The 144179-nt window shown below is 37.8% G+C and overlaps 1 protein-coding gene, 1 non-coding gene and 1 pseudogene across 3 annotated transcripts; 1 reads left to right on the top strand and 2 right to left on the bottom strand.

Annotated features, from left to right (window-relative positions):
* Nucleotides 1-8079: 8079 nt before the first annotated feature.
* LOC148092183 (U2 spliceosomal RNA) lies at nt 8080-8273 on the bottom strand. Its single transcript, XR_015715257.1, has one exon. It is a non-coding gene; the product is annotated as a U2 spliceosomal RNA (small nuclear RNA).
* A 37169-nt stretch (nt 8274-45442) lies between these two features.
* Nucleotides 45443-45793, bottom strand: LOC107544479 (large ribosomal subunit protein eL21 pseudogene; annotated as a pseudogene).
* Nucleotides 45794-53412: 7619 nt separating this feature from the next.
* Nucleotides 53413-142455, top strand: TRIM24 (tripartite motif containing 24). Of its 2 annotated transcripts, none has more exons than XM_087820995.1 (19): nt 53413-53797; nt 91070-91188; nt 99456-99603; nt 103571-103703; nt 108472-108588; nt 111079-111193; nt 114950-115096; nt 117010-117127; nt 119630-119796; nt 124366-124539; nt 128308-128481; nt 130563-130698; nt 131662-131734; nt 132766-132934; nt 134119-134447; nt 135223-135355; nt 136355-136429; nt 137833-137982; nt 138791-142455. In XM_087820995.1, the coding sequence occupies exons 1-19, from the start codon at nt 53428-53430 to the stop codon at nt 138998-139000; spliced, it is 3057 nt and encodes a 1018-aa protein (XP_087677121.1). In that variant the 5' UTR covers nt 53413-53427; the 3' UTR covers nt 139001-142455. The 2 variants fall into 2 exon arrangements, with proteins under 2 accessions (XP_087677121.1, XP_087677120.1); XM_087820994.1 differs by having other exon boundaries at nt 119630-119898.
* The last annotated feature ends 1724 nt before the right edge of the window (nt 142456-144179 follow it).

Raw genomic sequence — 144179 nt, 5'->3', positions numbered from 1 at the left:
AGATTGCTCTCCCCCTTGGGGACCTGCTGGTATCTCCCCCTAACAACATGAGGACCAGAGAAGGGTATTTGGCCCCAACCAGAGGCACCAATGGGAACTGCAAGAGCCCTAGCAGCCCCAGGTGAACTAAGGAGACCAGAAGAGCACTGCAAGAGTTCTGAAAACTAAATGTCATTGGAACCACAGCCCACAAAAGTAAGCCAAGACCTACATCTTAATTATCTGCTAAAATACAAGCTTTAAATAGGATTCATTCTCCTAACAATATTCAAAATGCCTGGGATACAATAGAAAATGACTAGTCATACCAAGCACCAGGAAAATCACAAATTAAATGAAGAAAGACAACTGCCAGTATTAAGGTGACTCAGATATTGGAGTTATCTGACAAAGGTTTTGAAGCAGCCATCATAAAAAGATGTTCTTACCAGCAATTACAAATTTTCTTGGAACAAACAAAAAATAGAAAATATCAGCCAAGAAAAATATGTTTTAAAAAATGGAAACTATAAAACTGAAAAATATAGTAACTGAAATAACTCACTGGATGGGCTCAATAGTAAAGTGGAAATGACAGAGGCTAGAATCAGAAACTTGAATACTGACCGACAGATTTTACTTACTCTGAACAGCAAAAAGAAAAAAGATGGAGGGAGGGGGAAAAAAGGAAAGAAAGTCAGGCCAGCATGTCTCAGAGCATCTACCTACGAACCAGGAGATCATAGTTCCATTCCCAGTCAGGGCACATGCCCAGGTTGAGGGCCTGATCCCCAGTAGGGGGTGTGCAAAAGACAGCTGATCAATGACTCTCTCATCATGGATGTTTCTCTCTCCCTTTCCCTTCCTCTTTCTGAAATCAATAAAAATAATAAAAGACATTTTGAAAAAAAAGAAAAGAAAAGAAAAAACAGAGCCTCATAGACTTGAGGGACAATGACAAAGACCATTGTATCCCCAGTAGAAGAGAAAGAATGAGGGGCTGAAAAAAATATTCAAAGAAATAATGACTGAAAACTTTCCAAATTTGGCAAAAGACGTACAGAGTGGGGCTAAAGTAGGTTTACAGTTGTTTGTATAAAAAACAATGCAATAATAAATAAGTAATAATGCAAGAATAAATTGCTTTTTATATTCACAACTATAAACCTACTTTTGCTCCACCCTGTATGCATATACTCATGTATATGACATTTGAGTGGTAAATGGTGACAGCTCAAGTAAATGGATAAATTACCCAGTATACAGTTGGGGACAATGTCTTTCTGTTGAAATAACAAAGTTTGATCTCTTTCCCACACCATAGCATTACAATTAAAAATTAATTCTGGCACCAGGCCAGTGTTGCTCAGAGTTGAGCACCAACCTATGACCCAGGAGACCGAGGTTCAATTCCCAGTCGGGGCACATGCCAGGGTTGTGGGCCTGACCTCCAGTAGGGGGCGTGCAGGAGGCAGTGAGTCAATGACTCTCTCATCATTGATGTTTCTCTCTCTCTCTCTCCCTCTCCTTTCCTCTCTCTGATATCAATAGACATATTTAAAAATAAATAAATAAATAATAAAAATTAATTCTGGCCAGATTAAAATGTTAAACATAAGCATACACAATATAACTATAAAAATGAAAAAATCCAGGCAAATGGTTTAGTATAATCTTGGAATGAAGAGCTTTTAAAACTTGAAACCAGCCCAGCCGGGCGTGGCGTGGCTCAGTGGTTGAGCATCAACCTAGGATCCAGGTCATCTGGGTTTGATTCCTGGTCAGGGCACGTGCCCAGGTTGCGGCTCGATCCCCAGTCAGGGGCGTGCAAGAGGCAGCCGATCAATGACTCTCTCATCATTGATGTTTCTGTCTCTCTCCCTTTCCTTTCCTCTCTCTGAAATCAATAAAGATATTTTTTTAAAAAACCACAAAAACTTGAAACCAGTTCAAAAAGACACTCAAAAAATTTTGTTTCATTGTTGATCTGACAGAGTGGCAAGAATACAGTATTTCTTTTTTTTTCTTTTAATATTATATATTTTTAATATATTTTTATTGATTTCAGAGACAAAGGAAGGGAGAGGGAAAGAGAGAAACCTGCACAATGAGAGAGAATCATTGATCAGCTGTATTCTGCAGGCCCCCTACTGGGGATCAAGCCTGCAACCTGGGCCTGTATCCTGACTGGGAATCAAACCGTGACCTCCTGGTTCATGGTGAAGCTCAACCACTGAGCCACACCAGCTGGTCTAGGCCTCTTTTAAAATGGCACTAATCTCATTCATGAAGGCTCCATCCTCACAACTTCACTCATAAAAGCCCCGCCTCCTAATATCATCACATTGGGGACTAGGTTTCAGCATATGAGTTTTGGGAAGACACATTCAATCTATAGCAGTCTCTTTTATCAGAAAAGAAAAAGCTTTCCTCCTATTTACCAAGAGTCTTCTGTTTGTGTCACATCGACCGCAATTGGCTACAAGTAAGATTAAGAAAGTCAGTATTTGGCTTTCCAGGTCTCTGTGGTGAAAACTGCCATGAACTGTGTCAGCCACAACACTGCAGCTGAAGTGAACCCTAAACTGTTGTGTTCCTTGGGAAATTAAGCTATATTTTTGGAACACACATACAGGAAGATGCAACCTAGTGTCATTTTCTTTCACAGTCTTGCTTTTAAACTCTACCAGGGCTTAAAGCTTCTGATTTCTTTGGAGATGTAGTTCATTTTGTATTTCACTAAAAGAAAGCTAATACTTATAATTATAGGCAAATTGAATCTGTTGGACAAAGATTCTGGCTCAGCTCCACATATTTCTGTCACATCATGGTACGACTCTTTTCTTGGAGCCCTGTGACAAAATTCAAACATGTTGTTTTGCATTTAAACCTTTTTGTATAAAAATCATAAAAATAGGAAAAACAAAAGTATAAAGGGATAAGGGTAGGGAAGTGTAATAACAGGATAGAATCTCCCATAATTTATTCAGATAGCAAAATTTAGTGTTAATAATTTCAAAAAATTATAGGGACAGAAAACTGATCAAAATGGTCCTATGTTAGCAACAGTATTTATTTATTATATTGTTAATAAATACCACAGTATATTTTTAGTAATAAAATAAAAATACTAGGGTTGTAAGCTGTCCTTTCTCTTTTCCTACATTTCTTCAGTTGATTTTACAAACAAGCCATAAGAGATCTATACCTATGTAGAGGAGGAGACTTTTTTTCCCCTACCTTCTAGGTTCTTTGGCTGATCTAATTATCAGGTAGACATTAGACAGATTAAAAAGAGAAAAACTAGTTTGATTATGTGTATATGGGGGCTCCATAAAGACAGTGAGACCCAAAGTCATGACAGGCAATTGAAGCTTATATGTATGCCATTGTGAGCTAAGGAATGGGATGAGACCTGGGGCTTCAAAAGGGAGGAGGGTAATCACAGGATGGTAAGAAGAGCAGATGTTTAGTAAATTAGATGTTTGACCTGCCATACCGATAGGTCATTCAGATAAAAAGTTCTCTCTCTTTCTGGACCAGGACCCCTATCTAAATACTTTTATGTAATTAAGGGAGAGGTAAATGTTTTTCTTGAGTCTGCTGGTCTTGTTTGCCTTCAGCTCCAAATAATCCGCATACCAAACTGGTACATTTTGGGGAGGCTCATCCTGAACTTTTTCTCCTGTCACCTCCTTTTTCTTTAAATTCTTTCTTCTTTCTGTCTACAGTGTGGCTTCATATGGCATGTAGATTCTCACAGGACGTCATACCAAAATCAATTCCAGATGAAAAAAAATTAATGTATAGAATGTCACATAAAGAACAGTAATTTAAAAAGTTTTGTCTTGATGCATGAATAAACAAACAGATCAAGGAAACAAAATAAACTGTAGAAAATAGATATAGCTGGACTGGTGTGGCTCTGTAGTTGAGTGTCGACTCATGAACCTGCAGGTAGCGGTTTGAATTCCCATCAGGGCACATGCCCAGGTTGCAGGCTCAATCCCCAGTAGGGGGCATGCAGGAGGCAGCCAATCGATAATTCTCATCATTGATGTTTCTCTCTCTCTCCCTCTCCCTTCCTTTCTCTGAAATCAATAAAAACATATTTTTTTAAAAAAGAAAGAAATAGATCTAAATGTATATAAGAATTTTGTTTAGGATAAAAGCAACATATTGAAATAGTAGGAAAAGGTTGCCCTGGCCAGTGTGGCTCAGTTGCTTAGGCATCATCCCCTGCACCAAAGGGTTATTGGTTCAATTCCTGGTCAGGGCACATGACTGGGCTAAGGGCTCGACCCCCTGTAGGGGGTGTGCAAGAGGCAATTGGTCAATACTTCACTTTCATATCGATGTTTCTCTCTTTCCTTTTCCCTTCCTCTCTCTCGAAAAAGTAATAAAAAATCTTTAAAGAAAATAGTAGAAAAAAGTTGATTTGTAATAAATGGTGTTGGGACTCTGGGAAGCCATCTGGAAAAAAATTAGCTTGGCCTCCTATCTCATTCTTTTTGTCAAAATAAACTTCACATTAATAAAAAATTTAAATGCAAAAATTTAATCTTAAAAGTAGTAGAAAAAACATAAATTAATCTTGATATATGTCTACATAAGATACATCTCTCCAAAATTATAAAGGAAAAGATTTACAAATATACATTTAAAATTTCTGCATAATTTAAGTTTAATTAATAAACTTTAATGAGAAACTGAGAAAAAATAATTATTACACATTTGGCAAAATACTAATTTTCTTAATATAAAGAGGGTTCTTAAAAAATAATTGCTGAAAGGCCATATCACAACAGAAGAAAAAATTCTTTGATCCAACAATTCCAATTCTGAAATTTTAACCATTGATATTCTTACGTATGCGTATAAAAGATATAGTTACAAGACTGCTCATTGCAGCATTATATGTAACACAGGAAACTGGAGGCATAGCAGTTCATCCTGATTGTTCAGTGGAAACCTGTGCAGCTTATTTTTAATCCTCATTTAAGGATACGTTTATTGATTTTAGAAAGAGAGGAAGGAAGGGAGAGAGAGAGAAACATTGATGTGAGAGAGAAACATAATCAGTTGCCTCCTGTACATGCCCCAACTGGGAATAGAACTCCCAAATTTTGGTGTATGGGGCGACACTCCAACCAACTGAGCTGGGCTGTGCAGTTGTTTTTTAAAATGAGCTACAAATACACATACTAGTCTACCTCTCCAACCCCCCCACATGATTCCTTGTTTTAACCTTTCTTGCCTCTTCAATTGCCTGTGATTGTTGTTTCGTGAGCACTTTCACACCCTTGGCAACATCAGCACTCTTGATGGCCTCTTTGTGTTTTAAAATTGTGCTAATTGTCAATTTCACCATGCTATATTTGGCAGGAGATCAGACACACGAATAGCTCTATCATATTTTGCAATTATTTCTTTTTTTAAGCTCTTCTGTTGTTCTCACAACTTTCCTTTTCACTTTGACGCTATCATTAGCCTTCTTAGGACCCATGGTGACTTATTGCACATATTTAATAATAATAAACAGCAACAACAACAACAAAAAAAAACCCACAGAAATACTCACAGCACAGTTTCCTGAGATGTTAACAATTTGAGTTTTAGCAGTAAACGAACTCATACTCGCACATTGTCTCCATTGTTTGTCACCTGAGAGATGTGTGACTGATCATACAGGTATCAGCATGAAAGGGTTGTTGGGTCAAGAACCAAAGTTTTGTTCGTCAGCCAAGACATTTTTCCATGAACAACTTGATTGGAAACTGAATTATTCCAGATGGGGGAAGTTTGAGAACCGAAGTTTAACTCTGTATCATTAAGTTAAAGAAACAAGGAGCACAAGAGAATTAGTAATAGGCTCTGGACCAAAAAGGAGCTCTCCAGTGAGTAACCTCACAGGGTGATCTGATCATAAATTCCTAAAAGGATAGGTCATGGTGAATAGTCACACCCCGGGCATAGAACTTGTCCAGTTAAAGGCTTATCGTTGTCTTACAACAAGCCCCGTCCATTGTTTTTGTGCATCTAGGTTAACACACTTTTAAAAAAAATTGATTTCAAAGAGAGGAAAGGAGAGGGAAAGAGATAGAAACATCAATGGTGAGACAGTCATTGATTGGCTGCCTCCTGCATGCCCCCTGCTGAGGGTCAAGCCCGAAACCCAGGCATGTGCCCTGACTGAGAATCTAGTGGAGATCTCCTGGATCATAGGTCAGTGCTCAACCACTGAGTCACGCCAGCTGGGCTAGGTTAACACATTTTTTAAATAAGTAGCCACCTTCAAGAAAGCACATGGTCTTATTAATTATCCTATAATACAATGCCCACCTTCTTTTTGCCTATCTTCCTTAGTTACCTCCTTAATTTAAAATGCATAAAAGAAACCACAAAACTGCCATTCTTGGGAACATTTGAGATCTTGTCTCCTGGTAATTGTCATTAGTTTTGGCTCAAATAAACTCATAAAAATTCTCTGCAGATTTGAACATTTCTTACATCAACAATGCCAATATGGCAATAAATGGAATATAAGTAACAGTCATACTGCTCTGATTAGTATAGAAGACCCTGCAAGAAACAAAAGAGAGAAGGTTAGATAAATGACACTAAATTACCAAGGATCACCACCAGTGTCTTTTTTTTTTTTTTTTTGAATGTGTACAAATACCTTTCTACTCTAGGTTCCCTTCACTGCCTTCTGGGATTATAAGGAGCTACTTCTATTCACTGAATTTGCCTTCAGTATCTGCTTATTTCTGTTTCTCTTAATATTATTAAGGCAATATGTTTCTCAAGTGTCACTTTTATTACATAAATATGCAATTTAATTTATTGTTAATATCAGCTTCTTAAATGCCTGATGCATTTACCATTGAAGGGGTTCAGGACAAGCCTCCCTGAAATGTGCCATTTTGACATATGGATCATTCTGAGCTGAAGGTAACCAAGACCTAGGAGATCCAAGAAAAACTTTTACTCTCCTTTAACTATCTAAAAGAAATTATATAGGGGCCCTGGCCCAGAAAGCAAGATAACTTCTTATCTGACTGCCTATCTGTATGGCAGGACAAACATCTAAATTACTAAACATCTGATTTCCTTATCATCCTGTGAATTATTTTCCTCCCCTTTGAAGCCCCAGGCCACTATCCCACTCCTTAGTGGCATATATATGATCTTCAACTGCCTGACTTGTCCTTGGGTCTCACTGTCTTTATGGGGCCCCTATATGTAAGTAATTAAACTATTTTTTCTCTTTTTAATCTGCCTTATGTCAGTTTACTTATTAGATTAGCCAAAGAACCTAGAAGGGTAGAGGAAAAAATTTTTTCTCCCCATACCATTATTTTATAAATTTGAATTTTACAGCTTAGTTTATACTATTATGAGGAAAAATACAAGTACTTTCTAAAAATGAAATGCACAATATAAGTTATTCCTAGTTATATTGTTTCTATAGAAACAATTCTTGACTAAGTCACTTAATCTCTCTAAATTTTAATTTTTAAAAAGTCTATAAAATGTAGACAAAAATGCCCCCTTCCTGTCCCCCAAAATTAAATACACGGAAAACTCTTAGCAGAGTGTCAGGCATATAGTAATTGCCCAACAAAATTCACTGTTTAGAATTTATTTTAAAACTTAAATATTAATATTGTATAAACATTTAAATTACAAATTGAGAATAATGCTTAAGAAAATTACCTAAGTACCAAATAATTACTTTCTTAAACTGCTTAATCTAATGATATTATGGGTCAAAGGAAAAAACATGCTATGATCCATATACTTGATTTCTGAAAGTGAGGTCTATCTGTAACTGGCAGATAAAAGTTCTTCTTGAACTGCACAATCTTATAAGTAATTGTGCTTCACTTCAGGCGGCCCCTTTGCAGTCAATGCTAGGCCCATTTTCTTTCTTTCTTTCTTTCTTTCTTTCTTTCTTTCTTTCTTTCTTTCTTTCTTTCTTTCTCTCTCTCTCTCTCTCTCTCTCTCTCTCTCTCTCTCTCTCTCTCTCTCTCTCTCTCTCTCTCTCTCTCTCTTTCTCTCTCTCTCTCTCTCTCTCTCTTTCTTTCTTTCTGTGTGTGTATGTACACCCTCCCAGAAGTATTGCAATACCAGGCTAATGCACAGAATAGATAGACAGAGCAAGCTCCTATTTCACCTCCCTGCTCCAAAAATCCATGCAATATATTGTCTTCGGATAGAGGACGTATCAGATATTACACCGATAAGAACAAACATTTCACTTGATCTTAGCCAAAAGGCTGAGAAGCAATCCATTTTCCTTCTTTTTGCACTTAAAGACTTTTAGTGCCACATGGCCCTCTGGCTCCAAATTACACACTTAAATAGCCATTTTAAAGCTGTTCTTCCTTAGAGTCTTGCAAAAGGAGAGACTGTCACAAAAGGCAAGATCGCGGCCATACCAAGCCCGAGTCTACAATGTATGATTGTCCTCTTTCAGTCCTGAGAAGGTTGTCTTGGCAACCAGCTTTCCTAACTTGCTCTATTTCTCCCTCTTAAAGCCTTTGAAGTGAGTCCCTCCTCCATCCCAGCCTTTGAAGTTATTCTGAATAGAATACTAAAGATTATCCATTAACTGCCCTAGGAGATTTCTGAATACCCCAGAATAACCTAGGGCTTTTTCCCAAGCCACAGTCACAACCACAGGCCCATGGCTTCATGTGATTACAGCCCAACCTGCTACTGTGACTAACCAACCAATATTTCTTGAACATTTTTTTATTTAGACTTTGCAAATATAAGACTCTTTTGCGGTCTCTGACCTCCATAGTTACAATGTAGTGTTGTCGAATCCTCTATACCTGTCCTATCCAACACAGAAGCTGTGGCTGCACGTGGCAATCAAGCAGTTGATATGTGGCTGGTCCGAACTGAGGTGAACCATAAGTGTGAAATGCACACAAAATTTTGAGGACTTGATAAAAAAAAAAAAAAAAGTAAAATATCTCATTAATAATTTTTTGTGTTAATTACATACTGAAATCATAATGTTTGGGGTATATTGGATTAAGTAAAATAAATTATTAAAGTTAATTTTGCTAATTTCTGTTTACTTTTTTTAAATGACTACTAGAAAATTTAAAATTACATATTTCTTACAATACATTTCTGTTGGATAGTGCAACTCTAAACATATGCATCGAAACTGTCTGAAAAACTTGTATAGATATAGATTCTAGGTCTCACCGTATATCTGTTGAATCGGATAGTCCGGGTAGTGAGGTTGTGGGCAAAAAAAGGGGCCCTATAATAAATGTGACAAGTCCAGTGACCAAAAGTGACCTCACAGGGTGATCTAATCATAAATTCCTAACTGGGCAAGGCATGGTGAGTCATGCCCCAGGCATATAACTTCTTAGTAAAAGGTTTATCTTTGCCTTAAGCAAGCCCTGTCCATTGTTCTTGTGCATCTACGTTAACACACCCTTGAAATGCTCTTTTCAAACTCCTCAGAAGCTTAATCACCCTAAAGAAACCACATAATCACATGGCCAGTGTGGTTCTGTGGTTGAGTTTCAACCCAGGAACCAAGAGGTTGCAGTTCAATTCTCAGTCAGGGCACATACCCGGGTTTCAAACTTGATCCCCAGGAGGGGGCATGCAGAAGGCAGCTAATTGATGTTTCTCTCTCATCAATGTTTCTCTATCCCTCTCCCTTCCTCTCTCTCTCAAAATCAATAAAAACATATTTAAAAAATTAATAAGGAAGCACATAATCTTAACTATCCTTTAATCCAATCCCTGCCGTGCTTTCTCCCACCTTCATGTACTCTTCCTCAGTTCTCTCCTTAAATTCAAATGCATAAAAGAAACTGCAAAACTGTTATTCTCAGGAGCAGTTGAGATCTTGCTTCTGGCATTGTTGTCAGTTTGGCTCAAATAAACTCTTAGAAAAATTCTCTACAGGTTTGGATGTTCCTTAGGTCAACAGGGCCCAGGAATGAGAATTTTCAACAAATGCTCTAGGTGATTCTTATGCACATGTAACTTGAAGAATCACTGGTCTTTTGACTGATAAACCATGAGTGAAGAGTTATTCCTACTTCAAATAAAATCACTGTTTAACTTTAGACAGGTCATGAGGAAGGGTAACTGGCAGTTAAGGAAGTAGTCCAAAGTGGTTTCTGGGACCATTCCAATGAAGAAGGGGAAACAAAACAGGACACTCAAACTTTTGCTGGGCAACCCACGGCACAATCACTCTCACATACATTATCCGATGTTACTATGCAGGGGGCAGGTGCTTGTACAAAAGAAGCAAAGGTAGGCTTGGTCTTAGATGGTCTTAACCACCTGGTTTTTCAACTTGATGAGTCAAACTGAAAATAGAATTTGAAGACAACTCTAATCTTCTCGTTTTGACCTTTCTGTTTACATACCTAAAAAAAAAATCTTCCACAAATACTGAGGTTCTACTGTATGTAGCCCAGAGTTACTGGACTAATGAGGTCCATTTGCCTGCATGCATCAGGGCCCAGTCAAACTCAAATAGGAGCTTGCTGCCAAAAAATAAGGGTTTATTCGTTGAGGAAGTGGTGCCATGCCCAGAGTCACAGGGGAGCTGTTGTTGAAAGACCTGGCTCCCCAGTGGCTTCTAGGGATTGAGTTATACAGGGGACAAGGGAGTAGGGTTGTGGTCTATGCTGACTGGTCAGTGCTAGGGCAGTGGGTAGTTGATCCTTGAACCTGGCCCTGATGTCTGCCATAGCATCTCTTCATCTTGTTTGCAAGGATGTGGTCAGTGGGTTGTTCCATAGCTGAAACACAACTGAGGCCTAGATGTTTTCTCTAGTTTGACTAAAACTTTGTCTCTGGTGTCAACAGGCCTGAAACTTTGTTCCTAAGATTATGTTATGTTGACCACTGTCTTGAGGGCTTAATGATTAAGGGAGTAGACATGCAAGAGAGAAGGAGGCAGGTGAGTCAGGGTGCTGGATGACGCCAGTTTGAATCAAACATTAAAAAAAAGAAGAAAGGAAAAAAGGTCATATTTTAAAAATAAAGATTCTGAGTGGTTATGTTACCAGGCCACTTCCTCATTGGGGGCTGGCCGTGCCCCAATGCAGTCCAAGACCTTTCACATGGCAGGTGACCTCTATGTCCTTGACTTGTCCAGAGAAGCTCTCAAGGATGAACAGGAGTGAGAACAAAGCAAGTTTTATTTGGGGAGAAAAAAAAAAGAGGTGCTGTTGTAAAAGAAGCAGAAAGTACACATCCTAGTAGAAGAGGGTCAGCTCTCCAATGAGTTGTGCAGGTGGTCAGTGAGTTCTTGGGATTTTCTGTGTTTCCAAGGGGGAGGGGTTGTCTCCAAGTTTTGTGGCTCCAAATTCTGATTGTGCCTTCTGGTTGGGAGGAAACCTTGTTCCTAATATGGTTCATTCTGGAAAATGTCCTGGAGCTTTTCCCACTTGGCCCACTTTTTACTTCTGGTGACAGTTTTCATTATAATGATATAATGAGCTTTGGGGTTGGTCTCCAGACAATTTTTCCTCCATCTTGGAATGCTCTGGTTCTAGCCAGTCCTTTTGGTGTGTGTTTTTAATATGTTTTTATTGATTTCAGAGAGGAAGGGAGAGGGAGACAGATAGAAACATCTCAGAGAGTCATTGATTGGCTGCCTCCTGCATGTCCCCTGCTGAGGGTTGAGCCCCAAACCTGGGTATGTGCCCTGACCAGGAATCAAACTGTGACCTCCTGGTTCATAGGTCAGTGCTCACCCACTGAGCCACACCAGCCAGGCTCTAGTCAGTCCTTATTGCTGTTTACCTCTACAACCACCACAGGGGGTTTTCTGCCATAAATTTTTTCTCTTTTATCATCCCCGAAGGTGGGGGCTCTGGGGAGAGGATGTTGTCTCCTATTTCCTCATTCCACTTGTCAGGGTTTTTCCCTAACTTCTTTCTATCCTGCCCCAGTTACACCAAGGTATATGTGAAGTGCTGGCTGTGGCTGAGACAGACAGCTGGTTATACTCTGATTTTCTTAGTCATAGATTTTCAGCTGGCTAGATAGCCAACGAGAATATGAAAAGAAAATCTGTGCTTTTTGTTGGTTCTTTCCAACTAGGTGTGACAATGTGACTAAGTTCTAGCCACTAGACTATAAGCAGAAATATAGAATGACAATTCTTTTTTTAAAATTTATCTTTATTGTTGAAAGTATTACAAATGTCCCTCTTTTCCTCCTATTGTTCCCCTCCCCCCGTACCCTTCCCCCCAGGCCTTCACTCCACAGTTGTCTGTGTCCATGGGTTATGCATATATGCGTATAAATTCTTATGTTAATCTTTCCCCACCCATCCCTGCCTTCCCTCTGAGATTTGTCAGTCTGTTCCATGCTTCTATGTCTCTGTATCTATTTTATTCATCGGTTTATTTTGTTCATTAGATTCCACATATGAGTAAGATCATGTGACACTTGTCTTTCTCTGACTGGCTTATTTTGCTTAGCATAATACTCTCCAGGTCCCACCGTGCTGTCTCCAAGGGTAAGGGATCCTTCATTTTTGCAGTTGCATAGTATTCCATTGAGTAAATATCCGAGAAGATGCTTATATGATTTCAGTCTTCTTGAACTTGTAGAGACTTGTTTTGTGTCCTAACATGATTTAGCTATGCGAATGCCCCATGTACACTTGAGGAGAATGCCTATTTTGCAACTTTGGAGTGGAATGTTATATAAATGTGCATTAAATCCATCTGACCTAGTGTGTCATTTAGAGTCACTGTATCCTTGTTGATTTTTTGCCTGAAAGACCTATCCAGTAAAGTCAGTGGGGTGTTAAAATCCCCAACTATGACTATATTGCTGTCGATCTGTCCTTTAAAGTCCTCCAGAAGTTTTTTTGTTTTATTTGTTTTTCCAGTCTGTGTGACTCTTTTGTTCTGAGGTGCATCTCTTATAGACAGCATATATTTGGGTCTTGTTTTCTTATCCATTCAGCTACTCTGTGTCTTTTGATTGGGACATTTAATTCATTTATATTTAAGGTTATTATTGATAGGTACTTATCTATTGCCATTTTATTTCTTTATGCCTATGTTTCTCATTCGCTCTATTGCAACTTCTTATTACAGCAGTCCCTTTAACATTTCCTGCAGTGTTGGTTTCGTGGTGATAAACTCCTTTAGCGTTTTTCTGTCTGGAAAGCTCTTTATTTCACCATCTATTTTGAATGATAGCCTTGCTGTAGGGTAGTCTTGGTTTCAGATCTTGTTTTGCATTACCTTGAATACTTCATGCCATTCCCTTCTGGACTGTAGAGTTTCTGATGAGAAATCATCTGACAGCCTTCTGGGAGCTCCTTTGTAGGTAACAGCTTGCTTTTCTCTTGCTGCCTTTAAGATTCTCTCTTTGTCTTGGATTTTTTGCATTTTAATTATGATGTGTTTGGGTGTGGCCTCTTTGGGTTCTTCCTGCTTGGGACTTTCTGTCCCTTCTGAACTTGTGTGACTTTTTCCTTGATCAGGTTAGGGAAGTTTTCTGCCATTATTTCTTCAAACAGGTTCTCTAACCCTTGCTAACTTTCAACCTCCTCTTCCACTCCTATAACACAAATATTATTACATTTCATGTTGTCCTACAGCTCCCTTAAACTGTCATCCTATTTTTTAATTGTTTTTTATTTTTGTATCTCTGATTGAGTGATTTTTTCTACCCTGTCTTCTAATTTGCTGATCCTATCCTCACTTCCCCTAATGTGCTGTTCATTCTTTCCAATGTTTTTTTCGTTTCTATTACATCATTCTTAATTTCCTTCTTAGTTTAAGTACCTTTTTTCATGCTGTTGAGCATCTTTATGATCAGTATTCTGAAGTCTATATCTGATAGATTGCTTAACTCCATTTCATTTAGCTCTTCTTTTGGAGAATTATTTTGTTCCTTCATTTGGGGCTATTTTTGTTGTTGAATGACAGCTCTTAAGAGGTTCCCTTAAAAGATAGTTAAGACTTTTGCTTTGCCCAATCTTCCCCTCTTCCTCCACCCTGTTTCCCAGAACATGAATGGGTCTATGGGGTTTCATCTTTGACCATGAGCTCATAGGCACCCTTTAGATACAGGGGGGCAGAAAAGTGGAAGTAGCTTGGGTTCCTGAGGATTTTGTGTAGAGCCACTGTTATCAATGGAAATGGAGTTCTTGGGGTGCCGTGAGAAAAAGAATTTCATGAAGCCCCATGGGAGGATGAGGTTTCGTGGAAAGTTTCACTGATGATGTAAAATTAAGGGGGTTCCCCTCCAAGGTCCCATCTCTGTCCATTGCACCATGGAAGAAGTCCAACCTTGTCTTCAGCAGAATTAAGGTCACTGCCCAGAATTTCTGTTCCATACTAAAGTACAGTTCAGTCCAACATCTTCAGCTTGTGTTCCCAGCTGCAGTCCATTGCATGTGAGGTCCCCATGGCCATGGGCCATGCAACTGCTTAAGGCCACATGGCTATGAAGAGAGAACAAATGAATGCACAGGCAACTGTGGGTTGTGGAGCAAGAGAGAATGAGAGAGCAAGGAGGAAAACCAGAGGGAGGGTGTTCTCTGTCTGAGGATCTTACCAGGAGCTTCTTCAAACTAACAAATTAACTTTCCAAGATTTTGCACTCTTCTGATTGGCCCCTAGCCAATCTATTGGTCCCCAGGCTAAACTGACAGGCAAGCACTTCCTCTGTACCACTCTGGCATCAAAATTATTCAAATTATCACCAGTGGTACCCGGGATTGTTAAATTAATTTAATAAAGCAGCCATTATACTACAGTGAATCTAATGCCATGACAGCCTACATAAGCAAGCCCAAACATAAGCCTATAAATGCCACAAGGTTGTGAAATCAAAAAGCTAAGGATAGCCAATCACAAATAGCCAACTCACCTTTAAGCTATAGCCAATCAAGTAAATTTTATCATTGCTTCTGCATTTTTCTCTATATAAGTCTCTTCCCTGGAGCCTGTGAGCAGATAACTGGTTTGGCACTGCCTGATTTTTGCTTAAATAAACTATTCACATTTTTAATGTGCCTCAGTTTATCTTTTAACAGAATGAATCCAGGTGAAGAGAAAAGTTTTGGGAGAAATAATGGCTTGGATACTTAGTTATTATGATGACAATAATGGTGATAAAGATGGTGAAGTCACCTGGCATCTTTTGGTGCCAGAAAATAGAGAAGTGAAAAACTATTCATAGGCAACAAAGAATGCATAGAGAATTGAGAAGCCTCCATGGTAGCTTTGAGGAATTCCCCACCTCCTTCATAGGTCACTGCCAAGGACCATAGCCAGGACTTGACTGCAACAGTGGCAGAGCTGTAGTGACCTTTCCATAGAAGTGGGGAACTGATAGGGAAGGAGTGAGATCCTGAGATAGGAGATGGGGACATTTGGGCAGATATGGATGGAGAATTAATATCACAACTCTTCTAAGCCTCTCACCAGGAAAGAAAACCTTTTCCTGCGATTGAGGGGAACAAACTCATTTCTGCATAAAAGCTTTCTAATGCTACTTTCAAGAAACCAACTACAGAAAAATACTATATTTATCAATTCCTCATAACAAAAATAATACACATATTCTTACCACTTCTATTTTCTTGGCTAGTATGCTCTGAAATTTTTGTCTCACTTTATGACAACTATATACTATTATTTTATGTTATGTAGCATTTTTCCATTGATTCAAAAATATTTATTGGGTTATACCATGTTTTTAGGATATGATAGTAAACAAAGCCTATGATAATCCCTGCCTTCATCCATCTCACATTTCTTTCAAATATCATAATACACACTTTCTGTTTGATAATTATTTAGACAAAGGTCAATGCATTAATGCACTAATTGCACACAGCCCCTCACTTCCCCATTCATGTGTTTTCTACATTTGATTCTTCCTTTTGGTGGATTATGTAATTTAGTTGGTTTGTGATGAAGAGTTTCAGAATATGCTGTCCCATAATCTGTCTCTTTGGCATAAGAATTATTTTGAGCTGATTATTTTTAGAAACTGCAGACACAAGAGAAACTCTGAAAAGAAAGTAGAAGTTACCCTTTTGTAAGGGAAATGCACACTCCTAAAGGAAATCTCCATTTGTAAGTGTCTCCCTCTCTTACCAGAAAGAGAAGATTGACTCTAAATTGTAAGGGAATTTTGTCAATAGAAGAGGAAATCTGTATAACAAACCTGACCCTTCTTCAGTGTGCTTTTTCTCATAATCTCCCATAACTATCCTCCCCCTGCCCTCAACATCTTTCTTTTGTCTTTAGCTGAAGGTGATATTTAAGGTGGTATCTTGCAGTCAGAAAGGAAATCTCCATTTGCAGGCATCTCCCTCTCTTACCAGGAAGAGAAGGTTGACTCTACATTGCATAACATTTTTCTTTGGTCTTCAGTTGAAGATGATATTTAAGATGGTGTCTTAGGGCCATCTTGGAGAGTTTCTCAGTTTTCCTGGGTATCAACCATGTATACATACTAATAAACTTCTAATTTTTCTCTCTTTTAATCTCTTTTATTATAGGAGTTCTCAGCCAAGAGCAGAGAAAAGAATTCAGAAGAGCAGAGGGAAAGTTATTTTAAATAATTTATTACATAAACTACATAAATAAAGTATTTAAATTTATGTTCCAATAGTGTGGTTGAGTATTTTTTGTTTGTTTCTTTAGGAAAGGCTCTGGGAGATGTTTCCAGATTATTTGCACATAATAAAATGTCCTCCTGTTGCTTATGCAAATAAAAAACTACTGGGCATGCCCTATTGGGTTTGGCTCAGTGGTTAGAACATCAGCCCATGGACTAAACGGTCCTGGGTTCAATTCCAGCCAAGGGCATGTACCTTGGCCCCCACTGGGGCGCATGCGGAAGGCAACTAATCCATCTCACATTGATGTTTCTCTCTTTCTCTCTCCCTCTTCCGCTCTCTCTGAAAAGCAATGAAAAAAATATCCTAGAGTGAAGATTTTAAAAAAACAAAAAACAACTACTGAGCAGGAGAGAGAATCTTTTCTTGAAATTTTTTGTCGTCAATAGTTACTTGAGAAATCTAAATCCAGTCTCATGGATTTCCCTTCTTCTGCCTGGCTGTATGTAGAAGTTTTTTTCTTTTGAGTAGGTTTATTTGAAAATATAGAGAAAATAACAATAAAGAGATAAAGACAAAATTTCCCACCCAGCTGGGCGTGATTCAGGGGTTGAGCATTGGCCTAGGATCCAGGTAGATCATAGTTTGATTCCCTGTCAGGGCACATACCAGGTTGTGGGCTTGATCCCCAGACAGAGGTGTGCAGGAGGCAGCCCATCAATGACTCTCTCATCATTGATGTTTCTATCTCTCTCACCCTCTTCCTTCCTTTCTCTGAAATCAATAAAGATATATTTTCTAAAAAAAAACAAAAAAATTTCCCATAGCTAGTCCAAGCTAGAATTTCCACTTCTCTGTAATCTCCTTCTAGGAATAAATTAGCACCCCTGATAAAAGCTTTAAGTAATTCTAACAATTTTTAATAGAATTAAGGGCATCTTCTGAAAAACTTTAATATTCATCCTGTCTGAAAGAGAACTTCCAGCTTAAGAAAAAGTCTTATAAGAGTTTATTTGATCCAAACTGATGACAACTGCCAAGAAACAAAATCTCAATGGAGCCCGGCCGGGCGTGGCTCAGTAGTTAAGCATCGACCTAGGATCCAGGCAATCAGGGTTCGATTCCTGGTCAGGGCACATGCCCGGGTTGCGGGCTGCAGCCGATCAATGACTCTCTCATCATTGATGTTTCTATCTCTCTCTCTCCCTTCCTCTCTCTGAAATCAATAAAGATATATTAAAAAAAGAAAAAAAAAATCTCAATGGATTAAGAAAATGCTCTGTTAGAATATCAGTTTTGCAGCTTATTTTTCAAAGGAGAAGACATATAGAGGGTCACATGAAATTCAATGGTGGTAGGTTAGGGAGGTGGCAGAAAGCTGAGGCCTTTAATATCATAACGTGTGGCCCAAATTGGGATTTTTGCAGTTTGAGCTCTGAAGCTGTTTGCAGAGCATAACTTTGCCCTTTGGGGCTCTGGAACTGCCTACAGAGCCAGCAGAACACCCCCCTCCCGCCACCCACCCTCCTCCCACTCATGCTGACTATACTGTTTAATAAATTATACTCCTTGCATCATGGCTGAATTATACTCCCTGTACTGTAACTGTGTGATCAAAGACAGCCTTTTTGCTCTACAGGCCTGGGCTGAAACTAGTGTTATCATAGAAATGTGTGGATGGTCTTTCTCCATTGCTAGTGGGAGTGGGGTATCCATGTCCCCACTGAGTGCTGGGGGTCAGCTTCTTATGATATCTGGCCATCATCCTTGCTCTGCTCACATCTGTCTAACTGCCTACCGCAAAGGTATCTCCAAAGGCCTGGCCAGGTAGCTCAGTTGGTTAGGACATCATCCCAATACACAAAGGTTTGGGGTTTAATACATGGTCAGGGCACATATAAGAATCAACCAATGAATGTATAAATAGGTGGAACAACAAATTGACATTTCTCTCTCTCCCTTCCTCTCTCTCTATAAAATGAATAAATAAAGTTGTTAGGGGCAGCTATGTTGATCATGCTGTGTTGACTGTGATTGTTAGCTACAGTTATAAGAAATATTAATCATGTTCTGTTAATTGTGATTATTCGGTTCTAATTGAAAAAAGAACTTTCTAACCTGGCTGGGAGTTGTAGCCCTGGTACACGGGAAGTTACTCTTGGAAGGCAGTCTATTCTCCTCTTCAAAGAACTTCCTAACATCATGGAAAGATTAACAAACTTGTTCCTGAAACAATGGAATCCAGGAGGCCCCCGCCCTTTGCCACCCCCAGCCCACCCTTCTCTACTTCCCTGTGCCTGTAATTTCTACTTTCCCATGTAATTTTTGCCCTTCTACCCAATATAAGCAGCTGGCTTATGGGAGGGCGGCAGAGCAGATTTTCATGGATGACCCTTACTGCTCTTTCATATTGCTGGCAATATTGGAATAAACGCTCATGTATAATTCAACCCTGTCTCTGCTTAATTGTCCCAAGTGGTGACAGGGAACTTGGACCCATTGTTGTCCAGTTTTAAAATAGGTTAAAAAAGTATCTCCAGATTTTTGTTTACAAAGGAAAGCAGGGAGATCTCTAAGATTTGATATAAAGCAAAATCTAGAGGCACATACTTATTTTACGTTGGTGGGTACAGGATAGTTAGTAATTAACATGTACAGCACAAAGAGATGGTATGTGGACAAGATAACAGTGTGGTCTCATGCTCTGGTGCTAGTGGTCATGCCTTTGAGGGATCTGGAAAAGAAAATTACGCTGACATTTCAAAGGTATGTTATCTTAGATGCACAAAGACAACAGACAATTTCAAAGGTAAACATTGACCTTTATCTAGGCCTCGGATGGACCACCCACACAGCCCATTTTAGTTGGTAATTATTACATTCAGACCATCCTGTGTGGTTACTTTTGGTCTCTGAGTTTGTAAGGCCTGACATGTGGGCCCCCTGAGCTAGCCCAGTTTAGTATGTGGTTTGTGTGTTTTTTGTTTTGTTTTTTGGCCACAGTCCAATCTGTGTACTATCAATGAATATTGCGATGATCTTTATCCAGGCATTCTTTTTTTTCTCCTATCTAATCTAAGGATGATTAAATGATTACTTAACCATTCTCTTTTTCTGGTGGAATCTCACTGTCAAAGATAAATCTTTGGTATATTTAGGTCACTTCTTTTGTGATAAATGTAAATAAAAGTATCATAGGTACTCATCACTAAATTACCAGAAAAAAATTAACAAAACAAAGATCAAAAGAAAGGAGCAAATAAAGATAAAACAAATTTTAACTTGTTGAAATTTAAAGTTTTTTGAAAATTAATAATACAATTGATAAATTCAAAATCTTATAATTTGGAGAAAAAGGAAAAATAAAAAAACCTAATTTCTCTGGAATACTTTATCTAAAATTTAAGTCATCCAGCCTGGCCAGACATGGCTCAGCGGTTGAGCATTGACCTAGGATCCAGGCGATCGGGGTTCGACTGCCGGTCCGGGCACATGCCCAGGTCATGGGCTCGATCAATGACTCTCTCATCATTGATGTTTCTGTCTCTCTCTCTCTCTCTCCCTCTCCTTTCCTCTCTCTGAAATCAATAAAGATATATTTAAAAATAAATAAATAAATAAATAATAAATTAATTAATTAATTAAATAAAATTTAAGTCATCCAGAAAGGACTATATAACAAAAGCCTACAGCGTGCTTTTTTTTTTTTTTTTAATTTTTTAAAAATTGATTTTAGAGAGGAGAGAGAGAGAGAGAGGCTGATTTGTTGTTCTACTTATTTATACCTTCATTGGTTGTTTCTTATATGTGCCCTGAGGATTGAATCCGAAACCTTGGTATATCAGGACGATGTTCTAATCAACTGAGTTACCCAGCCAGGGCTCCAATGTGCTCTTTTACCAAAAATTTCAGTACTAAAAATGTATTCTAAAAAAATAAATAACCAGAGGCGTCAAAAAGATTGTTGTATAGAATATGTGTTTCAATACTATTTATAACCTCACACCTGTCAAAATGGCTATCATCAATAAATCAACAAGCCAAGTGTTGACAAGGATGTGGAGAAAAGGGAGCCCCAGTGCATGGTTGATGGGAATGCAGACTGATGCAGCCACTGTGAAAAACATTATAGAGGGTCCTCAAAAAGTTAAAGATGAAACAGCAAGATGGCACAGTGACTCCACTCCTGAGAATATATTTGAAGAAATCCGAAACACTGTTTTGAAAGAATATATGCACCCCTATGTTCATAGCAGTGTTATTAACAGTAGCCAAGATCTGGAAGCAGCTCAAGTGCCCATCAGAAGATGAGTGAATAAAAAAGATGTGGCACATTTACACAATGGAATACTACTCTGCCATAAAAAAGAAGGAAATCTTACCTTTTGCCATAGCATAGATGGACCTGGAGAGTATTATGCTAAGTGAAATAAGCCAATCAGAGAAAGACAAATACCATATGATTTCACTTATATATGAAATTTAATGAACAAAATAAACAAACAAAATAGAAACAGACTCATAGATACGGAGAACAAACTGATAGCTGCCAGAGGGGAAGGAGGTTAGGGAACTGGGTGAAAAAGGTGAAGTGATTAAGGGGAACAAAACCCAACAAAAACCTCATGGACACAGATAGCAGTATGGTAATTACAAGAGGGAAAGAGTGGTAGGAGGGGTAAAAGAGAGTAAAAGGAGGATAAATGGTGACAGAAAGAAACTTGACTTTGGATGATGGACACACAATACAATATACAGATGCTGTATTATAGAATTGTACACTTGAAACCTATATAATGTTATTAACCAATGTCACCCCAATAAATTCCATAAAAAGAAAAAATATTATTTATAAAACATAGTAAAGGTGTGGTTCAGTTGGCAGAGAGTTGTTCTATGCACCAAGAGTTTGCCAGTTGTGATAAACTCCTTTAGCCTTTTTTGTCTGGAAAGCTCTTTATTTCACCATCTGTTTTGAATGATAGCCTTGATGGACAGAGTAATCTTGGTTTCAGATCCTTTTCTTGCATTACCTTGAATACTTCATGCCATTCCCTTCTGGCCTGTAGAGTTTCTGATGTGAAGTCATCTGGCAGCCTTATGGGAGCTCCTTTGTAGGTAACAGCTTGCTTTTCTCTTGCTGCCTTTAAGATTCTCTCTCCGATTTGGATTTTTGGCATTTTAATTATGATGTCTGGGTGTGGCCTCTTTGGATTCTTCTTGCTTGGGACTTTCTGTGCCTCCTGAACTTGTGTGACTTTTTCCTTGATCAGGTTAGGGAAGTTTTCTGCCATTATTTCTTAAAATAAATTCTCTATCCCTTGCTTATTCTCTTCCATTTATGGCACTCCTATAATGTGAATATTATTACATTTCATGTTGTCCCACAGCTCCCTTAGACTGTCCTGTTTTTTAATTGTTTTGTGTGGGGGTTTTTTAATCTCTGATTGAGTGATTTTTTTCTACCCTGTCTTCTGATTTGCTGATCCTATCCTCAGCTTCCCCTAGTCTGCTGTTTATTCCTTCCAATGTATTCTTTATTTCTGCTCTGTCATTCTTCATTTCTGACTGGCCATTTTTCATAGTTTCTATATATTTTCTCATGCTGTTGAGCATCCTTACAGTCAGTATTCTAAACTCTGTATCTAAGAGATTGCTTACCTCCATTTCATTTAACTCTTTTTCTGGAGACTTCTCTTGTTCTTTCATTTCGGGCTTTTTTTTTTGTCTCCCCATTTTGGCTGCCTATTTGGGTTTGTTTCTGTGTATTAGGTGAATCTGCTAGGACTCTCAGTCTTTTTTGGAGGGTCTCTGGTGCAGGCCAATGTCAGATGCTCTTTGTGACTGGCCTTGAGTACCCTGTTTGGAGCTGTCAACAACCTACAGCTTGTGGTTCCCTCTGATGGGCTGGTTTGTTGTTCCCTCTGTTGGGGCTGGGTGCATTTGTACAGGATCAAGATGCACACCAAATCTGCTTTTCCAAGGCCCAGGTCCAGAAACTGATTAGGCAAAGAGTCAAAGTTCCCAGAGGTCTGCCTCTGCCTGCAGGATGATTGATCTTAGTCTCTTAATGAGCCTCAGACTGTAGACCACAGAAAGGAGTAAACTCTGCAGCGTGGGGTGAGAGGTTTTCTAGTAGATGGGGCAATTGTCGTCCCCCCCCCAGGCAAAAGCTGCTTGGCTGGCAAAGGTCTACCTAAGAAAGATGTCCTCTTCAGTATAGGGGAATGACAGCACAGGAATCCAGATGGTTGCCCTCTGAGCTCCATCTCCACAGCCCAAAACCCCAGGTTCTTCTCATACTGCTCCAGTCCACTCTGCACTCCCTCTGCCAGAGCCAAAGGTGAGTGGCTATACACAAAACTTTGTGTGTTGGCCCTTTAAGAGGGTACCTGTATTTCCAGCCATCTCTCCCTGGCAGACAGAAACCCTGCTGCTTTTCACATCCAGATGTTATGTAGGCACCCTTCTCAGTACTGGTGCCCCAAGCCCAGCTTGGGGTTGAGGCTCCAGAGTTCTCAGTGGGAACTCCCCACAGCTGAGATATCCCTCCAGACCTTCAGTCACCCGTGGGAGACCAGCTAGCCCTCTTGCGCCTCTGCACTTCCTACCAGTCTCTATGCAGTCTCTGCTTTAGGTCCTTGGTTGTGAGGGTATTCTCCAGCTCATTTTCTGTTGATTATTCAGGGTGTTTTTCTCTGTCTTAGAATCTCAGCATTATTCTTAATAGCCAAAATGGAAACTACCCAAATGTGTACGAATTGATGAACAGATAAATAAAATTTAGTATATCCATACAAGGGAATATTATTTGTCAATAAGAAGCAATGAAGTACTGATATATATTACAGTGTGGATGAACCTTGAAGACATCATGCTAAAAGAAGCCAGTCACAAAAGACAATGTAATATATAATTCCATTTATGTAAAATGTCCAGAATAGGCAAATGTATAAAGATAGAAAATACATTAGTAATTGCCTAGGTCTGGTGGGATTGAGGACAAATGGAGAATGACTGCTAAAAGTAAAACAGACAGTCCCTATGACTTTGATTAAATTTAGTTTTAAATCCTAGGTCGAGAAATCATATTCTTCCTTAATGTCCAGAACTTTGGCAGGCTAAAGATAACATCTTAACATTAGTTATGTTTTAGCTCCTGAGCCCTATGTTGGAATGACCCCCTGGCTACTTTGGGATGAAACCAGACAGAGGGAGGCTGGAACAGACCTGAGAGCTGTCCTCAAGACCTGATGAAATTATTTACTACCTTTACCTCACCCCTGGCCAATCAGCTCCCAGCATGACCTTGAACCCCCTAACTCATGGTGCCTTGTGATTTTGTCCTATATAATCTGTAACCTATACACCACTGGGGAGCGGGTCTTTAGGGCATAAGCTCCCTGCCTCCATATTGGCCAATTCAATATTAAGCTATTTTTCTTTCTATATTGCAAACTCCTGTTTGCGCATTTCTTTAGACTAGTGCGCACAGGCAGACAAACTAAAAAACAAAACAAAACAAAACAAACAACAAAAAAATTGGGGTCCCAATAACAAAAGGCACAAGATTTCTTTTTGGGTTGATAAGTGTTCTATACTTAGATTGTGGTGATAGTTACACAACTCTGTAGATACACTAAAAACCACTGAATTGTATATTTTAAGTGGGTCAGTTGCACAGTATGTGAATTATACTTGAATGAAGCTGTTTAAAATGTAATCAAGAACTTTCTAACAAAAGAGTGAATGAGGCAATTTCTTCTCAGCAACCATTCAAAACAGGAAATTGACAAATTAATAAATGTTATGCATTTTTTTTACATGAAAAAACACAGACTGGACTGGGCTTTAGTAGAGTTCTCCATTCCCATACTCCAATACCTATGAGTTAGACTTGACATTCAAGAGGAATTTATGTCAGCACAGCTACAGGCTCTTAAATATCCAGAACAAACAAACAAACAAAAGCAGAATGTAATGTGAAAAAAAATGTTCACAGTAATGGTATCTCTGGATGATGAAATTGTTCTATTCTAAACTTCCCTAATTTTTCATTTTGAGCAGCATGTGGTACTTTATGATCAAGTAAAAACTGTTATAAAGTTATTTCAAATTTTCAAAATAGAAAATAGCAGAATTTGTCATTGCTTACTGAGGAAAAGTTTTCAGTATCTGTGAAACCTACAGAGCAATCTTTCTTCTGAATATTTCTATCACGAATATTAAACCTGGTCATCAGGGTGGGCTGCATTGACCTGAGGAGTGACCTCAAAATAAGTCTCTTTGGCATGAGGATTATTTAAAGCTGAAGGCAACTGAGAATCAACAGAAGCAGGAAGAGTTCTTTGCCCTCCCCTTATCTGCCTAAAGCAGGACATAAATTCCCCTTTGAGAAAGTCCCCTCCCCCAACCACCAGCTGGGAGACAAGTACAACATTTATTCAAGACAGAGCTTTAACCCTCAAGTTAAGTTCAAACCCCAAGATGGGTTTGTATAAACAAACCTTACTAACATAGCCCTTATCTTCTATAGTTCCTCCATATATTTCCTCGTCATTTCCCCACAATTTATCATCCCTTGAAGCCCAAAACCCCTTTCTTTTGTTAAAAGGGTATATAAGCCCCTAAGTCTAACCACTTCTTTGAGTTTTACTTCTTTCCTGCAAACTCCCGTGCATGTAAATAGTAATAAAATTCTTGCCTTTTCTCCTGTTAATCTGTCTTTTGTTAGTTTAATTTGCATTACCCCCTTGATGAGCCTAGGAAGGTAGAAGAAAAGTTTTTCCTTCCTGATATTCCCTTATGTTTTCTCAATTTTTTAATCTATCGCTGTATTTTTATAAAAATGTTTAAGAACCAAAAGTATAGCAAAATTGCTGTTTGTAACTTGTATTTGTCCAGTATTACATAAAATTCATTTGGTTTTTATGTGTGTCTTTTCACCCTCAACTAGATTCTAAGCTTGAGGGAAAGACTATTTCGTAGTATAATTTGGATATGCTAATTTCCCTAAAACAGTCCTTCACACAATGTAGGTAATCATGAAGTAGTTTTTTGACCTTCTATTATAATACTTTTTTAAAAATACGTGTTTTTATTGATTTCAGAGAGAGGAATGGAGAGAGGGAGATAGAAACATCAATGATGAGAGAGCCTTGATCAGCTGCCTCCTGCACGCCCCCTACTGGGGATCAAGCCCCAAACCCGGACATGTGCCCTGACTGGGAATCGAACCCTTGCTCCATGGTTCATGGGTCAGTGCCCAACCACTAAGCCATGCTGGGGGGCGCCAAAACTTATTTTTATTAACAAAAAAAACATGCCAATGTAGGTTGCTTTATATAAATGTCCTCAACAACTGCTTTGTTCTTAGATACTAATCCAGTATTTATAGCTCCTTTTATTCTATGCCATATGACTATGTTTATAAATTACCATTTGGTTATTATGAGTTATTTTTAAATTGCCTTTAAAATTTTGATCTTTTATAGAAGTCATCCTCTATTCTTTAAAAAAATGACAAACTTAAATTGCAAATGTTTTTTCATTTATGATAAGTCTGTCTTGTATCTTATCTTTGCATATCCTATTTACCCAAGCTTGAATTTTAGTAGATTCTTCTGATTTATTTCTTTAGCAGGAACTTACAGCTATTAAAGTCAAAAGCAAACTTTCTTTTTTAAATTATACATAGATCTTACGGAATGTATTTGATAGTAATCAAGTGTCTTAAACAAAACGTTCTTCATAATCAAAGTATGCTGTTCTAAATCTTAACTGTCCTTGGTCAAATTCACTGCGTATGGAAAAGATTGCCTTCCACCCTGTCTTCAAACTCTCTGATGATTTGGTGAGATGAAGACTACATGTGGGGTAATCTTATGCTATCACTAGGCTGAAGAGAAAGACTAATCCTTACAGGTTTCATGTAAACTACCAGACCCAGATGCAAGGGAATGTTTTCTCTTTCCCTCTGACTTTCCTTTTCCTCCCACCCAACTGGTATATCTCCATCCATCCCTTCTGTCAAACTATTAGCTGATCAAGAGTCAACCATACAACTTCCCTGTATAAAAGAGTTTTTTTTAAATCCTCACCTGAGGATATATTTTTCCATTGCTTTTCAGACAGAGTGGAAGGGAGGGGGAAAGAGAGGAACATCGGTTGGTTGCCTCCTGCACTCGCCCCAAAGGGGACATGCAACCGAGGTACATGCCCTTGGCCAGAATCAAACCTGGGACCCTTCAGTGCGCAGGTCGATGCTCTAACCACTGAGCCAAACCAGCCAGGGCCCTGTATAAAAGTTTTTAATAGGTTATCATTGCCTGGATAAAGCCTAATGTGAAAACTAAAAGAAGGCATGTGGTGAAGAAGGGGATATTGACTAGTGACTGATTTGTGACAATGCCTTGTTGAAGTCATCTTTTTTTTTTAAACCTATTTTTATTGTTGACTCTATTAGAGATGTCCCCATTTTCCCCTCCTTTGCCCACCTCCACCCAGCCCCCACCCCTGAAGTCATCATTTCTGTGGTGGGTCTTCATTTGAATTTTGTCAATTTGCCCAGAGCATGGTCTCACTAAAGTAACATAAGATTAATATGTAAACAATACTATTGGAATTCATTGCAAGGAGAAATTTAACCGGCAAGAGGACTGGCTGTTCTAACCAGCTCATTGTTAGAATTCTTAGAGAGAAATGTATGAGAAACTATATTTTAATTAAAATTATGGTACTTAGACTCAGGGCCAGAAGTGGTGTGTTTTAGGTATCTATTGGCATTAGGTTTGATATTTCAGCAACAGATTCATACTGCATGTTGAATCCTTAACCACAGTTCTTAACTGCAATCTGGAATATTGCCTAATGGATCATTAAATAGCTATTCCTCAGACAGATCCATCCTTTCTTTATACATACCAATATTATTGACAAGATAAAAGCTAGGTTCTTTCTTTTCTTGCTTCTGGATCAGAGAACATTTTATCTCTAAGGCACTTCTATCTCTTATTTGATCTTATATATCTGATCTTACTTAATAATTTTATTCTCTGAATAAAATTGGTTTTGTACAGGCCTACTGCAACATAATAGCAAAAAGACTGCATATAACCTGGACCAGCTACATAGTGATGTTGGGCCCAGGGCAAAATGAAAATGTGGAGACCCTTGTTTAAAAATTAAGGATTCCAAGACCTTGACAGTAGAGAGTATAAAACCAAGTACAGGGCCCTTCTGAGTTCAAGGCCCTGAGAGATTTTTCAGGTCATACACTAATGAAGTCAGCCTACATATATCAATATTTTTTTAAAAAATATGTTTTTATTGATTTCAGAGAGAAGAAGGGAGAGGGAGAGAGAGAGAGACAGAAATATCAATGATGAGCGAGAATCATCGATCAGCTGTCTCCTACCCACCCCCTACTAGAGATCAAGCCTGAAATCCAGGCATGTGCCCTGACTGGAATTGAACTGTGACCTCCTGGTTCATGGGTCAACGCTCAACCACTGAGCAACACCAGCCGGGCAACATATAACAATCCTTTAGTGCAGGAGTCAGCAAACTACCACCCATAGTTCAAATCCAGCTGCTCCCTATTTCTGAAGGTAAAGTTGTATTGGAATGTAGCCATGCCCATTGGTACTGCTTATGCCTGCTTTGTTCTACAATAGCAGAGTTCTATACATACTAGAGAGATCATATGGCCCACAAGACTGAAATATTTAACATTTGACCCTTTCAGAAAAAGTTTGCTGACTTCTGCTCTAGTATCTGATCTGTGGCTGCTTGCCTCATACTTGATATTTAAATGTGTACCCACCAATTTCCAGCTTAATCTACTCTCCACCTAAGAAACCAAGGAGGGCCCAGGTAGGGCCTGCAGCTATAAGTTGAAGAATCTGGAGATTATTGACCCATTCAGAGTCCACAGGCTGAAATGCGAAGAATTTCTATGACACCGTAGGACAGCAATACCCATGAATTCTCCAGTGGGAAGCATGCAAAGCTATATTATTTCTTCTACCCATGGGATTTCTTGGATACATGGGATTTCTGACCACTACTACCACAAGACCACATATCGTGCCAACTCCCAGTCAGAGGACTGGCACTTGCCTGGAGTCTTGTGTGTTCATTTCATAAGAGATTGGGCTCAATAACTCTTCTTTGACTGGCTTGAAATAAAAACTTTGAAATCCTCTATGTATCCAGCAGTTCCACACACAGCCATGATTCCCCTGAATCAGGTGCCCATATAATCTTAGTATCTAGGTTCAAGCCCCTGTTAAGAACTTTAGAGGATTCTGAGATCTTCCTCTACATGCTGTAACCATAATTTAACATCTCAATTATTTTACATTCTCTCAAGGCTACAGCCAACTCTCTGTTTTCTTAGAGAATGTAAATAAAGTCCTGTGTTTTCACTCCTTATCTAGTTTTTTTCACAGATAAAAGCAGCCTGCTCTGGGGGAGAAGGGCTGCTTGGCACCAGCTGTAAAGACCTGCAGGTGTTAGCTGTAAATCTACAAATTCCTGTTTGAAGAGAGATAGCACTGGCCCCCTCTCTTCCTTGTGCTCCCCCTTCTCTTTCTCAGGAGAAGTGGCATGTTCACATTCCCCTTCAGCTCCCCCTCCCTTTACCCCCAGGAAAGACAACATATCCACAACCTCTCCCCTGATCCCTGTGTTCTGCTTTCCTTCTCCATCCTTATAAAAATCCCTGCCTGCACTGAGATATTAAAATGGTTTTATGAGGACAGGAATGCCACCATCTTCTCGAGATGCTGGCACTCAAATAAACCTCTTTCCTTTTGACCAGCACCTGTCTCACGAGTTTGGCTTTGGTTGCAGCAGGAAGCTGAACCTGGGTTCAGTTGCAGTGTTAGTCATTTGGTTAGCCTGCCACCGTTTCACGCACGCTGTAGAAGACATGACACTGGTAAAAGATACTGAATGCTATGTAAGAAATGGACAGTTTAGACTCACAGCAAGAGCAGTAGCCAGAGTAACTACATTTTTGCACCATTTTCCAAGCCCCAGTTCCCACAGGGTGATACAAGGGCCATTTTACACCTTTACTTGCAGTGGGTTGCTTTGCAATAAAGGCATTTTTAGCTTAGGGAACAAAGGTTTTTTAAATAATGCTCTTTAATACTACAGTATTTCCTCCTTATTTACTGGGGATACGTTCCAAGACCCCCAGTGGATGCCTGAGATCATGGATAGTTCCAAAACCTATACAAATTATGTTTTTTCCTATATATATACATACCTATGATAAAGGCAAATGCCTTTTCCAGCTTAACTAAGTGTCAGGAACCAGCCTGAAAGATGAACAAACCTGAGTTGGAGCAGTGGGAATTAAAGAGACAAACACAGTTATGGGATCAGGAGGGCTGCCCTCCAATGAGGTGCACACCAAATGGCTTCAACGCCTTTATTATAGAGTGAGTAACAAACAACTGGTAAGGAGGTGAGGGTGATACAAAGTAGTTCTTTGTGGCTGCACAAACACACTTTCAGCGTAAACATCCTGCCTCCTGCATGAGCTCAGACCTTAGTAACTATCTTTATTTCGGCTTCTAATGGGAACTTTTGGGGAGGGTTGAGTCCTTGGCTCCAGACCCTCAGGTGACGTGGACCATGTCCAGACACGTCACCCGCTCCCAACAACTAAGCACTTATCACACATTAGGGCCTTAACTTTTGCAGTTTGAGGTGTGACAACAAACGTACCATGAGGTCCTTTTTCCTTCACAATTTCATGGATGGAAGATTCATTCTTACCACATTCCTTAACAACCTCAGCATATGAGGTTTTTTTCTCTCCTTATTAGGTCAAGAACCTTCACCTTTACACTTAGAGGACGCACTCTGGGCTTCTCTCTGGCCTATCTGAATTGCCAGCATCGCTATTGCTTGTGTTCAGTCCATGTGGTAGCCAAGATGACCACTAAGTGACTAATGGGTGCGGGTCGTACACAGCATGACTATGCTGGACAAGGGGATGATTCAGGTCTCAGGTGAGACAAAGCGGAAAGGCATGAGATTTCATCAAGCTGCTCAGAGTAGTGTGCAATTTTAAAACTTATGAATTGTTCCAGAGACATAGAAACACGGAACAGACTGAACAATCTCAGAGGGAAGGTGGGAGTGGGGGGAGAGAGATTAATCAGAGAATTTATAGGCATAAAGCATAACCCCTGGACACGGACATTGGTATGGGGAAGGCCTGAGGGTGGGGTAGATGCCGGGTGGAGGGGATCAATGGGGAAAAAGAGGGAACATCTGTAATACTTTCAACAAAAAAGATAAATTAAAAAACAAACAAAAAACTTATGAATTGTTTATTTTGGGAATTTCCCGTTTACTATTTTCAGACCAAAGTAGACTGCCAGTAGTTGAAATCACAAAAAAAGAAACTTTGGATAAGGGGGGATGATTGTATAAGCACACATGTCCTGTGCTCTAGAAGGAAACATTATTTTTACCTCACCCAACAATAAGCAAATGTGTTGTTTGCTCGAAGGAAGACACTATCTCTATCTTCCAGGGCAGATTGCTACACAAACATCCTTGAAAACACAGTTCAGAACAAAGGACAATCAATGCCCTGATTGCAATTTGTTTTAAAGCTCTTGACATCCTAAATCCCCATATCTAAGCCCTCTCTGATTTTTAAGCTTTAAACTCCTTTGTACATGATAAGTAAGTTTTCCCAAACTAAATTGACTGATTTAGGCACAAAGTAGCTTCTTTTTAATATTTTAAATTCTGTTACTATATCTTTATTGATTTCAGAGAGCAGAAAGGAGAGGGAGAGAGAGAGAGAAACATCAATGATGAGAGTCATTGATGGGCTGCCTCCTGCACGCCCCCTGCTGGGGATCGAGCCCGAAACCCGGGCATGTGCCCTGACCCGGAATTGAACAGCGATCTCCTGGATCATAGGTTGATGCTTAACCGCTGAGCCACGCCAGCCAAGCAGTAGCTTCTTTTTTAAAAAAGATTTTTATTTTATTTTATTTTTTTTAGTGGGAGAGGGAGAGAGAGAGAGAAACATCGATATGAGAGCAGAGTTTGCCCCCAGCACACTCCCTACCAGGAATCAAGCCCTCAACCCCAGGCATGTGCCCTGACCAGAAATCGAACCGGCAACCTTTCTGTGCATGGGCCTACGCCCAACCAACTGAGCCACACTGGCCAGGGCCGGCAAATTGTCTTTCAACAGCCCTTATTTGGACTTGTTCTTTTACTGTGACTCCTCCCTTCCACCCACATAGCTACAGATGAGTCACCTTTTTCATGAAAGCAAGTTAAAATTTTTGCTAGTGACTTATCCCAGGGTTGATTCCTTGTCCTTTAGGTCACAGTTTAATAGCTGACACTTCAGAGAAATATACCCTACCTACCCTCTTGCCCCAACGCCAACACAGAGCTCAACACTCTCTCCTATTTTGTGACTTTTCAAGGAAGATCTTATCGATCATTGCTGTCTGTAGATAGCTAAACAACTTAGGTCCCACGATACGTTTAAAGCACTTAGCCACTCTGTGTTCTCAATTTCCTGAAGGGGTGTGTGTGTGTGTGTGTGTGTGTGTGATGGCATGAAAGTTATGTAGTGCAAAGGAGAGGCCACATAAGAGTGAATGAAAAGGAACAGGAAAAGGAACTGACTCCAAACAAAAACACCATCCGGAGGAAACAGGATAAGTCTGTCCATACACTGGCAATTATGAGGAAGGAAATGAGTTACCAGAACAGATGGACGGAAACAGAGCAACGAGCAGGGTGGAGCCATGCTCACTTGAGAAAGTGTGCCCGGGTATGTGGGGGGCTGAATAGAATTTGTGCTCCTTCTCTGTAGCTCCTGGGTCGGTGACGATATTATATATGGACCCTCAGCAGGCAGGCGTGAGCTCCTGTAAACTATCAAGATGTTTCCCAAACCTGTGACTCTCTGTCACTTCTGACTTCCTGTCTTGTTATATGTACTTATGCTTTTATTTTAATGGGCTAACCTGGTTTATTCATTTCCCACTTATCAGAATATTTTTGATTCCTAAAGAATTGTACACGTTTATGGAGATGACTGGAAAGTATATTAAAACCAGGCCTGTCCTAGAAAATATGGGACAGATGGTTGTGGGGCATTAAAACAGAGGACTGTTAAGCCTGCAATGAAGTGTCTTATTGTCTGCTGTGTTTTTCAAAAGCTTGCACAGCGAGGCATATGTTATTGTTTCATCACTTATGATATAACTAAATTCCTTCAAACACATACAATTAAAAAATAATCCGCTCTTGAGTAAATTACATGTGCATGAATAAAAATGCAATCTCTTTTAGATTTCCCAGCTGCCCATAAGATTATTATGTATATTAAATTATATACTCTCTACTCTGCATTCCATCAGAGCTACAAAGGAAAAGATTTTGCAATTTTTCAATTTCCTACTGAAGTAAAGCCCTCACTAATTATTCATCGGCTATAAAACTTTATAACTGTTCAATGTTTTGAGGCACTTGGGTACATAAACAAACTCTCATTTTAGTAGTTTATTTATCTGCTTTGATAAAGATAGAGCACCTCTTCCTTCCATACTCTAAATTAAGCATCAAATGCAATATTTTTAAAACAACCAGAATCACTGACATTTAGGGTTGGGAAATATTTTGGTTTCTCAAGGTAAATAAGAAAACTGAGACTCAATGATTGCCCAAGAATCATGTTCCCAAAAGATATGCCCAGCTAGAAGTGCAACGAAACCACTTTTTCAGACACTTAGGGTCCATGCTCTTTCCATAACATGCAAACTTTTCTACTGGTGATCCTCATAGAGAGTTGATTCTAAATTTATTCATTTAAGTACTGCCTAGACAGATTTATATATATCCCTTGTCACCTGGCCAGTGAACATTTCTTTTTTAGTCATTTTATTTATTTTTATATGTTGCAAAATGAACACAATTGTGTGTATACATATATATATGTAATCCTCACCCAAGGATATGTGTGTGTTTTTATTATTTATTTATTTATTTATTTATTTATTTATTTAATATATCTTTATTGATTTCAGAGAGAAGAAGGGAAAGGGAGAGACAGAGAGAGAAACATCAATGATGAGAGAGTCATTGATCGGCTGCCTCCTGCACGCCCCCCACTGGGGATGGAGCCCGCAACCCGGGCCTGTGCCTTGACCGGGAATCGAACCCCGATCTCCGGGATCCTAGGTCAATGCTCAACCGCTGAGCCACGCCCAGCCGAGCATGTGTGCATTTTTTAATTGCTTGTTAGAGAGAAAGGAAGGGAGACAGAGAAGCACGGATGTGAGAAACATCGATAGGTTGCTTCCCATACACGCCCCGACTGGGCATCGAACCTGAAACCTGGGCATGTGCCCTGACCACACATCGAACCTGCAACCCTTTTCTGGTGTGCAGGAGATGCTCCAACCAACTGAGCCACCCAGCCAGGGTATGGGGCCAAGTCTACATTTTTAAGTCGAAATATGGGAAGCAGAAACTCCAAACTGAGCCTAAGTTGAAATAAATTTTATCATGTTATGGAGCCAATGAACCCGATGGTTTTTCAAAGTCTCCGTAGAGTTTGGTGAAAAAAACTCCACAGTCAATGGATTTCATTACTTATGATCATACTGTCTCTACTTAGGGTGTTTCTAGACTGTTCATGAACCTGAAATACTTAGAAATGTCCATCTGGATCCCTTTGATCATATTTTCCTCTTTTCATTATTCTTGTTAAATTAAGTGCCCTAGGTACTTTAACCTTTCTTGTGATCACAAATCCTCTGTGAAATCTTTTGTGAATAAAACTTTTTCTTAAGTAGAAGAAACTCTTATGGTGGAAAGCCTCTGCTCCTCAGTGCTGGTGGCTACCAGGCTTTACTGCCACCTTCAGTGTGCCAGCTTTTCCTTACAGAGTCTGCCACATGTCCCTTCAGATGCTACCGTGTGCTCATATTGCCCTCAGAAGGTGCAACTGTGTCTGTTTTCCATTAGCATTTTTTTGGGGGGGGAGAGAATCACGTATTGTTTTCCATCGTGGCTACACCAAGTCCTACCACTAGTGTACAGGGATCCCGGTTCACATGCCCCACAACACTTGTTTTGTTTGTTTTTGATAACAGCCATCCCAGCAGGAGGGAGGTGACACCTCACTGTGGTTTTGATTCGCATTTCCCTGAGCACCTTTTCATATGCCTGTTGAACATGTGTGTGTCTCCTTTGGAAAAACGCCTTTTAGTTCCTGTGTCCATTTTTGAATCAGGGTATTTGGTTTTCATGATATTGAATTGTAAGGGTTCCTTATATATTTTGGATATTAACTTTTTTTCAGGGCCCATGTTCCTTCTCTAAGCTGCAGGTGGAATTCTCCCTCTAAATAATAGGGGAATATTCTTCCTAGCTTTTTGTGTCCCCCGGTGTTGTTTGGCTTATGGCAGCCTAACTCCAATCCTCCACCTTCAGGAGATGTTCTCCGTGTCTCTTTACATGGCCTTCCCTCTGTGTGTGTCTCTGTCTGTTTCCAAATTTTCCTCTTTATAAGGACACCAGTCATATTAGATTAAGATGCACCCTATTTCCAAATAAGGTCATTCTGAGGTACTGGGGGCTGGGACTTCAACATATCTTTTAAGAGGGGGGATGCAATTCAATCCATAAAAAGAATAGTATATCGCCCTGGCCAGTGTGGCTTAGTTGGTTGAGTGTTGTCTCATGAACTGAGGGGTTCTTGGTTCGATTCCTGGTCAGGGCACATGCCCAGGTTGTGGGTTTGATCCCCAGATGGAAATCGTAAGGGAGGCAATCGATACATGTTTCTCTCTCATATTGATGTTTCTCTCTCTCTCTCTTCCCTGCCCCCTTCCTCTCTTTCTGAAATCAATAAAAGCATATTTTAAAAAAATAGTACATCATATGTAGAAACACACACACAAAGAACAATACTATACATTTTCAAGAGTTCATATGTATATATGTAAACATAGATGAAAGTATTTTGAAAAATACACACCAAACTGATACAATAGTTACCGCTGCTGGTGGTGGATGGCCGTTGTGGATTTTAGTCTTCCGTCTTATCTGCAATGTTCACATTTTTACAAGAAAATATATCACCGGAGTAATTTTTACAAAGCAAACAGTACAGAAAAGTTTTAATGAAAAACAGTGGAGCTCTTCTCTACCTTTTAGCCCCATTTCCAGAAGGAACCCCCTTTTAACTCTTAGCTCTTCGTGTCAGTAGTTACCTTAATTGATTTAAATAGCATGCTTAAGGACATACAATAACATCTACCTCAGGACTGTTGAGCAGAGTAAGTGAATTATGACATGTCAAGAACTTAGAACTATATTTGGGACATTAATACTTAATACAGGTTGGCTATTAGTAGTATTTCCATTATACCATGGTTTTGTCATTTATCAAGTTTCGACTTTACTTATTGGCTTCAGTAGTTTTAAATGAGCATTGAGAGCTCTTACCTTACTCTAATCCCTCTCTCATCCTCTCCACTGCTTCATCTTTTCAACCACTGATCAACTCAGTCTTAAGTTCTTCCAGGTTGTTCTAATTCTCCCATTGCTCCAGCTTCACACACGCCAGAGCCTCTTGTCAGGATTGTTGCACTAAAGTTTGGAAGAGGACCTGGCTGCCTTGATTGCAGAGAAGTGGTTTTTCAATTTTTGCTCTAGCTCTCCCCTTCTTGGCCATCTCTCTCGCCTCGTCTTTTGTAAATCTAACGAGGCTATTCCTGTACTTTTATTCTAATATGCTTCCTGCCAGCTTCTAGAGATCTAGATTCAGAGCACTGACTGACACTGTCAACAATAAACATTTGTTGATGGACTGAAAGTCCCTTTGTTATTATTTCTACAGAAATGGCACATTTTAGTCTTCCCAAGTTAAAAAGAGCTCAGGGAGAAAGCCTGTTCACAGTCTTGTCGTCTCATTCTCCTGTGGGCTACTTAATGAATTTGGTGTCGCCAAACTAAATGGCATGTTAGCGTCCCTTTGGGTTGTGACTTTCCCTATGACTTTAGTTACAGCTGCCATCACCCTGACCCACAGGGTTACACAGCTTCTGCGTCAACTCTCTGCAGCAAGAATGGACAAAAAACTTTTCTGGTTTCCCTCAGATAGAGTTAAAACAGACTAAAACTTTAAAATGACTTACAGGATGCAAATAAGCAGAGTGCAAGGAATATCGGCGGCCTGGCTGACAAAGAAGAGGCGGCCTGGCTGACAAAGAAGAGGCGCCCTATTTTGTAAGTCAGGCTTCGTATTTCTTTTACATCCAGTCTGAGAGATTTCTTTTTACCTAAATGAATGGCATTAAGTGGCCTTAAGATAGTCTCTCATCCACGAAGTGATCTTGCCCATAGTAAAGTCCTAGTGGTGTGATATTATACTACAATAATCATCTATCAGAATTATTTACAAAGAGTATGAAGATTGGTATTTCACTGTGTGCACCTCACGTTAAATGAATAGAATCGAGGTGAGAAAGAAAATGCCTGAAACACAGCATAGAGACCTTGGTTTCCATGGGCTCGAAATCATTGACATCTCCCTCCGCCTTTCAAGGAATTGGGAGTAGAAGGAAAGCAATTGGTGCAAAAGAATTTGCACCCAGCTAAGCATTACGTTACCTGGTTCTACTAATCATTCTTCCAGCTATTCAAGCGGAGTTCTCTGCCCTTGGGAAAGTCAACTTTTCTGAGTCTCGGTTTCCTCATCTGAAATATGGACATGCTAATACTTATACTACCAATCTCTCGGGATTGTTCAAATAATTGTCAAGGCAACCATTTATTGTAAGCATCGTCAAAGTCTCCTTCCATCTTGCTCAGGAGCATCTAAAGCAAGTCAGTTCATCGATTTCTTTCACGGGCACTTTTTAAAAATCAAAACGAAGTAGCTAGGTAACATTTTTAGACTAAGCACAAGAAAAAATATCTGGATACAGGTTTTTAGGCCCCTCGTGCACAAGTTAGTCTTCACTAAACTATGTGGGGAAATGGTTTTTTTAGTTATATTTATTTATTTATTTATTTGAGAGCGAGAGAAACATCAACTTGTTTCACTTATTTATGCATTCCTGGGTATGTGCCCTGACTGAGGATTGAACCTGAAACCGTGGCTTATGGGGATGACGCTCTAACCAACTGAGCTACCCGGCCAGGCTACATGGGGAAATCTAATACCTCTGAGGGCTATTTATTTTATTTATTTATTTTTTATTTTATTTTAAAACATTTTTCAAGCTTATGAAAAACAGAAATTTATTTTGCAGAGCCTGGAGGTTGGAAGTCCAAGATCATGGCTCTGGCATGGTTGGGGAAAGGCTCTCTTCCGAACTGTGTCCTCACGTGGCAGAAAAGCTAAAACATTTTTATTGTGGTTCAAATATATACAGGTTTAAAGAGAATTGTATAATGGCCCAGTACCTTGCTTCAAAGGGTATCAACACATAATCAAACTTATTCACGTGTACTTCTATCTACTCTCCCTTCAAAACTGGGTTATTTTCACCTGAACTCCAGCTTTCACCTATAGCTATGTAGGAGATCAGAATATGCCACCCCCAAATATGCCACTCTGAGCTGAAGGCAATTGAGAAAAAGCAGACACAGGATGAGCTTTCTGCCATCCCCCAATCTTTCAGAAAATATAAGTCCCCCTTTTGAAGGAAGCCCCCCACTTCCCATATAAGCAAGAGAACAACCACCTTATCACCCAAGACAAGACATCACTGAGAAAGAGTCTACATGAACCAACCTTACTAACCAGCTCTAATCTACCACGAGTTCCCCATATATTTGCCTTCCCCTAAGAGGCCACCTCTTGAAGCTCAAAGTCCCTTTCCTTTGTGTCGCTACTTCTCCTTAAATTTATCCTATTTGGACAGAATGGTATACATGCCTTCAAGCCTTGCCATACTGGGAGGTTTTCTCGTCTCTCTATGAAGTCTCCTCGTGCTACTAAAAACTTTTAAACATCAAATGATTTCCTATGCCTTCTCTCCTATTAATCTGTCTGTCATCGGTTCATTTTGCAACCCAGATGGAGAACTTATGGGAATAAAGGAAATTCTTCATCCCCTATGGAAACTTCATATCCTCTCTAAGATATCCTCTCAGATGAGCTTCTAAGACACCCTCTCTCTCCAAGTATTCTTCCTTAATACTATGAACTCATATAATATCCAGTCAGTGTCCAAACCTCCTCAGTCATCTCATAAATTTTGGATTTTACAATTGTTTTGTTCTACAGGCTGCAAATAAGCTCTTCTCATTGCATTTGTTTGATATATTTCTTAAGTCTCCTTTAACCTAGAGTCTCTCTCTTTCTTCCCCTCGCCTCAATTTTGTTGTTGATGTTGAAATACCCAGGTTTTTTGTATTTGTATAGAATTTCCCATTTTCTGGATTTTGACGATTGCATTTCCATGTTTTTCCCCCACCCTATCCCCACCTCCCTGTTCTTCAATTGTCTGAATTTCCTATAAACTTATAGTTAGATCTAGGGGCTTGACCCAATTCAAGGCTGATTCCCCCCCCCAAAAATAGTTTATTGATGGTATTATTACATGCCTCTTGTACACATCAATAAACCAGTTTTTGGGGAAAAATTAGACTTGAATCGATTGGGTCAAGCCCCTAGATCTAACTACACATCAAGAGGCACATAATAACTGATGGTCTTTTTGTGATGTTAAGATTGATCTTTGGTTTCCAGGGCTATTGGCCTCTCCTTTCATTATAAAGTTTCCCACCAACTTTTCACCTAATGGTTTTAGCAGCCATTGATGATCATTTCTTAGATTTCATTATTTTACTGAAGGAGAGGTGGTGATGTTGCAATTTTATCAATTCTGGTTTATTTATCATCTAGAATTCCTTTGTAAGGAAGAAATTTTCCACACGATTTCCCTGAGGTACAGTTTTTATATGAGAAGTAGAATAACTTTTTGTTAGTGGGCAAATAAATTGGGTCTCTGGCATCCTTCAAAGAAGATCAATGTGTTTTTGTGTTGACTATATATACACACTTAAATGTTCACACATGTGATATGTTTGATTCATTGTGATTATCATTTTCTTCTTTTTTATTTTTTTAAACTTTTTATTGATTGATTGATTTTTAGAGAGAGAGAAAGAAAGAGAGAGAAAGAAAGAGAGAGAAACATCGATTTGTTTTTCCAGTTGTTTATGCATTCATTGGTAGGCTCTGGTTTGTGCCCTGACTGGGGATGGAACCCACAACCTTGGCATATCAGGATGATGCTCTAACCAACTGAGCTGCCCGGCCAGGGCTTTCATTCTTCTTCTTGAAATCCAAATTGTCACTTTGGTCAATGACAGCCCCTTCAAGTTGGCTGTTGTATCCTTTTGGTGTGACCACGGTAGTCTTTCATAGTTTCATTTCTTTCTGATTAAGACAAGATATTTCAGAATCATTTTATACATTACCTGTCCCAAATCTGAGACCAGTCATTCTTCCAAGGAGTCCTGGCCTGAAGAAGTCTCATGCAAGCCTACCAGGAAAGTGCTCAGAACATTTTCTCAGAAATGCTAGATCCTTCCCAGAAGGTGGTTTAATTACTACATCAAAACAAACTTCTCTTCTAAACTGCTTTTCTCAATTTGAGACAGTTATAGTTCTCTTAAACAGTAAAATGTTTTATAAATTATTCAAAGACTATCTAAGTATGAACTTATTATAATTATGCATGGTTCCAATATTATAAAGAAGATGTAGAGGCTGGAAGAGCAAGAAGAGAGAAGCAGGATAAAGGTAATTAACAAAATCTCGAGATTAGCTGCTGAATCTATTACTTTGCCCAACACCAGTACTAACACTTTGAATTCCTCTCCCTCTTTTCTTTCCTATCTATTATCTATCTATCTATCTATCTATCTATCTATCTATCTATCTATCTATCTATCTATCTATCATCTATCTATCTATCATCTATCTATCTATCTATCTATCTATCTATCTATCTATCATCTATCTATCTATCTATCTATCTATCTATCTATCTATCTATCTATCTATCTATCTATCATCTATCTATCTATCTACCTATCTATCATCATCTGTCTATCATCTATCTATCTATCTATCTATCTATCTATCTATCTATCTATCTATCTATCATCTATCATCTATCTATCTAATCTATCATCTATTTTTATTTTAATAGAGTTAAGTTTTTAAAGCAGTTTTAGGCTCACAGCAAAACTGAACAGAAAGTACAAAGATTTCCCTTAGGCCGCCGACTCCCACACATGCATAGCTTCCCCTATTATCAACATCCCCCCCAGAGGGGTATATTTATTACAACTGATGAACATACATTGACATATCATTATCACCTAAAGCCCATAGTTTATATTAGGGGTGGGGTTGCTTTGACTTTTTATTTATTAAAATCTGTTGCCTGATTTTAAAAAAACAAAAAACACACACACAAAAAAAACTTGTTACTGCCTAAAATCTTGGAAAAGTAGAAAAACATATAGAAGAAAATAAAAATCGCCTGCACTATCACTCAGGAAAAGCCCACTGGAACATGTTGGGATATAGACTTCCAGGGGCTTCCTTCTGTCAGGGTTGGTAGCTAGATAGACAGGAGGGATGGATGGCTCAGATCAAGGGGAAGACGTGGGAGACGTCTTGATAAACAAGAATTAACCATGAGTTAGCAGGCCGGGGAGTGAGGAAAGGGGAGGCTCGAAACCTCCAGGATGTGGTCTAGCAGCTAGCTGAGCATCCGGTGGGGCAGCCTTGAAACCTGAGGAGGTATTTTTGCACAACCCAGCTCCAGGGTATAAAATTTCAAATGCCCAACCGAGCGAGCAGGGCACTAGCAGGCAGGGCCCGTGGCGTGGCCTCGGCTAAGCTGCCCCCTCGGGCTGCCCCTGAGTGTATTTCCTTTTCCTGCAAAGCCCTCGCGTGCTTTGCTGCCACGTGGGACTGTCTCTTGTTTGAATTTCTTCCTACAAGCAAGACAAGCACCTGGGGAGCGGAGACCACCTCTAACACTTCCTCTTGCTATCTTTTTCAACTTAGTTTTTCACCTGTTTGTAGGAAACATTTTCCCTTGTTTTTTTCCTGAAGAGAATTTTTAATGGCTACATAGCATTTCGTTGCACAGTTATAACGCTATTTAAGCAAATTCAGTACAAAAAAGACTGTATGTATGCAATTATTTACATTCACGCATACTAGGCTTCATTAAATAAAGTCCAAAACGTAGAATTTTGGGGTCGAATGTACAAATGTAATTAAGGTTTTGCTACATATTTCACATTGAATTGATTTAAACCCCTGCCAGTGCACTAATACTCTTATAATAGTAAAAGAATGTAGGAGAGGGCTATATTTTCTATAAAAAGAAATAGGAGTGTGTTCTTTCTCTCTCTTGAGCATACGGTGCCTTTTCGCACTCCCTTCTTCCCCCAGAGCCCTCTCTCTTTCCCTCTCTTTCTGGAGCAGGCTGGCACCTTTCCCATCTCCTTGCCTCAGGTACCTTTTCTTTGCCTTTCTTTTTCCTAAGCTTCAAAGGCCTTTCTTTTGCCTCTGTAACTTGTTTACTGAGCCCACACAGGCCAGCTGGCTCACTTCTATCTCTGTGACTTTCTAAACTTTTGCTTGTATTTGAAAAAGAAGGAAAGAGGAAAGAGGAAGGAAGGAAGGAAGGAAGAAAGGAAGGAAGGAAGGAAGGAAGGAAGGAAGGAAGGAAGGAAGGAAGGAAGGAAGGAAGGAAGGAAGGGAAGGAACTACTGGCAGAGACAGCAACTACTGGCTTCTAGAGATGCTAAGTGGATATTGTTTTCCATTTCCAAGGAATGGATGTTCACCAGTGTAAGGGAAAAACTGAATTCATTCATTGTACAATTAACGGGGGGGGGGGAGGACGACACTATACTTGAAGCTTTGAAAAGTTCTGAATTCAACTATTCCAATAGGAAGCAAAACTTCAAATTGCATATTTTATTACCAAATCTCACCTGGAGTGATTCAATTCAAATATTTATGAGCAATGAATAATGAACTGAGTGTAATAAATGGCTATTTCTCTCAATGATTGATACTTACATGCAAGAAGGGAATATTCTTGGGATTGAAGTGTGATTGGGCCTCACAATTTCAACAAGAAATTTCTTCCTATGCAACAAATTATAGGAAATCGTGGTTTTGAAAGAACTTTTCCCCTTTCCACTTTGCAGTAGGAGTGGCGTTGGGGAGGCAGCCTGAAATAATGGGAAAGTTTTAATTTTTAAATTTTTAAATATGTTTTATTGATTTTAGAGAGAGGGAGGGAGAGGAGGAGAGAGAAAGAAACATCGATGTGAGGGAGAAACATCGATTGGTGGTCTCCTGTACACATCCCAACCAGGGATTGAACCCGAAACCTGGGTGTGTGCCCTGACTGGAAATCGAACCAGTGACCTTTCAGTGCATGGGATGTCACTCAACCAACTAAGCGACACTGGCCAGTGCTAACGGAAGTTTTTAGAAAGATTTTCAAAGATGTAAGATTACTCAAGGTGCATCCACATTTGACACATAGCTATTGAGCACCTACTGTGTTCAAGGTCCTGTGCTGGCAAATGAGTGCAGTAAGATGATTAAACTGAGCTTCTGGTCCTCACAATCTATTGAGAGATGATTAATCATAGTACATAGTAAGTGACATTGAAGTTCCATAAGGAAGAATAAATTCTTCTTGGGAGACAGGAACTGGGCTATTCAAGAAAGACCTCAACTTTTAGGCATCCAGTCATTCAAGTCTGTACATTTCACTATGACTAAAACATTAAAAACAGGGAAGAAACAGTGTTCCCAAGAGACTACTTTTTAGACTGGTGAAGAGTCAGGAATACTTATAATCATAAAGCTATAAACTGATGTTATCTTTTTTTTAACTTCTATAGAAGCTTTAATCTTTTTTTAAAAAAAATTCAGTTACAGTTTACATTCAATATTATTATTTCTTTAATATATCTTTATTGATTTCAGAGAGAGGAAGGGAGAGGGAGAGAGAGAGAAAAACATCAATGATGAGAGTCATTGATCGGCTGCCCCCTGCAGGCCCCCTGCTGGGGATCGAGCCCGCAACCCGGGCATGTGCCCTGCCCGGGAATTGAACCGAGATCCCCTGGATCCTAGGTCGATGCTCAAACGCTGAGCCACGCCAGCCGGGCTCAATATTATTTTTTATTAGTTTCAAGTGTACAGCATAATGGGAATGTTATCTTTTAAAAATTCAAATAAATAGTAAAGAAATATTTTTAAGATTGGTAATATTTTTCCCTTATAATTCTAGAGGCTTTCCCCCATTGTTTTCTAGCTTCCTGTGTGGCCGTGGAGAAATCTGATTTTGTTCTGACTCTTAGTTCGTTATATATGACCTGTTTGTTTGTTTTCTCTTCAGAAGCTTTTAGGATTACTCATTACCTTCTGAGAGGTTCTAAGAAGTCTCCCCTTTTCTCTTGTTGCTTGATTCCCAAGCATGGGCATGCACACTTTGTTCTGTTCCCAATGGTGATAGCTAAGACTTGGCTAGAACATTTAACAGACTTTTTTAAAAAATATGTTTTTATTGATTTCAGAAAGAGGAGGGGAGGGGAGGAGAGAGATAGAAACATCAAAGATGAGAGAGTTGTCATTGATGGGCTGCCTCCTGCACGCCCCCTACTGGGGACCAACCATGTTTCCTGACCGGGAATCAAACCGGTGACCTCCTGGCTCATGGGTCGACACTCAAATACAGAGCCACGCCAGCCGGCCTTAACAGTCTTTATTCAATGGTTTAAGATTTCAGAATGAACTTCCAAGACATTAGGCTAAATGTTTTTGTATTTATCATCCTTAACCCGTAGATAATTTACAACTTTTCTGACAACTCATTTTTTTATTATAATGTTTTTCTCACTCAAAAGCATGCTTAAATAAATATTCTATAAGTAGCAATATTTTGACATGATGGTGTCAGACAAAGACCCACTCACCAATTCACTTGAATTCACTTTTAGTTAAAAATATCATGTGGACCAAATCTGAATTGTGTGCTGTGTTTGACATTTATACTGGGTGTGTTTTCATGTGCATTGAGAGAGAGGGATTCATCTGTCTGTTTTGAAGTGCTTTTCTGTTTAGTTTTCATTTTGTTGTAAAGGTGTGTGTGTGTGTGTGATAACTATTTTTAGGAGCATGTTGAGTGCAAATTAGTATGCACAGACAAAATCTATGGAACGAACATTTCTCTAAGTGAGAGTGTAAAGGAAACAGTATTCAGATACACAGTGCTGCCCTGCATTAAGACAAATGTTTCAGAATTACAAAGAACACTTTAGCTCCTGGACCTCAGCTACATTCCAAAAAAGCTCTTTCCTTTGCATTTGCACGACTAAAGCAAAACTGCATTGGTTTTCCTGGAACTCAGGGACGACTGGCCTTGGTATAAATCAAGCCTCCTCTAGGAGGCTGATGACTGTTTATACATTTTAAGTGACGACAGTTTTCAGTACCTACTCTTGCTGGAGTCCAGTCTTTTTCTTCTTCTTTTTTTTAATAGTACAGAGACCTTTAATTAAAAAATTTTTTTATTTATTGATTTTAGGGAGAGAGGAAGAGAGAGAGTGAGAGAAACATCAAGTTTTGTTGTTCCACTTATTTATGCATTCATTGGTTGATTTTTGTATGTGCTCTGACTGGGGATTGAACCCACAACCTTGGGGTATCAGGATGATTCTCTATCCAACTGAGCTACCCGGCCAGGGCTAGAGGTGTTTCATGCTTTTTTACACTTGTCATGCCACGAATTCATAGGGAACAGGTTCCAGCAGCCCAGAACCCTTTCCATGGGTCCTCACAAAGTGAGCTTCTCTGGGTGGAGCAAGCTGGTGCTTCCTCAGAACCCAGGTACCTTTCTCTCTGGTTTCCTTCTTTATCTGATAATTTTCCTTCCCACATTTCAGGAAGCGGTCTTGGCTCTTAGATTGCTTAATATGCTCGATACATACACCCATTCTCTTGGCAAGAAGCTTGCCCTTAACTTGTTTGTTCACAACAATGCCCACCACACGCTGGGTGACACTGTAGACTCTTCCAGTTTTGCCGTGGGAACATTTGTGGGGCATTTCTTTTTGAACAGTGCCCATTCCCTTGATGTCTACAGTATCACCTTTCTTGTAGATTCACATGTATGTGGCCAAAAGAACAACTCAAAGGCCTGAAGAACATAGAGCGGGTGCCTCTCCTCTTTCCCTTTGTATTAGTCATTTTGGTGAATGACTGAAAAATAGTGGTTCCAGCCAAAATGTGGAGTCCAGTCTTTTTTGTTGTTTTTGTTAATCCTGACCCCAGGATATTTTTTCCATTGATTTTTTTAGAGAGAATGGAAGGGATGGGGAGAGACAGAGAGAGAGAAACATCAATGATGAGAGAGAAAGAAAGGGAGAGAGAAACATCAATGATGAGAGAGAGAGAGGGAGAGAAACATCAATGATGAGAGAGAGAGAAAGGGAGAGAGAGAGAAACATCAATGATGAGAGAGAGAGAGAGAGAGAAACATCAATGATGAGAGTCATTGATCAGCTGCCTCCTGCACGCCCCCTGCTGGGGATCGAGCCGGCAATCTGGGCATGTGCCCTGACCGGGAATCGAACCTCCGATCTCCTGGATCCTAGGTTGACGCTGCACCGCTGAGCCCCTCCCCGCCCTGCCAGGTGCTTACCCTTGAACTATTAATTTTTTTCCTTCTTTCCCCCTCTGAATTCCTTAACGTCATAAGAAAGCCCATTAAAAGTGCCTCCACAGAGCAAGCAGACTATCCGAATATGGGCCTTTTCTCTGCCCCTAGACATTCCCAGAGCAGTTTGCAAAGGCGTTGCTCCCAGTCCTTCAGCTGACTCACTCTGTCCATAAAGGTGGTAAGTGGAACTGAGCCTCATGGTCAATATTTAGTTCACAGCCCACTTCATGATTCCTGTCCTTCAAACAAGGGGAAAATATGCCTTTTCTCCTGTAACTCCCCAGCCCTTATGTGACTTATTTGCCTCTGCATGTAATGTTCTGAAAATATTATTTACCTAAAAGAAAAAAAGGATTGGAGAGGGTAAAAATAATCACCTGCAAATATCTGTCCTGTACCTTTCTCTTCTGAAGATGGCTCACAAGAAGCAAATATTTGAGGGGAAAACAGCTATAAGTGAGGCAAATACTTGGAATGAAGCAGAGGGCGAGGGGACTAAAGCAGCAGGAAGCAAGTTCGAGATTTATGGCTTCCATAAAATTTGGGAGATGTTAAGGTGGTACAGAGTAGAAGAGACGATTATTCCCCTAAAGGAATTACAGCCCAGTAGGAGAAATGACATGCCCTCTGTGTTGGGTGTCCCCCAAGCCCACCCTCATTTTCAATGATTTGCTAGAAAGACACAAGATCCAGAGATTTCCTCCAATTCCAGTTACAGTTTATTACAGAAAAAGGATCAGCAGAGGGAAAGGTGCAGAGGGGAACCAGGAACAGACCTCCTCTCCCAGTGGAGTCCCACAGACCACACTTACAGCCACAAAGTATAACAACGTGTGTGAAGTGTTCCCGATCAAGGAAATTGACCCAAGCCGGGGCACCCTGGATTTTAAACGACGGCCGTCACATAGGCCTGCAGCACCCAAGTGACTGACCGTAGCTAATCAGCCTCCAGCCCCCAAAGGTAACGCTGACACAGTCTGGCCCAGGGCCTCAAGTACGCAAGAAACTCTCATTAGCCATAAGTCATGCTGTTGTTAGCATAAACTATCTGGTCAAACGGATGGAGTGTGGACCAAAGCCCCAAGCATACAAAAACTTCTCAGGTAGGATAAAGGTTCAGAGGTCATCTCTCAGGAGGTAGTCAAGAGTCAGTTCTTTCTTTGGAAAGAGCAGGGTTTCAGTAACCCAAGCTCACTGAGTTAACCTTTTGGTGCACCCCCAAGTAGTATGTAGGCTACAAACATTTTTGAGAATAACTGTGTAGGTGCCAGTTGGGTACTGGAAATACCAGGGGGACACTTAGTAAAGTATATGATTGTCCAACCATTATGCGGTACACCTGAAACTCATCTAAAACAATATTAAATGTAAACTGCAATTGAAAAAAATTTTTTAATATATTTAAAAACTGTACATTAAAGGCATCGTAAAAGTAAAAAAAATAATTAAACTTTATTTTAAAAATAAAATAAAAATAATTGAACTTTTTACCTTCCTGATGGCAGAAAATTTAATCCAGTCATATTCTTAATTACTTTAGGTTTTTGTGGTTTTTTTTTAACAAGTTGGGTTATTTATTACTTTTTTAAAGTATGTTTTTATTGATTTTAGAGAAAGAGGAAGGGAGAGGGAGAGAGCGAAACACCAACTGGCTGTCTCCTACACGCCTGCCTACCAAGGATAGAGCCAGAAACCCAGGCATGTGTCTGTCTGACCAGGAGCCCAACCGACAACATCTTGGTGCATGGCAAGATGCTCAACCAACCGAGACACACAAGACAGGCCACTTTAGGTTGCGTTTCCATTTTGGTTTTGGTCATCATTTCAGGTTTTAAATCAGTCAATACAATATTCTTTCTCCCTTTGATCTACAGCCGATTTGCAGATCTAAGGGTTTAATAATACCATGGCATACGTGGGAGAGACATGGGTCCTTAGGCATCCTCGGTTCATGGTGGCACACACGGGATGTGCCTTGCCTTCACTGGTCCTTGACGGCTGGCATCTCTGCGGAAGCCCCTGAGATAACCTGAGACAATGTTTGGTTCCTGAACATGTAGCCTTCTTGCTCTAACAATGAAGCCTCAAGTCATCCAGGCCTCTCAGCTACTGGTGAAGGTGCAGGGATCTTTTCCTTGTTTCTCTAAAGCTGAAGGAGACTGGGTAGTCACCGGGCGATTCTGTACCAGGGTCTGGCCCTGCCCTGGCACAGTCCGGGACCTTTCTTGTGTCAGGCGACCTCCAGGTTCTTGACTCACCCAGGAAAAATGTCAAGTATGTCGGAGTGAGAACAAAGCAAGTCTTATTCAGGTGGAAAAAAGAAAGAGGCCAGGGTGCAGGTGCCGCTGTGAAAGAAGCAAAAAGTACGCACCCCCGTGGACGTCGAGTGGACCTCGGCCAGCTCATGAGTGAGTTGTAGTCAGCTAGTTCTTGGGATTTTATGTGTTTCCAAGGCGGGGATTGTCTCCAAGCTTTGTGGCACCAAATTCTGATTCCGCCTTCTGGTTGGGGAACGGGGGGACGGGGGGGGGGGGGTCTTGTTCCTAATCTGGAAGTTTCCTGGTGTTAATCCCGGTGGCTCCCCCTTCTACCTGTGGTGTCAATTTTCATTATAATCAGCTTTGGGGTCATCCTCTGGTCAGTTTTTCTCCATCTTGGATTAGTCTGGATCTAACTGGTTCTTGTTATCTCTCTCCCTGACCGTGGTGATTAAAACCATCTGCTCCTAAGCATCTTTGGTTAAGGGGGACCAGGTCTTGTGATTTCTTAGCTGGCGGTTCATTGGTCAGCCGTTCTGGCTCTTTGTTCAACCATCTGTCTGTTTCTTCATTCCATTTGCCAGGGAATTTTCCTGGTTTCCTACTAACCTGCCTCGGGGTAAAGGGGTTATCTCAAACCTTCCCTGCCTAGATGTGTATCTGAGAGGTCTACTCAAAGCTGATTTTGTTACATGTCCTTGGAAGCTCTGGAATTTCTACCTATTGCTACCTTTTGAGGGGTGGGCATGAAAAACTCTCACTAGCATTTAATGCTCTTGCTCTCCTTGCAGACTCCCTTCTTTTCCAGCACAGACAACTCTTTATTGTTGACAGTATTACACATGTCCCCATTCCCCCCCTTTTGCCCACTTCCACCCCCCCCACGCCACCACAGGCCTTCACTAGATTATTGTCTGTGCCCATGGGCTATGCATATATACATACATGTTCTTTGGTTAATCTCTTCCCAGTACAGACAACTCTTATCTCCACTCTGAGAGGTGATGGTGGAGGTGATGGCAAGCCATCCAATTACGCTGAAGCTAAAATGGATGTGGAAAGTCAGGAATAATCAGGCAGGAAGATCAGATAGGAATAAAACCGTGGAAAGCTTTGGATGCAGTAGGGAGCCATAGAAATTACAGAAGAGAGGGTGATAGAGTGAAAGCTGTAATTAAGGAAGAATAATCTATCCTGGCTGGGTGTAGCTCAGCGGTTGAGCATCAATTTAGGATCCAGGAGACTGAGTTTCGAATCCTGGTCAGGTCACATGCCCGGATTGTGGACTTGATCCCCAGTAGGGGGCGTGCAGGAGGCAGCCGATCAATGACAACTCTCATCATTGGTTTCTATTTCTTTCTCTCCCTCTCTTTCTCTCTCTGAAATCAATAAAAATTTTTTTTTTTTTTTTTAAAAAAAGGAAGAATAATCTATTGGTAGTGTGGATCTCTGAAATATTTTTGCAACACATTTGAGAGGACAATAATATGTAGATTGAAAGAAAATCACATGAGTAAAAAACCTAAAACAATAAATTCATTTTTTGGATTTAAAAAACTCAGAAGTCACCTCTATTTGAACAAAATAAAGCATTTGATTGTTTTAATTACATGAGACCATGAAGTTTAGGAATATAGAAGATAATTTTCTTTAAAACTGATTATCCATGATGATTGAGAAACTAGACTAGTGGGTTGTATCAAATTGCATGGAATTCTCTCAAAACAAGCCTCCCCAATTCACCTCTTATTCTTCTCTTTTCCACCACCATCATCTGAGGGAATAAGGAGGACTTGTCTTTATGAATTATGATCATATTAAAATCATTAATCTATAATACAGATTTTTATTTTCTAGTATATGAAAATTTTCAAGGTGCAGCTACAAAAACATAGGGTACAGAATGAGTACTGAGGAAGAAGTGATGAACTTTGTCTGGGGTGGTGTAGGGGGACAATAGGTAAGTCTGAATTTTGAAGTAAGGTCACTCTAGAACAAAGGGAAAAGTATTTTGCAGAGCAGGAGGCACTAAAATGAAAGCTTGGGATTAGTGGGAGCTTCAGCTTGAGAGGTATATGGGGATGAAATCATGGGAGGGTAGTTAAGTTTGGGCCAGGCCTCTGTTTCTCTATAGAATACTCAGATTACAATCATGAGCTGCTGCTAGAAGTAAATATGGGGATGGGCCCAAAGAACCAGCTTTTATTATTTATTTACTTGCTTATTTATTTATTTATTTATTTATTTATTTATTTATTTATTTATTGTTGTTTTTAAATCCTTACCCAAGGATATGTTCTTTTGTGTGTGTTCTTTTTAAATATATCTTTAGTGATTTTAAAGAGAGGAAGGGAGAGGGAGAGAGAGAGAGAGAAACATCAAAGATGAGAGAATCCTCATTGATCCACTGCCCCCCTCACAGCCCCTACTGGGGATCAAGCCCGCAACCTGGGCATGTGCCCTGACTGGGAATCAAACTGTGATCTCCTGGATCCTAGGTCAAAGCTCAACTGCTGAGTCACGCCCAGCCGGGCCCAAGGATATGTTTTTATTGATTCTGGGGGAGAGAAAGAGAGAGAAACATTGATGTGAGAGAGACTTCTGTTGGTTGCCTCACCACAGGAGCCCCAACTGGGATTTCAAACTGAAACCTGGGTATGTGCCCTGACGGGGAATTGAAACTGAAACCTTTTCGTGTATGGGGAGGATGCTCCAACCAACGGAGGCCCCTGGCTAGGTGAAAGAACCAGCTTTTAAACAGGCTCACCAGTGCTTCGTATGAAAACTTAAGGTTTAACCAACTACTACCTTACGCAATAGATAGCCTTCGAATGTCTTTCAGAGCTTCACTCTGAAAGCTTACGGAGATTTAAACAGGTTAGAAAACAGGTTGGTAGGAGAGGAATCTTTTGGGAAAGTAAGGTCTAGGATGTCTAGCGTTTGCCCTTCCCTATTACCATTTCTTCTTCCAAAATCATTTCAGTTTTAAGTCTTTTCTGACCCCATCCCCACTTTCCTCAAAGGTCCAGCACTACTTCATTTTACTTAAAAAGGGCACTTCCAGCCAGGCAGGTGTGGCTCAGTGGTGGAGCGCCTACCCAGGCACCAGGAGGTCCCCTGGAGGCACATGCTGGGGTGCGGGCTGGGTCCCCAGCAGGGGGCCTGCAGGAGGAGCCATCGATGTTGCTGTCAGTGTTTCTCTCTCTCCCTCTCCCTTCCTCTCTAAAATCAATAAAAAAGATATTATTTAAAAAGTGGCACCTCCATACAATTTTTTAAACAGTCTTGTGTATATATGAAAGCTTTGTTTCCCCCATCCCGGTCCTGTTCTTCAAGTTCCTTAAAAGTGTGTCTTTTGTGTTTGTTTCTTTTTAAAAGTCGTCTTTATTGATTTCAGAGAGAGGAAGGGAGAGGGAGAGAGAAACATCAGTGATGAGAGAGGCATTGATGGGCTGCCTCCTGCACGCCCCCTGCTGGGCGTCACCTGCAGCCCCGGCCAGGAATCCAGCTGCCAGCTCCGGGATCCCCGGTGGATGCTCGACCGCTGGGCCAGGGCCGGGGTATCCATTTTATTTTATTTTATTTTAATGAAAATATGTGTAACCTCTGATATAAGCATGTGTGTAGGGGTAGGAGAGTAGGGAGTGAAAAAGAATATTGACTATGAATTATTTGAAAATAAGTACTGAGATTTTTTATTTCTTGTAATGATGCCATATTTAGGCAGGAACGACACCTGCAGACAACCGTTTACGTCTTAATCCCTTGGACAATGAATCATCTTTACTCATTTAAAATGCAAATCGTTGACTCGAAAAAAATGGATTTCTTTTTCATTGGCTAAATTCTTCAAAGATTTCCCACTCGCAAGAGAGCCTGACCCTTTTTCTTCGTGCTCCGTCGCCATTCCTCACGGAGAGAGCGAGGAGTCCGTCCAGGTGGAAACCCATACGCCGCCGCCACATCTTTTGCCTACATTCTCTGTCTTTCAAATTCTTTCCTTATAGGCTCTTCGCGAGGTCCACGTCGTCACCCCCGGGCCCTGCCACCGCGCTCACCCCTCCCGCGGGACCCGGGGTCCCGCGCTGGCAGCCGAGTTTGGGAAACGGTTACTGAAGCCGTCGACGCGGCGAAGCTCCGCCCCGCAGGAGGCGCCAGCGCCGGCGGATCGAATTTGGCGGTTGGCGATCAACAAATAAAACCCTCCGTCTTCCCGGAGGAGCGCCTCGCTCTCAGAGGCCCAATCAGAGGCCGAGGTTCCCGGAATCCTGAGGGGCGGGGCGGGGCGAGAGCCCTCCCACCTCCCCAGCCTCCCGCGGCGGCCGTCGGAGCCTCGCGGGCTTCCGCAGGCCCCGCCCCCTGGCCAGGCGCCGCGGCGATTGGGCGGCGCGCGCCCAGCCGTTGTCTCAGTTGCTGGGAGAGAGGGCGGGGGCGGGGGAGGGGACCGCGGTGGGCTCCGGCCCCAGAGAAAAGCCGGGAGGCTCGGCGGGGCTGGGCGGGTTCGACGAGCGCCGCGGCGATTGGCGAAGCGGGCCGAGCGCAGCCTCCCTGGGGCGAGGAACTGTCCCCGCTGACAGAACCCCTTTTTCCGGCCGCGCCACCCGGGAGGCGGGTCCCCGGTGCCCGAGGAGGCTTCCTCCGCCCTCCCTCCCTCCTTCTCCCGCGGGTCACCCGAGCGGCCTGTGAGGAGGAGGAGGAGGAGGAGGTCGTCGGAGGCGGCGGCGGCGGGCGGGGACCGCGCTCCCCCTTCCCCCGGCGGCGGCGGCGGCGGCGGGGCAGGACAATGGAGGTGGCTGTGGAGAAGGCGGCGACGGCCACGGCGGCCGCGGCGCTTTCGGCGGCGGCCGCCGGGGGAGTCTCGGCGGCGCCGAACGGGGAGAACGAGGCCGAGAGCCGGCAGGGCCCTGACTCGGAGCGCGGAGGCGAGGCGGCCCGGCTCAACCTGTTGGACACTTGCGCCGTGTGCCACCAGAACATCCAGAGCCGGGCGCCCAAGCTGCTGCCCTGCCTGCACTCCTTCTGCCAGCGCTGCCTGCCCGCGCCGCAGCGCTACCTCATGCTGCCCGCGCCCCTGCTGGGCTCGGCCGAGACCCCGCCGCCGCTCCCCGGCCCCGGCTCGCCGGTCAGCGGCTCCTCGCCGTTCGCTACCCAAGGTGAGCGGCGGGCGCGGGGGAGCCGGGGGAGGCGGGCGTTGCGGGGGGCGGGGGGGCCCGCGCCCCTGCGCCGCGCGACCCGCTGTCATGTCGCCGCCGCCCGGGGTGCGCGGCGGGGGAGGGGCGGCGAGGAGGGTCCGCGCCCTCGGCGGTGACATGGAGGGCCCGCGCGTCCCGCGAGCAACTTCCACGGGCGCCGTGCGCTTGGCCGCGCTGCCGCCGCGGCTCCTGACCCTCCGGGGTTGGGGGGCCCTCGCGACCCGCACTTTTGAACAATCTCTGGGTCCGAGCCTGCTGTTGTCCGTATCTCAGGTTCTTTACCAACTGCATCCAGGTGACGGCTGCCCCCGCCTCCAAGCTTTGTCCAGGTGCATGGGATGCGAATCATCTCGTCTATACCCACGTTTTGAGTGTGTGCTGGAGGAGGGAGGGGTGAAGATGGAGTGATGGTGACTTTCTTTGATGATTGATTACGGATCAGCTGCTGTCTATTTTCTGTCTTGAATGTTTCTGGGTCTTCACCTTAATGAGAACCCAGTTCTATTCTCTCCGCTGTGGACAAAGGAACTAACAGACGGTGTTTTGTTGTCCTTTAGCTTTCGAAGATTTTTCTTTTGGACCGGTAAAGGGTAAAGAGAAATAGAACAGAGTGGTCTGGGGTGCAGGATTTTCCTGTATTTTGTAGGCAAAGCTGGAAATGTCGAAGTTTCTGTTCTCTTTGTGGTGGTTGTTACTGTATAATTAGACTTTGACAGGTAGTTACCATTGCTAACGTTAACAGGTTTGAAACATTTAAAGTTAGTTAAAGTAAGCACAGTAATTATTTGTTTCCAGTAGGATCCTTGAGGTTTTTAAATTTTAATATTGCAAATATTTGAGCACCTCCTTTTAAAAATACAAAGTAACTGGAAAGGGGGAATTCGTTTTTAATATTTACTTTTTAGAGGAACTAGTTGATTTAATTTGAGTTGAAATGCTAATTAAATAATTGAGCTAGGTCAAGGGGTATGTGAAATTAATGTTTTAAATAGATTGTAGCGTTCGACTCCTCATTTAATTATATGTTAGGAACAGTATCTGGTTGAGGGAGACAATTTTCCATGGGTCTCTCTCTATTTCTGCTGGTCCTGCCTGCAGACTGGCTGCCCTTTGTTTCTATTTTTAAAGGATGTTTGTATAAGGAACAGCCTTAGAAGATAGTGTCTTCCATCAAAGCAGAGTGCAGGCATGCATATGGTCTATTACAATAAAGATAAATGTATCCTTCTGGAGTAAAAGGCAGGCATGCTTACTGCTCATCATAAAGATTGTGGTTCCCCAAGCATAGGTTCTTCTCATGTAACACAACCCATAGCCTGTGCTGGTGTCAACTGGCCCTCTTCACTTTGCTTGGTGGGAACTGGGACTCTGGGAACCAGTGCAGAATGTTGGTGCTTTGGCTTACGTAATTATTGTAAGTAATAAACTGCCCTTTGTCTGTGACCCCTGAGTCTCATGTCTTCTATCAGCATCCACGGTAAGCTACTTTGTTAGCTTGTAAGTAAGGTAAAATCTCAGATTCTTCACACTAGTTTGCTCAGATGTGGCCCACCTGTTGGAAAGTTAGTACAGGTGAAACTTAAATCTTAGTTCTTAATTTCTTTAAGACACATCTTAAGGTTTCTTTTACTTATTTTTTAAATGGTTAAACAGGCCAGTAGCCAATTAGGATCTGAATTTTGCATAATTCTAGGATTAAGATGTATTGTGTGCTTGGCCATGACATTCAGACCTGAATGAATGAGAACCTGGGTAATAAAAGTGCCGAATCTCAATTCTGAGAAAATGTCTGATTTCGTATTTCTCAAAATGTTCTGTGTCATTCCAGTGTCCAAGTATTTTTTATCTTTGTTGTTTGTATTGTATGCAGGAGTTCAAGGAAAGCATTTAAATTGGAAGATAAATGCTTTTGTTGTTATACTAAGGAAAGGCTTTAACAAATGATACTTTAGAGGTGTGTACCTCTAAAAAAAAAGTTAGGGTTTCTTCAATAAATTAAAAATATTAACCTGAATCTTATTGGCTTGAATGTTTTCTTTTTCTCTCCTTGCAAACTTATTTTAATACTAGCTGAAGCAAAAGTTTAGGCAATATATTTTAGAACTAAATAAATAGGGTTCATTTGATTATCTGTTCTTCATTCTCTTAATGAACTTGTGGGTATAGGACAGGCATCATGGATCAAACATTACCTGCAGGAGCTAAGCAGGTAATTGAGATGGAGAATTATGAGCCTGGTGTTAAAATAAGAGGGAATGGTGGGCATTGGGGGGTGGCAAGTTCTACTTAGCTCCAGCAGATTGTCATGTGAGAGTTGCAGGGCCAGTGTTGAAGGATCTTTTTTCTCTTTAACGAGAAGTCTTAAGTCTGGATTTTGTGTAAAATTTCTCTGTATTATATATTGGCAGATAATTAAGAAAAAAACACATCCACATAGTCCCATTCTGTAAGCCACATAACATGTTCTACTTAAACTCTTAACTTTTAGGTTTAGATAGGGGTTTTCACATTTTAGCTGTACTAGAATCACCTGGTATACTTGTTAAAATTTGGATTTCTAGGCCCCTCTCTCCGGAGAGCCCAATTTGGCATAGTTTTAGAATTCTAGAGTATAATATGAAACCCTGGTGTTTCCTTCGGTCAAAATACAGTTGATCATAAGAGGATTCTGTAGAAAATTAAGACCAAAATTTAGGTGTAGAGTTGTAATTCTCAACACTACCAGACTTACTTTCCTTTTCTGTTAAATATTTTGGTGCTCCCTATGTTATCCTAAATGAGATTTATAGAAAATAAGTTCTTCCTAACACATTTTTGAAAATCAAAATCAACATAATATTTCAACCTTTTAAAAAGAAATAAAGCTAACTTATAATAAAAAAAATATTATAATTTACAAATGCTTAGAAATGTTTGAAAGGGACCACATTATTTGTCCAGGGAGTGTGAAGTATAAGAATCCACCGGTTTTCTTAGACTACTAACTGGCAGTCTGTAAGAGGTGTAACTCTCAATTCTAAGAGCTGATTTCTTTTGGTTCTTGGCAAAAAGTATAAGTCATTTTGAGTACAAAGTATGAGAAAGGATTAATAGTATTTAAGGTTGATTTACATTGTATATCAGTTTTATACACAAAAGTTCTCTATACAATATTCACCTGTTGGTGAAAATTACTGTTGTTTACAGTTTGGGGCTATGAATAAAATTTTGATAAATATTTGTAGACAGGTCTTTATGTGGATATGTTTTCATTTCCTTGGGCTGATACTTAGAATTGGAATTTCTTGTTTGCATCCTAAGTGTATGTTTACTCTGGTTGTGCATTCCTTCCAGCAGTGTGTGCAAGTTCATTTGGTTCACATCCTCGCCAATTTGGGTGTTATTCTTTTTTCTTTTTTTTGATATATCTTTATTGATTTCAGAGGGGGGGGGAGATAGAAACATCAATGAGAGTCATTAATTGGCTGCCGCCTGCAGGCCCCTGCACGCCCCCTGCTGGGGATCGAGCCCGCAGCCCCAGCCTGTGCCCTGACCGGGAATGGAACCTCGAGCTCCTGGATCCTAGGTGGATGCTCCACCGCTGAGCCGCGCGCGCCGCTGGATGGCGTTATTCTTCAGTTTTAGCTTTCTAGTGTGGGTGATGGAGTATATCATGGTTTTAATTTTTATTTCCCTGAAGAACAATGATGAGCATCTTTTCCTGTGCTTATTGGCCATTTGTATATTTCTTTTGATAAAATTTAAGATTAAGTCTTTTGTAGATTTTAAAAATTAGGTAGTTTGTCTTACTGAAAAGTAAAAATTCTTTATTATGCGTCTTGGTCCTATTAGGTACATGTATTGCACGTATTTTTCTCCCACTCCTTTAGCGTTCCTGTTCATTTTTTTAAATGGTGTCTTTTGAAGAGCTGAAGTTAAATTTCGATCGTCTGGTTTATCAGGTTTTTCTATGGTTAGTGATTTTTGTGTTCTAACATTTATGTGCCTATCCCAAGCTTACAAAGATTTTCTCCCATTTTTTTTCTTTCAGTATTTTTTAATTAAGCTTTTATACTTATATCTATAATCTATTAGAGAGAATTTTTGTGTGAGGTATAGTGTTGAGGTTCATGTTTTTAACCATATGTTATAGCACCACTTATTGAAAAGAGTTCTTTCATTACATTACTTTGGCATTTTTGTGAAAAGTCAATTGAACAAATATGTATGGTTCTGTTTTTGTACTCTGTTCTTTACTGTTGATCTGTCCATTCAGTACTGTCTATATGTACATTACTCGAGTGTTTGAAGGAAAATTTGAAGTTGGACAATTTTGTTCTTTTTCAAAATTGTTTTGGCTCTTTGAGGTCATTTGTATTTCTTTACAAGTTTTAGAATCAGCTTGTTAGTTTCTACACAAAAGCCTATAATTTTGATTGAAATTGCCTTGAATTCTGGATACCAGTTTGGAGAGGATGATCTTAACAATGTTGACTGTTCTTATCCATGAACATATTTTTTCTCCTATTTATTTAGGTCATTAATTTCTCTCAGCACTCTTTAATTTTAGTGGTATTGCACAATTTTTGAGAAGTTTATTCTAAAATATTTTATGATAACGTTGTTTAATGATATTGTAAATGGTGTTTATAATTTTGTTCCCAGTTGTTGCTAGCATATTGAAATACAATTGACTTTTGTATATTGATTGTATCCCTTTATCTTGCTGAATTTAATGATTAAATCTAGTAGTTTTTTTTTAAGACTGTTATGTTCCCTACAGATAGTTATCCTTTTTTCTTGCCATTCTTTGTAATTGTCATTTTCTTCCATTAATTGTACTAGCTAGAACCTCCAGGACAGTGTTGAATAGAAATTTAATTTCAGTATTAAATGGGAGATGATGTTATTGCCTATTCCTGATCTTAGGAGAACATTCAGTTGTTCACTGTTAATATTTTAGTTCTGTTAGTTTTTCTTTTTTATGGATGCCCATTATCAAAATTAAGAAGTTTCCTTCTATTTATTCCTAGTGTGCTGAGGGTTTTTTTAATGAATGTATGATGAATTTGGTCAAATGAATTTTCTTTTTTTCATTCTAACTTATCTTTATTGTTGAAAGTATTTCAGATGTCTCCTTTTTTCCCTATTGACTCTCTCCTCACCCCCTTACTCCTCTCCCTTCCTCCCCAGGCCTTCACACACTATTGTCTGTGTCCATGAGACATGCACAGACCAAATGCATTTTCTGTATAGTATCTGTTAGAATGACTGTTTGGTTTTTCTTTTTCTTTTCCGTATTAATATTATGTTGAATTACATTGATTTCCAGATGTTAAAGCAATCTTGTATTCTTGGAATATATCCCTATTTGGTCATGATGTATTATTCTTTTTGTATATGTCTGAATTTGATTTGCAAATATTTTAAGAATTTTTTTTATGTTCATGAGGAATATTGGTGATAGTTTTCTTTTATCTTTGTCTGATTTTGATATCAAGGTAATACTAGTATCAAAATGTGGTGTGAGTTCCTTCATCTCTATTTTCTGAGAGTTTTTGTAAAATTAGTATTCTTCCTTAAATACATGACACGATTCACCAATGAATCCATCCTGGGTTGGACTTTTCTTTATGGGAAGGTTTTTGATTAGGAATTCAATGTCTTTGATACAGGGCGATTCATTCAGCTTTTCTATTTATTCTTGAATTCTATTTTGGTAAATTGTTTGAAGAAAATTATCAGTTTCATCTAGTTGGTACATTTATTGGCATAAATTTGTTCACAGCATTTCCTTATCCCTTTAAGGTTTTCAGGAGCTAATCCCCTTTGTTGTAATTCATTTTACTCTTTTTCTTGGTAACTATTACTAAGGCTTTGTTCTATTTATTGTTTGTTTCTGCCTCAAGGATATAGTTTTTTTCTCTAAGTCACCAAATTGTGTGTTGTATTTTTATTAACATTCCATTTAAAATATTTTAAAATTTCATGTGATTTTTTTTTCTTCTTCTATGACCAATGGATTGCTTAGAAACATGTTAATTTACAGGTATATTTTCTAGATAGCTTGTTCCATTACTATAAAAAAACACTGTGAAAGATTTAAATCTTTTGAAACTTATTGACATTTTATGTCCTAACATGTCATCTATCTTGCTGAGTGTTCATGTGCATTTGAAAAGAATTTAAATTCTACCTTTGTTGGGTGTAGTATTCTGTAAATGTCAGTTAAGTCAAGCTGGTTGATAGTGTTGTAAAAATCTACATTCTTATTGTTTTTTAATTTTCTATCAGTTATGAAGAGGAATGTTAAAATCTTAAGTCATGCCTGGCCGGTGTGTCTCAGTGGTTGAGCACCGACCCATGAACCAAGAGGTCACTGGTTCGATTCTTGGTCAGGGCACATGCCCGGGTTGCAGGCTTGATCCCCCGTAGGGGCATACAGGAGATAGTAGATTGATATTTCTCTCTCATCAATGTTTCTATCCAGCCCTTTTCCTTCCTCTCTCTCTAAAATCAATAAAAACATATTTTTAAAAATCTTTAGTCATGATTATTGATTTGTCCCTACCTAATCTGGTTAGTTTTTGCTGCAGGTTTTTTGAAGCTTTGTCTTACTGCTGAATAACCTCCCCTTTTTAACACTCACATGTCCTTTATATCGCATACTACTTTTTCATGAAGTCTATCTACCTGGTCTTATGTTATTAATATAGCTACACCAGTTTTCTGCTTTTGTGTTTGAATGATACATTTTTCCATTCTTTTACTTTTAACTTCTATATTTAAAGTGTCTTATATATAGTGTATAGCTGTGTCTGGCTTTTTTATCCAAGCAGTAAATTTTTGCTTTTAATTGTTTAATTCATTTACATTTAAAGTAATTATTAGTATGGTTGAATTTATGACTATCAACTTTTTGTTTTCTCTTTGTCCTTGTTGGGCCTATAGTATCTTTGCTCTTCTCTCAATTCCTTAGCAGCTGCTCTCCTGTAAGCTTTCGGAAGTCTTACCCTGCACATACATGCCTGGTAGCTGGCGCCTTTCCTCTGTGCAGCTCAGGTCTTTCCAGTGCTTATATTGTTTCAAAGCCCCAAATTCTCTGGCTTCTTAGCTTTGTTCTGCTTAGGCTCTAGCTACCCTACTCTGTGGTCAGGAAATATAGTCCCCAGGCAGAGAAATCAAGAAGACAATTTAGGGGCTCACCTCCTGAGTTTCCCCTTTTTCAGTAATCAAGGGAAATTGCATTGCCTATTCTCCAGTGCCTGAAAGCAGTTGCCTCATATATTCTTCCCAGTTACATATAATTGTTCATGGCAGGCAAGTTTGTCTAGGTAGTAGTCTGTCCAGGTGGAAAGTTGATATTAGAAGACTACTTTTAAATTGCACTGCACCTTTTTTATATAGTTAGATGTGGGTACTTTGCAAACTTTGGTTCTTGTATCTCTAGATTTGTCTCTTTTTAGTTTAACTTGGATGAGTTCTCTAAGAAAAATGATCACCTAGATCAGGGGTGGGGAACGTCTGACCCATGAAATCATTTGGTCTGGCCCTGCCAAGGCAACTGCAGTTCCAGTCATAACATTAGGGATGAGTTAATTAAATGTTTGACCAAATATAGCAGCCTAATTTTTAAGTTGATAATTCTGTGTAGCCCGAGAATGATGTTATAAATATCCAAATGGCCCTTGGCAGAAAAAAGGTTCCCCACCCCTGACCTAGATGCATGAGTTTCATTTCTTCCTGTAAGCTTGACCCCTTTCTCAAATTTTACTCCTGTGTTTTCAAGTACACACTATACCAGTAGTCTCTAGAATGGGATGTGTGCCACATTCTGAGGTAACATATACTCCACTGGTGTGATGGAAAACAGAACTTCTTTGCATAAATTAAGCTTTAAAGTACTTGATATGTGGATTATCATGGTCACATGAGTAAGCATGTCAGATGGCTACATTTCAAATACGGTATACAAAGTGTCCTGAGGGAGGAGTCCAGGCACCTTCGTGTGAGTTAGAAATAAGCGCCCTCTTGGCATGTGCAGCACCAAGGGATACATGCCTTAAGAAATGCAGTGCATATTAATCCACATTGGCCCTCTTAAATTAGGCAGTCCCTTGTGCTGTACAACCTATCGTAGTGTGTGTAGTTGCCCTGGGATTTCTATACTGCAGACTCCATTTTGTGCCCTCCCCATTGTAACAGTTTCCATGTGTTTGGATAAGTAGGTTTATGGATTTTTAACATTACCTAAAATGACAAAAACTTGAAGATCATGGTATGCCATTACCAGGACCCTGGCATAAATTCTCTAACCTCAGCTCATAGGGAAGTCCCATATAGAGGCCACTCAAAAAGCCCCTTAATTTCAGTAGTCTGGGAAGTCTCTAAGTTGTAGGACACATGTGCAGTAGATATAGTGTTCCCAATTCCAGTTAACAGCATAGAGACAGTTCTATTTTTTAAAATATATTTTTATTGATTTCAGAGAGAGGAAGGGGGGGATAGAAACATCAGTGATGAAAGTCATTGATTGGCTGCCTCCTGTACACCCTCTGCTGGGGGTGAAACCCGAAACTTGGGCATGTGCCCTGAACTGGGAATTGAACCGTGATCTTTTGGATCATAGGTCAGTGCTCAACCCCTGAGACAAACTGGCTGGGGGGCGGACAGTTCTATTTAAGTGTATAATCAAGGTTAGGTACTGATGACTTAATTTTTGCCCAGTTTAGGAAAATACAGAAGGCTGAGCCCAGAGAAATCAGGGCTGATGACTTCTTCAGTATTGCGTGGAGGGATAGATACTTGTCATTCCTGGAGAGAGAGATAGAAACATCAATGATGAGAGAGTCATTGATCGAGCCCACAACTCGGGTATGTGCCCTGACCGGGAATCGAACCCTGATTGCCTGGATCCTAGGTTGACGCTCAACCGCTGAGCCACGCCTGGCCGGGCTATGTTTCATTTTTATCAAGTGTATGGAATTGATGGAGTTGGGATTTTCCACCAGTCTTAGTAATAACTCGAATCTTTCAAGCCTCGTTTTCAGCTATGATAAAGGTAATGCTATATAATTTACAAGCATAACAGCAGAGTGCAGAACTGATACTTTATATTTATAGTCTCTTTGTCATTCTTATTTTCAGGTTAACAGCAATGATTATCTAACCATATCTAGCAAGAACTGGGTCTAAAAGTTTCAAAATTAACAAGATTTTTTTTTTTTTGGTAATTGATTGATATCCTCTGTTAATAATGAACTATACCTTAAGTGTATATTACATCTTGGACCATTAGCTGATAGTAGTATAAAGCTATCATGATTAGCAAGACATTTAAAAATGTTTATTTTATCTCTATTTCATTCCTTAACAATGTCTTATGTGTATGTGATTTATATACCAGATACACTAGTATTGTAGTATATATACATAATAAATATGTAGGGTACAAGTTCAAATATCTGTGTTTAAAACAACATGTGAACATACAACTATCAGCTGAGTTGCCTCAATGTTTTTGCACATTCGTCTAGTCTTTCAAAACATTTTTCAAATCCTCGTCTTTCAGTCTGTGGTTGGAAGTCCATGGATGGAGAAGGCCAACTGTATGCTTTGTTCTATGCAATTTTATCTAGGTAATTTGAGCATCTGCAGATTTTGGTGTCTGCCTGGGTACTGGAACCAGTCTCCTGAGGATATGGAGAGACAACTTAAGTTTTGGAGGAGTCAAGTTATATGAGGATTTCCAACTGCACCAGGGGCAGGTGTTGGTATTGGTGCCCCTAATCCCCACATTGTTCAGAGATCGACTGTATAAATAGTCCATAGCTCCTCATATCACTGTACAATAAATTTAAAAGAAAAATGTCTTCTGTAGTAATTAGGAGTCATAACTACCAGATCTTTATTTATTTTACTTTGTTTATGGATAATGAGTCTCCCTGGGGATCGCTTGATTGTCTCTCTTCAGCATTGGCATAACCAGGGAAGGAGCCTATAGCATATGAGACGCAATGTCTGTCTGTCTCTTTATACTGGTACATGTGGATTTGTGTTTTCCTGTCCTCATCAGTCTTCTAGACTTGACTTTTTTTCATGTGCCTTGATTTTACTAATCCTCTCAGCTCAGCTTTCCCACCTATCTTTTGGTATAAAGTTCTTCTTCCACTTCTGTGACCTTTCTTTTTTGGTCTCCTTTTTTTCTTTTCTCTGTTCTCTTCTCTTCCACTCTGAAGGCAAACCTTCAGGAATTGTGATATGTAATCACTACTAGATAAGAATGTACGTAAAAGGAGACTGAGAAGAGGTAGGAGAAAACCTGGAAAAAGTAGAATCATGGAAGCCAAGGCAGCAATTAAAACACCAAAGTCTGAGCTATGGCTGTGCCTTCTCCAACAAGGTCTGATAACAGACCTGGAGGGAAAATTCTTGTGCATCCTGTCTCAGCCTTAGAGGTATGTATTATAATCACATATTGTATCAGGTATGCTATATACCTGTATTCTTTGGAGTTCTCTCTATTTACTAGCCAGTCCTTGTTAACCCAGTTCCTTGGTGTAGTTAATAATTGTGTTAAACTTCCTTTTTTCAAACTTAATGTATGATTTCTTTGTCCTTATTGTATCCAGACTATGCATCATTTTTGGCAAAAATGATGTGTCTTTTTCAGTACTTTACATTTAGAAACATGATATTCTGTCCCATTATTGTTAGTTTTGGTTTTGATCACTTGTTTAAGGTGATGAACTGCCAGATTTCTCCACTCTAAAGATATCTTTTCCTCCTTTGTAATTAATAAGTAACCTCCTGGGAGATACTTTGGGGTCTGTATGAATATTCTGTTCCCAAAAACCTTAGATTGACATCCTCTGATGATTCTTGCCTTCATTAGTTATTACTGGGATGTTGCAAAATGGTGATTTTTTTTCTGTGCTTATTAGTTGTTAGTCTGCTGTATGGTTGACATTTTTCTTTTCCATTTATTTGTCTGTCATGGACTCACGAAATTTTACATTTATTTTAAATTTAAATTCCTTTCATTATTTATTTTGATAATCAAATTGTTCCCATATGGGCAGTAGGAACCCTTTCAAGCTGACATCCTGTCCTTTCACATGCCCCTACTGTTTTTAAGGACTTCTTATTTTCTGGCAAAACAGAGTTTCTAGTTTCATCATGTACTTGTTCTGCACCAGTCTTGGTCATTTCTTCAAGGAACCCCAATTCCTTATTTTAATGAAGTCCAATTTATTATGAAATTTTCTTCTGTGCTGTATCTAAGAAATCTTTACCCAACACAGATATTTTCTCCTTGAAATTTCAGTTTTAATTTTTACATTTAGGTCTATGACCCATTTTGAGTTAATTTTTTATGTGGTATGAGACATGGATTTTGAGTTAATTTTTTATGTGGTAATGAAGTATGGATTCAAGCTCATTTTACATATGGATATTTAATTTTTCTACCACTGCTGTTGAAAAAGCTATCCTTTCTCTACGGCATTTCCCTTGTCAGATATCAGCTATCCATGTACATTGGGGTTTGTTTCTGGGCTCTCTGTTCTGTTCCATTGATCTATTTGTCTGTCTTTATGCCAGTACCACTCTGTTGAGTCTGTATATCAATGTCAAAAGATCTTATGCCAGGAAAACAACAGGGAAGATGTTCTGTAGGGAATTCTTATGTTTAACTGTAGAACTGAATTACATGATGGGGATAAGGGGTGACAAAGTAGTATGTATTTGTTACATGCTCTGACAATGTAGATATAATAGTGATTCAGAAACTTAAGGACTGTAATTTAGGAATCTTTCCTGAGAAAGCTAAGAATAAATTTCAGACAACCAAGAAATGGCTCAATAGAATTATTGATTGCCTTATAGAAATTCACCAGGGAGTCAAAGGATATTATTACTTTAAATAGATGCTAGGGGATGCGCAGTGCAAGGATGAGCAATTTATATATTGCTCATACTAGGAAATTCAGAGTATCTAATAAAGAGAGGACTAAGGTTATATAAAGGTATTCATATAAAGATAACTATTAGGACAAAAACCCAAACCTTTTTAGATTTCAAAAGAAATATGGATGGGGGTGTCCGGCCAGCATGGCTCAGTGGTTGAGCCTTGACCTATGAACCAGGAGGTCATGGTTCGATTTCCAGTCCGGGCACATGTCCAGGTTACAGGCTCCATCCCCAGAAGGGAGCATGCAGGAGGCAGCCGATCAATGACCCTCCACATCATTGATGTTTCTATCTCTCCCTCTCCCCGTCTACTCTCTGAAATCAATAAAAACATTAAAAAAAAAAAAGATATATGGAGTGGGGGAAGGGAACAAAGGAAACAATGAAATAATTTATATATTTTCTTTATAACAAAATTGAGATCATATCAATAAATGATCAGGTGAAAGCAAAATACAACTTTGAGCTCTATGCAAAAGATGTCACTGCAAAACTGAAAGACTCAGAAAGGTTAAGAATAAGGTTAGGCAAAGATAATTCCAAACAAATCAAGTAAAAAGAAAACAGAGGTTACTCTTTTGATGTTGCCTGATGTTGCATCAGGCCAGAAATGATTAAAGAGGCAGACATAGTATAAGGCTATAAGCTGCAAGTCTCAATGAAGATGTACTGTTGGATACATGGGTATTAATGAAAACTTTGATTTTTTAAAAAGTGTTTCAGGAGACTGAGTAGTAGGACTTGGAAACATTAATAATAGAGGACTTAAAATTTCTCTCAGTTGAAGATAGATCAAGTGGACAAAAATTTTATGAGGCTATTGAAGACCTAAAGGATACAACATGGTTATGTATTACATATGAAAGAGTGTACCTTCTTTGCAGATGCACGTGTACCACTGAATAAAATGATTCTTTGTTGACGTAAAAAGAAAACTCCCTCAAATTTCCCCCCAAAATAAAGCAGTTTGGTTTTGTTTGTTTGTTTTTACTAAAAATCAGCTTAAAATTCAAAGGCCTGGACGGTGTAGCTCTGTTGGTTGAGCGTCATCCTCTGCACTAAAAGGTCACTTGTTTGATTCCCCGCCAGTGCGTATACCCAGGCTGTGGGTTCGTTCCGCAGTTGTGGCCTGTGCAAGAGACAGCGGATGGATGTTTTTTCCCATCGATGTTATTCTCCTTCTCCCTCTCCCTATCTCTCTAAAATCAGTAATTTAAAAAAAAAAAAATTAAAAATTTGCAAAGGCCCTTCCATCTGGAAACTAACAAACACTGCCAAACAATTCTTGACTTGTGAAAATACAAATAAAATTGCTAGCTCCTTGACATGACACATCAGAATCAATAGGTTATAGCAGGGGTCAGAAAACTTTTTTTAGAAAACGATAGATAGTAAATACTTTTTAAGTTTGTGGACCATATGTTCTCTTTTGCAACTTTTGACCTTTTTTCCTGTAGTATGAAAGCAGTCATAGACAATATATAAATAAGTGGGTATGGCTGTATTCCAATAAAACTCGATTTACAAAAACAGGTGGCATGTTGGATATGGTTCATGGGCTATATATAGTTTGCCAACCTCAGTGTTATAGCCAAAGCAATCATCATAAAATTCTTAGCATCAAATGCTTACGTCAATGAAAATGAAAATTAATGAATACTCAAAGGTAGAAAAATAACAAAGTAAATCAAAGAATGCAGAAGGAAAGGTAATGAGTTTTAGATAACAGAAAAACAGAATAAATACATCAAATTTTGGTCCTTTAAAGTCTTGTTTTTAATGTTTCTTTTCTCTCTTTGTTTGTTTGTTGTTGTTCCACTTATGCATTTATTGGTTCATTCTTGTATGTTTCCTGACCAGGGACCAAACCTGAAACCTTGGCGTGTCAGGAGGACGTTCTAACCAACTGAGCTACACGGCCAGGGCCCTTAGAAGTTTTTTTGTTTGTTTGTCAAACGGACAGTCCATTAACTAACTAAACTTTTAAAAAGGAGAAACCTTAAATACCATGGGAAAGTAACCATCAAAACAGAAAATTTGAACATTCACAAAGATAACTTTATGAAAATGTACACAAATAGATTTGAAAATTGATGATGAAAAAGATCATTTTATAGGAAAACAATTTGTCACAGTTGACCCAAGTAAGATATTCAGCCTTATTGCCAGTGGGACGCAGAGTGGTAAGTCTATGGAAGAGAATTTGGCAACATCTAGCAAAATTGCGATTTGCATTTCCTGATTGACCCAGCACTCTTCACTTTATTCCTAAAGATAGATTTGCAAAAGTATAAAATGAGGTATGTGCAAAGTTGTTGCAGCATTGTTTGCAATAATGAAAGATTAGCGTGCACAGCAATAGACAACTAGTGGAATAAATTATGGTATATCACTGGGTGGATGTAAAAAAGGAATGAGGAAGATCTCTATAGACTGCTGTGGAGCGCATTCCAAGATTTATTGTAGAGTAAAAAATGGCAAGGTGCAGAAGAATGCTTATTATATGCTAACTTTGGTGGGAAATGGGGTGAAATTGTGTGTCTGTGTTTCTTAGCTCTGTCCACTAAAAGGGCCTAAAAGCAACAGTATCTCATTAATAAGGGCTAAGTAAGAGAGAGAGAGAGAAAACAAGTTTATATTTTAAAAAGAAACAAAAAAAAAACTAAAAATGGCTACCAATTGAGACAAGAGGGAATAGGGGAGGAATTAAGGCTGTAAACTACACCTGGGTAATGTAACTTAGTATTATGGTATTGATTTTGGAATAATATAAATGTTATATAATAAATAAAAGTAAAGTATTAGCACCTACCCTCCCCCATCCCCCAAGAAGAGAACCAACCTGAAACAAAAACATCATATGTAATCAACCAGGTGATTTTCATCTGATTTTAAAATCACAGTACTAATACACAAAAAGAAATCTTATATTTCATTCAGTGGCCTATTTTTAGTGGTTATATTGGTATTTTGAAACTAGATTTCATATGGTATAAATATGAAATAGGTATTTATGTTAATGTCATTAGGCAAAGGAATCCTCAGGATAATAATGAAGGCAAGTCCCAGGATGACAGCTTGCAGCAAGCTTGACAATGATTGGAGCTGAAGGAAGGACTTCAGATTTCAGAGGATACATGTATACATCTGAGGAAGTGTAAAATTTGTGGATTACTTGATATTTTTGAACATAAAAGCAATTTACAGTTCTGTTGGAAAGTTTGGAGTTGATTTAGTGATGAATACCTAAAAACGAAGAAAATAAAAAAACGCAGCCCTGGCCTGTTTGGTTAGAGTGGTGGCGCAGAGACTGAAGGGTCCCGGGTTCTGTTCCCACCAAAGGCATGTACCTTGGTTGCAGGCTCAATCCCCGGGCCCCAGTCTGGGAGCATGTGGGAGGAAGCCAATCTATGTGTGTCTCTCACACTGATGTTTCTTTCTCTCCCACTCTCTCTGAAAAGCGATGGCAAATATATCCTCAGGTGAGGATTAAAAAAAAAAAAAAATGCAGTAACTGGTAATTACTAAGAATAAGATAATCTGAGAAACAAAATATAAATGTAATATGCTCTGTCACTCAGTTGTGAATATTATTAAATGTTCACATGGTTTGATTTAATGGAAAACTAATAGAAATAAATGTTATGATGAAGAGGGAAAGTTTTGGATGGGGTATATCCAGCATCCTCCATTGTATGGTTGGTATGGTTGGATAGGGGACTCCATTTTTTAAATAATGTATTTAAAATAATGTATTAGTAAAATTAAAAAATAACTGTTAGAGTTATTTTTATTAATAGGTCAGGAGGAAAGTCTCTCAAAATCATACCTGTGGCAGTATTTAGTTAGTAAAGCTCAACTTATATTATAAAGTAATATTTGAGCCCTGAGTTTTTTTAACTGAAAAGTAGAATTCTTCAATAGTGTATGTGAATCTTCAACTTAACTTTTACCAATACTCAGATACCCCCCAGTAAGTAGGTAATGTGTATTCATGTCTAAAATGAGGATACTCAGCAACATTTGGTGTTATCAGTCTTTTTAGGTTTTGGCAATCTGATGGATGTTTCTTGTAACCTTCTTTGGATCTGATATGCTTTTCCCAAGTACCAGTTAGGTTGAGCAATTTTTATATGTATATTGACCATTTGGATTTTAGCTATTGTGAAATACTTGTTTAAATCTCTTTTCCATCTTTCTGTTGTGTGGTTTATTAATTTTAATAGGAGTTCTTTAATATTCTAGGTATTCTCTCCCATTCTGTTAGTCTTAACTTTTTTAATAGGGTCTTTGAACCAAACTTAGTTTTATGAATCTTCCCTTGTGGTTAGTGCTTTAGCTTAAGAATTTTTCCATACCCCAAAGTAATGAAATTATTTTCCTCTAAAAGCTCTATAGTTTTGCCCTTCACATTTATGTTTGTTCCTATTACATTTGATTTATATAAATGGCAATAAGTTAGAGTCTTGTTTTATTTTTACGAGCTTTCCTAGCACCATTACTGAAAATGCCATTCTTTTTTCAATGCTCTGCCATCCCTATCAGTTATTAGGTATTTATATGTGCATGGATCTATCTCTCAGCACTTAATTTGTTTCTCAGCTGATTCTGATCTGTTGGTCTATTTTTCATTCCTTGAATCAGTGCTACCCTCTCTTAATCACTATGTCTTTACAGTTGATTTTTTAAAATCCTCACCTGAGGATAATTTTTATTGATTTTTAGAGAGAGGAAGGGGGAGAGAGAAACATTGATTGGTTGCCTCCTGTATACCCCTCAACCAGGAATCGAAGGTTGTCCACAACATTTTGGTGTGTGGGACAACAGCTTCAACCAACTGAGCCACCCAGCCATGGCTTTACAATTGTTTTTGTTTTTTAAATCTTTATTGATTTCGGAGAGAGAGAGAGAGATATCAATGATGAGTCGTTGATCAGTTGCCTCCTGCACCTGCCGCCCCCCCCCCCCGGAGATCAAGCCACAATGCGGGCATGTGCCTTTACTGAGAATTGAACCTCAATCTCCTGGATCATAAGTCCATGCTCAGCTGCTGAGCCACTCATGCGGGGTTACAATTGGTTTTGATAACTGGAATAACAGGTCTTGTGTAAATTCCCCACTACCTGTTATTATTCTTCAGAAACTCATACCTATTTTTAGCTATCTGAATTATCATATAAATTTTGGAATCGACTTTCAAGTTCCACAGAATACTGGACAGATTCTTGTTTGTGAGAAATTTGGGGAGAATTTATATGTTTGTAATGTTGAGTTTTGTAATCCACAGCTATGCCATTATAGCTTTTCTTTAGCAACTCATTAAACATTTATAATTATTTCCATAAGGACTTTGAACAGATTCTTTTAGGATTTTTCCTAGGAGGTGGTTTTGGTGCTATTATAAATATCCTATTTTAACTTCATTTTTACCTTTTTGATCTTGGTAACAACAAATGTTTTAAACATTTCTTTTTAGTAATAGCTTTGTTGAGTCTTACTAATTCTAGTACTTTATAGCTTTGTTTGGCGCTTCTACATATATAGTCATGTCATCTACATATAATCATATCTGTGAATAACAACACTTTTTTATTTTTTATTTCTAATCCTTAAATCTTTTTTTTTCTTGCTTTACCGTGCTGAGTAAAATCTCTAGTACATTGTCAAATAAAAGTGGTATCATTGGGACATCTCTCTTTTTCCCAATCCCAGAGAGAATGCTCTCAACATTATACTATTCAGTAAATATGGGGTTCCCTGTAAGGTTTTTATAGATATCTTTTATAAGACTATAGAGGTTTTACTTATTTTTTTAATACATTTTACATATAATATACTATATTGTTTTAATAGCCTACTATTCATTCACACCATTGGTGAGTGAGAGATTTCCACCCTAGGAATGGCCCAACGCACAACACTGGACAGATGAGATTCGTTGCAGTTTATTAGTCACATATACTCACAACCATCATAGGGAGAACACCTCGTGCCATGCAAGGACACACAGAAGTAGCACTTGTGGCAGAGTTAACAGCCAGATGTTGTGGGATGCAGTTTTTGCATGTACTTTTATGAAAGTGGGGTTCCACCTGGTTCCCACAGGAAGATGTGATTGGTTTGTTCGAATAATTCTGTAAGCTGGCAGGGAAGTGAAACTCACTGTGGGAGTAGAGTCGGGATGGGAATTTGTGGTTGAGATTTTTTTTTTTTTTTAATATGCCTTTCTTTATTTCAGAGAAAGGAAGGATTGGAGAGTGAGGGAAAGAGAAACATCAATGATGAGGGAGTCTTTGATTGGCTTCCTCCTGCAGGACCCCGGAGGTCGAGCCCACAACCAGGCATGTGCCCTGACTGAGAATTGAACTGTGATCTCCTGGATCATAGATCGTGCTCAACTGTTGAGCCACTCCGGCAAGGCAGTTTGCAAATATTTTATGATTTTTGCTGCTTTGTTTGAGTTACATAGCCTATGATTTTCTATTTTTATACTACTATGATGAGTTTTTCTATAGTTACACAAGCCTCATAAATGAATTGTAGAGTGCTACCTTTTTCAATTCTCTGAAATAATTTGTATAAGATTGGAATTAGAGCATTCCTTTTTTTTTTTTTTTTTTAAATATATCTATTGATTTTAGAGAGAGGAAGGGAGAGGGAGAGAGAGAGACAGAAACATCAATGATGAGAGAGTCATTGATAGAGCCCACAACCCGGGCATGTGCCCAGACCGGGAATCGAACCCCAATCGCCTGGATCCTAGGTCGATGCTTGACCGCTGAGCCACTCCCAGCCAGGCAGAGCATTTCTTGATATATGGTAGCAATCAGGGCTTTGGCTTATCTTTGTGGGAAGATTTTGACTTCTGACTCAATTTTTTTTTTTTTCTTTTTTCTTTTTTTAATTTATCTTCATTGTTGAGAGTATTACAGGTGTCCCATTTTTCTCCCCAAGTGACCCCCTCCACTTCACTCCCACCCCCTCCCCAGGCCTTCACCCCGTTATTGACTGTGTCCACCGGTTATGCATATGTGCATATAACTTTTTTGGTTAATCTTTTCCCACCTTCCACCCCTTTCCTGTTTCCTCTGAAATATGATCATCTGTTGCATGCGTCAATGTCTCTGGATCTATTTAGTTTATCAGATTCATTTGTTCATTAGCTTCTTCTTAAAGAAGACCCTTCAACTTTTCCTGTAGTGCTGGTCTGGTGGTGATGAACTCCTTTAGCTTTTTCTTATCTCAGAAGCTCTTTATCTGACCTTCAGTTCTAAATGATAGCTTTGCTGGGTAGAGCAATCTTGGTTGTATACAAGTTCCATGTTTTTCATCACTTTGAATATTTGTTGCCGCTCCCTTCTGGCCTGCAAGGTTTCTGTTGAGACATAAGCTGACAGTCGTATGGGTGCTCCCTTGTAGGTAACTAACTGCTTTTTTCTTGCTGCTTTTAAGATTCTCTCTTTGTCTTTAACCTTTGGCATTTTAATTATGATGTGTCTTGGTGTGGGCCTCTTTGAGTTCCTCTTGTTTGGGACCCTCTGTGCTTCCTGAACTTGTAAGTCTATTTCTTTCCCCAGATAGGGGAAGTTTTCTGTCATTTTTTTCAAATAGGTTTTCAATTTCTTGCTCTGTTTCTTCCCCTTCTTGCACCCCAATAATAGGAATGTTGGGCCTCTCGAAGTTGTCCCAGAGGCTCCTTATACTATCTTCATATTTCTGGATTCTTTTTTCTTTTTGCTCTTCTGGTTGGGTGTTTTTTGTTTCCTCATGTTCCAAATTGCTGATTTGATTCTCAGCATCTTCTACTCTACTGTTGATTCCCTGTAAATTATTCTTCATTTCAGTTTGTGTAGCCTTCATTTCAAATTGGTACTTTATTATGTTATCGATTTTCTCAGTTATTTCCCTAATAGTCTGCTTAAACATCCTTATAAACAAAATTCTGAACTCTGTATCTGTTAGCTTGCTTGGATCTATTTCATTTAGTTCCTCTTCTAGAGTTTTCTTCTGTTCTTTCCTTTGTGACATGTTTCTTTGCCTCCACGTTTTGGCTGCTTTCTGGTGTTTGTTTCTATGTATTAGGTAGAGCTGCTATGTCACCTGGAATTTGTGTAGTAGGTGTCCTGTAGGGTCTAGTGGCTCAGCCTCCCCAGTCACCTGAGCTGGGCCTTCCAGGTGCTCCCCTGTGTGGGCTGTGTGCACTGTGCTGTTGTAGTTGAGCCTTGGTTGCTGTTGGTTTCACTGGGAGGAATTGACCCCCAGGCCAATTGGCTGTGAGGACCAGCTGCAGCTACAGCCAAACAGCTGCTGTGCTGGAGACACTCCTTTGGAGCAGGATTTACTTCAGTGGGGCTTTGGTGTTCACCAAGTGCGCCCCTTCAGTGTGTCCCTCATGGATGTGGTAGGGTTGCCTCTGGGGCCTCCCTGGAGGTGCAGAGTCAGCCTCTGCCAGTGCCTTGCTCAGGGCTACCCAGCATGAGCTACACCACAAACTGTAGTTGGCTGCTACTTGTGCTGGGCTCGGAGGTGTCCAGAAGAAGCCAAGCCATGAACCAATGTAGGCTGCCACTAGTGACAGGCCTGGGGCCACTTGTCAAGCCATATGGGGCATGCTGCTACTTGTTTGAGAGATTTTAATAAAGTCCTAAGCATGAGGCTGGAGAGGCCACTGGCACAGAAAAGCCCCTGGAAATGGCCTGGATGAGCCTGCAGGTGGGGAGGGGCGGGGCCTCCGGGAATCATGGGGCGGGGCCAACGGTGTGAGTCAGGTGCTGGTGATTCAAACATGGCCCCTGCCTTCCGGCTGTGTGGGCGGAGGGCTTGCGAAAGGAGCAGTGGCCTCCGCCAGCTCTCCTGCCTGGGAGAAAGCTGCCCCTCCAGCTCTTCCCTCGACTTCAGGCAGGTTATTTCCTCCTGAAATGTCCCAGGTTCCTTTCAAGCTGCTGCCCATCCGAGTGAGTCCATGTGCGGGCCCTTTAAGAGGAGCTGCCTGGGACTCCCTCAGCGACAGTCCCGCTGATTTTCACAGCCCGAAGCTGTGGGACTTCTCTTCCCTGTCCTGGAGCCCTGAGCTGGGGCCTTGATGTGGGGCTGGGACCCTCGCTCCTCTGGGAAACCTCTGCCGCCAAGATATCCTCCGGGGTTTAAGCCACAGCACCGGGTGTGGTCCCCTGACTGAGTCTCCACAATCCACCCCCGATCTGCCCGGGTCTCCGCCCCTCTTGCTGGTCTCGGTGCTTCTTCACCTCCCTGGTTGTAGGACTTCTGTTCAGCCAGATTTCAGGAAGCTCTGAGTGATGGTGGTTCTGTATTTTAGTTGTAATTTTGATGTGGTTGCAGGAGGTGTCGGGTACAGCTGTTACCGCCATCTTGTTTCTCCCTGATTCAATTTTCTTAAAGGTTTATTTATAAGATTCTTTAGGTTTTCTGTTTCACTTGAGACATTGTGGTAGTTTCATCTTTTTCTAGGAATTTGTACATTTGATACACATTTTTAGTTTTAGTGATACAAGTACATAATAATCACTTACAACTTCTTCATATCAGTATCATCTAAAGTTATGATATCCTCTTTCATTCCTGGTACTGGTTTTAGAAGTATGTGCTCTCGTACTCTTGTGTACAGTCTCCACTCTTTCCCCTTCCCCTCCTCCTGCGTCTCCCTCTCTTCCCTCCCTCCCTCTGTACCCCACCAGAGGTTTTCTTTTTTAAAAAAATGTTTTAAATTTATTGTTGACACTGTTACAGATGTCCCCCATTTTACCTGCCTTTGCCCACCTCCATACACACACGCCCTCGGCCTTCACCACACTGTTGTCTGTGTCCATGGGCTATGCATAAAGAACTACATGGCTTCTATTCCATTTTATGGATCTGAAAAAATTTCTTTGGGTTTATTTTACTATGCCTTACCAACTTTTTGAATACTTTTTTTTATTGTAGTAAAATATACATAACACAAAATTAACCATTTTTTAAAATTTATCTTTATTATTGAAAGTATTACAGATATTCCCCCTTTTTTCTCCATTGATCCCCACCACTCCACCTCCCCCCCCCGCCTTCACCACACAATAGTCTGTGTCCATGGGTTATGCATACATGCATATAAGTTCTTTGATTAATCTCTCCCTAACTACTCCCTGACCCCCGCCTTCCCACTGAGATTCATCAGTCTAATCCATGCTTCTATGTCTCTGGATCTGTTTTGTTTCTCAGTCTATTTTGTTTATTAGATTCCACATATGAGTGAGATCATGTAAAACTGAATCAGGAAGAATCAGAAAACCTGAACAGGCTAATAACAACTGATAAAATTGAAGCAGTAATCAAAAAACTCCCAGCAAACAAAAGCCCTGGTCTGGGCAGCTTCACAGGGGAGCTTTCTAATTCTTTAAGTTGTAGGGTAGATACTTTACTAAAAATCTTTCTTGCTTTCTGAGGTAGGCCTACAGTGCTATGAACTTCCCTCTTAGGACTGCTTTTGTTGTGTCCCGTAGATTTGAACTTGTGGACACTGTTTTTGTGTCCTAACATGTGGTCTATCTTTGAGAATGACCCATGTGTACTTGAGAGGAATGTGTATTCTGCAGATTAGGGGTGAAATGTTCTCTGAATGTCAGTAAAATCCATCTGATTTAGTGTGCCATTTAGTCACTGTTTCTGTGTTGACTTTTTGTCCAGAAGATCTATCCAGTGAAGTCAGTGGGGTGTTCAAGTCCATGACTATGACTGTATTACTGTTGATCTCTCCCTTAAAGTCCTTAAGGTTATTATTAATAGGTCCTTACTTATTGCAGTTTTAATTCTTTATGCCTGTGTTTCTGTATTTTTTATTATTATTATAGCAGTCCCTTTAACATTTGCAATGCTTCTATTTCTACTTCTAATTACAGCAGTTCCTTTAACATTTCCTGCAATGCTGGTTTGGTGGTGATAAACTCCTTTAGCCTTTTTTTGTCTGGAAAGCTCTTTATTTGACCATCTATTTTGAATGATAGCCTTGCTGTATAAAGTAGTCTTGGTTTCAGATCCTTGTTTTGCATTACCTTGAATACTTCATGCTGTTCTCTTCTGGCCTCTGGAGTTTCTGATGAGAAATCATCTGACAGCCTTATGGGAGCTCCTTTGTAGGTAACAGATTGCTTTTCTCTTGCTGCCTTTAAGATTCTCTCTGTCTTGAATTTTTGGCATTTTAATTATGATGTGTCTGAGTGTGGACCTCTTTGGACTCTTCTTGCTTGGGACTCACTGTACCTCCTAAACTTGTGTGACTTTTTCCTTGACCAGGGAAGTTTTCTGTCATTATTTCTTCAAACAGGTTCTGTAACCCTTGATTACTTTCAACTTCTCTGGCACTCCTATGATACAAATACTGTTACATTTCATGTTGTCCCGCAGCTCCCTTAGACTGTCCTCCTGTTTTTTAGTTGTTTTTCTTTTTGGATTTCTGATTGAGTGATTTTTTTTCTACCCTGTCTTCTAATTCACTGATCCAGTCCTCAGCTTCCTCTAATCTGCTGTTTATTCCTTCTTGTGTATTCTGTATTTCTGCTATGTCATTCTTAATTCCCTTCATAGTTTCCATGTCTTTTTTCATGCTGTAGAGCATCCATACAATGAGTATTCTGAACTCTATATCTGATCGATTTGCTTATCTTCGTTTCATTTAGCTCTTTTTCTGGTGCCTTCTCTTGTTTCATTTCGGGCTTTTTTTGGTCTCCCCATTTTGGCTGCCTATTTGGGTTTGTTTCTGTGTATTAGGTAGGACTCCTAGGACTCTCAGTCCTTTTGGACAGTCTCTGGTGCAGGGCAATGTCAGACGCTGTTTGTGACTGACCTTGAGTATTTAGAGGTATCCACAACCCATGACTTGAGGTCCCCTCTTTTGGGGCTGGGTGTGGTTGGACAGGACCAAGATGCACACCAAAGTCTGCTTTTCTAAGGCTGGGGTCTAGAAGCAGATCAGGCAAAGATTCAAAGCACTCTGAAGTCTGCCTCTGTGATTCTCTAATGAGCCTCAGGCTGTAGAAACTCCTCTGGGTAGGGCGAGAGGTTTTCCAGCAGGGTGGGGCAATTGCTTCCCTCTCAGGTAAAAGCTGCTTGGAAGGTAAATGTCTGCCTCTTCAATACGGGGAAATGACTTGGCATAGGAATCCAGATGAGTGTCCTCTGAGCTCTATCTCCAGAGCCCACAACCCTACATTCTCCTCACACAGCTCCAGTCCACTCTGCCCTCCCTCTGCTGGAGCCCAAGGTGAGTGGCTGCACATGAAACTGTGTGTGTTGGCTCTTTAAGAGGGTTCCTGCATTTCCACCCATTTCTCCGTGGCAGACAGAAACCCTGCTGTTTTTCACATCCAGATGTTATTTGGGAACATTTTTCAGTTTTGATGCTCTGGGCTGGGAAGCCCAGCCTGGGGTTTAGTCCCGAGAGTCCTCAGTGGAAATCCCCCACAGCTGAAATATCCCTCTGGACCTTGAGCTGCTGCCTGTGGGAGCCCAGCCAGCCCTCTTGCGCCTCTGCCCTTCCTACCAGTCTCTATGCAATGTCCGCTTTAGGTCTTTGGTTGTGAGGATGTTCTCCAGCTCTTCTTGAGTTGCAGTTGATTATTCAGGATGTTTTTTCTCTATTTTAGTTTTAATTCCAGTTTGGTCCTGGGAGAGCATCAGTGTAGCTTCCACTCAGTCTGCTGCCATCTTTAATCTCTATCCATTTTATCCATTTTTAAGTTTATAGTTCCACAGCATTAAGTACATTTACAATGCTGTGTAATCATCACCTCTATATTCAGAACTTTTTTATCCTAAACAGAACCAGGGGAGTGCTTGATGATGAAGGGAGAGACTGCTGCTTTTCTGTAAGAGGGTTCCAAAAATTGGGGCTTGCATGTTTTGGTGGTTCTGAGGAATCCCTGAGGGCTGGGTACTTAGCTTGCCAAGATTTAAAGAGACTACTGTACTTCCCTCCCTTTTGGTGCCAGACATTTAAGAAGATCTTTGTCAGGTTCCTGGCTTGCCACCAGATAGTATGGAACAGAAGCTTAAATGACCACACTCAACAAGGAGTACTTATACTCTTTTCAAAATAATTTGGAAAAGACACAAATGGACTGATCTAACCATCCACAAGCAAAAATCAGGAATCCCTGAGGACTAGGAAAATTTGAGTTCTAGAGTTACCATAATAACAAGATCTCTTTGAGTTTATTTTGCTTGGAGTTTGTAGAGCTTCTTAGATGTGTACATTCATGTCTTTCTTCAAATTTAGGAAACCATTTTCAAATATTTTTCTGCCCCCTTCTCTACTTTTCCTGAGACTCCCATGTATGTGGGGATGTTTGATGGTATCTGACAAGTCTCTCAAGTTCTGTTCAGTTTTCTTCATTCCTTTTTATTCTCCTTAGACTGTATAGTTTCAATGGCCTTTTCTTTAGGTTTTCTGATTCCTCTCCCTTTTTAAATCTGCCATTGCTGTCAAATTCTCTTTTTCTATGAATGAGTCAAATTTCATGGGTTTGGGGGGTGGGGTGTATACTTGTAATTTTTTCTTAAGTACTGGACATTTTGAGTATTCTTCCCCTCCTCAGGAATTGATTTCATTTCTTGTTGGTTGAGGTCTTTAGTTTGTTGTATAGTGACTTTCCAAACTATTTTTGCAAAGCCTTCCTTGTGTGTATTACTGACATGTTATCTTGACAGTCTGTGACATCTTAGAGGTTTCTTTAAATGTATAGATTTAAAAAGTGTACATGCCTCTTTAAATGTTCTGATATATGCCATTAGGGAAGCTGCTGCAGCCTGGGGGATCTCAGTAAAGCCAAGAATCTCAGCTGGCCCTCAGGGAATCGCCATGCCAATCAAATCACACAACCCCCAAACTTTAGAGTACAAGGTCCTGAGTGTCTACGCTGACACCAGCCAGCCACTTCAGAAATGCAGGCTGCCTTCCCCATGTTGCAGCAAGATTAAGGAATTGGGGCATGGTAGCTGGTCCATACAAGCAGCTCTCTTACCAAAAGTCCAGTAGCTTCTCCTGTCATTAAGCATTTCCCTGGTTGCTATCAATATCTGAGCAAGTTCCGGAGTTCTGAGTTTATTTTCATTATTAATTTTTTTCCAACTTAATGGCTATATCGGTGGAGGGATTAACCTCTAAAGCTGCCATTTTAAAAAATGATATCCTTTGCTGCCATTTTTGCTGTTATCCTAGTTTCTAATATAATTGCAGGATAAATGTGTAATGTTTTTCTTTTAAATTAATTTTCAGAGATGTAGAGTAGGGTCATTGCCACTGCCCTTAGTTGCAAAGAATATTTTTGTTGAGTATCAGATTTTGTTTTACATTGAATGCATTTTATTCATTATTCCTTTTGCCTTTTAAATTGTCTCAGTTTGATGTCACCCTCTTTCTCTTTAACCGTTTCTTTGTCTTCTACCAAAAAAGATATTTCAGTCTTATCATGTACCACAGGTTAAAAAAGAAAAGTGCCACAGATTTGAAATCAATGATTATTTTCCTTCAATGGGGTAATGGTATTTAGAAACCAGATAACTGGGATGCTCCTGGCATATGATCACTTCTAAGCCTTTTGAAACTGGACAGAACGAGGAAATCTATTTTTAAAAATTTGGTTGTGCATATTGATATTTCTAAGTCAGTTTTACTCTTTCAAGATTTTTACTTGACTTCTTTGATTTCACATCTTATTTCTTTCTCTCTTTGCCCTAATAACTAAGATTAACACCATTAATGTTTGTCTTGACCATTAATTAACATTATTTTCTTCATCTACGGAAAATGTATTACTTTTATAATAATACTACCAATATTCTTAATAATAAATTCTGCTGAATGTAGTTTAAAATTTCTCTGCAATATTTTTTTAAAAGGCAAGCAAACCTTGCAGTATACCTAATACAGATGTAGAAAGCCCTCATGAAAAGATGTTAAACCTTAATAAGAAGTGTGCACACTATACCAAGATAACTACAGTAAACCTCAATATAATGGACTAATTTGGGCGAGGGGGTGTCCATTAAAGACAAAAGTCCATTATATAAAAGTAGGTTTTCCAAATGCTTATGTTAAAAAATTGACACATTAGTTTACTTGTTTTCTCTTACGTAGACACATTTATTTAATTAAAATGAAATATGTATGAAAAGTTTTATTTCACAGACAAGTTTTATATATATGTATTACTGTCATTTTAAGTTTATACTGAATAGGTCTAGTAAATGCGTGCATTCACCATTCACTGCAAGTAAACAGATGCACTCAGCTAGGGCATGGCTTAGCACACGGCACATTGGAACATCCCAGGCAAGCTTCAGAAAGTCACACCGATTACCCTGCAGGATGTATTACCCTATGATGACGTGCTAACCACTCGCCAAACATTGTTTACAAGCGGTTACTCTTGGATTTAAATATGTAGACTATAGTTGTAGATATGTAATATTTATTTATGTAAGTGAAATTACTGCAGTGTTTTTTCTAACATATGCCTATTTGCTAAAATTTGTTCAAAATAATGGTGAGTTAATAATAAAAAATAACCTGTTTAATTATAAGCAAATCTTGGTTAAAAGCATTTTAAAATTAACAGGGTGTTAATTTTCACATATGATATCCAAATCAGAAATTTTGTCCATTAAATCCGAAGTCTGTTCAATCGAGGTCTGCAAGCTCGAGAGTTTACTGTATTTTTCACCTATCAGGCAAAAATCCAGAGTTTGTTAACATGCTTTATTTATGAAGATTTGAGGAACTAAGTATTTGTCATACATTTCTAAAGAGGGTACACTTAGCAATTTCTTTAAAAACTGCAGATCCTGTTATCCTTTAACCCACAGACCCATTTCTAGGAATCCATTTTAAGGGTATAGCTCCCATGAATATGAAGTGATGTGTAGTTAATGTTATTCATTATGTTATCATTTATAATAGCAAAAGATTGGAAATGGAATTTACTGATAAGGATTGATTGCCAGGATATACTGTTAAGTGAACAAAACCAAGCTACAGTACTGTGTGTATAGTTTGCTATTTTTTGTGCATGAAAACTAAATATTTTCACAAAAAGAGCTTTTGGGGAGAGAAAAAGAAGCTACTGGAAGGATAAACCAGAAATATGGTTTAATGAAAATGGTTATCTATAGGGAAGTGGGATAGAGGGAATGAAATGGGTAGAAGGATAGGGACAGAAGTGAAATCTGGTATACCTTTTTAATATGGTTTTTGAGTTTTGAACCATGTAAATGTTTCACATATTCAAAAATAAATTTATACATGAACTCTAAAACTAAAACTACATGAATTAGTGAACCTAAAAAAAATATCAGATGGCAACATGACACAGTGTGACAGTTTGTCTTTCAACTAGTGCATTGTATTTATTGTTTTTTATTACTTGGAAGATGTCTTTCTATTGTCTGCTGATTCCCATCATTGCTCATGAGAAGTAGGCCATAGTCTTACTTTTGTCTTTTTTTTTTTTTTTTATGATAATCTGCCTTTCTTTCTTTAGGATTTTTCTTGTTTTCTTTTCGTTTCTGCAGTTTTAGAGTGATATATCTAGTTGCAGTTTCTTTTTATTCTACTTACAATTCATTTATTCTGTCAAATTTGTAGGATTTCTCATGTCACTTCTACAGAATTCTCACCCATTATATTTTATCGGTCCATCCTTTAGAGACAATGATTAAATACTGGTTACATTTGTCTATATGTATATGTCTATTTCTGGACTCTATTCTGTTCCATTGTTGTATTTCTGTTATTAGTTTTTACCCATTACGTCGCAGAACTGGCTTTGGTTTCATTGATCTTCTTTATTCCCATTTTCTTTCTTTTTTTCTCCCACTGCTTTCCGTTCCCTATTATTTTCTTTCTATTTTCTTTAGGATTAATTTGTTCCTTTTTGCCCATAGCTTCTTGAGGGTGGAGGCTTAGATGATTGATTTTTGGCATTAACACATTGGTTAGTTGGAAGTAAGTTATTCAGTTTCCAAGTATTGGGTATTTTCCAGTTTTGTCTGTTACTGATTTCTGAGTTTATCTCATTGTGATCATGAAACATATTTTCTGTGTTTTTAGTTCTTTTAATTTATTCATACTTATTTCATTGCCCAGCATACTATGCGTTATATCTTAGTGAACATTCCATTTGCACTTAAAGAATAGGCATTCTGCTCACACTGGGAGTTCTTTAAACATCAGTTGGATCAAGTTATTTGATTCTTTTGTTCGTTTTTTATATCCTTACTGTTTTTCCGTTTACTGTTCTTGATTACTGAGTGGAGAGTTGAAATCTCCAACTATAATGAAATATTGTTTCTTTTCAGTTGTATCAATTTTTACGTTGATTGTTCTGAAGCCCTGTTGATTTGGTGCATGTGCATCTAGGATTAATATGTTTTCATGAGGAATTGACCCCTTTGTCATTTACACTCTCTTCACTTTATATCTGTTAATAGTTCTTGTTCTGTTGTCTACTCTGCCTGATATTATGAAGTCCTCCAAGTTTCATATGCTTTTGTTTGAATGTGTATCTATTTTCATCCTTTCCTATTTTAACCTGTGTGTGCACTTAAATTGGGTGTCTTATAGATAGCATTTAATTGGGTCTTTTATATACACGTGTGTATATTTAAGTAGCAAGCTAGCAGTGTTTTTTACAGGACCATGGACAGAGTACTCTTTGGCATTATGTAGATCTTTTTCTTTTGCCATATGACCTTAAAGTCCATGCTTTATCTCTTTTATTTAAATACTTTCCATGTTGAATGTACACAGATGTGTCATTAGGCAGGATTCAAATACCAAATTTGGCAGTTAGTAATTACATGACCATGAGCAAGTCATGGTACTCATTTTCCTGATATATGAAATGGGGATAGTACTTAGTACACTAGAACTGGTTTGCTGTGAGGGTTACTAGTCCTCAGGCTCTAAGAAGAGAGCTCTGACAAAAGCCAGCAGGTCTTTGACTGGGCCGAAAGTCTCATTTTCACCTAGCCATCTCCATGTACTCTTCGACCTTGAGAGATGTTCTGTTCAGGAAAGAGAGATGGGTCAAAGTCAGTATTTGGATATGAGCTATCACTTCTTTCCTTTTTCTAGGTATAGGCATTGTCTAGAATTTTGTGTTAATCATTGCCTTGCTCTTTTTTTTTCGGTAGTTTATAAGCTATGTATGCTTTCCTATATAATATATTATTTGGATTGGACCGTTTTTGAACTTTAATAGAATATAAAATGGATTCTTCTGGAACATTTTTTTCACTCGGTGTATTTTTTGGGATTCAGTCATGTTGATATCTGTAGTTTAAGTGCGTTGATTTCATTACTGTTTAGTATTCTGTTATTTGAATATACCACATTATTTTGTTTCTACTGTTGATGGACATTTGGGTTGTTTCCAGTTGTGGGCTTTTATGCAAAATGCTGCTCTGAACATTCTTGAACATGTCTCCTGATGCTGAAGTGTAAGAGTGTCTCCAAGGTGGAATTGTGGATCACAGGTATGTGCATTAATAAGGGAGTTTATTCATTTATTCACCAAATATTTATCAAGCACTACTATGTGCCAGGTACATCTTTAGCTACTTTGGAATCTTGGTGAACTAAACAAACAAAAATCTCTGTCCTGTCCTCGCAGAATTTATATTCTACTTGGGATAGCTAAACGATAAACAATAAACATAAATAAATGAAGCAGGAGGAGGAAAAGTACAAGACAAGAATTAGAGCAGGATAAAGGGATCGGTTGTGCAGGGAGGTGGGTGGGGATGCAGGTGTCATCAAAGGTAACATTTGAAAACAGACTTGAATTTATGTACTACTTAAAAATTTCAACCTAATTAAATAAGTAACAAAAAAGAAACAACCATAGCCATTAAACACACAGTGGTGAATTATTAAGGTAGAATATCTCTGCATTTCTCAGGGAATTATTTTTATTAGTTGGGTTTTAATCACTTCAATTTCTGAAAGGATATATTCTAGATGCTGATCTCTACAGTTTGTGCAGAGGAACTATAAATATTGCTCAGACTTGTCAAATAGAAATTACATTTCCTACTAACTTTATAGATAAAATGGTATTTTTGAGTTAGCATTTATTTGGGTTTAAATTTATTTAAGTCAAATTTACCACCATACACAAATAGGATTCTTAATTCATGGACTGATATCCTATCTGTCAAATGATGTGATCTATTAACTGATGGTTTTCTAAGACATTTTGTAAAGTGTAGTAGTACAGTAGTGTAGTACAGAGCCTGCTCTCTGGGGTCAGTCAGCCGTGGATTCAAATCACAGCTCCATTACTGTGTGACCTTGGCCAGGTTATCCAGACTCTCTGATTTCCATTTCCTGATCTGTATGAGGATAAAGCAGTGCAGACAAGGAGAGCACTAAATAGATGTTAGTTTGTCTTAGGGTTGTTCTTTTTTATTTTCTGTTTTTAAATAATTCATGGGAGGTTACAGGGAGACCCTGTGCATCCAGTTTTTCCTAATGATTACATATTAATAACTATAGTACAGTATCAAAACCAGGAAATTAACGTTAGTACAATAGTGCTTATAGTTGTGTGCCATTTTATTGCGTGTAGATTCACATAACCACCATCGCAATCAAGATACAAAACTATTTCATTACTACCAAAGCTCTCCCTCATGTTACCTCTTTATAGTCATATCTCTCCTCCTGATTTCAGGCAAAGCACTAGTCTGTTTTTCATTTTTCTAATCTTGTCATTTTATAAGTTATATATGTTATATAATGTTATATAAGTGGAATCATTCATAAGTGAGTGACCTTTGAAATTAGCTCCCCCCCACACTCAGAATGATACCCATCAAGATCCGTCCAATGTGTTGCATATATCAGTAGTTGGTTCCCCTCTATTGCTGACTAGTATTCCATGGTATACATGTACCATAGTTTGTATACCCATTAATTTACTTAAGGAGATTTGTTACAAGTTTTGGGCTCTTCTGAAGAGCACTGAATTAAGACATTTGTGTTCAGATTTGTGGACCTAAGTTTATTCTCTGGGATGCCCAGAAGTAACATTGCTGACTCATATAATAAATGTTATGTTTAGTTTTTTTTCCAGAAACTGCCAATCTGTTTTCCAGAGTTGCTTTTCCATTTTATATTTCCACGGGGAATGTATGAAAGATCCAACTTCTCCATATTTTTACCAGCATTTGATATTGTCCCTACTTTTTTATTTTAGTTCTTTTAATGGCTTTGTACTGGTATCTCATCATGATCTTACTTTGCATTTGCCTGATAGCTGGCTAGTGATGTTCAGCATTTTATCATGTGCTTATCTGGCATGAGTCTATCAGTGAAATGCCTCTTCATGTCTTTTGTCCACGTTCTAACTGGGTTTTCCTTGTTGAGTTTGAGAGCTCTTCATGTCCTGTACGTACGAACGCTTGGCCAGGCCAGGCCTGTGTTTCGCAGGTGCTTTCTGCTAGTGTGGTACTTGTTTCTTCTTCCTCTTTGCAGGGCTTTTGCAGAACACAAGTTTTAAATTTTGACGATCAAATCCATCTATATTTTTTATTATGGATTGTGTTTTTGGTATGTCTAGGAATTCTTCAACAAGTTCTCCTAGGTCCTTAAGATTGTCTCCTGTTTTGTTCTAAAGGTTTCATAATTTTATGTTTTATATTTAAATCTGATCTTTGAGTTAATTTTTATGTAAAATCTGAAGTTTAGGTTGAGATTTAATTTTTTTCCTATGACTACCAGTTGTTCCAGCACAATTTGTTGAAAGATTTTCCTTCTTTCACGGAATTGTTTTCACACTTCTGTCAGAAATCATTTGGGCTTACTTCTATGGATGTATTTCTGGATGCTCTATTCTGTTCCTTTTACCTATGTTTCTATCCTGCCAATATCATCCTGTCCCAATTACTACATCTATGTAAGTCTTAAAATTGGATAGTGATTCTTTCCACTTTCTCTTTTTCAAAATTGCTTTAGCTCTTTGAGTTCCTTTCCTTTTCCTTAAATCTTGGAATAATCTTATCTATACAATAAAATCTTGTTTAGGCTGTAGATCAGTTTGGGGAGAATTAACATCTTCACTGCACTGAGTCTTCCAACCCATGAACGTAGTATATTATCAGCATTTTGTACTTGTCAGCATAGTGATGGTTTTACATCTGTCAAAAGTCAGGTGGCGCTACTTGCGTGTGTGTGTTTCAGGTTATTTTGTTTTATTCATCTCTGTGTCTGTCCCTTCCCTTGGTCAGTGTCAGACATTCCTGGTTATGGTAGCTATATAAGTTCTGAAATTGGATAGAGTGATTTCTCTACTTTATTATCCTCTTCAATATTGATTTAGTTATTACCATGCATTTGCCTTTCTATATAAATCATAAAGTAATGTCTAAATTTACAAAAAATGTTGCTGGGATTATATTAGGAATTGTGTTAAACCGGTAGATCGAATTAAAGAGAATTGACACCTTTACTACATTGATTATCCCTATCCATGAACACTGTGCCTCTCCATTTATTTAGATTTTCTTTGATTTTTTTTAAAATCAGTATTTTGTAGTTTTCAGCATACAAATTCTATACATATTTTGTTAGGTTTACCCTTAAAGTTGTTTAGAGCCAACTTCCATATACTTACAGGGGTATTCAAGTTTTTTCATATTGGTTGAGTTGTGGTAGTTTGTGCTTTTTGAGGATTTGGTTCCTTTCACTTACATTGTTACATTTGTAGGAGTCGTGCTCTTGGTATTCCCCTATTTTTATGTCTAGGTCGTCTGCAGTGATACTCCCTTTTTCTTTTCTTTTCTTTTCTTTTTTAAAAAATATATTTTTATTGATTTCAGAGGGAGGAAAGGAGAGGGAGAGAGAGAGATAGAAACATCAATGATGAGAGAGTCATTGATTGGCTGCCTAGCCCGCAACCCGGGCCTGTGCCCTGACCGAGAACCGAACCCCGATCACCTGGATCCTAGGTCGACTCTCAGCTGCTGAGCCACTTTTTCATTGTGTCTTCTTTGTCTTCATCAATCTTGCTGGAGGCTTGTTAAGTTTATTGACTTATTCAAATAACCAGCTTTTTGTTTCATTGACTTTTCAGTTTTCAATTTCATTGATTTCTGCTCTTGTATTTATTATTTTATGCCTCCTGTGAAGTGGAAATTGAAGTCTGTGTTCTGTGCACTGTTTCCCTTGACACCTGGAGTGGGAGAGCCTCCCCCTTACTGTGGGCAGCATGAAAGTTCAGGCTCCCCCTCAGCCTCTGTTGATACCTCCATGGCTGGTAGGGGCATGGGTGCCTATTTACTGCTTTCCATATGTTTTTCATTGACACATTTATGGAGTGGGCACACGGGCAGGGAAGGGAGGTTACTGGTAGGCAGTGATAAAAGTCCTTACTATCCATCACAGCATAGAGGTGGAAGGGTATCTCATTACCATGCTGGAGGTGCAAGTTTAGGCTCCTGTTAATAAATCGAATGAGGGTGTGCTTGCCCAGTTAGCAGAGAAGCCAAACACTAAACATCGAGGTTTGCAGTGGAGAAATTGGAGCTCTTTATTTGCAGGGTGCCAAGCAAGGACAATGAAAGCTATCACTTAAAACCGGAACTCCAGGATGACTTTCAGTCAAGGGTTTTTAAAGGCAAAGATTGAGGGTTAGGGATCACAGACGAAGCTGATTGGTTGGTTCTTGTGCAAACTTCAGTGGTTTTCTCTAGTCTGATTAATTTAGTTCTGACATCATCTTGTCTGGAGCCTTCAAACTGTGGACAGGCGATCTGAACAGGTTGAGCAACCAAAATTCTGCAAAACATCTTGTAATTGTGCATCAGTGATGTAATTTTAAAAGCAAAAGGCAGAAACTAAACATTTTGTGACCTTCTTGTTTAAGCTATCAATTGTTTTATGCTTAACTAGTTACAATTTTCTGTTATCTCAAGCAAAGTATACTTTTAAACATTTTTTTCTTGGAACTTGCTTTACAGGCAGGCCTCTAGGACATGACTAACATACTTTCTTAATCTTTGACTATAAACTGTGTGACAACCACAGCAATTGAAACATTTAATTCAAGCCTACACCTACAACTCTAGACTCTATGACCTAATACCGAAACATATTTACTCTTAACTGTCAGATTCACTCCACAGATGGTCTCCAGTGACACTGCAGGGGGCCTTGTTACAACTTAATGGGAAGGTATCAGAGCCTCAATCCCCACCAGACTTCTCCGACATGCCCAGCAGGGGATAGCTAGGGCACCTGGTTTCTGTTCGGCCAAGGTGGGAAGTGTAGTCGTCCCACCGGCCTCTGATGGTGGGAAAGGGAAGCACATCCCCACCCTCACCCCCTGTGGTGTTTGACTGGACTAGAGTAGTTATTGTCTAAAAGTTTTCTGTGTTGCTAGACTGCCCTTTTCCTGGTCCTTTGGATAGAGGAATCATGCTTCTGGGTACTTCTTGTTTTTATACCTGTTAGAGTTTTGGGGATGGTGGCTTCATGAACACACACTTTATTATATAAGGCTAAAAGAAAACATAGGTTCCTTGGGTTCTGAGTTCTCTAGCTGGTCTACCACCTTAACTCTACCTTTTCAGTCTTATGATTGTTTTATATAGAATGTCTAGAGGTTTAGCCATACTTATCTGGAGGATTAGGAAAAAGTGTTTACGCAGTCTTTCTCTTATGCAAAATGCATTGTCACATATTTACAGACTTTAATTATATGTGTTGTGTAGATCTCCCAGTTTGGATCTTGTTTTCTCACTTTCTTCATAGCAGCCTTTTGACTAGTTGTAGTACTTAATTAACTTCAATGAAAAATTCTATTGAAATTCCTGTTGAGAGTGTTATTAAAACTGCATTGAGTTTGTAGATATGTTTGGGGAGACTTGACATCTTCATGAACATGTTTTTTTTAATTACTTAGATATATTTTCATGTTTTTATTTTATTTATTTTCTAATGTTTTTATTGGTTTCATAGAGAAAGAGAGGGAGAGGAAGAGGGAGAGAGAGATAGAAACATCAATGATGAGAGAGTCATTGATCGGCTGCCTCCTGCATGCCCCCCACTGGGGATCAAGCCCGAAACCCGGGCATGTGCCCTGATTGGGAATCAAACTGTGATCTTCTGGTTGATGGATCGATGCTCAACCACCGAGCTAAACCAGCTGGGCTATTTTAAGGTTTTTACATATAGCTTGGCATTTTTCTCCACATGGTCTTACAAATATTTAAAAATTTATTCCTAAGTACTTAATAATATACTTTTGTTGCTATTGTAAAATGGATTTTTAAATTTAAAAGATTTGTTTAGGGCTTGTATATACAAATAAAAATTGACCTTTGGATTATTTTGTGTTCATTCTTATGCATTTTATTTTGCAAAACGTTATCTGAGAACCTTATTGCAGTCTCCTTGGTACAAATTACAGCATCAAGTTTATATTAAATATTTAAAAATTTAATTAAAATTTATTAACTTATTCATAATTATTTATTGTTTTACCAAGCACTATGAAAGATGATTCTTCCCTCTCTACCCAAATGAACATTACTTGCTTTTGTTAAAGGGAAACAGAATAGTGTTTCTTTATCTCCCAAGGAGATTTTAAATAAAACAAGTATGTCTGCTCCATGTTCACAAATCCTGATTCTGCAGGTCCAGAGAGAAGCAGAGCTTTCTGTTCTTTCAGCAATCTCCCATGTCTTTTGCATATCCCTATTTGAAAACCACTGTTAGAGAAGTTGCTAAACAATAAAAAGAGTACTGTACAGGATATTTATTTGGAAGGGGTAGCTCATTTAAAATTATGAGGATTTATTCATTTAATATACTAGGTGCAGGATATGTATAGACACACACATTTGTATAATCATATGTACATAAACTGAATTGCTTTGTGTTAAGTAGTAGCAGGTTATGAATTTGAAGAGAGTGAATATTATAACCTATTCACAGTTTGGATGATATGTAGATTTAGTGCTTGGTAGAATAAGTCGTGGAAATATAATGTACAGCATGGTGACTGTAGTTAACAATATAATGTATTGCATATTTGAAAGCAGCTAGGAGAGCGGATCTTGACAGTTCTTACTACATGAAAAAATTTTGTCACTGTGTATAGTGATAGATGTTAACTGAACTTACGGTGATTATTTTACAATATATGCAGATATCAAATCATTATATTGTATGCCTGAAAGTAATATAATGTTATGTCAGTTATATCTCAATTTTTATGTCATTTTCAGTTGGAGTCATTCGATGTCCAGTTTGTAGCCAAGAATGTGCAGAGCGACACATCATAGATAATTTTTTTGTGAAGGATACTACTGAGGTTCCCAGCAGTACAGTGGAAAAGTCTAACCAGGTAAGTGTATTGTCTTGAATCTTTTTCTCCTCTTAGTGGAGGCCTGAAATGCTGAAGGGCTCAAAAATGACAGGTGCCAGACATTAGAGCATTTATCTTTGTAAACGATGCACTGTTTTAGAGGGATGTATTCGTAGAAAGAACAATTGAATAATTCATCTTAAGGAGTAGAACAGGGCCAATACAAAAGCCCTGATGACACCCCTACCTTCCCTCTCCTGTCAGAGAAAACCTTTATTCTATATTTGACATCATTTCATTTTATTTCTTTGTAATTTTATTCTGTTATTGATAATTAGATTTTTAAGCCCCCCCCTTAAAAATTTTTTTTGTTTTAATGATAACCTCTATAATGATACACATGGAAATTTCATGTTTTTCATCCAGTACAGTTTCTACATTTTAAAAGTCTTGTTTTCTACATGGTGTTTCTTTGAAAGCCTCATTTGGTAGCATTGTCCAAGGTATTGCATTTAGAGGTCCAGTGATGTTTTTCTTTTTTCCCTACTTCCATAAACCCACAGGTGGAACATTTCTGTTGACCTCTTAAATCTAAATGTCAGGTTCCTAGTGTATGTACTCCATCGGAGGTGAGCTATAATTCTGCAGTATGTGCTAAATAAGTGTAGTGTATTAGTCTATTTTTGGATCATGACTCATTGATAGTTTCTCTAGGCAGTTTCTTTAATTTGGAACAGATCTGTGAAGGAACCGAATCTGAGTATGGAAAATGATTATTAATCTAAAATGTAAAAATCTAAAAAGTAATGTTTAGGACTCTTCAGTAGTCACACTGCCAAGTTTCTGTACTTTTCATTTTCAGCATATTCCCCGCCTGGGAACTATAGGAAATTAGGGTTCGCTTTAAATGAACATGACCACCACTACTAACTAAAATACCTCTTTTTGTTTCAAAAATACACACAACTCTTCCTAATGTGAACTTTCATCAAGACCAGAACAGGGTTTGGTGCAGAGAATTAACTTTTCTAACTGTTGTGAAACCAGCTTTAAGGAATGAAATTATCATTATTTAAGCAAGCTACAGTGTCAAGTAACCCCTCTGAAAGTTCCCTTTTGAATACTACTGATTTTGTTTCTGTTGTCTAGACTGCCATATCACTTTGCTTTATATATAATAATACTTAGATGTATTTTGTAGTCATATCACACATTAATTATAGTTTATTAGGTGAACTCTAGTAGTACATGTGATCAATCCAGAAAACTCAAAGCAAAGCAGCATAAATAATCACCAGGGTGGAGTAATGATACCACATGAAATTATGATAAAAGGTGAGAATCGAAGGGATTCAAATCTAAAGGACAATTTTAAGAGGCTGCTTTATACCTCTTTATAATAAATTAGTTTTCAGTAAGTTTATTTACTCTGCTTTTGTTACAAAAACATAAAAGAAGTTATCAATTAAACTAGAGATAGAGTCCAGTAGACAACTTTAAATAAGTGGAGATGGGGAGAGTATTAAATTCGGTTCAAAGAATAAGGTGCTTATAGGGATATTTGGGGATAAAGACTAGAGAGGTAATAATGTAGGATGAATTGGAGTTAGGAAGCGCACTAGGTGAGAGTGAGAGCTGAACTAGCGTGGTGGTGATAAGGAAAGGAAGAAGTAAGTTACGTCCACTCAGGACTTGATACACCTGATTGCATGTGAAAGATGAGAGAGGCCAGGATCGTGGTTCCTTTCAACAGAAATAAAGAGGGCAGAGAAGTAGACAGGTATAGAGAAGTGGTTTTGAATGTAATTAGTTTGTCTATAAGATAGAGATGTCTTCTGTGCTTCCACTGGAGCTTTGAAGAGTTTAGAGATAAAGTTTTTAAAACTTTTTTGTGATGGATAATTTCAAGCATTCCCCAAAATTGACATTTTAGCATAACAAACTTCCATGTACCCATTACCTACCTCAATAGTTATCAACTCTTGTTTTATGTAGGATAACCTGACATTTCCCCCCTACACACTAGATTATGTTAAAGTTAATCCCAGGATTTATATCATCTATTCCATAAATATTTTAGTATTTATTACTATGGGAAAATAAATTTTTCTATAAATACAACCACCATATTAATTTATATGTAAAAATTTACAGTAATTCCTTAATGTCATCGAAGTTCCAGACACTGACCAAATATTTCTGTTTGTTGCAGTTTCTTTTTTAAAACAGTGGTTTGTTTCTATAAGGATCCAATACGGCACACACAATGAATGCATTTGGTTGATTTATCTCAAAAATATCTTTTATGTAATCTCAGATTACCTCTTTGCCTCACTGGCTTTCTTTTTCCTCTCTTTTAACATATTTGTTGGAGGAACTGGGTTGTTAGTTCTGTAAAGTTAGCCCTGTTCTGAATTTTGCTGTCCATTTCCGTAAAGTTATTTAATGTGCTTCTCTCTCTCCTGTTTTTTGTGTAAACTGATAATAAAAATGTAGAGGCTGGGTTAGATTCAGGTCCCACTGGATGCAGGGGTGGAAAGGGGTGAGGGGGCATTTAAGTATTTCTCTCATATGTCCATATGTATTTTAGTTGGGAGGCATCTGATGTTTGGTTGTCTTTCTCTTTCCTGATGTTCATGTCCATTAATGATCACTGCCAAATCCCATGTTTCATTAGGGCTTTGTAAAACAATGACATAGTCATTCTATCATTCCCCTTTATTTCATCACTGAGATGGAAAGAGCTTGCTTTCTCTATTCTTTGGTTAAAAAGGGAAGGTAGGTTAAACATTGATTCTTTCCCTTTCTTTACTAATTTTTAGAGTAGTGCCTTAGTTTCTTAGCATTTTTCAGAGGTGATTCATGAGAAGTGGATGTTTGTAGGGTTTTACCTTTTTTTAAATCCTTACCCAAGGATATGTTTTCATTGATTTTTAGAGAGAGAGGAAAGGAGAGTTAGAAACATTTTTTGGTTGCCTCCTATATGGGCCCCAGCCATGGATGGAACCTGCAACTTAGGTATGTGCCCTGACCAGGAATCAAACCCACAGCCTTTTGGTGTACAGGATGATGCACCAACCAACTGGGCCACCTGGCCAGGGCAGGTTTTACCTTTTTGATTTTATATTTATCTCACTTCTACAGTACTAGAAATGTTGGTTCTTAATTACATTGACATAATTATATTCTCCAAATACAAAAAATAAATATTAATATATTTAGTGATGTGTTCATATTTATTATTGAAATAAATATTAATGTATATTAAGTATATGTATAAATATATATAACATACATTATATATTATGTATATACATTATACATTATATATATACATATATAAACTATGACAGTTTGGGTATAATCAGAAACCATTTTAATTCATTTTGTAATGTTAATTATTTACTTTATGTTTTTGGGGTTTTTTTAATTAAAAAAATTTCAATTACAGTTGACATACAGTATTGTATTAGTTTCATTTATATGACTTATGAAGTGATCACTCTGTTAAGTCTGGTACCCATCTGACACCATACATAGTTATTAAAATATTATTGACTGTTTTCTCTATGCAGCACTTTACATCCTGATGACTATTTTTATAAATGGCAATTTGTAATTCTCAATCCCTTCATCTTTTTCACCCAGTCCCCGCAAACCCCCTCCTATCAGGCAACCATAAATTTGTTCTCTGTGCCTATGGTTTTTTTCTGTTTTGTTTGTTGGTTTATTTTATTTTTGGATTCCATATGTGAGTGAAATCATATGGCATTTGTCTTTCTCTGACTTATTTTACTTAGCATAGTACTTTCTAGGTCCATCCATGTTGTCCCAAATGGCAAGATTTCATTCTTTTTTATGACTATTATTCTATTGTATATATGTACCACAACTTCTTTATCCATTCTTCTGTTGATGGATATTTAGGTTGCTTCCATATATTGGCTACTGTAAATAATGCTGCAATGAACATAGGGTTGCATATGTGTTTTTGAATTAGTGTTTTGGATTTCTTCAGATAAATACCCAGAAGTGGGGTTGCTGGATCAAATGGTAGTTCTATTTTTAACTTTTTGAGGAACCTTCATACTGTTTTCCATAGTGACTGCACCAATAGTGCAAGAGGGTTCCCTTTTCTCCACATCCTCACCAATACTTGTTTATTGATTTATTGCTGATAGCTATTCTGACTGGTGTGAGGTGATACCTCATTGTGGTTTTAATTTACATTTTCCTGGTAATTAGTGATGTTGAGCATCTTTTCATATGTCTGTTGGCCATCTGTATGTCCTCTTTGGAGAAGTGTCTATTCAGGTTCTCTCCACATTTATGAATTGGATTATTTGGTTTTTGGTGTTGAGTTGTATGAGTTCCTTATGTATTTTGGATATTAACACCTTTATCGGATGTATCATTTGGGTATATCTCCCATTCATTAAGTTGTTTTTTTGCTTTGTTGATGGTGTCCTTCCACTATGTATAAAAACTTTTTAGTTTGATGTCCCATTTGTTTGTTTTTTCTTTTGTTTCCCTTGCCCAAGAAGATACATCAAAAAAAATATTACTAAGACCAGTATCAAAGGGTTTTACTGCCTGTGTTTTCTTCTAGGAGTTTTATAGTTTCGGGTCTTACATTTAAGTCTTTAATCCATTTTGAGTTTATTCTTGTATATGGTGTAAGAAAGTGGTGCAGTTTCATTCTTCTGCACGTATTGGTCCAGTTTTCCCAACAGCATTTATTGAAGCGACTATCTTTACCCCATTCTTTCCTCCTTTGTCGTATATTAATTGACCATATAGGTGTGGGTTTATTTTGGGGCTCTCTATTCTGTTCCATTGATCTATATGTCTTTTTATTCCAGTACTATGTTGTTCTGGTTACTCTAGCCTTGTAATGTAGTTTGAAATCAGGTAGCATGATACCTCTAACTTTGTTCTGTTTCAAGATTGCTTCGGGAACAAAGACGAAAGGTTGGAATATTATAAGTTAGAGGATGGGCCTTATGGAATGTTAGTTTAAAACATCTGAAGAGGAGGCTCTGCTTGTCCTGTGATGGTCTCTGAGCCTTGTGCCTTGAAATCTCAGACCTCAGAGGAGCAGGAGTAGGTCAATGATGTTAGTATTTCTAAAGATGGTATCTCTAAAGCTGGTTTTACTAGTATTAGAAAAACTTCAAGGTGGAGCTAACTGTTGCTATGGGAAGGAACTGCTGCTGCTGCTGGGGTGCAGCAGCTTTGGTGTGTATGATGTGCATAGAAATTGCTAGCAAATAAGAAGCCCATTAAGACAATCAAGTTGATTCTTCCTCTGGCATTGCAGCACCACCTATTCTTGGAATTTAATGTGAAACCAGCTCATAAAGCATAAATATGGCTTGCAGAGTAAGAGTATAGAAGAATAGAGTTGTTTCTATCAAAACAGAAAACAAGAAAGACAGCCAGAATATATGTATGCACTGGAGATACTTAATCAGATCATCACCTTTTAAAGCTACTTGAAGTAAATAGTTATTCTCTGTGGTTAAGCCACCAACTTGATAGGCAGGTTCATTTGTTTCATTTTTGCTTTTGATGTTTAGGGATTTAATTTTTAAAATTTAAATTTGTATAACAACATATAAAATATTTACAGTGGTACCTCAGTTTGCGAATGTACTCCATTCTTGAAGACCATTCAAGTTCTGAAACGTTCGAAAACTGAGGGATCAACAGCCGACAGCTAGGCCTCAGGATCTTGCCCTCAGTGGAAGCCGTGTGGCATGTTCGACTTCCGAGGCGTGTTCGAAAACCAAGGCATTTCCTTCCAGGTTTATAGTGTTCGTAAACCGAAATGCTTGTCAACGAAGACGTTCGAAAACCAAGGTACCACTGTATGTAGTTCTAAAGTAAAGTCAATACAGGGTGTATTCAGAGAACTCAGACTTCTATTTCTGTCTCATCTGCCCGTCTGCCTTATTTATTCTCTGCCTTGTAGGTAACCATTTAATTTCCTTAATGGTTTATCCTTTTATTTTTAATATTATTTTATATATAATTTTAAGTAATTTTACACGTTTTAAAAATATAAGCCCTCCCCACACCAAGGGGAGATGTGGGGAGGGCTTGGGGGTGGAGGGGATCAAGGGGGACATCTGGCCTGCCGGGCATGGCTCAGCGATTGAGCATCGACCTAGGATCCAGGCAGTCGGGGTTCGATTCCTGGTCAGGGCACATGCCCGGTTGCAGGCTCGATCAATGACTCTCTCATCATTGATGTTTCTATCCCCCTCTCTCCCTCTCCTTTCTTCTCTCTGAAATCAATAAAGATATATTTAAAAAATAAATAAAATAAAAGGGGGACATCTGTAATCGTCTCAACAATAAAGATAAAGAAACATTTAAAAAAATAAAAATAAAAATATAAGCAAATAAGTCATCCCACCCAAACCCCATCTTTTCTTAAATAAACAGTGTCATGCTTGCTTTTTTGCTTCCCTTTTTAAATTTCACTTTATATAGTACTAGAGATCCCTCCCTAGCAATATATAGAGAGATTCCTTATTCCTTTTTGAAGCATTGTGTGGAGATTCCATTTTAGGGGACATCCTTATTGAGGTGACAGTTGAAGCTAAGGGAGTGGATGAGACCAATCTCTACTCTAATAAAAATCTACAGAATCAAAGGAAAAAGAGTAGTGGTGGGATTCAGAGGGGCATTCAGACAGATAAGAGGATCTGGAGGTTTTAGGGAATCCAAATGATTTCTAGGAAGTGTAGGAGTCAGTGGTATCAAATAATGTTAGACTGTTGAAGATAAGAGCTGAGATAAGGCGGGTTTTAGTTAATAGAAATATTGTCCAGGTAATTTGGAATTTGGCTAATGTGAACCACTGACTGAGGGGGAAGTACCCCCTCCCCCCATCACTGATGATATGAGAACCGCTTATATGTTGTGTAACTTAGAGAACACCATGTACAGAGTTATACAAGCTGGAAATATAGGAGCTATCTCTCCTTTACCTCCCATATGCTGTGCATTTTGCAAGCCAGTCTGTTTTTACTTTCTAAATCTCCTTGTTCATCTCCACTTCCACCCACTCTCCCCTAAACCACTGAAAAAACCTCCTACTTGTCTCTATGCAGAAACACTTGCCCCTTTTCTAATCTCTTCTCTACATTGCAATGGTAGTGATTTTTAAAATGCAAATTTGGCCACTTCACTTATTACTTAAAAGCTTTTAGGAGACTTCTTTAGACAGACACCAAATTATCTTGTGATCCTGCTTGATCTGGCTCCTGCCTGCCATGCCACTGGCTTCTCTTGCCAGTTTTCCCCTTGATCTCTCCACTTCAGCCATACTGGCTTTCTCTCAGCCCTTTGAACCTGCTATGCTCTTTTTGCAGAAGCTTTTGTACATGCTGTTCTCTGCCTAAAAGGCTTTTCATCAGTAATTGTGACTTAACTTTCATATCTTGGTGCTAATATGATCTCCTTAGAGAAAGCCTTGTCTGGGTAATCTCTCCTCTCACTTTCCCCATCTCTCCAACCCTACTAAAATGAGATCAGTTTCCCCATCATATATTGTTAACAGCTCATACCTTTTCCTTTATGACACTTCTCAGTTTGTAGTTACGTATTAGTATGATTATTCCAATAATGTTTGTCTCACATTTAATCTTCACAACTACTCAGTAAATTTCGTATTATTACTCCCATTTTAAACATGAGCATTCTAGCTCTGGCCAGTGGGGCTCAGTTAGGCATTGTCCCGTGCACCTAGGGTTGCAGGTTTGATTCCCAGTCAGGGCACATGCCTGGATTTCAGGCTTGATCCCCATTGAGGGGCATGCAGGAGGCAGCTGGTCAGTGTTCTGCTCTCACGCTGATGTTTCTCTCTCTCATTCTCCCTTCCTCTTTCTCTAAAAATCAACTTTAAAAATCTTTAAAAAATTAAAATAAACATGAGCATTCTAAGTAGCCTGCCCAAGACTGCTCAGCTGGTAAGTGGGCGACCTGGAATTTGGATCCGTATTCCATCTGTGAGACTAGGTGTTGTAAGGGCAGGGACTGTGTTTGCTCTTCCTGAGTGTTGTATCCTCAACACTTAGCATAGTGCCTGAAGTATTTGCTATAGTGAACTAAGGACATTGTCCTTATATTTCCATTCCATATGTTTATAATTTAAAACATTACATCAGTTTAAATTTACAAACCCTGTTAAGAAGGTAACTGATAGTCAAGTATGGTTGTATCATTTACATATGACTAGTGATGTGACCACCTTTTCAGTTTTCTCAAAAATTGATATGATGTGCTTCTCTTATTAGGTGTGTACAAGCTGTGAGGACAATGCAGAAGCTAATGGGTTTTGTGTCGAGTGTGTTGAATGGCTCTGCAAGACATGCATCAGAGCTCATCAAAGGGTAAAGTTCACCAAAGACCACACGGTGAGACAGAAAGAGGAAGTATCTCCAGGTAAAGAATTAGTTCTTTTAATCTCTTTTTCTCTATCCCTCCCACCATCTTTTTTCCTTTCTTCCTTTCTACACTGACATGTTTTAATACACTTATGAATAGATATGAATAGATACAGAATTCTTATGCCTTATATTCATACTTCCAACTTGCCTTTCCTAGAAGTGCCTTAATTTGGTGTGAATGCATAGCAAATGAAAAAAAAAATTTGATTTTTAAATTTCTTTTCTCTCATTTTTTTTCCTTTTATTTCTCAGACTGACAAGCTTAGAAAAAAATTTTTACAACTTTTCCTTTGATAATGCTTGTAGTAAATCTGTTTTGTGATATTTGATATATAGACATCAAAGAAGCTTTGCTTTTTATATAATTATGGTTTCAGGTTTTTTATTGTTTTGCTTATACTGTAAAGTTCACAAATACTTTTTTTATTGTAGTAAAATGTGTAACTTAAAATTTGCCATTTTAACTATTTTTTAAGTGTACAATTCAGTGGCATTAATTACATTCACAGTGTTCTGTAGCCATCACCCCTGTCTATTTCCAAAACTTTTCTTTCATCCCTAAAAGAAACTGTACCTGTTAAGTAACAAGTGCCCATTCCTCTCTGTCCAGCTACTGCTGGCCTCTAATCTACTATGTCTATGAATTTGCTTATTCTAGATATTTTATACAAGTGGAATCATACAATATGTATCATTTGGTGTCTGGCTTATTCCACTTCTCTCAGTATTTTCAGAGTTCATTCATGTTGTAGTATTTTTCAGAATTTTGTTGATTTTTATGGCTCATTAATATACCTTTGTTCAAAAAGTTATTTTACTGCTTTTTATTCATTGAGTCAACCAGTGTTTGTATGCCTGTTTTATAGTCCAGGAACTTTGCTACGTACTGGAGATGAATAGGTAAATAAAACAGGTACTTCCTACCCTTAAGGAGTTATTAGTATTATGAAGACTACGCTCAAATTAGCAAATATAATTTGGCCTCATAAGTTCTATGGGAGCACACAAAAGGAATGAGTACCAAATTCAGATTTGGGGACTTAGGTGGGAGGCCAAGCCTGGTGCTTCAAGGATAAATAGTTCATCACATAAAGGAGAGAAGTGGGGAAAATTGAAGCATGTGCATAGATTTCCAGAGGAGGAAAGTTGAGTGTAGCTGGAGAGTTAGATGCAAGAGCAGGAATACTAAGAGATGAGGTTAGGAGTCTGGAGACACAGGAAAAGGGGCTATAATTTCTGAGGACACTGATAAAGAAAAGACACAAAAGAGAAAAGGCCAGGTATAGATAGATTAAGGTAAATTTAATAAATGAGTGCTAGAAGACTTCTGTTTTTCTTTGAAGCCAACCATCTGTTGAAAAAGAGAAGAGGAAATAGGAATGAAAGGTAAGGAATATGGAGGATATTTGAAATAACTCCAGTTGAAAGAGAGCTCCAGCTTTGGAAACAGAAGGATTGCTTGGTAGCATCAAGATTACATTTAATCTGTAGGCCTTAAAATATCCTCCATCAGACCTTAGCAGTCTGTATGTGGGTATAGAGAAGAATTGAACTTATCTAGGGTTGGGGTTTAGCTGGAAATATGTTCCAAAAGTTCAACAGGGTAAGAGATGGAGATGCATGTACTGAAATGAAGAATTTGGGGATTATAACTGTATAAAGGAAATGAAGCTGATAGTGCCAGTTGATGGGGTGAAAGAAATGGTTAGGGACTAGAGATATTGATGAAGTACAGTGAGAGTAGTTATGTAAGAATTTGGAAGGTTAGAAAGAAGGTATTAGAGTGAGATGTTTGAACTTATGATACAGAAATGGAACAGTTATGGACAACCTAAAATCTAGGGTGGGATCATGATGTATGTTACATGGAATAAGTAGCTAAAATGAAGTGCAGGTCTCTGGAGATGAGCAAATCTGAGAGGCGTGTCTTTATGCATTAATCTGTGTGGAATTCTAAATCATCCGGAATGATAATGAGACTTAGTCCAAGGAGGATGACTATGAGTCAGGATCTAAATTCTTCAATAAATAAAGGAAGTCTATAAATGGGTGATATGATGTCCTAATTATATAAATCGAAAGCTTTTTAAATAATTATTTGTGGACAGAAGGCACAGACCAGGATGTCTCAATCCAACTAAAGATGTATGGTCACCCTATCAACTATGATGTCCAGACCACATGATCATCAAGAAGGACAGAGGGAAGATATTAAAATTAGTTATCTTGAACCATTTTTGCCTTGCTGGAATTCTTGCAGGACTTTTGGTCCTATTCAAAACATCCACTGGGACATATGATCCACACGAAAAGATCCTTGAAATTTGGTCCTATCAAAAACATCTGTGAGCATGTTTGGTCCATACCAAATGATATTTGGTTCTGCCAAAAATATCCACACTTAGAAAATGTCCCTGGGTTCAAATAGCCCATAACATTTATTTATACTTTTGGTTTATAAAATTAATACATAAAAATATTTTGTTGGTCCAATTGTTAAATAAATTTTTCTATTAAAAATTCTAAAGAATGCACTTGGAAAAAAATGCTAAATGTGTTTATAAGTTGAGAAGAGAATTGGACAGAAAAATAATACAGGTTATAAACAGACTCTTAAACACAAAATAGTTGATGAATGTGTCAGATTGTTCCGTTTCAATTATTAAAGAAATGCATCGAAAGATGGTGAAATGTTTCTCTTTTTTTCTTATCAAATTGGTGAAGATTAAAAATATTGAGAAAACCTTATCAGTAAGCTAATAGCCAGTCTACACTGGTAGGGGTACAAATTGGTACGGTTTTTTGGATACCGTTTAGTTATGTGTATACAAATTGCCATTTCTCCCAACGGTTCTATTACTGGGAACTTGTCTTATGGAAACATGCAGTGATTTATGCATTTCATTTGTTTGTTTCAGCACTATCAGACAATATTGAAAAGTAAGGAACATTCAGATGGCCACTGGCAGGTGGTATATCCCTTTGATAGAATACTATACAGTTAATAAATAAGTAGATGTATTTACTAACACGAAAAGGTGTCTAAGATAGAATTAAGTGGGGGGGAAAATACATTTACAAGACAATATGTATAGTGCCATTTTTTCAGTTTTATAAAACAAAATACCCACTAGTATAGTGGGTATATATAGTTTTATATATATATATATATAAAACTATATATAGTATATATAGTATACTATATATGCTATATATATATATAGTATATATAGTTTTATTTATATATATATATCAATTTATAGAAGAACATCCAAAGGAACACATACTAGGTTATTAATAGTGATTATCTCTGGAGGTGGGATTATTTTTGAAATATTTGGATTTTACTTTTAATAGTGAGATAACTGGTAGTGTTTACTATTTAATCATTGTATTTATTTGTATTCTGATTTTTTCCATTTAACAATATAGCAAGTATTGCCCAGTTTTATTCCTGTTCTAGTTAACTATTGTGCAGTTACATGGATGACCATAATAAATAGTGAAAACTTTGTGATTATTTCTGTGTTAGTGGGTTTCCTTTGTTAGGATTTTTGCAAAAATGGGGAAGTAATTTTTTTTACCACACCTTTATTAGATTTTCTGAATTGCATTTTTTAAAATGTCCCCCATACTTGGAATAGAAAACATCAAATTGGTTCACACTCACTTATCCTGGGCTATTAAGACTTTTTAATTTTATAAAGCATATTTTTAACCACACATTTTCTTTATTTTCTGAATTAATTTGAATTTATAATAGGGTAAAGAGCTCATTTATATTTTCCTTCTGAAATGCTGAGAATACTTAACATTTTAATATCTGTTAAACCTAGTGGTAGTGATGTTGTCAATGAAATTGTAGCTCTTTTATATATCAATGGGTTTAAATTTAATAAGCAGTCTAATTTACTATTCAGTTGTGTTAATTTTCTCACTTTTACCTCTCATCGTTCCTCCAGAGGCAGTGGGTGTGACGAGTCAGCGGCCAGTGTTTTGCCCTTTTCATAAGAAGGAGCAGCTAAAGCTTTACTGTGAAACGTGTGACAAACTGACATGTCGGGACTGCCAGTTATTAGAACATAAAGAGCACAGGTACCAGCACCTTTCGTTATATACATGGGTTTATAATACAGCTTTATGGGACTAGAGGACTGCTGGCAATGTTTTGTTCTGCCAACAGTATGTTGGCCTATCCAGGAACATTTCAACTTTGGCACATTTGACGTTTAGGACCAGAGATAATTCTTTGTTATGGGGTCTGTCTGGTGCTTTGTGTGGTCTTTAGCTGCGTCTTCGACCTCCACTCACTAGATTCCAGTAGCATCCTCCCAGTTGTCACAACCAAAAATGTATTCAGACATGGCCTAGGGAGCAAAGTCACCCTGAGCTAAGAACCACTAGCCCACACAGTGCTTTAAAATATGTGAAATGTAAAATGAGATTTTACATTAAAAAATAAAATTAGATCTTTGGTATTTTGAGAAAATGGAAGCTGTTGTATCCCTGGGCCCCTTATACTTTCATGTCAGCATTTGACTGGAATTGACTTCAGTGCTCTTTAAAATGAGGCATGCCTTTTCCAATTCATCGTAGTTCCTACTAAAGTTACTTTTAAACCTGACCTTTAAAGGCATTTGAATTAGCAACCACTGATTTAAGCAGTAGATTCTAATATAATTGCTTAAAATGGTTTAGGCTCCTAATAATGGCAGACTAGATAATTTGGACCAACCATCAGTGAGGATAACTAGAAAACCTGGACAAAACACAGAAATCATTGATAAGAAATTTTAGAGCTCAGTAGTAAAGAACTATTGGACCAGGATTGGGTTGGAGTAGGGACAGAGAATGGTAGGGACTTTTTTCCTCTTTGAGGTATTTTCCTAGAGATTGAAAAGTTTAGTCACTGAAAGAATAGAAGTGCTTAGGAGGGAGAATGGAATAATAGTCAGTTTAAATACAGATCGAAGAAGAAAAAGCAACAAGGAAATCCTGTCTAGGATCGAATAAGGACTTGATAGATCTATAAATATATTTATAGTTATAATAAATGTAAATGGATAAAATGTTCCAAATTAAAAGATTTCAGACTGGATAAGAAGAAGATAGAAAGTCTGCGATTTGCTTTTTATAAGAGAAACATCTAAAATCTAAGTATCTAAATAGAATGATGGGGAAAGATGTCCATACAAACGCTAACCAAAGGCAAGCTGGCGTAGTGGACAAAGTACACTGAGGTAAAGGGGGTAACTTTATCATGAAAAATGGTTTTCTTCATCTAAAAGACACAGTTCTAAATTTATGCCCTATAGCCTTAAAATATACAAAGAAAAATGACAACTTAGAACAAATAGACAAATTTACAGTTAGAGTGGGAAATTTAACATCTCAGTTGGCAAAACAAGCACACTAAAATAAGGATATTTCCATAAGATTCAAATATCAATTAGCAAATGACCTCGTGGACATTAAGAAACACTATGCTCAATAATACACATTCTTTTCAAACAAACAGAAAAAAATTTAACCATATGCCAGAGCAGTCTTAAATTTCAAAGGATTAAAATCATATAAAGTCTTGTGTAAACTACAGTTAATCTGGAAAGTAATAATAGATGAGAAAAATCTCCATATATTTGAAAATAAAGAAATATAATTCATATGAAAACTAAATGTAATGATGTATTTTCCTGGCTGGTATCCTGGACCAGGGGGAGAAGAAATGATAAAGAGGACAATATTGGGCCAAACCACAGATGGTCTGTAAATGAGCTGGAAGTATTATCTCAATGTCAGTTTTCCTATATTTAATCATTATACTGTGGTTAAACAATAGAATATTCTTGTTAGGAAGTGTATACTAATTACTAGGGAATTAAAGGGCTATAAGGAGGCAATATTTGAAAAACAAAGCAGTGTAAAAGTATATGTGAGAACTCCGTACTGTTGCAACTTTAACTTTGAAATTATTTCAAAATAAGCAGTTAATAAAGTGTAAAAGAAGAAATCCTGATAATAGTATATTAGAAAATATTTTTATCTGAATGATAGTGAAAATACTATTTTTTAAATATATTTCTAAAACCACAATTAGACAGAAGTATGTATAATTAAATTAGTGTATTAGGAAAAAAGTAAATGTGCCAAGCATTGATCTCAAGGTAGAATGAGTAAGTCAAGGCCAGAGTAAGTGGGCAGAAGGATGTAATAAAGACAGGTGCGGAAATTAATGAAGTAGCCAAAAATGGAATCTTTCAAAAAGACTAGTAAAATTACCAAATATTTTTATGAGTGATTAAGAAGAGAGCGGCCCAGCTGGGCGTGGCTCAGTGGTTGAGCATCGACGTAGGATCCAGGCAATCGGGGTTCGATTCCCGGTCAGGGCACATGCCTGGGTTGTGGGCTCGATCAATGACTCTCTCATCATTGGTGTTTCTATCTCTCTCTCTCTCCCTCTCCTTTCCTCTCTCTGAAATCATTAAAGATATATTTAACAAAAAAAAAGAGTGGGCCCAAATAATAGGAGTGAAAAGGGGGCATCACCATATTTTATAAAGGCATTAAAAAATATTAAAAGGATATCTGTCACTAGAAAATGTTTACATTAAATGGGATAATTCTTAGAAAGTACAGCTTACCAAAACTGGTAAAAAATAAAGTAGAAAATTAGAGTACCTTTATTTCGTGTAAATGCATGATTTATAATTTCCCCACAAAGTAACCTACAGATCCAGATAACTTCACTGATTAATCTACAAAATGGGTAAAGTCAAACAAATAACACCTTTTTATACAGTCTTGTCCAGAGACTGGCAAAGAATAAATTCTCTCCAGCTTATTTTATGAGGAATAAGAATAGAAAATTACAGACTAGTCTCATCCATGAGATGAACCCAAAAATTCTAAGAAATTGTAAAGTATATGATTGTCTAACCACTATGCTGTACACGTGAAATTAATACAAAATAATATTGAATGTAAACTGTAATTAAATAATAAAATTCTAGGAAATAAATTAGGAAACCAAATTCAGAAGTGTTATGATTTTTTTTTTTAAATCCTCATCTGAGGATATTTTTTCCATTGCTTTCCAGAGAGAGTGGAAGAGAGAGAGTCACGTCCATCGGTTGCCTGCCCTGAGGCACGCACCCTTGGCAGAAGTGTTACGATTTTTGGTAATGTAATCACAACCAAGTTGGCCTTATTTTAGTAATACAAAATTTATTTAACATCTGAAAATATTCATGTAATTCATATATTTAAAGAATAAAGGAAAAAGTATATAACCATCTCAGTAGAGGCAGAAGAAACATTAAATTAAAAATATAACCCATGGTTGGCCTGGTCAGTGTGGCTCAGCTGGTTGGACATCCTCCCTTGCACCAGGTGTCACCAGTTTGATTCCAAGTCTGCACATGCGGGTTCAGTCCCCTGTCAGGGTGGGTACAGAGGCAACTGATTGATGTTTCTCTCTCTTCCTTTCTTCTCTCTCGAAAATCAATATAAAAACACATCTATATATATGTATAATTATACATATACAAAATATTATATATATAATTATATATGTAAAACATATAGATATATATCCCATGATATAAGCTCTTAGCAAACTAGGAATAAAAGGAAATTTCCTAAACCTGATAAAGATTATGAAAAGTACTAGTAAACATCATAATGGAACATTGAAAGTTTTTACTTTGAGTTTAGGAAGAAGATGAAGATGACGGTTTTGACATTTCATTTAACATTACACTGTAGTAGGATCCCAAACAGTGTAGTAATGAAAAAAAGTTTAAGATAAAAAACTTGCTACCTAAGAAGGAATTTAAACAGTATTGTTTACAAATATGATTATGTACAAAGGAAAAAATAGAATTATCTGTGTGTCTTTTTTTTCTAACTTTGACAGCCCTGTTTATAATACTTAATTATACTTTTAAATTACATTATGTAACATACTGTACTTTGTACATTTTATGAGAATCTTTTCATGAAAATCTTTATATGTATCTTCTGTATTGTTGTCTTTTTCTCTATAGATATTCTTGAATCATCTTATTTGTCATAGGTTATCTTCATTTCTAAGTTAAATATTTTAAAGTGCCTATTGTTTAAAAATGATCTTCAAAATGTTTATAGCATCAAACTTTCATAATTATGAAATTATAAAATAGTTAATAAATCTGCTTAAATACTTGTGATTGCTTTTTGGCCAAGTGAGCTCTGTAATCCTCTAAAACTATGATGATGAATATGTGTCTCCCAAATTTTCAAAATAATTTAAAGAGTGTCCATGAATAATATCTGGAAAGACTCTTTGTTTTTTTCTTTTTTTAAAATATATATATATATCTTTATTGATTTCAGAGAGAGGAAAGGAGAGGGAGAGAGAGAGATAGAAACATCAATGATGAGATAGTCATTGATCGAGCCTGCAACCTGGGCATGTGCCCTGACCAGGAATCGAACCCCGATTGTCTGGATCCTAGGTTGATGCTCAGCCACTGAGCCACACCCAGCTGGGCTAAAGACTCTTTCTTAAGGGATAATTTTGACAGGAGGGGAAAACCTGCCTTATTAGGGGTACACAGGGTGTCCCCCAAAAATGTATACACACTTTAACAGCTGACAACTCAATTTCAAAAATGAAATGTATCTTAATAAACAGTGCCCTTATAATTATTCAAAGTGTGTGTATACATTTTGGGGGGACACCCTATATTTGGATTTTATATGATTGTTTATATCCTTTATACTCTTATTATCTTAAATAGTTTTCTATTATTTCTTTGCTTTGGGGTTTTTCCTCAGTTTACACAGATATATTCATGTGATAATTATTTACTTATTTCTTCAGATATCAATTTATAGAAGAAGCTTTTCAGAATCAGAAAGTGATCATAGATACACTAATCACCAAATTGATGGAAAAAACAAAATACATCAAATTCACAGGAAATCAGATCCAGAACAGGTAAGTTTACATTTATGGTATTATAATAAATCATTTTTATATAATGTGTTAAGCATACTTACTTTTAGAACAGACACTTTATTTAACTCATGGTGAAATAGGTCTAAGTAAGCTGCCAGATGGCTCGAATAACACATAGTTGGGTTTGAAAGCATCTTTCAGCCAGAAATTTAAAACTATTGCAATGATAAATTGCATTTCATAGCAGCTCATTTAAAGTATTGGTAATTCATCATTATCTGTGTTTTTTAATTTTAAAGAAAAACCAGGATTTAAAAAATCAGTTATTTTTGCCAGGATTGTAAAATATTTCAACACTTGATTATATACATAAATGCTACTTAAGACTTGTTAAACTTTGAGATTTCTCCCCTGGCCTATCATCTTTTAACTGCAGTGAGTTGGAGACATTCGGATCAGGAGCCAGGGATTGTTACACTGTTTCACACACCTTTTATTCCTTGTCAGGTAGTTTCTACATATTGCCTGTTACATTTTTGCCCTCCAAAGGAAGATGCCATCAACTGTCCAAGGCTCCTGTCTCACAGTTCAGTGATTGATGGAGCAAACCACTGGCCTCTTTGGGGAAGAGGGAGTTTGTCTAGCTCCCTTTTTATCCTATTTGTGGCACACACACATTTTGCAACCTTTACAACACCTATGAAATTCCATGTCCTGTGTCTTTTAACATGTCTGCCTAAACAAATCAAGAAATGCTTATTAGAAAGAGCCTGAACAAGAGGCCTCACAGGGGATTTGAGTGTAGTTCTCAGGGAAAATTGTGTAAGTCTTTCATGGTTCATCTTCCATAAGAGCAATCATAAACTGTTTTCTTATAATTTTGGAACATGACTAGGGTTTGGCATTTGGGAATTTTTTTCAAAGAATTCATTGGTTTACCTGATTTAAAAAAAAAAAAAGATTCTTAAATATAATTTAACTTTTTCTTGATGTCCCATTATTAGTAGTATAGTTAGTCATTATTATATATTGTGGTGGTAACAGTTTTAGTGTGTGTGTTTTAGTTATTATTCCTTATCAGCTCTCATTTCATTTTACCTTTCTCTTTCACATAACAACTATAGTTAACCAAAAAAATATTTCCCTTACCATATTTTAATCACAATACTGTACTTTTCCAGATAGAGTAATTGGTGATTTGGTGGGTTTTAAATGTTTTGTAACTGAATAATTGAAAACTTGTAATTAATATTTATAGAATAAGGAGAGATAATTACAGTCATTTCTACCATCTAGTGGCAAATGGTAGCAATTGTTAAATTACTAATTTTATGTGAAAGATCCACCCTTGATGAAATTTACCCTTTGGACTTTTTTTTTGCTCTTTTACAATATATATAGTATGAGCTGTGGGTCACATTTCACTTTTAAAATTAGCATATGGACGTTCATTTGTTCTAACACTATGTGTTGAAAAAATTCTGTTGCTATTGAATTGTCTTGGCACCTTTGTAGAATATCAGTTGACTATATATGTGTGAGGATATTTCTGGACTCTGTTCTGTTCCATTGTGATTTTCTTTTTTGTCAATACTCCATTACTGTAGCTTTTTAAATAGTAAGTCTTAAAATCAGATAGTGTAAATTCTCCAATTTTTTTTATTTTTATTTTTGCCTTTTGTTAGTGGTTAAGCTGTTTTTACGAAGTAATACACTATTGTGTGAAAGTATTTTGGCTTTTGAATTGTGGTAAAAATTAAATAATCTTTGGATTAGGTGTTAATTGCTTATATCTTTATAGCCTATCGATTATAGAAGTATTAAATTTACTAGACTGACTGACTTGACAGTTAATTCACTTTTACACACTTACAAACATGGTATTGGCCATCCCTTTTTTATTCTGTTCTACCATCATGAGGATTTAAATTAGGTTTTTTATCCTAAAGCTGATATTGATGTCAAATTGATTTTTTCTAATCAAAGGAAAAAAATATTTAGTGGTTGATTAAACATAAAGTAGTTATTTGGCTGCTTATTTAAAGACAAATGTGTGTAACAAACTACATTGTCTTTTTGCTTCTTCTGTTCAGGTATAATGGATACTGTAGCAGTTCAGATGACTAAACAAGAGTAACACATTTACCCTTTTCTACTTCTTAGTTGCAGTGAATAAAATAGAACTCTTCCAGAGTTGTGGTTTTCTTTGTCATCTGTTGATGCTGAGTATTGATTTTCCTGGGTGTTATCATAATCTTTCCAAACCATATTTTCTTAAAATGTGTCCATTCTCTTATAATTTTATGCATTTTGATTTTAAGGTTGAATTAAATGACTGTCTTTCAGAAGAATTGTATTTCTGCTGTATTATCTTCAAGAAAGTCAATTTAAACTGAAGCATCGTTAGAAATAGCTGAGCTTTTAAGTGCTGAAAAAATTTTGGTCTAATTTAGACCTTAAAAAATTAATTTTAAATATTGTAAAACAACTTTCCTGCTTTGATCTCACCCCCTTTCATTTAATTTTCAGGATAATTGAAGTAAATCAAAATCAAAAGCAGGTGGAACAAGATATTAAAGTTGCTATATTTACATTGATGGTAGAAATAAATAAAAAAGGAAAAGCTCTACTGCATCAGCTTGAGGTAAGTTACTGTTAATGAGACAGCATGTTGTAGTGATTTACTATAATTTCACATGTATTTGTAAATTTGAAATCACAGCCTTTTTCATATAATTGCTTTATGATTCTGTAGTATTTCTTCTCCATTCCCATGTTTTCCTTTGCGAGGCTCTGCATTGTCAAGCTGATGGCTTATGGTTTTATAAAACAGCAGGAATGTTCTTTTTCTTTTTAATGTTAATCTTTATAGTACTGTAGCCTAAAAAACTAGAGTGAATCTACATTAAGAAAGTTTAACTGAGGGCAAATATAAATGGGTGCTGTCTAGGAAAGAACAATCTTATTTAATAACTTATATGAGGTTGATGCCCATATATGCTGTATCGAATTTCCAGAACTTGGACTATTTATGGAAAGGATGGAAAATACATTTGTTCTGGTATTTCCAGTAATAATTTTTTAAAACCAAATGATATCATGATGTGTTATTTGTGTTTTTGTTTGTTTGTGTTTTGTTTATCCTCGCCTGAAGATATTTTTCCACTGATTTTTAGAGAGGGGGGTTGGAGGGAGGGAGAGAAAGAAACATCGATGTGAGAGACACACACAGATTGGTAGCCTCCTGCATGTGCCCTGACTGGGGTGGAGGGGATTGAACCTGCAATCCAGTTACATACCCTTGACCAGGACCCTTTGGTGGGCAGGCCAGCGCTCTAACCACGGAGCAACACCAGCTAGGGCTATCATGGTGTTTTTGTTGTTGTTTTGTAAATATATCTTTATTGATTTCAGAGAGAGGAAGGAAGAGGGGGAGAGAGTTGAAACATCAGTGATGAGAGAGTCGTCATTGATCGGCTGCCTCCTGCACGCCCCCAGCTGGGGATCAAGCCCGCAACCCGGGCATGTGCCCTGACTGGGAATCAAACTGCTATCTCCTGGATAGTCCTAGGTCAGTGCTCAACCGCTGAGCAACACCTGGCTGGCCATGATTTTTTTTTATAGATTATAATTTTTTATTCAGTCTCGGTTGGTGTCCAAATAAAATAATTCTGAGCAAAAGAGTTTAAGCACTTTTGAGTTTTTGACATCCTCTATAAGGCAAATGTGGATAGCTGAATTAATAGAAACCTTCGTGTGAAGTGCTAAAGAAAAAAACTCAACCGAGTAAATTTGAAGATCTAATTGGCTTTATTAAGCAACTCATGAATGCGGCAGCGTCCTGTCTAGCTAGTAGGGAGATACTCCCAGTAGGAATGTCTTAATTCTTATTATTTACTTCATAGTGTCAAACATACTGCCTTGCTTGCAGGAGGAGCTCTGTAAATGTTGAAGAGATGAATCATTTTAGAGATTCATTAAAGTGAGAATTTTGCATCACCAAAGGGGTGGGGTACAATTGAACAAAATTTTTAGAAAGATAGACTAAGTTAGCTATATTTAGTTCTCAACTCTATACATTTAACCTTATGAGGTATTAGGTAAAAGGAGGTGCCTCCTACTCTCAACATTTTATAGTGTTAATTGCTAAAGCCAATACTTCGGGAGAAATGCTCAGGGCACTTTGAATAGTTGTTTCCCACTGCAGATAAGAAAAAAATTACTATCTTCTTCAGCTGTTTTACATTCCTGAAGGTCAAGATCCAAAGTCACTGTTTGACTTCAAATAATATTGAGGTTACACCTTCTGTATGGTATATTAACATTATTAATTGCATGATATTTTAGAATTTTTCTAATATATTGGTGCAGGAGGAATTCATGGTAAAGAAGCAATTTAGAATGAGAAAAGAGTAAAAGAATTGTCATGTTTGAAGATTAAAACAACTCCTAGAAATAATTTAGTTCAACATCTTTATAGTTGACAAAATTATAAGGTCTTTGTCAGAAAGTTTTGTCGTTCCTGCAGAAAGCACAGCCACTACCATAGTTTAGCAACTATACAGGAAACAAAGACTAAAATAGTTCTTTGTTCTCTGAGAAACATATTTATTGAAGAATTATCCTGGCCAGGAGGGCTCGGATCCCATTTACAGGAAATATTTTTTCAAGGTTCTGGGTTTTTGATTCTGTTTTAATAGGAGCATTTAAACAATTTAAAATGTTTTCAAAGCTCTGCTTAAAATAAAAAGTAACTTCATATTGCTTTCTCAGAGATCAGTAGTGGCTGTGGTGGTTGTTTCCAGATTTCATTGTAAATCAGAATCACTTGCAAATTAAAAAATAATTATTATAATAAGATGGAACAAAAGATGACCAAATCCCCAATTTCTAGAAATGAACTTGGTTATCAGTATTATTTTTAATCAGCTTTATTGGCTAACAAATTTTACAGCACCTTGTAAATATGTCTCTAGTCCCCATACCCATTCTCCTGGTTCACAGAATCCTCCTCTAAGGTAAATAAATGTACTCAATTTTGTCTAAGACTCAGGAGAAATCAGCTCAGCTCAAATAGTTGTTACTATGGAATACCAAGAAACTAGACCTTCTGATCCTCAATTTGCAGCCTGATTAAAAGTAAACAGAATTTCTATTCTTTCTAGAATGTCTCCAAATAAACAATTTTCACAGGGGTCAGAAATAGCGTAGTAAGTTGGTTATCTCTGAACTTTAAATTAGACATGACAAAGTCATTGACAGTTACTGTGGTTTTTCCCTTAATGCAGTTTAGCACATGAGTATTTTTGACACTTGAAACTGACTATGGCTGGGATCTTTGGGGTTTTTTTTGTTGTTTTTTTAAATATGTCTTTATTGATTTCAGAGAGAGAGAGAGAGAGAGAAACATCAGTGATGAGAGAGTCACTCATTGGCTGCCCCCGGCATGCCTCCTGCTGGGGATCAAGCTCACCCTGACTGGGAATCGAATCTTGATTTCCGGATCATAGATCGATGCCTAACTGCTGAGGCATGCCAGCTGGGCTAGGTTCATTTTTTATTGAGACTAAGTCCATATTGGAGTGTAGTAATTTTACTTTTAAACTTCCTTTGAAACCAGTGGAAAGCCCTCTCTTCTCCTTTCCTTTCCTTGCCAGGTAAAGGAGATTTTTGGATAGAGACCTTTAAAATAACCCAAGTTCAGTGCTCTTCACTTTTTTTTAACCTTTGTTCTTCCTTATGTATTTCTCGTGGAGAAAGGTAATCCCTCATAGAGAAATTCTGTGTTCTGCTTTTTTGTAGCTTTTCTGAGAGTGCCTTGGCACCATTAGTCACTGTATCAATAGGTTTCCATGTAACTCTCACTAGACAGAAATAATATTGTATCTTTTTTACCACATACATGTTTTCTGTCGTATGGCATAACTAGGCACAAACTGGTTGCAATGGGGACTAGAATGCCTAAAAGATGAAATCATGTGATTGAGTAAATCACGTGATCTGGTAACTTGACTGGATTACTGGGGGGGCACATCTATTTTATTTGTGGGTATTGAATTTAACAGGCATTTACTGTATTATAGCTAATCTACAGTTTTTGCTCCTTTTGGATATTGGAAGATACATGAACAGAAACCTAAATCGCAGAATATATAAAACCAGACTGAGTGGGGGTAGCGGCCAAGGAGGCAGAGGTGGGAGTGGCAGCGGTGGCTGTAAGTGTCGGTTGGGGCGCAGTGCTTTGCTGCAGTAAGACTAATCCTTTGTACAAAGGGGGAAAAGCAACACTAAGAGTATTTTTAGTTTCTTCGAGGCGGTGGTTATTCTGATTTGGTAATCTGAAAATGACCATTAAAAAATGTTATAGGCTGAACTAATTTTGAAATTATTTTCTTTTCAGAGCCTTGCAAAGGACCATCGCATGAAACTTATGCAACAACAACAGGAAGTGGCTGGGCTTTCTAAACAGCTGGAACATGTCATGCATTTTTCCAAATGGGCAGTGTCCAGTGGCAGCAGTACAGCACTACTTTACAGCAAGCGACTGGTAAGGTGGACCAAGCGTGGCGTTTAATATTCCGTCAGAATACGAGAGCCCTGGGCAGTGTGGCTCCGTTGGTTGAGTGTCGTCCCATGTACCATAAGGTTTGGTTCCCCGTCAGGGCACATGCCTGGGTTGTGGGTTTGTTCCTCCATAGGGGGCGTGCAGGAGAAACATCCGACTGATGTTTCTCTCCCACATCGATGCTTCTCTGTCTCTCTCTCTCTCAAATCAATAAAAACATATTTTAAAAAGGGAAAAAAGAATACAGAGAAACAGTGGAGTTATTGGAATGCTTAAAATCCAGAAATGATCACTAGTCTCTTTGTGCTTAAATAGCTTTTACCTAGTTCTAATTTTAACTGATAAAGAATACACATTTTAACTGATAAAAAATGCCCTGGCCAGTGTGATTCCATTGTGCACCAAAAGGTTACCGGTTCAATTCCCAGTCAAGACACATGCTCAGTTTGCTGGATCAATCCCCTGTAGGAGGTGTGCAGGAAGCAGCCAACAGATGATGGTTCATGCTCATGTGGATGTTTATCTCTCCCTGTCCCTTCCCCTCTCTCTAAAAAAATCAATAAAAAATCTTTAAAGAAAAAACAACAGGTGGGCAAAAGTAGGTTAACAGTTGTGAGTATGCAATACAGTTTATTTTTGTATTACTTATTAATTATTGTATTATTTATTGTTATTAATCTACTTTTGCCCACCCTGTATACAGTAAAGTCTTGATTTAATGGACTTTGGATTTACTGGACAAAATATCTGGTCCATACGTCATATGTGAACATTAACACCCTGTTTATTTTAAAATGCTTTTAACCAAGATTTGCTTATTTTTTGTGTTATCAATTCACTGTTATTTTCAACAAATTTTAACAAGTAGGCATTCAGAAAACCTATTTTATTCTATAGTGGACTTTCGGCTTTAACGGACACCCCCTAGCCCAAATTAGTCTGTTATAGTGAGGTTTTTACTGTGTTGATTTTTAAAAATACCATTTTTAGCTGACAGAGACGCACAGGTCCTTCATGCACTTCCTGATGGCTGTGTGCACTATCATCATGCTCATGTTCACAGATTAGAAGCTCCAGGTCACCTATTTGGGATTAGGGTGTTAGAGATGAATGTAAAGCCTCCCCCGCCAACCCCTTGGGTTTTGGTTTGTGATTTTTTATTTTTTTATTTATTTTTGCCAAAGGCAGATAAAAACATTTTTTAACTTTAAAAGTAACTTTGTTACAATAATACTTTGCTTGTGTCTTACCAACATGTAGCTGACAGTCAAAATTCTGTGGTATCGACATAATATACTATGATAAGAGTAATGGCAAAGATGGTGATAGTGAACCAGGAGCTAAACTCTTCAAGTATTCACTGAGGACTGCCTGTGGGCAGAGTGCGAGGTTGGGGGTTGATGACAAGAGACCCAAAACATAGGAACAAGGAGAACCATCCCACTAACTAGCAGGCCTAATTCTGGGCTCTACTTACATTTCTTTAGCAGAGATTTAATTTCTCATTTCTGTAACTCATTAGCCACCTAATCTAAATTCTGAATCCTTCTTTAAAAAAGTAAGTAAAATAAACAAAAGAGCAAAATGTGTTAAATTTTTATTTTACAAATACTTAGTTGATGCTTCTGTGAAGTTTTATTAAGAAACTGACTGTAACCTATCACTTTAAGATACTTTTTAGTTTTGTACTCAACAGCATAGCCAACTGAGTTATACCTCAAATTTTTTGACATTTTGAAAAAATTGTTATATGTCGACTTTTTATCATTTATATTTCATTGTTTATTTTGTGTTGGCATACATACAAGAGACTATTTTTTGTGTAATTACTGGGAGCATAGTAAATTATTGGCCTGATAATGGTATTGATGTTTTAATTGACTTCTTTCTTCTAGATTATATACCGGTTACGGCACCTCCTTCGAGCAAGGTGTGATGCTTCACCAGTGACCAACAATACCATCCAATTTCACTGTGATCCTAGTTTCTGGGCTCAAAATATTATCAATTTAGGTAGGTCATTATGTGCATTTTCCCAAGTGCCATTTGTTTCTGGAACTCTTAATGATTATGATATGTTACTGAAAATTTATTCCTTCCACCCTCAAAGTATTTTTATTACCGTGTTTTAAAGACATGGAATTTTTGCTAGTATTTTATTAACCTGTGTGTATGTGTGACATGTGCATGAATATAAACACACATGTAAATATTTGGGTGGTATGAAGCATCCTCTGTTGACGTGGGATCAAGAAGTTCTAGTTTTCATAGACTCTTGCTTGAACTTTGTATCATAATGGGTTGACAAAACTCTTAATTTGTGACTTGCCATTGAAAGGATGTTTGATATTTAGAATGTTTGCTGATAAAGTAGTATTTCTCATACCATTATTGGCTTGCTTACTCTTTAGATCCAGTCATCAAACAGCTAATGTCATTCATTTGCTTTACCTTGTTCGGGGGGAAAATTTCTTATGTCTTTTTCTTTTGCCTTTTATGTAATAATTTTATATATATATTCTTTTAAATTTCCTAATTGAAGTGTAATGTGCATACAGAAAAGTGCCCAAATTTTAAATGTTAGAGTCCACTGAATTATCAGAAAGGAAAACTGTCATCTTGGTAACATTAGGAGCTCAACATCCTTGCAGGCAGTTCAGCAGGAAGTTAATATTTTAGTTATCTTGTTACATTATTTGTAGGAGAAAAAGCTTTCACTTTTTGCCCCCTTATTTTCTCACAGAGAAATTATAGAAACTTAAATTTAAGAATTCTCTACACATTCTTCATCAACTACCAATATTCCCGTTGACGACAGCATAGGGCTCATTAACTATGTTTCAAAATCATCAAAAATGGTTACTCTCTCATTCTGTAGGCTAGATCCTGGGTAGGAAAGGAAGACGTGGCAGGAAAGAAAGCTAGTATTCTCAGCACACACCAGGAAAGGCAGAAATAGGCTTACACAGAGCTCACCCATACAAGGCAAGAACAAACAGAATAATGTTAAGGGTGACCCCTTAAAGAAAAATGATACATGTACTTGTAAACAGTTCACCTATATTACTTTAAAGAAGCATCTTAATGAATACAAAGCATGTGTCTAAGTAACTATCTCGTAACCCTGCCCCACCCTACCAAGCCACGTTCAACTATACAGAGAACCTATTACACTTATATATCCACACAAGTAGTCATATCTGTAGAGATATGCACTTATAAACATGTCACCTACAATATAGATATAAGTAAGCATAGGTAAAATTAAGAATATATGTGTAACTATATATACATAAATGGATATAGTTTTAGGTCTACATCAGCAAAAACAATAAAAACAGCATCTCCTGTTTGTGAAACTCTGATACAATAAAGTTAAATAATATTCTTTACTATAGGACTTCTCAGAGCTGTTGTTTATAGCTCTGTAAATTGTCATTTGTAATTAAATTTACATTTTAAATCTTCCAAGGAGATAAGTTTTGCAGACTTGTTTATCCATGGCTTCTGAGAAACATCTTTCATAGTGCAAGGGAAAATATTGATCTAGATGAATATTCAGTTAATATTTTGGTGATTTGGGTAAGTTGTTCAATCTCTCTGAATCTTAGATCCTTTATCCGTAAAAAAGGAATTTAACAAGAATATACATAGACCTACTGTCACAGTGCCTAACACACAGTAAGTATTTAATGAATGATAACCACATATTTTTAGGATGCTTATACTTTGTAAATCTAAAACATTTACTTGAGTCTCTATGGTTAAAAAAATATTAAGCTTTGCCTTATGCTTGGATCAGACCTATTAAATGCACCTTTAAACTCTGTAAGGGTGGTTGTAAGCCACTCAGAGTATTCTCTATCATAAAATTGACATAGTATGTACTATGAAGGTGTAAGGAATTTGAGAGATTACAAATTATTAATACTAAAGAACCAGAAATACTTCGTGGGATTGTTTTTTAGAAACGATGTCAAATTTGCTTAGTTTGTTTTAATATACAACAGCAGTTCTCAAAATACAGTCTGAGGCTCCTTCAGGGAACCACAGAAGCCTCCCTTTTCCAACTACATATCCGTGTGTGGCTGGATTTCCTTCAGATATTTCAACCTAAACAATATATTACAATAGATAATGCAGAAAAAGGTAGAGTTCAGCTATTAAACCAGATAGTGAAAGAGATTTTTAAAAATACAAAACAATGCCACTCTTCACTAATTTGACTTTGAAAAATAGTTATTTTTCATAAAGGTGTGTGGTATTACGGGTTTATTATTTTTAAGTGAATTAGTAAAAATTTTTTAAATTCTCATTTTTAGTTATTAATATGGTAAATTTTGATAGAAGCTCCATTAACAAAAGCTCTTTAGGGCATCCTATTTTTAAGAGTGTAAAGGTCTCCTGAGATCGAAAAGTTCCTTGGCAGTTTGGAAGCTGAGCAAGAATAGCCTTACAAAATGTAGTATTTCACTATCAAAAAGCTTTAGAACTTAACCTTTTCTCTTTAATTAGGTTCTTTAGTAATTGAAGATAAAGAGAGTCAACCACAAATGCCTAAGCAGAATCCTGTCGTGGAACAGAATTCACAGCCACAAGGTGGCTTATCTTCAAACCAGTTATCCAAGTTTCCAACACAGATCAGCCTAGCTCAATTACGACTCCAGCATATGCAGCAACAGGTAATGGCTCAGAGGCAACAGGTGCAACGGAGGCCAGCACCTGTGGGTTTACCAAACCCTAGAATGCAGGGGCCCATCCAGCAACCTTCCATCTCTCATCAGGTAAATTTGGAAGCAGGCCTGTCCTAACTTAGATAATTATAGTACAATTGTATTCAGCAGCTCTTAAAATGACCAAGACATCCATCATCTATGATTTAAATATATGAATTTATAAAAATTTATTGCATTAGGATCCCTGATTTAACTTCTAGATTTTAGCCCTTAAAAAAAAAAAAGGTTTATTTAGATGGTACATCTATCTTCATATACTCTTCATTGTCTTAATATTATAGACAACGCAGGGATGCAGTGTTTAGAAAACCACATTGCATCTTAGAAACTAGGGCAAAATGAAATAGAGAAGGGCAGGGATGTGGTTCATTAGAAATATGCTTTTTTCAAACTTTATTTCTGAGCAAATATTTCATGAACCATCCTTATTTTCACTAATTATTAAATATTTACTTCTAATACAATTTTTAAGATAAAATATTTATGTACTTTAAATATTTTAACCATCCTCAGTTTAGATGTGGGCCTGCTTAGATTTAATAAAGGTTTTAGTAAGGAGTATAAAGTCTGAGTCATACAAATTGTTATTTTTGGTTACATATATTTATGAAACTATATTTTTTCTATTTCTGAGAAGTGACAGTAAATGACACAAATGAAATGGAATGGGGTTTAATAAGAGTCCAAGTGTGTAGAACTAGGCTAAGAATTCTCATTATACTTGAGAACAAGCCTTAGCTCAGAATTTTTTGGCAACCTAAGAAAAAGAAATAGAAATAATACCTATATTATTTGACAAAAAGAAAACATGTCAGAGGAGAAACATTTTACTAGCACTAAGAGAAAGACATAATGTGAATCTTTATGAAAAAACAATTAGATGGCATAGTAGTAGTATTGTAGAAATTTTACAAAACATAGAAATGGTCTTCATAGGACTCTTATTTTAATTCTGAAAAAAAGTTGTGGGCACATGTGGATGCTGATTTGTTAAATTGCTTCTTTGAAGGCCTGAGGTGATGTATTTGAGGTTTATGGCTTTCTAGTAATTCGATTAGGAAGGCATGTCAGATCCAGGGGAATATTAGTATATCCAGTTGATTATTCCTCCCAAACTTCGTTTTAACCCAGGTTTTCACAGGAAGTAAATAACAAGCAATTTAAGAGGTCTTTGGTGAGTGTTCCATGGGAAAAGAATTGTACGCTTTAGATACCAGGAGTGAAACTGGCGAAGTTGAAATTTTGTTAAGAAAATTGAGGACTAATTTTGTTACTACCTCTGCAGACTGCAGTGACGTATTGCAGATAGACTGCAAAGAATGCCAAAAATTTTTGCTGAAGATAAATGTGAAGAGGAGAAGAGAGAGCAATAATTAGTTGTTGAGTGCCTAGTGCTAAGCATTTGCATGATTAATATTTATCTTAGGTGTCTGAGAGATGTTCAAGTGATTTGTATTTAATAGTTAACCTGAAAAAGAATAAATTGCCTTTTCAGTAAGAAGTGAGGAACTGAGGCAGCTAATAGGTACTGTGTGACTTGCTTGTATTGCCACAAATAGTTATTTATATAAGCAATGACAGAAGTGACCTCTGAGCCTTTTGCTTATGTATCAGAAATTTGCTTTTGATCTTATATTTCCTCTCTAGGATTTACTGCTCCATAGTCTATATAATGTACAATCTCTCTTATACAACCTAATTTTCTCACTTAGAAATAAGGTAATTTTTGCATCTTTTGGTCATTACCTTACACTGTTCTTTTTCTCTTGACTCTCAGTGATTCCTGAACCTTCTTTTACACTCTAATCTTTCATTTTTAGCTGCTCTGCCAAATATTCACTCATACATTTTCCACTTGTCAATTTGCACTCCTCTATAAATTTTTACACTTCCCTGCTTACATTCTTAGTTTTCTATCAGTTTATTTGCATATTCATGTGGGAAAATGACTGTCTATAAGCAGGTGTGTATGTGTATTCCTTGCTTATGGATATGTTCAAATTGTGCTATACATCTGTCCATAGGGTTCAGGTAAATTTAAAGGACTGCTTCTAAAGATCACTTACATGATAGCTCCTTATTTCTTCTTCCTCTAAAGATTAACCATGTACTCTGCATGGTTAAAGAGTTGGGTGATACCTGCAGAGGCTGAATAAGTAGTTACATGACAGTGATACAAACTCGATAGACATTGTACACTGTTTGTTTAGCAGTACACAGTATACTCAATTAGACACGGCTGGACAGATCTAAGTTTGTTAGCACTGTCACATATGTTATTTTATACATAAGTCACAGCAATATTTCTCCATCCTGAGCCAGATTTACTGCTGTGGAAATATTTTCATTTTTGTGTGTACATTAATTTCCCTAAACAGTGGATGGATGTTAGAAAGACATCTGCTATCCTTCATGGTTTTACACAGTTGGGAACTACTGACCCAGAATAAAATAAAAACCTGTAGTACTGAAGGTACTTAGAATGAAGATGAGGGTAATGATATGCCAGTTTCCTTAAGATCTCTATTTCTTTATTCTCTCCCTTTTTTCCTTCTGTCTCTTGCATATTAATTGACTCCATTGGTTTTGCTATTTTTTTAATGCTCATAACTAGTTCCTAATCTTATTCTTTCAGGCTGCTTCCTTTGTCAGAGGGTTGTTAGAAATTAATCAACATTATAGTTTAGGAGAGGCAAAAAACCCACCTCACACCTTCCCAGGCTGCAGGGACAACATCACTAGGTGCCTCTGTGGTGCTAGGTGCCTCTCCTAGACTGAATCCGTATGGACCTAGGCGAGGATGTTATAGAGTAGCAAAAATGTCTACAGCTGCCTTTATTCCCCCTTAAGGATTGTTTTGGGTGCTTTTCCACTTTTAAAAAACTATAAATTTAGAAGTTTTTCCACTATAATTTCCCAACTATTTTCTCTTTGTGTTTCTGTGATATAAAACCCTTCAAATCACAAAACCTTAATTGAATAATCAAAAACAATTGTTGTTGCTTCAAGCCTTTTACTTCTGTAAAGTTTTGACATTTTTCTGTTTTTCTCTAACATTTTTCTATTCTTCACCCACAAAATGTCCCTTGGTCTTGATACAATATTTAAACCTATTTTTCATTGGTTCTGTAATTACTGGCTACTCTTGAAAGTTACTGAGGGTGAACCCAGTGCTAATTAATTTGTAAGAGGGGAGAGAGAAACAATATTACCCAGGAAAGGAGAGGAAATTCCAAAAACGGGAGAGGAAGAAGGTGGGGCGATACACTTTATAGCTAGCTATCTGCCTTCACAGTGTCAAAGTTTAAGGTGTTGCTACTTCAGCTTTATAAATTCCACATTTATTGTCCCCTTGTAAATGTGGGAGTTAATAGTTCCCTCTCTGCGAAGCTCTAGTCATAAAAATAAACAGTTAAGATAGCCTGAAAGTAAGCATTTGCAATAATTTGTGAACCGTTAAGAGAATTGGATAGTCAATATGAGACTGGCATATAAGGTTACCTTTTTCTAGAACACTGGTCTCAATTCTAGGGCTAGCACTTATGAGCAAAGTAAGCTTGTCTTCCCAGCCCTTGCCCTATCCTGTAATCAACCAATTTTGTCCTTGAAGAGTTTCCTTTCAAATCTATTTTATTTTAGGGAAACTCATCCTCTAAGCTGTAATTAGTATCTTAACCCCAAGCTAAACACCAGAACATGTTTTGGTAATGATGTGGCAGACTAGATTTGGAGAAAAGCCTTAGTGTTGCCTTTTTACTAACTGTGTGGCTTTTTTCAAGTTATCTAAGCTTCCTAATGCTTAGTGTCCTAATTTGTAAAATGAGGGGAAAGTATAAATGCTGATCACAATGCCTGGCATATAGTTTGATCGCAATAAGATCTAAAACTCATTTATTTTTTAATGTTATTTAATATCATCTGTTTTCATTATTAATGATTTATTGGTTAAGAGTGCAGACCTTGGAGCCAGAGTACTTGAGTTCAGATCCCAGCTCTGTCTGTTACTATCTTTGTTAATCTTTGACAAGACACTTAAATTCTTCATACCTCACAGGATTGTTGTGAAGATTAAATGAATTAACACATGTAAAGAACTTAAAACAGTACTTGGCATGTAATAACTGCTAAATAAACATTGGCATTATTATTTTACCACCACATTATTTATGAGGTTTGAAGAGGGCAATTCTTTGTAAAAGATAACCATCAAGGACAGAGAAGGGTACCAAAGATTAGTTTTCCCTACTTCCCCACATGGCCTAGGCCCAATCCTGGTATAACCTACTTAGAACTGTAAACCCCTGTAGCAAGGCTCTTAATAAAACTTTTCTTTAAAATTACTTCTACACATTCTGGAAGGCTGCCTCCTTCCCCCATACCCTTGCTGTAGTGTTAATAAATGATTCATCTGTGGCAGAGTTGCTATGTTTCTGTAAAAGTTAAAAAACAGAGTTCTCTATAATTTGTCTTTCAGGAGATGATTGTCACTGAATTGGTTTAATCTCTTTTTTTCAGCAACCCCCTCCACGTTTGATAAATTTTCAAAATCACAGCCCCAAACCCAATGGACCAGTTCTCCCTCCTCATCCTCAACAGCTGAGATACCCACCAACCCAGAGTATGCCACGGCAAGCAATAAAGCCCAACCCCCTGCAGATGGCTTTCTTGGCCCAGCAAGCCATAAAGCAGGTATTCGTACTCACTTCTCCTGTTGCTTATTCTGCGCTCTGCTTGGAAAGCACATTGAGCTTGTGGATAAAGTAATGGTTGTGAAGAATAAGAGCAAGCCTTTTAAAATAAATGTGAGATGCAACATTTATTACAGTCCAGCCTATAGAGACAAAGCTGAGAGGAGGGCGGGTCTTGGTGCTTCATAACTGACAAGAAAAACCAAGCCGCTTTATGTGAAGGCCCGGAATATGGGTGAGGCATGGGTACTGATTTTTCCAGTAGTGATGTATGTTGCTGGTAGGTGAAGACATTACATTTCTAAGGCAGAAGTATTCTAATTATACAGGTTACATTCTGCAAACAGAACAGTAAGTTAATCTCTAAATGTTTCAAGGAGACTTCTTGGAAACAAACTTGGTGTGGCCATTTTAATGTGGAGTACATATACATCTGATAAAGCTTACATTTAAGGTTACATTTTAAATCTGATAAAGTTTATTATTTATATTCTTAATGTCTTCAGGTAAAAATATATTTTAGGTATTACATTATTTTTTAAAAAGTGAATGTTCTCTCAGTGCCTTGTCTTCTCCAAGCACTGTGTCAACAGTCCTTCCAGCTTAAGACTTTGTAGATTGATTTCAGCTGAATTATTTTGCCAAGACTGGAATCAGTATGATGCTATTTCCATAATTCTGTGACATTCATTTCAATCAAATGATCTGAAATTTTTATTCTAAAAGTATACACATTGCATGTATGTAAAATGCATGTATATCTTTACTTCATCATTATAGGTGAGAAGAAAAGGGCCAAAGCTTCAGTTTGGCCTTAAATTCTCTTTGTTTTCCTAATAATTTTTTTGCCTTTGCAAGTTTATGCTTTTAAATCTCATTTGCCCCAACTATAAAATAAGTGTTTTGTAGAGTTGTGCTGAGACTTAATGCTAATGTGTATTAAAACACCTACCATATTCTGTGTACTCAAATTATGTACTCATTTTACTTTTCCTCTTCCCCATTTATTTGTAATGGATAGACATACACTCTAGGAATGTTTCCTGGTCAAAAATCTAAACATGAATGAATAAATGAACAAACTAGGAGAAAATATAGTAGAGAATTGGTTTTAATTGGTAGATTTTAACAAGTTATAATACTTGTACAGTAGAATACTTTTTAGCTATTAAGAAAATGCAGTAATCTATGTATGATCTAAGTCTATTATATGGGAAAATACATGCTACCAAATTTTTGTGAGATCTCTCATTTTTATGGGTTTATTTTTTTAAAATCTTATATGAAGGGACATTCATGAAGTGTAATTGTGATTATTCTAGGGGGCAAAGGAGGAAGTGGGTCCAGAGAAAGGGGGTGGGCGGGGATGGGAGAGGTGGATGGATACCAAGGTGAGTAGGTAGTCAAGATGACAGTCATAGGTTGCTTTTCCTTTTTTTTTAATCCTCACCCAAGGATATGTTTTTATTGATTTTCTTAGAGAGAGAGAGAGAAACATTCATTGATTGTCTCCAGTATGCACCCTGACCAGGGAGCGAACCCACAACCTGGGTATGTGCCCTGACTGGGAGTTGAACCTGAGACCCTTTAGCGCCTGGGATGACGCTCCAGCCAACTCAGCCACACCAGCCGGGGCTCACAGGTTTCTTTACGTAGTTTTTTCAGTGGTGCATATAAATTAGAATGTTTCAGACACTCTCATTCCATATAATGTAGTCCATATATTAATGATACTGTGTTTGGGAATTTTTTTCTCCAGTATTTTATTATGAAAATATTCAAACACAACAATTTGAAAGAGCTGTATAGGGGACAAATGGCTTTATATGCCTTCTCAGTTATTATGTATATACCCCTTCAGCCAGCCAGCCAGCCTTCTTTTCTTTTCTTTTTTTTAATATGTTTTCATTAATTTCAGAGAGAGGAAGAGAAAGGGAGAGAAAGATAGAAACATCAGTGATGAGAGAGAATCATCCACCGGCTCGCCCCCTACTGGGGATTGAGCCCGCAACCCAGGCATGTGCCCTGATGAGGAATCAAACTGTGACCTCCAGGTTCATGGGTCAATGCTCAACCACTGAGCCACACTGGATGGGCTCTTTTTTTTTTTTTTTTTAATGTTTTTATTAATTTATAGAGAGAGAGGAAGGGAGGGAGGAGGAAGAAACATCGATCAGTTGCCTCGCACCCCAACTGGAAATTGAGCCCGTGACTTTTCAGTGCACAGGACGACACTCAGCCAACTGAGCCACACTGGCCAGGGCAAGCCTTCTTATTCTTTTGATAGGTTCCTGTGTAGATTGTAGACAGTAGCATGATGCATCTCTGTACACTTATGCAGTCCTAGTGTTGGCTTAGTTAATATATTTATCTCAGCTTCTAACATAAATGACAAAAGTTTCCTCAGATGTTTGTAGATGCTTAATTACCTGTTTCATATATGAGAAATGAGTAAAGAAAAGTCTGAAAGCTTGGGTCTGGGGCTAGTGTTTGATGATTGAGGTTTCACTCTAGTATTAAGGCTACTGGCAATGTTTATTGGGAGAATTCCTAATGTCACCACCTTTAAGTCTTACCTCTTAAGCTGGTCCAATTCCCAAAGGATCTTTCTGTCTTCTCCTAAAATGCAGGGCCTGGCTGCTATTTGAAGCCAGCTAGGGGAAGAAGATAGGTAGGGAGCCATTGGCAGAGCGGGCGGGAAGTGCAACATTCAGTGTGTGTATGGTTTCTGAATCTTCATTTTCCATGCAATACTTCTGCCTTCAACTGAGTCTGGTGCCCTTTAATCTAAAGACACTGTTTTACCTGTTCTGGAGAATAAACTTCCAGCTTTTTTTGTGTAGGCAGAGGAAGCCCTTATTACCTTGGGGTCGCTACAGGTAGAATAGGAAAGGAACATGAGATTTAGCACTTAAACATACTCTCAACAGTTCATCCCGGTTTTCAGCCCCGGCTTCACCTCTTATGCTTCTAATTCCCAAGCTCATAGGGCAGGTATGGGGAACCTTTTTTCTGCCAGGGGCCATTTGGATATTTATAACATCATTCGTGGGCCATACAAAATTATCAACTTAAAAATTAGCCATGACAAAAGCTCCTAGATTTACTGAATTTCAAGTCCTGCCTTCGGTTGCCTTGGCAGGGCCAGACCAAATGATTTTGAGGACCGTATACGGCCCTCCAGCCGTATGTTTCCCCATCCCTGTCTTAGAGATTCTGCAGTGTATGTTGATTTGCTTCTCTGTTTTCCCCACTGCCAGCTGAGGTTTCAGCTTCATCAACCTGATTAAGTAATTTGCTATTTGATCCTCTGCTTTCCAGCTTCCAAAATGTGGTTTCTGTCTTCTCCTATTTTGTCTTTATGAGTCCATGCCTTTTTAAGATTCCTTTTAGCCATTATTTTAGTTTCAGATATATCAGTTAGGGACAGAAGAAAATGTATGTTTTCAGCCTTCTATCTTTATTTTGGGGTTGCCGCACATTTGTTTATATTTCGTTTCCAGTATGTATAAGCTTTCCAAGACTGGTACTGTGGTTTTCTGGTGTATACTAACTGCTGTCTTCTGGTAAAAATCAGCGTTTTATTTTTGGACAGGATTAATGAAAATTATGTATACCTGTGTCCTCTCCCCTTTCCACTGAAATTATAATTGAATTCAAATAGCAGAATGTGTCTTCTACTTTGTTTTGTATCTGGAACAGGGAATAGGCGGACATTTTATGTTATAGACCTCCTGATAGACAGCCTTTCTTCTTCTTTCCCGTGTAGTGGCAGATCAGCAGTGGGCAGGCTCCCCCATCAACTGCCAATAGCACATCCTCTACTCCTTCCAGTCCCACCATTACTAGTGCAGCAGGATATGATGGAAAGGCTTTTGGCTCACCTATGATTGATTTGAGCTCACCAGTAGGAGGGTCTTATAATCTTCCTTCTCTTCCAGATGTAAGTATACACAGAATTTATAATAAGAATCTATTTCAAAAATGTTACATGAACTTGGATTTGGTAAAAGGCATGGGTTTGTTTTAGAAGTTATTTATATCCTTTAGAAATATCATAACAGCAGGAAAAATAAAAAGATTATAATAAACACTTGCCCATACTATAGAATGTCTTTCAGGGCACTGGAGTTTAAGGTGTTTGTAAATGAATGATTATGGAATCTGAGCTGGGAAAGCCGGGAAGTAAGGACATGGGAAGGAAGTACTGGAGAGTCTAACTGCTGGGATGTGCTATGAGAATAAGATTAGAGAGGAGGCAAGTTTAATATTAGAAGTGAACATCTATTATCTCTGACTTATATTTAAATTAAATATATTTACTCTATAAACTCTAACTTTGTTAGTATGACTTTTTTTAAAAATCTTTCCAAAGGCAGAAAATTCAACATTCTACAGACAGATCTCCATACATAAGCTGATACTTGTTTTGCCTTTTGTTATCCTACAAGGTTAGGCAGTCATGCACACAAACATTAAAATCTTTTAAGAAATATCTTGTAAGATTGTGAAAATTTTTTTAAATTTTTCATTACTTAGTTTTTTGTTACTGAGATCAACTAAGATTTCCTAACAGTGGCAGCATTAACCTTACTAGAGTTATTTCATTTTTTAAATAATTGTATATACTTTAAATGGGTAGAGTACGTGTATGTATTTTTCACGCATAGGTAATACATAGGAAAACTTTTTGTCTCATTCTTACAATTTTATTTTAGCTTTTAGGATTACTCCACAGTTGTAATTAACTTTTCTTACATTAAGATCTATCAAATCCAATCATTTCAGTACTCTTTGCACTCTGTGAAAAGTACTGGCCAAGGTATTGCCAAAAGAATATTAAACATAAATGACCCTGTGTACTTCCCTGCTCCCCCAACTGAAAGATGACCCACGGAAATTAACCTTGTCCTCCTGCTCTTTTCTCTGCAGTCCTCAGACACAGGTGACTTGTTCACCAGCCTTTCTCAACTCAGATTCCTCTTCTGAACCACAGAATAAGAAACTGATTTGAGTGGCTGTTTTCTCAATCCTCCCAAGGATGGTTCATAACTAGCACCATTCTAGATGCAGAGGCAAGAAGTAAATTTGTTACATACAGTCTGTGTCCTAAGACTGGAGGACTTGAATCTTTTGTAGAATCCTGGTTGAGAAAGGCTGCAACTGTGTTAGAGAACTGAACTGGATTTTAATCACAGACATTCTTGGGAAATAAATGGTGTATATAAGCATAAAAAATATTTCATCTAAAGCATAAAGTCTTATTCAGTAGAAACTTACCACTATTTTAACCTAACAATCAATTACAAAACAAGTGTTATTTGTATACGTATTTCATTAAAGCAAGAATCTATGAAGGACCAATTTTTCCTACCAAACGGTAGTAATGTACTCAGGTGATGTTAGCATTCTGGAAATGTGTTAAGTATGGGCTTGCTTCATGTATCTGGTGCTTACCAAAGCCTCAGTTTTCAAAGTGTGGTCCAAGGACATAGGTGTGTCTACCGCCCTTTCAGAGGCTCCATAAGCCTATGTGTAAGTGCAGATTTTCTTCATAATCTTCAACCAAAACCAAACATCAAAAGAGGTTAGTGCAGAAGCAGGTATAAGAATCTAGTCGGCTGTTATTAAGCAGGGTGCTAAAGAGAAATTTGCAAAAATATGAAATTGGGCTACTCGTCTCACCAAGGTGTGTTTTGTGTTTTTTTAAAATTGGCTACCTTTTGTTATTTTTAAATAAAGTATTAAAAAATGTTTTTGCTTTAATTTTTAAGGGTGTGGATGACACACAATGCTCCTTTCTCTTGGATTTCTGAAATATCGTGTCCTCAGTATATTTACTAACATGAAACATTAAGAAGAGTGAAAGCTTTTAAAAGATTGCTTATGGGGAAAATATGCATCAGAACTTCTCAAATATGATATTTGCATATTTTATAGTAATTAAACTATTAAAGTTTTCTTATAAAGTAGCTTTTAACTTGCAAAGTCTGGATACCATGTAATAATTTCTTTTCTTGTAAGATTGACTGTTCAAGTACTATTATGCTGGACAATATTGTGAGGAAAGATACTAGTATAGATCATGGCCAGCCAAGACCACCCTCAAACAGAACCGTCCAGTCACCAAATTCATCAGTGCCATCTCCGGGCCTTGCAGGTAAAATGGGCTTCTTTTGATTTTGTGAGTGTGTTTCCATTTTTTTTCTCAACTTGTAATTAAAAAACACACAGACTCTTGTTGGATAATTTAAAAGGGTCTGGCACTATCTTTAATTTTATAACATGGCAGTGTCTTTAATTTTATAGCATGTTTATTCAAATAAATAAGGAAAGTACTGAGGACATAAGTAGGTAGTTCCTAAAGAGGAAATACTCATAGCCAGTAAATGTTCAGTTGCACTAATAATCATTAAAAGAAAAAAAAACCAGATATAATTTCTAAGTATTGAATGAGCAGAGATTTAAATAGTGAAAATACTAAATAGAACGTGATGAGTAAAGTATTCTGGTACGTAGCTGATGGGAGTATAACTTGGCCAAACATTTCTGGAAACCATTTTGGCAATATCGCTAAGGCTAACCTTTATCCAGTATTCTTCGTCAGGCACTGGCCAAAATACCTTACATGCATTGCCTAGTAGAATATTTATTTCAGTGTCCTCATTAATTCGTCTCTAGTAGCTTGCTTTCTTAGCTTGCTTTTATATTAGCCCTTAACACTTTTCACTGACGCTCTTGTCCTCCCTGAGATCCTATCCTAGTTATTCTCACACAGGGACATTCGACAACATTTGGAGACATTTTTGATTGTTACACCCCTGGGTGGTAAGTGTGGAGAGATGTTACTAATATCTACTAACTGGTAGGGGCCATGGATGCTGCTAAACACCTACCATGCAGAAATAGCCCCCTACAACAAAGAATTATCTGGCCCAAAATGTCCATCGTGTTGAGTTTGAACAGCCCTACTTGTCTGAGGGGACTTAGACTGTGCTAGGAGTTCAGCAACTACTTACCAGTTTATATACTTTAAATTAGCACAGAGAGAGCACATTCAATAGGAATTGAACACATAATTATTAATTCATTTGATGAATGTGCGTGATTCCCTCCTCTTCAGGACCTGTCACTATGACTAGTGCACACCCGCCAATGCGTTCACCTAGTGCCTCCAGCGTCGGGAGTCGAGGAAGGTAAGCTGCTTTAACCTTCTCTTTCTTTTGCCCCAGTGCTCAATACATTTTGAGCAACTGTCTTTATTTTTGACTTTCAAGTTAATAAGTATGATATATTATGTTAATTTAATAAATTAATGGGTTAAGTAAATTATAATTTTAACTTTAAAGCTACAAATATCTTGTGTGTATATGTTGAGAATAAAATGTTTGATTTTATCATAATAGCAAGAATAAACCAAAAATGTAGGGTATCACACTGTCCTATATGGGAACACACACAAATACAAACTTAGGGAAAAGAAACAATAATTTTATGAATTTTCTAATGACCAAACGTTAATGTTGCTTTAAAATGAATTTACATTTGTTGAAATTCTATTTTAACTTCCCACTTTGCTTATCTATTCATTATGCTTGCAAATTTCTCCTGGATAGTGAACCCAATTCTTACTTCCTCATCTGTGGATGAAACATTCTCTGAAGGGAGAAAGTTCGGGTGCAATCCCATGAGAACATAGTGGCTATCTGTAAAAGTTTTTTGTCCCACTACGTTGTTTAAATAGCAGAACAATGTTATGGACAAAATCAATAACTTATGTCCCTAGCTGTCTTCACACTCTGTAACAATAAATCATTAATGTGAGCCTAGAGTTCTCTTTTTCACTGACTAGAGAAGAAAATGGGAAAGCCAAAAAAAAAAGAGATGCTAGTTCTAAGATACTAAATCTGGCTGCCCAGTTTTAGAGCCTCAGAATATTGAAGTCAATTTTCTTTTAATTCAGGTATTACTTAAATTTATTTAAATATCTTTTCAGATGAAACATAACTATTTAGATAGGTTGATATAGAGAACATTTTTATACATAAGTGAAACTTTTGTACATAGCAGTTGCATTTAAGTTGTGTATCATTTATTACTGGTATAACATAGTTACCATTGCTGTGAAGATATGGCATTATTCTGAAAGCTGTTATACTTAATTTGAGATACTTAAGGTAGCATTCTTAGATGTTTTTGGTGTTTTTTTTCTTTCTCATACTTATAGCTCTGGCTCTTCCAGTAAACCAGCAGGAGCTGATTCTACACACAAAGTCCCAGTGGTCATGTTGGAGCCAATCCGAATAAAACAAGAAAACAGTGGACCACCTGAAAATTATGATTTTCCTGTTGTTATAGTGAAACAAGAATCAGATGAAGAATCTAGGCCTCAAAATGTAATTATATCAATGATTGCAGCACTATTCCTATTCAGGGGATAGGGTGAGAAAAACTTTTACATGGCTCATAGAGGTAAAAAAAAAAAAAAAAATTTTTTTTTAAAGCTTCCCTGGGAAATAGTCAACTTTTAAAGGTTGAAAATTTTGAAGAAATCTCTCAGTAAATTGAAACAAAAAGTGGATGGAAAACAGGGAGAGAAGAGTTTGAAAAATCATAGGCTCAAGTGAGAAGGTTGGGCATCTGAAAGAAGAGAGTAAAACACATGGAAGGTAATTGCCAAAGAAATAATATAAGGAAACTTTATGTAATTGAAAGGCATGAACATCTGAACTGAAAGGGCCCAACAAGTACCAGAATGTTAAGTGAGAAAATTATCAATCGTTCATGAAGATCAAATAAACATGTTTAGACAAGCATGCAAGATCGCAAAAAATTAATTTCCATGTACTCATTCTCAGGAAGATATTTCGAAATATGATTCATCAAAAATGGAGTAAGCTAGGAAAGAGGAAGACATAAGAGCCCAGAAATAGGGCAAAGACGAGGGGCAAAGAAAGGGATGGTCCCCCCTACAGCAGCTCCTCCAGTATACTCTGTAGCAGGACAGAGGACTCCATAGGAATGCATGTTAGGGCAGAAAATGTTTTGATAGCATTGAGAAATGTAACACTGTTAGAGATGGTGAGAATGACTTGATGATTTAAAATTTCCACCATCCTAGGCTCCAACATAAAATTTTGATTTATCTTAAAATTATTAATAGCTCTATGAATGATAAAAAAAACAATCTACAGTAGGTGTGTTTTGTGTCTAGGTATAATTTGAATTACCAGGTCTAATAAAATGTACTTACAATTCATATGGTTGACTTCTGCACTACCCACCTATTCTCCCATTTCTATAACCATCAGCAAATTCATACAATTTTCCTTTATTATCCACACCCCCTTACTGCTGATGTTCTGTTTTGATGACGTTTTCCAGTAGAGGTCCATGTCTTTACCATTAGAGACTCTAATACAGTTAGCAGTAATTACATTCTGTTCTCATGCATATTCACAGACTCCTTTGAAGTTACCAGGTGCCCATGAGAGAGCAGCCTTTGGTCTAAAATTGCAGTAGTGCTAATAAAGAATGTCAGTTTTAAAAATACATATACTCTTACCTCCTTCCATTGCAGACCAACTATCCAAGAAGCATACTTACCTCCCTGCTCTTAAATAGTAGTCAGAGCTCTGCTCCTGAGGAGTCTGTGCTAAGGTCAGATGCCCCTGATAGCACAGGAGATCAACCTGGACTTCACCAGGAAAATTCCTCAAATGGAAAGTCTGAGTGGCTGGATGCCTCCCAGAAGTCGCCCCTTCATGTTGGAGAGACAAGGAAAGAGGATGACCCCAATGAGGACTGGTGTGCAGTTTGTCAGAACGGAGGGGAACTCCTGTGCTGTGAGAAGTGTCCTAAAGTATTCCATCTTTCTTGTCATGTACCCACATTGGCAAATTTTCCAAGGTAAGACAGTACTTGCTTCCCTTTCCCACATTCTGTCACTATCAGTAATAACAGCAGTAAACTTTTGACAGTTATTATAACGTAAAGCCTTTGTAAAAACTTAAATGAAAGTCCACTTGGCACAAATGCATACTTCAAAACCTACACCATAGGGTTTCCTTCCCATACCCTGCCTCTAACTCCTTGTGCTCCTCTCAAAAACCTAGTCTGTTATGAAAAGGGGAAAAAAACCAAAACTTTAAATTATTACAAGGGGTTGCCACAAAGAACAGTGGTCCTTATGCACAACTGCCACAACTGCATCTTATTCGCAAGCACTGACATTTATAAATATCTCAAGTAAATTCTCACAGTCTCTTTGAGATGATGATGATAAGCATTGAGTAAATTTTTAAAAGGCTATGCTATTGAAAATTTAATTTCAAACAAAGTTGCAAGAATAGTACCAAAAGCGTTTCTTTTTCTTGAATCATTTGGGGCAAAAATACCAGTTATGCATCACATTAGCCATAGGCTAATTGAGTATGTTTATTTAAGTGTTTGTTTTGTGTATGTATTTCTTACATCCTTGGCTAGACTAGTATTTACCACTTAGGCCCTTCCATTGTTCTCTCAGCATGGTGCCATGTGCATAGTAGTTATACAGTAAATCGTTAGTGATTAAAATTCATGCCAAATAAATAATTCTGTATCATAGATGGCATGGAGGAGGTAGGAGAGAGATATGAAGAGAGAAATGATGCATTAGGAACTCAAATACTTTATCCCCCAACAGTGGAGAGTGGATTTGTACTTTCTGCCGAGACTTATCTAAACCAGAAGTTGAATATGATTGTGATGCTCCCAGTCACAACTCAGAAAAAAAGAAAACCGAAGGCCTTGGTAAATTAGCACCAATAGATAAAAGGGTAAGTTTTTGAGCATTTCCAACCTAGACTGTTACATAGTTATGTTTTGTTTTATTTTGTCTTTTGTTTAGATGCATTATTGTAATGCATGTGTGCTTTTCATATCAACTTCTTTTTTCCTTAGTATTTATTTCCACAAGAGTATAGGAATCTTAAATAATATATTTAAAGACTGACTTTTTACTTTAAAAAAAATAAAATCATAGATACTATGTATACATTTTCCAGAAGCTTAAAATACTGTACTTGAACGAGGTAGACTGTGTGTCCTTTATGTGGCCTGGACTCTTAAATTTTGTCTACCTTTAGTAAATTTCTGTTTTGTTTTATTTCTACTACAGATAGGTTTTCTTCCTCAGAATTTGTTGAGAGATGAGTTTTTCTATTTACTTTTCCTAGAAATAACTTCATTCTTTCACCCAGTGGTTCTAGGTTTATACCTTAAAGCCAGCTAAAATATTTAACTGTATTTAACATTTAAACCTACTAAATCAACACTTCTGTATTACTGAAGAAGCTTCTTTGCTCAATTATTAAGTGGAACAAAGAGTATGAAAGTTGCAAGAGGGGCCCAAACACCCAGTACCAGTACTACAGTGTTTACTGGGGTAAACCCATAAGCAGAGAAGTAGCAGAGCCCATGATAGCACCATCTGCCTTCAGGGAGGGTGCCTTAGGACTATATACCAGGGAAGGGTTCTACCGTTGGATCTCTTCCTTTATTGACTGCTAATAATTCAGTACACAAATTGGAGAGAGAAGTGGAAATTTATTTTTAAAGAGCTTCATATGGGTTTCTGGTGATAATGCTTTTCTTTTGTTCCTCTAATTACAAGGACGGTTCTCATATCACATATGAAAAACTGTCAGTACAGTTCAGTAAATGATTGGGAAGGAGATCAAAACTCCAAGTATCAATACTTTTCTTGTATTCATCTGACATTGTTATAAAAAATAAACTGCAACTTCATTTTATTCTATTTTCTATTTTTTGTTTAGAAGTGTGAACGCCTACTTTTATTTCTTTATTGCCATGAAATGAGCCTGGCTTTTCAAGACCCAGTTCCTCTAACTGTAAGTATTAATGTCATTTTGTGCATTTTTACACAGTAGAATGATTTTTCTGAAACTTGATTTGAGAATCTAGTTTCTATACCATTTTGCAGTAGTTAGTTTCATATATCTGATCTAGTCTTAAAGCTTATTCATACACACTGAAAGCTTTGATCTTAAGTACATTTTAATGTTGACATAATCAGCCCAGAACTTTTATTCATTTCTCATACATTCTTACATTTCATCTCATGTATATTACCTACTGTTCTCTGTAATAATTTCCATTAGTTGCCTCTCTCTCAGGAGATTTAGGCATATCTCTTAAACTGTTGGGGGAAAAACTTTCCATTTGAGATAAAGACCCCCAAAATTCTCTGTACATGTTTTGATTTATAAGTCCAGACTTCAGATATTAAGTAGACTTTAACAATAGAGGAAGGTGTGTGTGTGTGCACGTGCACATGCGTGTTAACCATTGACTTCAAAAAGGTTCATATTGAAAGCTGATAAGACTTTAATGCAGAGTGCTAAAAGTACTACTCAAAATATGTTCTTCTATTCTCTGATGTCCAAAATTCCTTTAAAAATTTAATATTTTACAGTTTGATAAATTTTAAAAATTTAATGCAAGACTAGAAAAGAAAACTAGTTTAGTAAATAGATTCATCTCAAACAATGAACTTCTCTCTTGAGAACAGGGCTTGAGAAGTTGAGATAGGAAAGGAAAATAAATACTTTCAGGGGAAGGACCTTTTGTGCCTAAAAGAGGCAGGGCAAAAAAAGTGAAAGAAGAGAGGGTTGTAACCAGTAAAAACTCTATGCACTTAAAAATTTAACCTAGAACTTGCTTCTCATTATCTTGGCTTACAGTTACATTTGGTATTAATAACAACAGCAGCAGCAGCAGAATAGCCCCCTTTTCTTAATATGTATCATCTCAGTGTTTACAAAAAACTGTGAAGGTGGTAGGCTTGTTCCTATTTGATATATGAGGTTCATTGAGGTAAGTGACTTACCCAGGAGTATGCTACTGAGTAGCAGAGCTGGGATACAAACCCCATTCAAGCACCATTTGCTGTAACACGTGCAGCAAGAACATGTCATATCCTACTAGGAGTAATACTTTTTCTAGTCATTGCTTTTTGTTTAATAATGAAGAAAGAAAACAGAGAAGGTTTAGGAGGCAAATGTGATTTTTTTTTTTTTTTAATTAAAACTCATTGGTGAAAATTTTTGAAAAAAGTGGCACGAAACATTTTTCAACGTGTGGAAGGCTGTGAGCACTTGTAGATGTTGCTGCATAGGTTTCTTTAGCAATGACAAATAGTACAATCTGAATTTTATGCTACTACTTGTAGAATTTATTTAGGGACAGGTAGAATTTAGTTATTTGCATTATAGTATCTCATTTATTTTGAAAGGTGCCTGATTATTACAAAATAATTAAAAATCCAATGGACTTGTCGACTATCAAGAAAAGACTACAAGAAGATTATTTCATGTATACAAAGCCTGAAGATTTTGTAGCTGATTTTAGATTGATCTTTCAAAACTGTGCTGAATTCAATGAGGTGAGATGAGGGTAGGGGGTGTAGGGAAGACTGATAGCAATATTGAAAGCGATGTTCAACCAAACACCTTAACAGCAAGTGAAATTAAGGGTATCTATTTATGCTAGCATAAATTTCCAAAAGTTCGAGTCTCTCAGAGAAGGACTTTATCCACAGTTATATTCCACGGTTTTTTATTATGTGGTGAGTGGAAGTGCAAATTAGAGCTGATAACTGAAAACAGTTTAGAAAATATTTTTATCTTACCTAGAAGCATTATTTGTCATTCTCGTCTTTATTTCTTGGAATATAGCACTTCCATACTTTAATCTTTTCATTTGATCTTGAAATATTAAGGATGTGGTCTAAGTAGCTCTCATTTAAAATTTTTCTCATCTGTCAATTTATCTAAATATCTGTCACACTTTTAGTCTTTTGTTCATGGTTCTTTCTATGTATTGGTTACTCATTCCAGAGTTCCACATTTCATTTGTTCCAAAAATACCTGTTATATATACTGTGATTATGGTATCTTTTTTCTCTTTGGTAATCCAGTCCTGCCACTGCCACTGCCACACCCTTATAGAATAATCCAGATGAGTCCAAGCCTTTTGTTTACCTTTATGGACCTTCTCTATACTTAGTTTAGCCTCAGACTATTACTTATTTTATGTCAGTGACATTGTATAAACATTTTTCCAAAACAATCCACTGGTACTCCTAACCTCAACTTAAAAGGGAACAAAAATGTGAAAAATTTACTACTTTCATTGTTTGTCTAAATGTTGGTGTCTATTTTTTAATTCATATTTTTATTTTTACCCAACAGCCTGATTCAGAAGTAGCCAGTGCTGGTATAAAACTTGAAAGCTATTTTGAAGAACTTCTAAAGAACCTTTATCCAGAAAAACAGTTTCCTAAACTGGAATTCAGGAATGAGTCAGAAGATAATAAATTTAGTGATGACTCAGATGATGACTTTGTACAGCCCCGGAAGAAACGCCTCAAAAGCATAGAGGAACGCCAGTTGCTTAAATAAGCAGCACCATCGTCGTGTGGTAGCTGGTTTTTATTAGATTTGTTTTCAAAAATTATTTTGTGAATAATTTAACATCATTACAAAGAAGAGTTTGTCACCACTCTGATCTATAAGTTTTTGATGTTTCCTGGACTTTGATTTTCTTAACCCATTTCTTTTAACCTTCTGATTAAGAAAGTAAGAAAAAAAGAAAGGGAAAGAGGGAGGAAGGAAGGAGAAAGAAAAGAAGCCTCAACAACAAAACACATTGTCCCCACTTTCTGGATTTCAGAACTAATCTGGAGCGGTAGCTACTGTAGAGAGGAGATAGGCTGTATGAATTCTAAGTTGGAATTTTAATGTGATTTGTATGTGTGCATTAATCCATTTTTAGAAAATACCACTACCCACTAATTATGGCCCAACCATGAATTAGGTGGGATGTCCTTAAGAACAGTACATACTTAAGAACAGTTGGGCCATAATTAATGAACATGGATAGTAATAAGAGTTCTATCCTAGGATGCTTACTGGTGCAACGAAAAAGTAGATTAGATACTGTTACGAAGGCACCTAATAGTATGTCATGTAAGATGGCAACTGTATTAAAGAAAAAGCAGGAAAACAAATATTTGATTTTTATTTTTGTTCTGTTCTTGTCTGTAGAGATGTTTGATATAGCAGATTTTCAAGGCCATTTTTCATACATTTCTTAATCGAACTTCCTCCACTGAGGAAGTGAACACATTTGGTTTTGCTGTGTGTCCACGTGTGGTTTTGTTCGTTTTAACTGTGCAGGTGATTCTTTTATAACAAGACTCATTGTTTGCCGTATGGCTTTTGTTGGAACACCCAAAATATGAAATACAGCTGTATGCCGTATTTGATGTAAGAATTTTTAAAAATATACTCTATTGAGCATTAAATGGAAGTTCCCCTGAAAGGGACTAGTTCTTGTCGTTTTCATCTGTCTTTATAATTTGGAATGAAAATGTATTGTGGAATTTGGGAGCAGTTGGATGGAATTATAGTGAAAATTTAATTTTTTCTGAAGCATTTGTTTCCTATTTTTAAGAGTAAGATCCTCAAATTGAATATTTGATCTCAATTCTGAATTTCATTTATATTCCTCTGATAGAGATACAAAAGACATCTTCTGAAGGCAAGCATATTCTTAATGGGCCAGACCTAGCTAGTTTAACTGACATTCATGTATTCCTTATTATTCAGTGTCAAAGAGGGAAACTAGATTAAGATAGGAGAAAATTGCTGTGCAGCTTGCTAATCTAACTTTTGACAAAATATTTAAACATGAGTTATTTTTAGTTTGCCAAGGTAAGCCTTTATTTATAAAACACTAATCGGCTGAAGAAATTTTTCTTTAGGCTGATAGAATAAAAATATGGCTGACTTGAAAAACTGTTACTCTTTGGATGGTATCATCTTCCATGAATTAAACCTAAAGGACTTGATTTTATCCACATAGCATTACTTCTTAAAGGACAATTTGAAAACATTCTGTGGCTAATTCATTGGGTTTTCAGATATTGCTAAAGATAAAATATGAGAAAATAACTTACTAGCAATAGTGTCTCACTTTCTATATAGATTTAGGCCTTGTCAGTGTAAATTATGTATTAATGGTTAAAAAGTCTTAATCACTTTTTCAAATTTGAGTTCAGGGTAATTGTGGTGGTGGTATTGTTTTGAATATGCATTTGACATTCTCCAAAGACTGAACAAATTTTGATAATAGTGCATATACCATTTAATTGTCTTATTTTGCACCAGCATTTATAGCACACCAGCTGTTGAACTTTTAGCAATCAGTTTAATGTTGGTATCTTAGAATACTGGTCTTTTGACAGTTTGTTCTTCCATATTTATCTCCTGAGTTAAAACAGGGCAACACAGATACATTTTGAGAAGGATCAAAAAGGGAAGTAGCACTAAAGAGAAAATATATATAATTTTCTAAAGGCATCCAAGCCAGAATGTCCAAGTAACATACCCAAAACTTTCACTGATAATATTCAGTTCCATGTTAATCTTTTAAGACAGTATTTGAAAGTGTTTTTCCTCTCCAAATAGCCTTCAGTGAAAGTCTTTATGATTCAAGTCCTGTGACCCTATTTTCAAGCACACCTATATGCTCAGGTGGATCCCAGCTAAGGAGTTCTTAAACTCTAATAGACAGCTAGATGATCCTAACTATATATACCCCATGCTCATTTAGGGAACATCCTCCCAAAAGTTTAGTGCAATTCAAGAAACCCTGACCTAACATTAAAACACTCCAGTGTTTTCTCTGATCCAAAACTCCAGGAGATTTCCCTCTGGATTTGGAACCAAGAGCCCAGTGTCATAGCTGCAAGACCCCCAATACTGGATGTGATCACATGATCACACCTTTGGCGGAGCTTACGAACAAGTAGAGTATATGGGAGCTAGGATCTACTCAATTCCAACTCATCAAAAATTTTCTCAGGTGCCACGCATCTGATCTTACCAGCAATAAGGAAACCCAAGTACATAGTGACTTATATGGCTATGGCAGACATATAAATGGGTTGAGACATACCATATTAAATTCAAGCTGTGTTTGTATATCAGCATCTGGCAATGCAATCGTTTTGCCCTTTGAATTAACAGGCACTGCCTTACCCTTTCTGAATGGAGAGGTAGGAAATTTGGAACAGCTAAGAGGAAGTGTCCTCTTCCCTTGGTAGTTTTAACTTTGTTTTCCAAGCTAAAGAGGAGACTCCACATTTTACTACAACATAGTAGTGTAGTTTTAACATAACTTAGGAATGTTTTCAGAAAGTTTCACTCCAGAGTCAAAAAGGTGAGTATAGACTTTTACCCTATTTATGAATTTGCATTTCAAAGTCCTATGATGATGCAGTGCTTAAACTTTTAAATTTGCGTTTAGTGAAGAGACTAGTTATAACGGCAAAGAAAGAAGGGAACTCTCCTTTTGCTGAGCCCTGATCCACAAATAATGTGAATCCCAAAAATAGGTTGCTTCATATGAACGAAAAGTTCTTAAGTTATAATAAAGATGTACTAATTTTGTTTATATTTGTTATGAATGAGAGAAATCAAGTGATCTGATGAGCTATTAAAATTATGGACATGACCATGAGTTTAACTATCTAATTTCTTATTGAAATAGAGCACCTCCTTTTAATCATGTACATATTTTTGAAGTATTTTATAACCTCATGTAAATTAATAGCTGATGTCTTTTTACAAACACATCACCCCTTCATTTTGGGTGTGAATTGACTGAGTCATAATTCACATGCTGGTGGCTCATGTTCCTGAGTGAGAATAATGCTAGCCAATCAGATCACAGATTTCTGTCTCCATGAAGGTTTGTTTATTGTGAAGGACATCTGAGAAATAGTCCTTGTTTGTTTAATTTTAGGAGGCTAACTGGTGCTTTGATTTTAATAAAAATTAGCTTTGATGGAGTTTTACTGTGAATATTTTACCTCAACAAGGATTTTTTAATGAAAAACTCTTATTTCATTCAGTAGAATTTAAACCAGTTTGAGTCTGCCTTCAGTACTCTTTGTGCGTTCCTCTATGAAAATGATACATGTAGGGACAAGCTACTAGTCCATAAATAATAGGAAACTTTTAAAAAATTCTAACGCATGTATTTTACCACATACAGGAAGGAAGGGAGTGATAAATACCTTCAAATGCTGATTCCCACTTTCTCCCCCAAAAAAGGAACCCAAACTCCTGACAGTAAGAGAACAAAAGATGACATAAAAAAGTTTATCCATATGGAGGTTATAGAGAGATTGGCGGCTTTTACAAGTCACTTTGAAAATTGGCCTGTTAATTTTATCTTAAAGGTTAGAAAGTTTTTACTCTCAGAAATAACTATTTTCAAAACTCACTATTGGATATTTACAGATCTTACTTTGATGGATATGGGAACAGCCTTCTATTTGATTCTTTCATGAGTTGTTTTTTGTTGTTTTTCTAAAATATATTTTTATTGATTTCAGAGAGAGGAAGGGAGAGAGAGAGAAACATCAGTGATGAGAGAGAGTCATTGATCAGCTGCCTCCTGCAAGATCCCCAGGGGTGGGGATTGAGCCCACCACCCAGGAATTTGCCCTGACCAGGAATCAAACCTCGATCTCCTGGATCATAGATCGATGCTCAACCTCTGAGCCATGCTGGCTGGGCTTAAATGAATTTTTAAATAGAGTAAGTAAGCCCTAATTTGAGTCCTAAAAATCCTCTTGGAAGTTATAAGTTAAACATTTAGCAAAATTTTATCTTTCTCACATTTTCAAATGTGGTATAGAAGGAAGGCTATTTTGAAGCTGTCGATGAAAGAATGTCCAAATTTGTAGAAAACTGTATAAGAATTTATTTGAGCCAAGATTTGAGGACATGCCCTAAGGCATGTTCTCAACAGATTGAGAAAATGCTCTGGAGGATGGCAGTTTTGCAGCTTATTTTATACATTTAGAGTCAAAGGAGAAAATGTAAAGAAGATTGCATGGAATCTATTGGTGGTAGATTTAAAAGGGAGGAGAAAGCAAAATGTGGAAATGCCTAGGACTGGATAAAAAAGAAAATGGAGAGATATGTTTTTCCTTTACATTGCTGGTACAGGATGGTTAATAATTAACATTTTCAGCACATAGACATGGTATGTGGGGAACAGGATACAGTGAAGTGTTACATGGTCTCCAGAATGGGCTTTCGAGGGGTCTGGAAAAGAAAATTACTCCGACATTTCAAAGGTATGTTATCCTAGATGCATAAGAGCAATGGACAGGGTTCACTTAAGGTAAGTGATTGGCTTTTGCTAAGGAAGCTGTAAGCCTGGGACATGACTACCTGCCATAACCTTCCCAGCTAGGAATTTATGATCAGGCCATCCTGTGTGGTTACTGTCTGTCACTAGGTCTTCTAGGCCTGCCAAGTAGTCCCTAAGCTTATGGGGTCTACTATGTAGCCCTTTTTTGTTCACAAAGTCCTCTGCCATGTATCAGGATACTTGTGCATGTGAATCCTTTGCCCATGTTCTCTAATACCTTTAACCCAAGTGAGCCAGAAAATTCAGTCAGGAATTTTTCCATTGCAAATGACCGAATCCCAGTTTTGATTGTTTTAGGGGAGGGGATAAAATATATGGATCAACCAAGTTAAACACTTTCACACTTGG

The sequence above is a fragment of the Miniopterus natalensis genome, chromosome 10 (genome assembly GCF_054644295.1).
Source record: "Miniopterus natalensis isolate mMinNat1 chromosome 10, mMinNat1.hap1, whole genome shotgun sequence".
Taxonomy (NCBI): domain Eukaryota; kingdom Metazoa; phylum Chordata; class Mammalia; order Chiroptera; family Miniopteridae; genus Miniopterus; species Miniopterus natalensis.
Note: the sequence above shows the minus strand (reverse complement) of the source record. Positions and strands in the feature narration are given on the sequence as shown.

Coding starts and splice junctions, on each gene's coding strand:
- TRIM24 (XM_087820994.1), top strand. CDS start 53,428: ATGGAGGTGGCTGTGGAGAAGGCGGCGACGGCCACGGCGGCCGCGGCG. Junction 53,798..91,069: donor CTCGCCGTTCGCTACCCAAG/GTGAGCGGCGGG, acceptor TGTCATTTTCAG/TTGGAGTCATTCGATGTCCA. Junction 130,699..131,661: donor GCCATCTCCGGGCCTTGCAG/GTAAAATGGGCT, acceptor CCTCCTCTTCAG/GACCTGTCACTATGACTAGT.